The sequence below is a fragment of the Syzygium oleosum genome, unplaced genomic scaffold, assembly GCF_021117445.2.
Source record: "Syzygium oleosum isolate NSW1041296 unplaced genomic scaffold, Sole_v2.1 Sole_v2.01, whole genome shotgun sequence".
NCBI classification, from domain to species: domain Eukaryota; kingdom Viridiplantae; phylum Streptophyta; class Magnoliopsida; order Myrtales; family Myrtaceae; genus Syzygium; species Syzygium oleosum.
The window spans coordinates 36,418,391-36,544,392 of NW_026607485.1; the positions used below are offsets into that span (position 1 = coordinate 36,418,391).

Consider the following 126,002-nt stretch of genomic DNA (forward strand, 5'->3'; position numbering starts at 1 on the left):
TCTAAAGCTAGATCTAGATTTGGGTGTTCTTCTATTATGATCTAATTATAGATCTAGAATTTATAATGCGTTTTCTGTGCTTTTTCAACCGTTGATATTGTTGTTGTCGCTTTACAGTGATGGTGCTCTGGACGCCAAACCTAGGTGATAGTAGCGACTTTTGGAAAGCCATAGCTACTAGAGAGAGAAATCTCGGCATGTGCTCATCACTGATGATAATGAGAAATTCGGTGATCAACGGTTGGTTATGCTTTGATGCTATGACGGACCCGTCTTTGTAAAATGAACGAGTCTTTGCAAGCTATACTAAGTTAATTCATCTTTCAGGTTTACTTGCTTTGTTGGATTTGCATGTTTATTTTGAAGTTACGTACCTCTCTTTAATGTGAAATGAAAATCTTCCTTCCGACCAAAAAAATAAAAAGTAATGGGTGGACAGTGATACTCTCGTAAAGGCTTTAGTTAAAGAGAGCAAGGCTCGGCTGCTTCGACGACCCCATCACCAAATTACATTTCAACAAGTGTGATCATTATATTCGGGAAAATTGTCGAATCAATCCTAAACCTATTCGTGCGAATGCTAATTCGGATCTAATCATTTTTTTGATTTTTATCAATTTAGTATTAAACATTTGCCCGAAATCCCAACATAGTCTTTCCCATGGAGTTTTTTGCCAAAGATCGCTGACGTGGCGGTATGCCACCTAGGATAGCTGAGGCCGATTGGACAATTTTCCCCAAAACAAACAAAGCCAGGACCAACCAGGTAATTTTCCCGAAAACGAACAAAGACATGGAGTCCCGAAATAATAAGCAATTATCGTCACATAAATACTCAATTTCATAGAGCCTGCATGCTAGGGAAACATGTAGCTTCGAGATAGGGGTAAATTGTCCAAAAAGTCATAAACCTATTGCACTTTTACCAATTGAGTCTTAAACCTTTCAAGTTTACCAATTGAGTCCTAAACTTTTACACTTCTTGCCAATTGAGTCCATCCGGCCAATTTTGACCAAAATCGCTGACGTGGACATTTTTTAATAATTTTTTTTGGTTTTTTTTTTCTTTTCTTTGTTTTTTTTTTTTTTTAGGTTTTAGAGTTGGCCAGCGAGGGTGACCGGCCAACCCTCACCAGCTCTAGCGCGGCCCTCGCTGGCCAAAGCGAGGGTGCGTGAGCCCTCGCCCAGATCCGGCGAGGTAAGCGATGCCCTCTCCTGGGGCCGGTGAGGGCCGCCAACCCTCACCTAGCCAAATCCAGCAAGGGCTCACGCGCCCTCGCTTTGGCCGGCTAGGGTGTCGTGGCCCTCGCCCAGAGCCGGCAAGGTTCGGCCGGCCACCCTCGCTGGCCAACTCCAAAACCCAAAAAAAAAAAAAACAGAGAAAAGGAAAAAAACCATAAAAAAATTCAGAAAATTATTAAAATATTATTTAAAAATATCCACCCGGTCGGCGTCCACATCAGCAATTTCCGGCCGAAATTGATCAGATGGACTCAATTGGCAAGAAGTGTAAAGATTTAGGACTCAATTGGCAAGCTTAAAAGGTTTAGGATTGAATTAGCAAAAGTGCAATAGGTTCATGACTTTTTGGACAATTTTCCCTTCGAGATAGTCATGTAAACAATCAAAATCAATCCTTTTCATTTTCGATTTTTCCTTTGTTTTATTTTGTTTATCATATTTTGGGTAGGTGACGAAGAATTAGCATGTTGATCGTGGAGTTAAAACTTTCTTTACCGCAATCTACAGCCTTTGAATATTGTAATAAAAGGTTATGAAATTGGGTGAAGGTCCATTGAATGAAGCAACTACTATACCAATGAAAATAATTCAAAAATATATATTTCTTCCTTTTGGCCACGTAAGACATTGCTTTTCTAACATCTAATATTAGTCCAAAGGAAATCGGCCGTATGGACTGAGGCTCTGTTTGTTTTGCAGAATCAGGAAGTCATTTTCTAGGAAAATGATAATATTTTTCGATATTCGGCTAAAACTAGAAAATGAATTAGAAAATATATTTCCACTATTTAGTATGGAAAATATGATTTGATTTTCATGAGGAAAATTATCAAAAAATTTCGATTTTTTTATTTCTTTTATTTTATTTTTTTTCATTTTCCTTTTCCTTCTTCTCCGGTCTATCGCCAACCACAGCGATGGCCGGTGACTGGCCATAGGTGAGGGACGAGGTCGCTAGAGCCTCGCTGACCTCTGGCCACCTCAAGTGAGGCTCGAGCCTCACCCAGCTCATCGAATCTAGCAAGGCTCGAACTCGCCGGCCTGGGCGAGCTCGTCTCCTGCCTGTGGCCGACGACCGGCCGAGGAAGAAGCAAAAAGAAAAAGAAAGAAAGAAAAAATAAAAATAATTAAAATTGCGATTTTTTTAAAATATATTTATTAGAACTAACATTTCGTTAACTAAGGAACTGAGTACGGTCTTCGTGGACCCGAGCCTGAGTGCCGGGGATCAAAGCTCAAGCATCGAGGATCCGAGCACGGCCTTTGTGCACCCAAGCTCAAATGCTGAGGCATCAGGCACGGACATCAAGGCTTCGGACCCGGCCTCGATGGACCCGAGTGTGGACACAAGGGGCCCGGGCTCAAGTGCTAGAGACCTGGTCTTGAATGCCGGGAACCAATGTTGGGGTTTTCGTGCCCAAGCGTAAAGTTTCAGGTCCGAGCGCCGATACCTAATCATATTTTGAAAAATATTTTCCGATTTTCAAAGAGGAAGTCATTTTTCTAAATTTAAGCATAGGTTTTCCGTTGACTCGAAAAGCATTTTCCGTTAACTTATTTTTCTAAGCGAATCAGATGCCGAAAAATGAGGAAAATATTTTTCTGAAAAATATTTTCAGCGAAACAAACATAGCCTAAGTTTATGTCAAAATGTATAGTACAGCTTGTCCATTGACGTTTTCCGCCACCCCTCGTCCAGTGCCAATTGGAGCTGCCACCCTCTATTGATGTGAAAACCTTTCTAAAGTACAACCTATATACCGGCATAATATCACGAAATCAGAACGCATGGCCCAAATACGAAAACAATGTCGGTAATCAAGCCATTTTGTCATGAGTAGTCAGAACAAGTGGCCCGACTCGATCCGTCGTGTTCCCTTCCGCTGTAATTATTTTTTCGTAAAGTATTATGAGAAAGAAAATACCTTATAAGACGCGTGATACCATGTCGACGTGTCATATTAATATATTTTACTTAGAAGAAGAAGTCAAAGCAATGCCTGGCCGGTCTGCTCGAGAGATCCCTCAAATGTTAGTCTTCCAAATGGCCTTTTTTCTTTTCCTGCAAATGGCATTAGATTTGTACTCTAGGTCGTTGGCTATCTCCAGGCAGTTTCTGAACGTTTTGGGATAGATCCAAAGCATAATTAGCAATCGCGTCGGTCCAAATTACGGCAACTTTCCACTAGAAACTCGAACGAATAGTTTTCTAGGGTCATCATCCGAAATTATTCCGTTTTACAATGATGGTAGATCGAAAGAAACCAAGCAATCAAAGAGATGTGCGCCATTCCTAAGACCATCATTCATTCGGAAATGGGCTTCTATCTCCTTCCCTATTTCACACCTCGTCGAGTGTGTCGGTCGCCCCGTCTCGTGCACACTCTGCGATCCTCGACGACGCGCGCGCGAGGGTGGCCCCAAAAGGAAAGCGCAGATAATGACAGTTCGAGCCGAGGCCTCGAGCGAAGAGGACGGACGCGCTTACCTACCCCCTGTTAGGTCAATGGACTTTGTATCTTCTTGATCAGTCATAGGACTGAAATCTTTTTATTAGATGAAGTGTCCATTCCTTGAAACTATGACGCAGCCGATCAACAACAGTCTTCTGGGTAATCTTCTGTCATCATTCACTGCCTAGACATTCCTCTCCAAGAGGGGGGTGCCGCCGTCCACGTCGTTTTCGCGAGAAGACGGCCATTGAAGAGCCTTTTGAACATTGGGAGCACATTCAAACAAATGCCAAATTTCTTGAGGAGCTTTTAATTCAATCGCGTACAAACAATTATCTTTGAACATATAGTAAACTCAAGATGGCAATTTTTTTGCTCGAAAACATTCGTATGTAAACGAGGTGCTCGGGGCTCTTTGAACACGCGAGAATCTCCGCTGTCTGATAATCCTCTCCCTGCACAAGTCTAGTAATTATCGGGCACACAAGGGTCCATGCTCATAGGAGTGATGTAATTCGATTCTAGGTCTTAATTCAGGAGCAGAGCATGCTTACCTGAGAAATCCATCTGGTTTATTTGAATAGTTAATAGAATTAATTCCGTTTAAATCTGCTTTTTTTTTAAAATTTTACTTAGTAATAACTAATGACTTTCAAATGAATTTGATAGGTAGTCTTTTAAAATAATCTAGGGTTACTATCGCAATTAGCCAACTACCTGGAGGGGAATGAGCACAGCAACCCATTGCCATGATCCTCACAAAAATCTGAATTCTCCAGGCAAAATCAAACTCATAGCCATCGGTTCCTGAGCCGAAAGTATGAAAACGACCTTGGTATTAGATTAATCCTAAGGTGGGTAATAATTTTTTTATTGCTTTTGTAACAATTTAATATTTTTTGTTGTCATTGTGCTGACTTTTGCTAAATTCCATATAGATCTTCCAAATTGTTTTACTAGCACTCACTATTTGACCAAAAAAAAAAAACTAGCACTCACTATATTTATGGAAAAAGCCCTTCAAACCAAACGTTCATCTCGCTTCGTTTGCACCTTCACTCTTCTTATAAAGAAACGCAATGCCATGTACGTCAACAACGGCAGAAGGCTCTAAAACATCAGTACCTGAGAAATGGCCGATGCCTCCACTTCAATCCTCTTTTTCTACCTATCGATCGCAATCCTCCTCATCTCCTCGATCGCGGCCGATGTGGGCAGGGACCACGAGCTGAGCTGGATGCTGCCGGCCCCGACAAGGGCCCCGGGGTGCCGGGGCCCGATCGCCGAGTGCCTGGCTGAGGACGAGTTCGAGATGGATTCCGAGATCAACAGGCGGATCCTGGCGACCGCGAAGACGCACATCAGCTACGGGGCGCTGCAGCCGGGCACCGTGCCGTGCTCCCTGAGGGGAGCATCTTACTACAACTGCAGGCCCGGCGCCGAGGCGAATCCATACAACCGTCCCTGCAGCGTTATTACTCAGTGTCGTAGCTGAGAAAAGTGAAGTGACTGTATATGTAATCCTATGTGCTTCTTGCCGTTCCCTTGTGCTTGTGGTATGGACATGTTCATGACTAAGATGACATGGTACAATCATGTAAAGAAGCTGAAACTTTGATTTGTTCCTCCTCCTCCTCCTCCATCTTCTTGTCTCTGCTTTCTGCCTCCTGCATATGAACTCTTTCTAGTTATGTTCCATCGAGTTTATCCTGGTAAAGGGAAGCTAAAGTATCTCAAAATCATTAGAAACGGCAATCTTGAGCTACTAAAGTATCTCTGACGACATGCATTTGGTTGGAAGTTCCAGGTGACAGTTTATAATTGCATCCAACAGGTGAAAAGAATCATCTACATATTCATATTCTCGTCTTTTGCCATACAAAACTGCGTTTGGAGTTCGTCAAGTGTCATAACTTTTTACTAGCCCTAAGGGCTAAGGCCTCTAACCACGACGATATACCGAAACACAATGAAGCTTTTCCAGGATGATAAGCTTGAATATAGAGCTAATACTATGACGATTTTTCCGCAAATCAAAGGACGCAGGAACTTTTTTCTTTCTCCTGATCCACTTCGAACAAGGCCAGGTTGAATAATTCCGAGATAAGCATCATTTTCGAGCTTATGGTTCACCCTACCAAAAAGATCAAAGCTGGAAGCTTCTGCTCTTGTTAACAACTGAACATCCAAATATGAGAAATCCGGTAGGTTTGCCTATTTGGTTAAGACACTGAACTGCGACTTTGGAAAAAGCAAAAGAAACAAAAAGCGCCGTAATGCGCGCAATATAAGGGCAAGGATCGGAAGCGCACCTATGGCAAATCCCTCAAGGCAGCCTTAGTGACCTCTCTTTGGACAATTACCAGGTGGCAAAATGTCCCAATGGGTTTCCCTGGTTGCTTCAAGAGATCTAAACACCAATGTCAACTGAAAAAATCAACAAGAGAAACTACAGGATTGATAGCTCGCAGTGTTGCTTAGAGTAACATAGCATGTAATGAGGCTGCTAATCCCAACAAGCAGGATGAGGCATCAAGTGATTTCTGAATAAGGGTTCCCTGTGTTAAATCGCCTATCTTTCAAGTCTTAATGACAGTAATGCAACGTACACACGTTCAAAGGAAAATCTGCAAGATAATGTCAAAACTGTTGTTGTTACTCGTGTTTCCTATTCATGCTGTTCGTACAGATGAATGTCAACAAAAGAAGCTTGAAGCTGTAACGATCGAGAGGATCAGCGAAACGGGCATCGGAGTTTTTCATTCTTCTTTCTTTCCACTTGATGATTCGGCCTTAACATAAGGATATTCCGGTGGAGCACACCAAAGGCCCCACAATATAATTAAGTGGAGACAGAGAAGCAGCACAGATGAAATGATGTTTGATGGATACATGTTCCAGCATACCTCCACTCCTACAAACAATATTATCCTGCAACAGAAACTCGTTTGTTCTTCAAAACAGTTGTATGTATAGAAGTTACTGACTTAAACATTAAAACACTAAGTTACCGTAAAAGGGTTGGAAAAGGAGTTCTCCAAAGTAGATAAGGTAAGCTGTAAAAGTACCTGCACCGAGAGATACAGATTAGAAACTAATGCAACAGCCATAGACATTCAACCAAAAAGATCATCTACAAATGGAACAGAAGACGTGCGTGGAGTATTCTCCAGATCGTCAATTATTCAACACAAAACAGCAGATCAATTACTTTAACACAAAACAAGTGGAGTGTACTAACTCCAGCAATGGCAATAGGAGCAACAGTAATAATGGCGATGGTAAGACAGACAATGAAAGAATTCAAAGAACATGATGCGAATGCATTAGGAGCAAAGAAAAGGCAGAACAAGATGTGACATTCTATCCATGAGTGCCTGCTTGTATGGGTTTGCATGCTCGATTGGGTGTTCATGTCTCTTGTGTTTGTGATATAAAGAAGCGCTTAAGCACGAAAGAAATGCGTAATATCACTCATAAACACAGTATCAATTGATGTCTCCTGTAGATACACATAAACCAACTAACAGTTGAGCATCTATCTGGCAGCTGGCCCTTACCAAAAGAAGAAAAGAAGATGAAAAGATCACATTGATTAAGAAGCCATGGTCTAATACATTCCCTTTATTATTTAACATAACACCAATTTAACAAACAAGTACGTACCATTAGGGCTGAGCAAAATAACCCAGTGGCCTAAAAACCCGGGCCGGGCCACAGGGCCGAAATTTTTTTTATTTCGAACTGTTCTTTCGGGCTTTAGGTACTTATGGCCCGGACCAGCCTGAGGTATATTTAATACATAAAAAAACATATATTTCAAAACCCTAATGCACGAAACGCTCTCTCTCCTTCCCCAGGTTCTCCACCGTCGAGCCACCACTGCACGCACAGCGAGTCCAGCAGCCCTACACAACTCAACTCGCTGTACTTCTCCCCCCGCGCCCCCCCCCCCCCCCCCTCTCTCTCTCTCTCTCTCTCGTCACATTGTCCTTTCTCTTGTTCACGCCACTACGAGCTGAGGCAGTAGGATTCGGGATGGCCACCACACTTCATTCATGGCTTCACTCTCACATCACAGGTTGCTGTGACTTCTTTTAGAACTTTTTCCGCCACTTTTTTTTTTTCAAAATCTTGTGAATATATTTTCTGCCTCCTCTGCCTAGAGGCTCATGCTCAAGCGAGCTACTTCATGAATCTCACAGTCTTGTTTTATTTGATGACTTGTGTACTGCAAGTGCTTGTCTTTTCAAGTTCTTTATTTTCCCAGTTGAAGATGTATTGTTAACAACTATTCACATGAAAAAGAAAAATCAACATTCGCAATCTGGGCTTTGGCCTGGACCTGCCCAAAATGATCCAATCCTATTCTGTCCAGGCCAAATCACATAGCTTCAGTTCGGGCCAGGCCCTTGGACCAAAAGTATAAGGCCTGAGATGTTCGGGCTTGGTCAATTTTTGGGTAAAAGCCCGCTTGACTCGGCTCGTTCTCAGCCCTACGTACCATGCAAAATATACATGGCATACCAGACCCGATTGCAACTCACAAGCAACAGTTGTAAAAGTATGTCAGATAGACAGTATTTGGAGATACAAGTTGAGTAGCTATCAAGCATCCACAAACAGACTTACCATGAGTAGAACTGATAATGCAATGAACGTGCACATACAATGCCAATGAAATTCCCAGCAAACATAGTCGTCACAATATCTGAATCATGCAATTGAGAAATATTAGTAGTATTCAACAATAAAAGATGCTAATTGAGGGGGAAAAGTCACATTTGGCTTACGCTCTTGGCTGATAACTTTGGACGATGAGCCGATACTTTGAGAATTTTGTCGTGAGAAGGAACTTAAGAGAGAGAACTTCAGCTTCAAGAAGAGAAACTTTGAATGCAAGAAGTTAAGAAGCCCTCCTTCATGCCTGTAGATTAAACACAATTTCGTAAAAGCCGTGTCAATCAGCAGAAAAGAAAGAAAGCATAAATCATGCAGACAAGATAAGCAAGAAACAACATAAGTCAACCAACCTACTATCAATTAAAGACATTATCTCCATTAGATGCCAGATGTAAAATGAGAATGCAACAAGTACTGCTCCAATAAGTAGTGCACGAAAAGTAACTTGTGCACATATGCAAACAGAAATTGCATGAAGAGACTGAAATGATCAAGACTTGGAAAGCTATCTTTAGCAAACCAACAACATTTGCACTCAAATTCATAGCCTACAATAGCAACTTGAGTGATATTAACACTTACTTGCACCATCTATAATGCGCAAATGAGAACAGCAACGCCAGGTGAACAACCAGCAAGGAGACTGCAAATCCTTTCGATACAAAAACTGGCTCAGGAACAAACTTGAAGTTAACAGACCTGAAGGTAAATAAAGTCAATCTTCAACTTGTATTCAGCAATCATTCTTATATGAGTTAAATCCAAGCGACTTATAAAAAAGGATGGTGCCACAATTGCTTTGCTTGTATTAATGTAGCGCTATCTCAATGTCTTCTGCATTTCAAACGTGCATTGAAAATTAGGTTTCAAAAGATTCTTTCATCCTAGCTTTTGCCAAGTTGAGTTACAATGTGCAACATATCTCAAGATGATTATTATGTCCAAGATGCATTAAGCAGAATAAAGTAAACTTGCCATAGCATAAGAAGTCCCGAAAATGTCTACCAAATTCAGCATAAAATGTCTTTGATAGGTGCCATATATTTCATAGTAAAAAAGATTGTATCCTACAAACAACAGTAAACTACTTTTTTGTAGCTTAATGGAAGGCTGCATGCACTATTATACCAGATGTTTTCACTTGCAACGTGATCTGTTCATTAAACTCCTATGCATGAACCTGAAAATACAACTTATGAGAGAAAAATGAACAAGCTTTTCCACCCAGTGACCATAGTAATATCTACTTTGACATTTAAAGATCGCAGAGAAGTATACCAAAAGTGGATGAATATGCGACCAAGATTGAAGGCCCCAGATATATATGCAACCGGATAGGATAAGAGAAATGGAAGCCCCAACAATATCTGGAGAATTGTGCATTAGTGAACCAGTAAGCATAATGATCATATCGGACGCCCAGCAACATTAGTCACAGATGGAGCTCCACTCACCTATGCACGCCAAAAATCAAATGATTGATACATCACATTCCCAAGAAAAAGGCCCTTTTGTGCCATGTGGACTCAATTTTCATTCGAACGAATCTAAAGAAGGATATCTAAATGGATATAGAGAAGAAGGAACATCAAGGGCCATAAGGTCAACTACCTGCACAAGCGCTGCACAGGCTAAAGCTGACACAACCCCAAAAATATCCATGGCCTGCAGAAGATGCATGTCAGGGATTATAAACCATGCTCAAATTTGCAATAAGTACATTAGGCACAAATTCAAGACTTGCAAGGAATAAAAACCATGTACCTTCAGCATTAGAAGAAGCAATGGCGGAGCATAAAGGAGGATATTCATTTTTATAGAAACGGCAGTACTGCAGAGATCAAAGGAGTAACAATTATTTGAAGAAAAACACTAATAATAGGAAGCACAAGGAAAAGGAGTTTTAAGTGAAAACACTACCTGAAGATAATCAACCCAACATGCCACTTTTGGCTAAGTAGGGCAACCATAGAAGTATGGAGAAGCATTGTAGCAAAACAGTCATTAAAGAGACGGAGAACAAAGATGGAGTGCACCCTCTTTGACAGACAAAGCAAGCTCAGAGCCCACCATGGGAGCTGCTATAGTTTTTAAACAGTGGAGATCAATGACATTGCTGAAACTTAATCGGAAGGGAGGGAAAGGAATGGTAAAAAAGCTTATTGCGTTGTGAGCAGATTCAATCAAATAAGCATCTGTCTTTTGAAATTCAAAAAGAAAGGATCCAATAAAAAGTCTCTACATTTATCGCCACAGTATCTGAACAGTATAAGTACTATACATATCAGATTGAACAAGGTAATGAAGTGCATCGAATAGAGTAAGCAGGGAGAAAGATACTCTCTTTACTATACATGAGGAAAATACAACTAGAATATGATTGTACAAAGTTGTTAGTTATCAAGTAATATGGTACAGAGCAACCTAATGATGCACCATGCAAAGTGCCAGCACCATAATTGGCATCTCAAACAAGGATGAGCAGTGAAGGAGATATCGGAACAAAGCCAGGTCACATTGACAAACACGCACATAATGAAATAAGCACCCTTTTTACGTGCAAAAATTAAACCACTTACCACATCTGTCTTCACATATATGAAGAACACGATCCCCAGATTAATGATGTACAAAATGCCAAACAAAATCTGCGGCAGTCGAAGAATCAAGAACACCATCAATAATGTAGAAAGCGAAAAGACTCCCACAAAACACAAAAACAAAGCAGCAATTACAGCAAAACGCCAATATGCACGCCACTGCTCATAATCGTCCCGGATCATGCTCGCGTCCAAACCCAACTTCGAATGCGCAAAACATACCTGAGCTGGATAGACCTCGCCGCCGGTGAGAAACTGAATAGCAGAGTAGACATAGAGGAACCCGGCTGGATAGACCAGGGGACCCGTGTCACCTTTCAAGTTACCGTAATCCCTTTCTCCCCCAAGAAACCCACTCACCTGCAACACGCGAAATCAACCGGAACTGCGAAATCAAAAGCAACGGCGGCGCAAAAGCACGAACCTTTTCAAGAAAAAACAACGACCCAGGAGCTTGATTCGGACAAAAAGGGACACCTTGACGGCATCGAACTCGGGAACGAGCAACGCACCTGAGACATGTAAGCGTCCCAATCGATCTTGGTGTCTGAAAGCAAAGCCGAACAGCGACGACAGTCAGGAACAGGACCAATTAGAGAGAGACAGAGAGACAGAGGGGGTATTACAGGGGACATAGGCGATGACGAGAGAAACCAGGACAGCGTCTGCGAGGAGCAACGCCGAGGCGAAGGCGGCTTTGCGATTCCTGAGGAGCTTCATGGGAGAAGAGGAATCATGCTCGGATTGGCGCGATTCGAGCTCGGTCGTCGCGGAAGGAGCAGCCATGGCTTCCCTAGCTGCTCGTCGAATTCTCTCTCTCTCTCTCTCTCCCTCTGTCTCAGTTTCTTCGTTCGCTGCTGTTCTTGCTGACCGATCATCAGCGATGGCTGAAGCGGGAGCACGGGAAGAACCGGTGCGCCTCCGCAGCTGTGGACCGCCGGATCTAAAATGGAACCGCATGATCCGGCCGTTGATGTTTTTGGCTCAAGAGATGGGGAATCAGGCACGACAAGACCGTTCTAACTTGCTATTCCGGGCGGCCGGCGTGCGACGGGATTCCTCGTGCCATTCTTTGAGATTGGCATGATCGCTTTAGGTTTTTATTCAAAACAAGGTTTACTTCGAGTCATTAACTTGAGAAATATAAGAGCACTTCAGACATTTACTTGAAACAAGACGCACTTCAAGCTCTTATTTGAGAAAATATGAACATTTTCAAGCTTCTATTTAGATTTTTCCCTTTTTAATTTAAAATATTTATATTTCGAGCAAACACTTTAGCCTAACATTTGTGGAAAATCTTTTCCAACAAGTTATTTTCCGGGAAAATGACGATATTTTATGATGTTTTGCTTAAACATGGAAATAAACTGGAAAATATTTTTGCATCATTTTGGTTAGAAAATCTAATTTAATTTTCCTAAATAGACAAACTCTATTCGAACGCTAGTAACTTACGCATGAGCAACTGGAAAAATTGAGTCTAGGCACCAAGGCCTCCCCGGTTTGGCCTCGATGGACCTTAACCCGGGCACAGGCATCAATCCCGAGTCCAGTCTCAAGACCTGGGGCACAAGCTTTGAGGTCTTGAGCGTGGGTGTCAAGGACTCGACCACGAGCACCAGAGTCCCAAGGCCGACCTCAATGGACAGGGGCGCAAGCATTGGGGTCCTGAACCTAGTCTCGATGGACCCAGGCGCAAGCACCGAGGTCATGCACTCGGCCTCGATACACTTGGTCCCCATCATGGGGACACGGATATAGACGTTAGGGACTCGAGCCTAGCCTCAATGAACCCGAGCCCGGTCTCGATAGACATGGGCGCAGCCTCGATGGAAATGAGCCTAGGCATCCGGGACCTAGGCACTAGTGGCAAGGTCAAGAGCCCCGCCTTGATGGATTCGGTCCCAAGCACAGGGGCTTGGGCATGGGCTCTATGGACCTGACCCTGGCCTCAATGGACCCATACTCAGGCACCAAGGACTTGGCCGTGAGCATTGGAGTCTCAGGCCCCGCCTTTGTAGACTCAAGCTGAGGTGTCAGGGAGTCAAGCAACAATACTGGAGTCTTAGGTCCAACTACCGCAGTTGGTGTCTCAAGCCCAACCTTTGTGGACCCAAGCCCGAGCAATGGGATTCTGAACTCGAGCTTGGCCTCAATAGACCCCAGTGGGCCCGACCCCGGCTCTAGACCTAGGTTTGTTGCCAAGGGCCTAGGAAAAAGCTTTGGAATTCTTATGCCCAAACGCAGATTTTCAGGTCCAAGAGTCGATATCATCATATTTTTGAAAAATAATTTTCGATCCTTAATTTAAACATATATTTACCATTGACTAGGATAACATTTTCCGCTGACTCATTTTCCTAAGAAATCCAAATGCCGAAAGATGAGGAAGGTGTTTTCCGCGAAACAAACGGAACCTAATGATCTTATATCCGAAGGCGCAAGCACCCTGTCCATCATTTTATATAGGGAAAACGACACAATCGGTTCATAAACTTTAGCTCAATGTGCAACGTGATCCATGAACTTTTAATTGGTTCAGTGTGGTCCCTTGACTTATAATATATAGTCAATTTAGTTCTTATATTATATTAAAATATTCAATTTCGCGCATTGGACTAAAATTCAAGAACTATTCGGGATAATTATCCGATTTTATAAGTCAACTGCCTAGCATTTTACTCATTAAACAAATGCCAATCTCAGTCCCCAACTATACCGTCGCGTAGCCTCACCACCTCCCCTCCTTCGGCGCCAAGTGTACGTCGCTTTGTCCCACCCTTCCGCCGCCTCCCACCACCCACGCGTCCTCCCCTCCTTCGGCAGCCTCGCCACCCAAGCCTCCATCCCCACCACGTTCCAGAGATCACCACCATTACCCGTTCGACAGATAAAAACGGTGCCCCTCTCGATTCCCAAAGCCCATCATCTCAACTCCCTCCCCTTCCATCCATATTCGACGTTGTTTCTTCTCTTGGCCTCTTTGCCTTAACCCCGTCTCCGATGGCTTCTTCCCAGGACCTCAAACAACGCACCAAACCGCACGACTCCTCCCCGGCCGACGCCGACGCCGGCGCCGCCGCCGCCGCCACGACTACCAAGGTCAAGCTGAGGCGCCCCGACAGGCGCACCATGGCGAAGCGTGGCCTCCGCTCCCTCGCCCTCGCCGTCTCCCTCCCGCTCTCCCTCACCCTCATCGATATCTACTTCTTCGGCTCTCTCGCCGCCGCCTCCGCAGCCGCCGCCGCCGCTGCCGCCGAGCCGGAGAGGCCGTTCGTCCCACCCCTCTGGATCCTGCACACGCTGTGTGCCGTCTCCAGCCTCCTGATGGGCCTCTCGGCGTGGCTCGTGTGGGCCGAGGGCGGCTTCCACCGCAGGCCCGTGGCGCTGCCGCTGTACCTGGCCCAGCTCGGGCTCGCCCTGGCATGGGGCCCGGTGGTGTTCGGGCTCGGGGCGGGCCGGGTGGGGCTGGCGGTGGCGGCGGGGATGGTCGCGGCGATGGTGGGGTGCTACAAGACGTTCGGGGAGGTGAACCCGATCGCGGGGGATCTGGTGAAGATATGCTTCGCGTGGGCGGGCCTCTTGTCCGTCGTGAATCTCAAGCTCGTATCCATGTGACTGAAAGCGATGATAGGGCCGCCATGTTACGTAGTAGCATCGGGCTTAGAATTTGTGTTCTAGGGACTCTTTTGTTTCGTGCGCTGGTATAGAACGTGAGTTGTCTTTTGTGGGTGAATCTTGTTGAGAGTGCCTTGATGTACATATGTTTCGAGGCTTCATGTCTCGTCCCCTTGAGGAGACGATATGCGTCTGTTGGCATCGCTACTTTGGGTTTGTTGTATCATCCTCGGCCATTTGGCCACTTTGAAACAATACCCTTTTCTAAATTCTGTGGTCGCGGTCTGATCATTGTATCCATAGGTACTTGGATACAGTGAAATGTGAACTATCACGCCTTAAATTTCACGAAGTGGGAAGAAAACTGATGATCTCGTGGGATAGACACTTTCATTTCAGAACCAACAGATTCTACAATTCCTCTCAAATTCTATATCTAGGAACGTCATTCTTGCGCTGCATTAGCATTCGCTCATTGCATCTCGCGAAGCTATTATCGCGAACGCCCGGCGATATTCAATCTGCAAAGTATTGGGAATTTGAAGCCAACCGAAAAGTGAAGAGTGCAAGAGTAACACAGGAAGCAAGACGTAGAAAGTTCCCCAGCAAATGCATGGCGTACTGGACTAAAAGTGAAGATGGTCGCCTAAAATGTTCATTTCCCAAAGAGAGACAGAAACTGCCGTGCCACTTTCTTTCTGATTTACAGCTTCGAAAGCCCTAGACTCACTCAGAAAAGCCAGGAGGCAAACAGGTACCCGAAAATGACAAAGTTGCTCTCTTGAACTAAATTGACCATTGCAGAGGATTGTTTGTGTCAATCAATCTCGGTATCTATCAACAAAAACCTTCCACGAAGACGAAACTTCTTCCTGAGATGAGCTAATACGCTGCTACTCGGCGATGGAAAGCTTTCTCAGTGTAATAGAAATTCTTCTCCTCTGATCTAGCTCCTGCCCTTGCCATACCTGAAATCCCGGTTTGCGATTTATCTCGTGTTTCCAGAGGTAGCGAGCTTCTCCCGACATGATAACTAAGGAACCGGGAGCCAGATAGACCGGTACTTTAGACATTGGCTGCTCGTTTTCCCCTTCGCTGCCGGTGTCGCACGTATCTCCGGCCCGGGTGAAGTGCATGATGCATGGAGACTCGAGGGATACGATGGCAATTCCATCGCCAAAGCGCATTAGATCAACATGTGCACAAATACCCTGCGAGCACAAATCACCTAGTAAAGGAACCATTGTAGAAAATGGCTTAGACATAGACAAAAAGCATTTTAAAGTTAAACAAGTACATAACAAAAGAGTCAAGGCATACAATCCCTTCCAACACAAGATATCAAACAATTTATCAGAATGACCAAGAAGATGCGTGGTTGAGGAGGCAATTAACAGCGATCGGAAACTTTATTCTTGAAAAGTTTAAATATCGATGCACTCGGACAAAGCAAAAGCATTGCTGCTCAAGTATTGTTTCAAGATAAAATCTTTTTAATACTGCAATGAGATGAATCGTATGAAGTACTAAACAATATCTTACCTCGCCCGGTCGGTATAAGTTCACGATAAGTTGATCAAAGAGAGGCTCTCTTCCCAGTAATTCCAATGGCAGGATAGGAAAGAGAGAAGAATCCTCATATGCATCTGCATTCGACGACTCGAACTCTGGATCAAAGTCCCCTAGCAACACCGCCTCGCGAATAGAATTAGAAAGCTCAGTTGCCCATGCTGGAAGACTCCCAAACCTCATGGCCTGCAGAGACAAAACACAGGATGATACCAATTCGGTACATGGCTAATCACGGCCGGAAGCTATTTTGCTCTGCCATGGTGCCATTGGAATGCGAACGCCCTGCACGTAGTTTTCAGTAACTTGAGCTATTCAATCTGCATTCCCGTCATATAATTATGGAGCCGACAAGAAAGTGCACGCAACAGAAAGGAACGCCACTAAGAAATTGTTCCCAGCTACGAAAGGCCCGTCAATCTCTCAAAAATCAATGCACCCAAATCTAAAAGACAGTAAGAGTTATCCATCTCCCAGCAAGCCGCAAAGAGTAAATCATCTCAAGCACACTCGTATCATCTCCCCAATAAACTCAGAAATCTAGATGTGCATACACATTCGCGCACGACACTCGCTCGTGACATTTGCAGCGATCGCAAATGTACAGACCAACATAACCGCGTTCATCGATCTAAAATCACAACATTAGCAGCCTAGCTAACACGCGAGCACGTGGCTCGTTACCAGTGTTCAAACACATATTCGACCTACTATTGCTACACATCAAGTCACAGAGGTTAAATCAAATGGAGCCTTCTGCTCTCGTGCGACGCGGGGACAAGCCTGATCTAAACAGGGATTTCAGGAGAAATCCCATAACAGACGGTCCACCTACATCGCCGATTCAAGCTAAGCGAAAACCGAAGCCGGCAACATTCACATCGCCGCCGGTCGGGGAAGAAGCCGGTCACCGGCACGACTGAGGAAGCACAAAATTTAGCAGCGACGCCACACATGGCTGCACCTATCAACCGAGCGGCATAATTTCATCACTCCTTGAGGCACGCACAACCACAAGTGCTTATTGATCGCCGGCGGGGGGGCGATGCATTACCTGGTTATGCGAAGCTTCCATGAACCATCCCTCTACAAGAAGAAGGCACAGCACAGAACACACGAATCAGCGAAAACGCCGCTCCTGGTCCTTGTTCCACTACCCTCCGGCGATCGAACCAAAAAAACGAACCTCGCGATTACGAGAACGAGACGCACCTTCCTCGACCGCAGAGAGCAGAGAGTGCTGCTGTTCCTGGGAGAGGAAGCCGCCGCACAGCCACAGCCCGTCGATCTCCCCGACCGGCGCCCAGGTAGGGCCCCGGCGCGGCGTCGGCCGAGGAGACGGACGCGACGGAGGCTCCTCCCGCTCGCGACCGCCGCGAGCCTCGGGCCCGCCGAGCTGACCGCCTTCTTCGTCGGACGATTCGCCGAACGCTCGCTTGAGAAGCGCCGCCGCGTCGTCGCCGCCGTCCATTTCCGTCGCCGCCGCGTGGAGATCGGTTTCGCCGCCGCTTCGCTGTTACCCGAGCACAGATGAAACGGTTGGCTTTCCTGACCCGATTTGTGCTGTTCGTTTGTTAACAAGGGATCATGGAGGGGGAGTTCTAGTTAGGTAAATAACTAAATTTCAGCCGCTGAATTTTGATTTCGATCACATTAATGCATCAATGTGAGTCGGATCTTGGTCAAGGCAAAAACAAATAAAGTTTGGTTTTTTTGAAATCAAATTCGCGATGGAAAAATCGATAAAATTTAGTAATCGATAATAAAAGTTACCCAGCTGATAATGGACGTGACCCTGAGTCGTTATGGGTATCATTTTTTCCGTTTTTGGATGATACCGAAATTTCAAATAACAGCTAAACTTAAAAGGATGACTCGTTTCGCTCGGGACAAAGCCCTTTCTAAACTTAAAGAACGATATGCGGCACTTTCCTCGAGTATTGTTTCGTTATAGCTGTTTAACTCTTCGTCTATTTTTATTATTTATGTGATTACACACGATTTCTCAATAGGAAGAATGCCATTGTTTTCAAGAGATAAGTGCACTAGAAATCATAAAACTTATCACGAAAATGTAACTGAAAGCTAAAACTTTCAAAAAGTGCAATTAAGTCATAAAACTTGCCATCAAAGTGCAATCGAGTTCTAAAACTTTCAAAAAATGCAATCAACGAAAGGATTTTATATTTAATTGCACTTTTTAAAAAGTTTTAGGACTTAATTGCACCTTCATAACAAGTTTTAAGACTACACCTCGTAAACTTCGAATAAAAAGGAGATATTACACTACACCCCGTAAAACTTTGGATTACTACGCATTTGCCCCCCTGAAGCTTCAAACACTACAATGCCTCGTGAACTCTCGATGAATTTTGTTAAATTTTTCCCCTTTTTTTATGAAAATAAATGGAGAACAAACACCTATATCTAGAAGGAGGGGGGGGGGGGGGGGGGAGGGGGGAGTTTGAAATTTGGAAAGTTTCAGGGGTCAATATGTACTACGCAGACTTTCACTACTCTTCTTTACATCAACGGCGGTCATTTTAGCCAAAAAAAAAAAAAAAACGGCGGTCATTGTGTTCTTATTTGATCTTCAAAATCGTCCCATCTACTTTTTTTTTTTTCTCTTCGACAAACCGTCCGTATACTTTAACGGTATTCTCACGAGTCGCATCTTTTCCTTATGCGGCACGATGCGCCTTAGCAATGCAGAAGATTTTGGAAAAATTCCAACAGAGCATCTTCGAAATCCTCACTAAAGCTCATGACCACACAGCACGATGTGGGGGCGTGCACCCCCACGCGATCGTGCACAGCATTGAGCTGCGATGCAGCCCAGAGTTGGTGATACTGGCTTCGTCGAGGCGACTAACAACGTGATCTATTGGGAAAATTCATCACCGGAACAAACGAAAGGCGACCGGAGACCCTTTTTTGTCTTGAAAAAAAGAGAGTAGCTGGACAACGTTGATTTTAAGTAAGATTCCACAGATCACCAGTAGCAATATCCCTTCCCAAAACAATTGCCGCTGGGCAAGAAGAATGGCTTTGGCAGTCACAGTTAAGACAATGAACCATTCCACAGAGCAAATATACAGCAAGCCTGGAGCATATGCCATCCAAACACAATTAAAGAAACCATAGGCACCATCGACCACGAGAATTTCGTGTTAGATGTCACTCATGCGTTCTTTGTACAGACTTTGTGCAAGTGTTCGTATGGCAACTTCGACCCTACCGAAATCTATTGCGGCATAGACACTATTGGGCATGTAATGTTAGCAACGGGACAATCTGAGGCCAGCCACTAACCAAGAAGCCAGTTCCTTGACATGCACAAGATGACAATACCCCGCTATTCGATCACCCAGATGTTTTCACAAGGATATGAAATTCACTGCATCTAATTAGAAAATCTTTCGAGAGAAGACGACAATATTATTCGATTTTCCTCAATAATCCATCTCATACTTGATATAATCTATCAAGTAATATAAAATGAACAGAGCAGGGAGAGTTCCAAGTAAAAAAAGAACATAAGACCCAACAAATGAGCTGCAAAATTAAGGTCCAGGGATGGCATTTCAAAAGTGGGCTAGTAAATTGAGTACGTCTCACTAACCCCGGGGCGGAGGCTCTTATAGATGGCTGTCACGATGGGAAGGATACCCACGAGTGCAATCTGAAGCTGCTCGGAGCTGCTGGTACGAACCGTGATTTGTCCACTTAGCTTGTTGTTTAATCCAGCACGTACCGCAATCTTAGAACTTCGTCCAACAGAAAACTGAGACTGCAAATTAGCACCTAACGCAAGATCCCCTCTCCACTTCACAAGGGACAAGCTCATAGAAGACTGATCCTGGCCCACAGGGAAGTCCGCCTCCCTGAGCCGCACTTCGAGATTGGCTCCATATGCCGCATCGCTGTTGGATCTAACAGTTCCAGCGCTACCCACCAGCATCACACGCTTTCCAAGGGAAATTTGGTCCTCAACTTTAAAACCAGTGGCTATGTTCTCGCCTAAAAACGTAACAGAAAAGCCAGCAGCAGTCTTGTTCTTTTTAAAGTTCTTGAATTTAGTGTCCCCACGGACAATGTAGGCAAGTTGTTTGCCAATATTTTGGATGTCGAAACCTGCCATGGTTGATCCATTGTCGCCGTGCTTCGCAGCAAGTGAAGAATCCAAGTGGATGTTGAATTCTTTCTTGTCTTTGGTGATCTGCAGCGCAACTGCTCCAGGGAATCGACTGGCGATGGCTAGACTCTGCTCGAGGTTTACCCCATCATAACCACAATCATGATCCCAACCATGTGTGTCCAGAACGGGCCTTGCTATGAACTGTGAAGTTGGCTCCAGAAAGCGGTACCTGCAAAGAGAGACTATTTTAGGGCCAAAAATTTAAAGCGTTAACATTGTAAGACATTATTTGAGGCAAAAAGTTTTGTATGTTTAGGCTTAACAGACATTCAACATAAAAATGAAAATGTAAACACTATACTTATGCACGCAATACTTCCGCAGCCAAAAATATCATTTCTTCTCTTCCTGCAATCTTTTCTATCCATGCCAACATGCCCTCAAGAAGATCATACCTGTAAGCAGGATTGTCACTGTCGAAGGACGGTGGAAGAGCCATATCATGCAAAGGAACAGGCACGGCAGCTGGACTTCCATCCTCCGGATCAGCATCCTCTCCCATATAATCGTACTCATCAGGAGAAACCTTTCCTTTCTTCTTAATCTCTCTCATTCTTTTCAGCTCCTCTCTCCACTGTTTCTTCTGCAGAAGTTTCACCCTGTAATCATACTCCTCAAAATATGCTTTTCTCTGTTCCTTACTAAGCTTAGCAATTTGAGATTTCCTGAGTGGCTTAAACGGAGGAAGCTGGTCATACTCATCCTCTTCATCTTCTTCGTCAGAATCAGATGAATAAGCCATATCAACATCAGAATCACCATTCTCCAGACCCTGATCAGAGGAGAGTTTGGGGTGTGTGCGAGACTGCAACAACCAGGATAACAGGTATGGAAGTGGAGGCGAGCGGACACGGAAACCAAACAGCTTGCGGTGATCGAATGGGTCTTGAGGTTTTGAGAGAGAATTTGCTTCTGCTAATATCTTCATGGAGAAGCACAACAATAGCAATTGAGGTCTCCAGGTTTGGCCATTTGGGAGCACCTTCTCACCATCTCGATTCTTCCGACACGATGGGTGATTCTCCACAAGGGAAACTGGGTTCATCAGACTTGGATTCATAAGCCGTAAATCACCTACAGCCTGTCCGATAGATTGCTGAACAACGTGGGAACGCTGAGCAACAAACACCTCATAACTAAGTGGAGAACCAGATGGTCCATCTGGTGGAGCAGAAGCACCATGGGTAAGAGTGACAACAGCACTTCGCCAGATTGATGGGCCAAGGGCACTGGTGATCGATTTTAGCAATGGTAAATCATTGAGGTCTCTCGTTTGGGTGTCAAGTCGATCCACATAAAGTACGATATCTGGCGGGCATTTCTTGGTGAACTTCTTTATAGAAGAGAAGATTCTACGGTTTTCATTTTGTTCCATAACAGATGATTTTAAACCAGGAGTGTCAAAGACCCTGATCTTAACTCCATGAACTGTTCCAGTTATCTCTTTCACTGCTGTTGTGGCGGGTTCAAACGCGTGGATCATTGCCTTATCCTCACCAAGAAGAGAGTTAATGGTTGCACTTTTGCCCACTCCAGCTTTTCCGAGAACCAATATGTTCAAAGAGAAGTCCAAATCATCTTTCTTTTCCAGTTCAAGCTCAGAGGCCGTCTTTTTCGCTGAGTCGAGGCTAAATGATTGACCAGCTTGCCTCCCAGCAACAAGCGCCAACCTGTACAGAACTTGAGCTGCCAGTGAATCTTCCGGAGAATAACCTACCCTTTGAACAAGCCTTAGGAATTTGACCCTCAACTGCTGAATCTTCTCTAGTTTCTTCCTTTCTTCTTCAGTCAAATTGTTGTCGGACTCCACAGGAGTCAGATCAGAAGTAAAAAGACTAGAACGGTTTGGTCGGGAGACAGGTTTCACCGACCTAAGAGAGGACCCCAACCCAGCAGGACGCTCGACAGAGAACAGCCTCGAACCATCTTGGGAGGTTATAGTGATGTTTCCTCCATCTGAATCAGCACCTGTTGCAGCTTTTAGCAGAGCAGCCAAAGCAGCCGAATCAAACAACTCCTTACCATCACCGTCCTCATCGGTGTCGACTTCTTCATCAGAGTCGGTGACAATCTGACCATCGATTCTCTGTGGATGATCATGAGAACTTTCAGCACCAGATCGAGAACCAGCACCTCTTTCCAGTTCCTCCAAGAACTGTTTGGCAGCTTGGGAGCTTTCAAAAAGCATACTTCCTTTTTCTCCATCAGTATCTGAACCTTCCATGTCCGTTTCTTCATCCACCTGAAGTTTATCGTCATCTCCAGCTTCCACAGACACATCTTGGTCATATGACAGAGATTGCACTGGAACCCCTCTTTCCACTCCAAGCCCCTTAACTTCGGCGATAATTTCATTATTCTCCAGAGGTTTCGCCTTGTCATCTAGTTTAGGCTCTGCACGTCCAGTCACAGAGTCCAACGACAGAGACTGGACTTCATTTCTCTCGGCGGGAACATGACTATATGTATTTTCAACTCCATAATCGGCAGCTTTTGTTACAGGTTCATCATGTTTGGGTCCAGATTCTGCTTCTGGCTCCATTTGCATTTCCTTTTTTACCTCCTGATCAGGATGTTCAGTCGCTTGATCAGCAATTGCTACACCCGTCTCTGGCATGTTAGCTCTTCCAGCACCGGGAACATCATCTTTCTTCATTTCGGGAACCTGTTCCAAGGCTTCATTGATGCTGTTCCGTAGTCCATTATCGCTTTCATCCAATCTAACTGCCATGATTTCAGCAGAATCTTCAGCATTTGGGCTTACTTGATCAAAACCATTTTCCAGGGTCACAGGTTGGCTAGAGAGTTCCGCTGCTTTGATTTCAGAATCCCTCCCATCAACCACTTCCCCAACAACAGCAGCCCCCGAGGCCGTCAAATCAACTTTTACGGCATCCACAACCACGTCTCCACTATTATTAAACTTCACGCCATCAGCTTCGATTTGCTCATCATCTTTCTGTCCAACGGTCTCGGAGTCCATTATATCGGCACTAGCCACTGAACTATATATGAATTCAGCTGCTTTGCTCGACTCCTCGGACTTATCGCCACTGGAGGTATCCAAAGCCTGCTCCACAACAGCTCCCTCACTTTGCAATTTAGCCACTTCCGCAGCCCCAGCCTGAACGCTCTCCTCGACCACATCTCCACTCTCAATCGCTTTATCTTCTTTTACACCCATCTCTTTCACACCTACCTCACGATTAACATCACCATCAATTGGCTCCAGCAGCAATTCACCCAATTTTCTTGACCTCTTGTGCGCGAACGCCCCTCTCTCCCCATAACCAAAATCTCCACTTTCCACGCCATTCCCAGAATCACCACTCGCGGAAACACCCCGAAAACCACCCTCGACCGACCCCAATCCCAATTCCTCGCCGCCTTCACTCGCACCAGCCAAAACCTTCACTTTCGGTTCGCCGAAACCGCCATCCTCATCCTCGCCATCCCCATCGTCATCGCCATCGTCGTCATCGTTGGACACCTTAGCGACCGGCCTGAAGCTCCCCGGCGCCGCCTCGAACTCCTCCTCCCCGCTCACGAACCCCGCGTCCTCGGACTCACCGTCGCTGCCGAGCTCGCGATTCCCATCCCCACCGACGCCGCCGCCGCCGACGACCTTCACGGGACCGGCGACGACGGCGGGAGCATAATCGGAATCACGAGACGAAGAGGAGGAAGAAGAGGAGGAGGAAGAACCTGAGGAGAGGGAGTTCGTCTCGGGAGCGACCGGCTTGGACTCCATGGATGGGAACAATCGGTGGTATCGCCCCCGGGGGAAGTAGAGAAACGGGAGAGAGAGGATAGAGTAGAGAGAGAGAGAGAGAGAGAGAGAGAAATGGGGGATTTAGGGTTTATGAGTTCGGGATTGAATTGTCTTCTTATATGGAGGGAAGGGTTTGTGGTGGAAGAGAGGGAAAGGGAGGAAAAGGGGATAAGGTGAGCGAGCCGGAGGAACGAGCAGAGTCTCTCTCTCTCTCTTCGCTTTCTCTCTCTCTCTCTCTAGCTGGGACTCTGCTTCGTTGCGTTGTTCATAGAGAGAGAGAGAGAGACGGAGGAGGAGGAGAAGGTGGTGGTGGAGGAGGTGGAGGCGGTGCGGCTTTGGCGTTTACGGAGACGTACAGCCAAAAAGGCTGTGTTATTATATGAATATTTTCTCTCTCTCCCTTTTCTATCTTTTTTTTGTCTTTTCCCATTTTACTTTTGCTTTTGATTTGGTAAAATTGCTCTCCCTTTTTTTCTTTTTCTCCCCCTCTTGGGGCTCTAATAGGCTCCGTCGGTTTTCGCGTGAAACGGAGGATTCGAAAAATTGCTTTCCTAAAAGTAATCGCTCGTGCGTTAGGGGTGTGCAGAAGATTCGAAAACCGCTCGGAACCGGGGCCAGATTGGCCCGCAATCGACGGTTCCCTTGGGGATTAGTCCGGTTTCCGATTCCAATTTACTAGAACTGGGTATGGTTCTCAATTCCATGTATATATATATATATTTAAAAAGAATTCCATGGTATAGTTATACTGTGGAATCTCCTTATTTGATTTCACAAGAAATAACATGACGAAGAAAACTCTTATATAGATGAAGGGATGAAATGTTTCTTTGGAGAATGGCTTCTGGTTTACTTTTCTTGAGAATAACTTTGTCTCGGTGTGTCCGCATAGAATCATTACTTTTCTGATTAATTGCATGACGAAACCAAAGAAGTACCCACATAGAAACGAGGTTCACCATGATATTAATTGATGAATGCAATTTTATAGGGATTGGAGATCGGTTCGGTTCGGTTCGATCATTGAGTCGATCCATAGAACCAACGAGCGGTTCCCGATTCCAGAGTGGGAACCGCCCACCCAGACCATGCTCACCTTTGATGTGCATCGAATAGATGTAAATTAGTTAGGTATTCGAGGGGCCGAGACATCTTATTATTAAATTAGAGATATTAAAGAATCCATATATAATTGATATGATAATTAAAAGGTGATTCTTATAATCTTTCGCACTTTTCAAATTTCATTTTTTTCTGAAAAAACCTGATCAAATTTTCGTATTGTGTCTTTCTTTACTTTTTTTGCATTACTTTCCACACACTTAACATGCTCTTCCCGCTAGTCAGAACAAAAAGCGTAATTTTTGTTAAGATTTTCTACGTAATTTTTGGTGCGGAGAATAAAATAAAAAGTGCAAAGGTGCTTGAAAATTATGACATTATTTTTTCTGTATACGCGATAATTTCTAGACCATGGAAATACAATTGGACTACCCAAAAAATAAAGAAATAAAAGAAAGAATATCTAGCGCATGATATCTCTGGAAAAGCAGGTTACTTAGGCAACCTAAATTCTCCAAAGATCCAACGGCTGAAACTCGATCTCTTGTCAATGGTCACTGCTAGGGTTTCTCTTGGATTTTTGTCGACATTTGAGAGGACAATTTGGGTGTGCCCAACGCTTGATTCGTTCGGGGAGATGATAACGTTGGCGATTAGGTTTGTTGTCAGTTTTGTTCGCTTCTGTGTACTTTGTTCTGGTCCACTCCTTCAGTTTCCTCATCTCATTTGGATGGCCAAGATTTTATTATTTTTCATTGCTTTTTTTTGCATTTTGTTGATTTGACTGAATTTGGATAAAAATTGACCGACCCAAAAAAAAAGAGCTTGGATGAAATTCCATCTATTTAGGGTTTGCAGTTCTTGATTATATTTGGGTCCCATCTATTTTGATTTAATCATAAGAAATCGGCTACTTAATTTATTTTTCTTTTTATCGGGTTAAATTCTATTTCGGGTTGATAATCGATGAAAATTGAGCTATTTGCTTTTCTTTTTCGAGTGCTTGCCGTTGAAATTATAGTCACGTGTCACTTCTCATGGACCGATTGAAGTTTGATATTTGAGCAGGAGATATCATTAACCGTAGGACTAAGGTTAAGATTCCAAGGGTCGGGCGATCAATAGGGATGAATCGATCGGAATATTGTATGTCAAGAAGCGTGGGGTCACGAATTCAAGATGGTGCCTACATAAGGTGCTTTCCTTTTCTTGATTGTTTATTGTTTTTATCTACTTAAGTAAACTAGATTTACTTTTGGAACCCCAAGGAAACATGCGTCCGTGAAGCGCGTGAATGCAAGAAATTGATATTTGAAAAATTCAAAAGTAAAAAATATTTAAATGCATAAAGTTCTATTAAATTAGACATCAGAGAAGAGATGAGACCCAATTAATAGAAACACTTATGGTTTTCTAGATGAATATTGTAATTTAAGGAGGTCTAAGTCTAAGACTACTATTAGGCAGAAAAGATGGCATATGTTATGCCTCCTCAACACTTACAAAAAAGTGATTTTCTAAGTGAACATGCATCACAGACCCAAAAAAAAAAAAGTGAGCATGCATCTGAAGTCAATTGTAATTTGCCCTGGACATTGAAGTGGGCCAAATTTTGCATGGAGCTTTGATCGCAGGACATCACATGAATGATTATGGATGTCAAATCAATCATAATCCAAAGTCTCGTCAATAAATTCGAATTCAACACCGAAGACACATTAATATATAGTCTCGAAATATATTTTTGAGTTTTCCCTCCGTCTTCTTTTTTTATGTATGTAATATATCACCAATCCTCCCCCCGTAACTAGTAACATGATCAGAGCTCCAAGAAAATTTGGCTGAAGCCTATATTAGGGGGCATATTGCAATAGATTTCAAATAGTACGGGGTGAATTGGAAAAAAATTGATATGCTAGGGGCAATTTGTCATACCCTAAACTTAGGGGGATATATGTAATTTGCCCCCAAAGTTAAGCCTACGAGCATTGTCCTCATCTATATTTTTGACACATTAAATTAAATGATTTTTTTATGCACGAAATCGAATTTATTTTGATAAGTTAAGTTATTATTTACGTCAACAATAGTTTCTATATTAGGAACATATGTTTTTGGATTGTTCTTCCTGTATTTAATTTTTATTAAGTGATTTTCTTTATCTGTAATTTGCTTTTATTTTTATTTTTTTAAAGAGATTGCTGAATTAACAATTTTTTTCTCGTTGTTGTCTTTATCCTTTTATGGATATCCTTTTATTTGGTTCAATTTCATATAAAAATTGTAACTTTATTTTTTGTTGTTTCTAGGAGACTACCCATCGATAAAATAGTCCAAATTTAAATGAAAACCTTTTATTAATAAGAGTTAAGAATAAATATTTTTCTTTTTTTTGGCGGTTTAAACCCTCGAATCAATAAAGTGCACTAACGAGATAATATAGTAATGCAAACATTATCAATGATGAACCAATATGATAATTATTTTAATGTGGCCAGATGTTATATATTACTCTTGACATTATAGTTAATGTAGGCAAGTCATAGTATATAATTCTGTTTTCACTATAAATATTTTGTTATTATAATATAACTAGTATTAATTATAATGAATTATTTAAATGTTTTATATAATTTTATAATTCTATTAGATGAAAAATTATTTATAAGATACCAATATCAATGATGTAAACTTTGACAATATTATGTGTAATAATGATAATATAATGTAAATTACTATTACTTAATTTATTATAATAAGCATATTATAAACACGTTAAAGAAAAAGATACTTACAAAACTTTACGATCTAATTCAAAAGTTTCTCCATTGGTTTCAAAAACCAATCATTTAACTTACATTTGTCGCTTGGCTGGCTGAAAAATCCAAGATGGCATTGTTTTGGCAATGAATAATCTCTCGCCCAAGAAATCAATCCCTTATAACACAAACCAAAACCACGAATTAAAATATGAATTTGCCTCAAATTTAAAATCTCGAGTTAAAATAAAATCCAAGCACTAATTTTGTTTATCAATTTGAAATCAGTGTTCTTTCAAGAAATCACAATATAGTCTCAATGCATATCACAGATACTTTACACTTTCATAGTTGTATAGATGACCGTATGAATAGCTTTATTACATAACTATCTCTATAACTCGTATTGCTCATCTGATAGTAAATTTGTAAAAAAAAAAAAAAATCCACAAAAGCAATAGACCTTTTAATAATTCTTATTTTGGCGTTTTCTTAAGTTTGACTAGTTTTTTTTCCATCCAAAGTTAAAATTTTATGTAAGTTTAAGCTACTATGAACATTTTTATGTATACGTATCGATTTTATGTGCCCTATAGGCATTTGGGTATTTAATATCAAATAAAAATTGAAACGCCATCATGGACAAAACAGATTTGTAATAAGAATATTGTTAGTTTGGGATTTTTTCGTGGATTAGTGTTGGTGACTATTGGCGTCCTTATTCTTTTCCTTTTCTCGTCATTTTTCTTATCACCATTGGGTCTCTTCCTATCTTTATTGGGCCTCCTTGGAAGCTTTCTAAATGGTGGAGGTAACAAAGGCTCTTCATAGGTCACTGGCCACATATTCTTTCCATTCTAGGTAGGTAATGCAAATTGGTTGCAATGCTCATACGCAGCTTTCTTAAAACAATCAGTTGCATAATCATTTAAGTTGTACTTTATGTAGTTGATGCACGGTATAAAACGGTTACATGGTATTCCTAAAATATTACAAGTACATGTTCTCTTATTTAGTTCAACCATAAATGTCATCATTTACTTCAACTTCGAATCTGGAAGCCGGACATGGCCTTGGAATGCAAAACCTCGACTTCGTTTTTTTCCTCCCCAATCTTCAATATGATTCTTGGACAAATCGTTCTTGAGCTGACTATTAATTGGCTTTTCTCATACATTCTCACTATAAGTAATTTTCTTATGCCCTCTAACATATCAACAATGGAACACTGCCTTTCTTTGCATGTATATGCATTAAATATCTCACTCAAATTATTCTCAATAGCATTGTAATTTTGTCCACACTTGATAACTGCCCTGCGAGACCGTTATGGACCCTGTTTCATGAATAGACTCTTCCTTCATTTATTTTGTTGCATTGTTGAAATCGGACTCCCACGTTGAATATGCAACTCTCCAAAAGCAATTCCTAAATGTTTCTCGCTTATGTGGTTTCTTTTTACCATTAGCATAAATGTGTCGAGTACAATCCCTATGCTCTGCTTGCGAGAGTTTAGAAACTACATTAAGAAGGCTCTGCAACATGTATTTTGACATGCAAATAAATCAGTTTTATTGACAATAAGATGTTTTTTTATTAACAAAGCTTGTGCACAATCTTATCTTCTACTGGTCACTCATGAAGGTCCAGCCAATACCTTGTTCACTTTCAAGTCTTTCAATAGTAGCTCGAGGAGTCGAGTCCAAGATTCTTCGGTTTCAACGTCAACAATAGCCCTTGTGATTGGAAACATTTGGCTGTTTCTATGACGCCCAGAATATCACACGCAACATGTGTTTCTTATAATTATTAACCTTTATTCGAGCGGAAGCAAAAATTTAAACATTAAATAACAATGAAAATCACATAAGTATAGTCAAAGTACTTCTACTACTTTCTTTATATTACTTATCGGATTCACAACGAATTCATTGTTTACAAAACACAAAAGTTTGGGTAGGTTGAGGTCGCATATCTCCATGCTACATTATGTTCAAAAAGACTATCCTTATATAGGTAGACTTTACATCATGGACCATCTATCTCCCTCTATGACGAGTCACAAATGTTGCTACCGTCATATCAGCCAAAATATGGCACTCATAGTGTATAGGAAAACCAGAAAGCATTAGCGGCAGATTGTCCATTCCTACGTATCTGAAAAATAAATGAATGAGCCACGACTCAGTAAATGAAATCTCTAGTTTTAAGTTAGAATTATCTTGCCACTTCACGTGGCATCAACAAACAATGTGAGTTCATGACAAATATAGAGTACTCATATTAGACAATGCAAGAGTAATTATTTTTTCTTCTCATATCGATGGAAATCAATGACAGAGCTTAAGACCATCCACTCAAGTACAAGCAAATGAGATATTCTCTCATTACATACACACGATATCATAGTGGCTCATCACTATATACAGGGAAATTTATGCCCAACTAGTCATGAAGCTTACCCATAAACATAGATAAGTTCATATTTGTCATGAATATCACAAACACACATGTGATTTCATACTGGTCACGAAGCTCATTAATAGATACAGATGAGTTCATATTAGTCATGAAGCTTATCCACTTCATACAGGTCATGAGGCTTACCAGCTCACACAGGTAACTTCATACGGGTCATGAAGCTCATTGATATACCCAAATGAGTTCATACTTATCACGAAGATTACCAACACACGCAGGTGACTTCATGCTGGTCATGAAGTTTATCTACTTTATACGGGTCATGAAGCTTACCAACACACACATGTAACTTCATACGGGTCATGAAAGCTCATTGATATATACAAATGAATTCATACTTATCATGAAGATCACCAACACACATGTGACTTCATACTAGTCATGACAATAAGTAATCACAGGTATTTCAATACACATATTCACCTTCTTGATCTATCATATATTCCTTAAAGAAATGAGATCTTAGTCAAACAAACAAGTAAGAAGCGATATGTGATAAGATTCATGAGATAAATACATTCAGAAAATTGGATATATTTCGAAAGTGATTCCGAGCAAGTCAATGACTATATTATAGGTTAAAGTCTAAACGTAAATCTGGACATCCAAATGAGTATTTCTGGGTTTTGACAATCAAATGAGTATTTCTTGAATACTTTCATATTCATAAAGTAGATATTTTCAAGCCTAGAAAGTAAAATTTGCTCGGATTCAGGAGTAAACAAATTCAGATTCAAAAAGTAAAATCTGCTCGTAAAATCTGTTCGGGTTCAGAAGTAAGCAGGTTCAGATTTAGACAGTAAAATCTGTTCTGGTTTAGAAATAAGTATATCCAGATTTTAAAAGTAAAATATGTTCTGGTTTAAAAATAGACATACCCAGATTTTGAGTACAAATTTTACTCGGTTAAGAAATAGATATAACCGGATTCAGATTTAGAAATAGGTATAACAAGATTTAGAGAGTAAAAATCTACTCGGCTTAGAAAATACACATGTCCAGATTTTGAGAGTAAAATCTACTCGAATTCAAAAATATATAAATCCAGATTTTGAAGGTAAAATCTACTTGGCTTAGAAATACACACATCTAGATTTTGAGAGTAAAATCTACTCGAGTTCAAAAATTCATAAATTCAGATTTTGAAGGTAAAGTCTACTCGAGTTCAGAAATCAATATGTCCAAATTCAGATAATAGAATTTACTCGGTTTAGAAATCAATAGATTTTACGAACGATGGTTAAGTCTGAACCTACAAATATGACTTTTGCAAGTTCAGATTCATCATTTCCACTCACCAAATGTACTCAACTTTAAGTAAAACGATTATCTACCTTTTAAACATTCATAAGGCCAGCAAATCAAATTCCACAATCATCTCAAGGATGACATTTTCATGTTCAGATTTAACAATTGCACTTGCCAATTATACTACACTTTAAAAAAACAAATCATACCCATTTTTAACATGCTTGTGACCAACCAAATAATACCACAGATCACCATATTCTCAATATTATAACACATCAAAATAGCATATCATAACCATTCAAGTTAAAAGTGTTAAGTAGATTGAACTAACTTAACTCTAGAGTCTTCACTTATCTTGTGCAAAATCTGAACACCCAAAGTTAAAACCACATTGTAAATTTTGGATCAGATAGTATTCAAAGTTGAAGGTGAAGAAGGGAGTTACGATTAAGGTGAAAACTCTCTTCCCATTACTAAGATGAAAATGAAGCATAGGAGTATATTTTGAGGTGGAAGAATGCATGAAATCACAAGTTGCTAATTTTCATCCAACTAATGGCCAAGTGTGAGAAGTCAATACTTTTTAGGGGTGACTAATAGCCAAGATAATGATGACTTATGGCTATGTGTCAAGTTAGTGTAAGAAGCTTAGCTTAAGAGTGTCATGTTGGATACTTGAATTCTCCAAATGTGGCATGCGACCATGCATAAATTCTACATAAGCCATGTGATTTCTTGGTGTCTAAAAAGAGGTCTTGTGGGAAATTAAAATAAAAACAGAATGTCTTCCCTTTTACAACACCAATTAGCAATTAATTATTACCACTAATTAACTAGAGTTTAAATTAACAATATCACACATCAATTACTAAGACAACGGTAAATTAAATAATCACCGCTCTACTATTAACGTATACACCAACGTTTATAAATTTTAAATACGTTGAACTCGGAACGATTACGTTCCCGAATCCACGCCTCACAAATTTATGGTCCAACAAAGATTTTTACACGTCCACTCAAATTTTATGATCTAAGTATTATTACTAAAAACGGAAATTTTTGAACATCACATAAATATTATTTCGAAAATTCTAGATGTCACGGTTTCCATCTCTTCTAGTAGCATAAAGCAACATCCCTCTGATTAAAGTCTTCGTAAAGCATCCAACCAATCCAATTAGTTGCCTACAACTTGCTACAAAACCCTCTTTCAATTCTTTGAAGCCAACATAGAATCTTCTGAACGTTACATCGTCCAACTTCCTGGTCAAATGTGCTTTTCTGACTACATCCAATCAACTCAGCCTTATAAGAGTGCAACAACTTGTATTGTTCAACAAATGGGCCTTTGAAAATCTCAATAGCTTGAGTATCGCTTTGTAACAAATCCTCTTATTCAATGTCAATGCCTCCATCTCTATTGCATCCACCTACATATATGATGATGTATACTTCGAGTTAGCTTTAATTTTAGGTAATATTTGCTCTATAAGTCATACATAAGTTGCATTCTTATTTCTCATGCTCCTAGGGCAAGTATATTCATTTCCAACAGTCTTGATGTTAAAAGTCTTCTCATTCTGCATCTAACTACCAAAAACTCTCAATTCACAGCCACTCACACCTACTATCCATCTTTTTCACTTCATTTTTCTTACATCCAATGTTAAATCCATTTGGATTTTCTTTGGTCACTGACTTCTTCATGGCATTAGGAGAGCTCATACTTCATCTCATTCTTCTAGATCAGTGTCTCCATCATTTTCACCCTCATCCTCAATTTTAGGAATGTTAACTTCAACTATATTAGTTATAGCAGCGGTAACATTAGCCTCTCTTCTTATTTGCCTTGCAAGAAAGAAATCCTTGTTACCACCAACGAGAATGTAGTCATCATCACTTGAGGATAATGTATCAGGATCTTGCTCATGTTCATTACTACTATCTCTTTCATTACTTTTACTATCATCCTTATCAATATTACCCCACTAGTAGAAGAACCACGACCATTGCCAAGAGCAGCTCCTTCGATATATACTTAAATAACACCCAAACTCGATCCTAGACCCACTAATTCTAGCGCTTGATCATCACCAAAAATTTGCAAACACCATCTCTAGAAATACCAAGAATCTAGTACTACAACTTTTGAACTATGTATCCTAAACAAATAACAGTCTCAACAATTGCACTATAGCTCACTACCTTTGACTTACAACCGTGGAGATACTGATATTCTACATGACGGTTTGTGTACTTCGTGATGTCTCTATACTCCATAACTCAACCCAAGTTAAGTGCAATTGTAAATTTGCTAGACATTCACAAGAGAACAACAACCAAACCAATTAATTTGTAATAACCTCTCAAAGATATGTAGCAAAAAGGGGAAGATCAAGTTTGACAAACAAGTTAAGAAGATCGAGTTCGACAAACGTGTTGAGAAGATTGAGTTCCACATACCAGCTAAAAAAATGAACTCTCATAGACAATTGCTTGGGATCCTTCACACCAAGCTGAATGAGTTCGACAAACAAATAAGGGAAAAAAAATCAAAGACGAGAAGATTACCGGGGATAAAAGAGTGTGCATGGAAACATCAAAGCTGAGAAGATTACTAGTGATAAAAGAGTGTGCTCAACGAAGAAAGTGTGTTTGAACGAGTTCTAATGCCTAATCACGAAGACGAAGACGACGATGAAGGAGAGTGCTCGATGAAGAGGAAGTCGAAGAATAAAGTGCTCTGAGAGAGAGAGAGAGAGAGAGAGAGAGAGAGAGAGAGAGAGAGAGAGAGAGAGAGAGAGAGAGAGAGAGAGAGAGAGAGAGAGAGAGAGCCCTAATTGTTCTCGAATGAGGGCTAATTAAAAAAACAAAGAGAGAGAGTTATGAATTTAGAGAGAGCCCTAATTGTTCTCAAACGAGGGCTAATTAAAAAAACAAAGAGAGAGAGAGAGAGAGTTATGAATTTACACATGGACTTATCACGTCAATTGAGTTGTCATCCAATTTAGTAATTTCACAATAAAATTTTACGAAAGCTAATGAAGAATAAATGTGTTACATATGTACCACTTTGAGATTTTTGGTAACATAAAAAATAGTTTAAAATAAATTTGTCACAGTTATACAAATTTGAGATTTTTCGTAATATTAACCCAAAGGATTCTAACTTGCTAAAAAAAAGATAAACGCTTGTTGTCCATTGTGCCGTGACAACTAGCGTGCCGAATTTAAAATGTCTCATTTAAGCTCTATTCAAGCCATTTTACATGGTCCAGAATTATTGAAAAGTTAACGCGACGTACTTACAATGCTTACTCACTTTTGACTTAAAAGATGGCTAAAAACGGGCGCAACCGACTGTCAAAAGACCGTGGGTGGCAATTGTTTCATACAATAGTACACTTCAGAATTTCACCCAAGTCAAACCTATATCCTAAACTTCTATGAAATCCCAAAGATCTATGACACCTAAAGTTTCTTATTAAATTTGATTTTGCAGCTCAAAAATCACCAGAGTTCAACCAGCGATACATGACTCGAAACAATATGAATTTCAACTCAACCATAGAAATCGCTTAATAAGAGAATCATAGTTTCGAATTCTTACTAAGCGCTTTGAGAATGAAGTTAATTTATCATACCAAGCCATCCACAAACCACGTGACCGTCCATCTCCTCTTTGTTTCCTATTCTCTCTTTCCTTGTTTCTTTCCGAATTGATATATTCTTACACATTGATAGTCTTGGATGCAGATCAAAAAATTGATTGAGATGGTATAATATCTCCGTTCACATAATCTAATGTAATGTGCCAAGTAGACCGGACCATGGACCCTTCTTATCACGGGCTAGCTGCATTGAATGAGTCCAACGACAAATTTAGGTAGGCCTTGATAAGGGTTTACTAATAATAAAGTCGGCCGGACCCAATGGTCGGCCTGATTTTGGCCCGTCCATTTCGAAAAGTACCAAATTCTTTTTTTATGCGCGTGGTTCGCAATATAAGTTATCCCTAACCTAAGGCTCGACCTAGTTCGAGCTCATCCAATGAACCTCCTGTACTAAATATTATGAATTGTCTTATTTTCTTTGGAATTGATATGACTTGACGGTCAATGATTGATCTAGATGGATTGACTAACGATATTTCATATACATTATAAACATTCTCATTTGGGAAAATGACACAAACAGTCCCTGAACTTTGGTCCAATGTGCAGTTTGGTTTCTGAATTATAACCCAATATGCAATGTGGTCCATAAACTTTCAATTTGTTCAATGTCATCCCTGAACTTTTGATACATATTCAATTCAGTCCCTGAATTATATGAAAATGTTCAATATAGACTTTTCATTAATTCAAGTTCGGGAACTACATTGAACATTTTCATATAATTCAGAGATCAAATTGAACAATTACCAAAAGTTTAGGGACCACATTGAACAAATTAAAAGTTTGAGGACCACATTTAACATTAAGCTAAAGTTCGGGAACTACACTGAATAAATTAAAAGTTCAGGGACCAAATTTCATATTGAGCCAAAGTTCATAGACTATTTATATCATTATCCCTTCTCATTTTTCTTTATGTAAAGTGCCTTCTTCTTCTCATCAAAAGCTGTGCAAAGGTGTCATTGCCATGGCCGAGGCCGTGACCCTCGCCCGCGACTGGTGAGGGCTTCACGGCCCTTGCCCAGACCATCGCGGCCACAAGCAATGTGGCCCTGCCTAGAACTGGGCGAGGCTAGGCGAGGGCGTCCCGGCCCTCGCCAGCCATAGATGTAAAAAAGAAACAAAGAAAATAAAGGAAAAGAAAAAAGGAAAAAAAATAAAAATCGTAAAATATTTGAAAAAGAAATATTAAGATATTACTAAAAATTGTCTACGTCGACGATAGCTATGCCACCTAAGATAACTGGCATACACGTTAGTGATTTGCGGCCAAAATTAGCCGGATGAATTCAATTGGTAAAACGTGAAAATATTTAGAACTCAATAGGCAAAATTTAAAAAGTTTAGAATTGAATTGGTAAAAGTGTAATAGATTTAAAACTTTTTCGATAATTTTCCCCATTACCATTCATAATCATCTTTACTCTTCAAATCCCATTTTCTTAGTATTAATAATTCCAATATTTCTTTTAGAGGTGGAATATAAGGGTGCGAATGGTAACCATTCTGCTCCAGAAATCAAATTCTTGCCAGAAATTGATTTCTGGAATTCTTGCTACCTAAAAAAATTTAAATTTTACTCAAAGTGGGTGGCCACAGGTATTATAAGCCATTATGTAAAGTTTTGAAATTTTTGATTTTTAAAATTTTTTTTGGGCACCTATAAAAATTTAAATTTCACTCAAAGTGGGTGGCCACAGGTATTCTAAGCCATTTTGTGAAGTTTTGAATTTTTTTATTTTATTATTATTATTATTATTATTTATTTTTTTGGGCATCTCAAAAATTTAAATTTCACTCAAAGTGGTAGCCACAGGTATTATTCTAAGCCATTCGTGAAGTTTTGAAATTTTTTTTATTTTTGGGCACCTCAAAAATTTAAATTTCACTCAAAGTGGGTGGCGGGTATTCTAAGCCATTCTTGAAGTTTTGAAAATTTTTATTTTATTATTAATTTTTTTTTTGGGCACCTCAAAAATTTAAATTTCATTTCAAAGTGGTGGCCCGGGTATTTTAATTATTACGTGAAGTTTTGAAATTTTTGATTTTTTTATTTTTTAAAAAAATTCACCAAATTTCATATTTTAAATCGATTTTTTTATTTTCTGGAAATTTTTATGATTTTTTCTAGAATTTTTCAATTTTTATGCATTTTCTGAAAAAAAATTATGAGAAAATAGGGAGAATGTATTCGGAATCGAAGCTACAAAAGTAATTCTCTTTTTTGCCAAAAACTCATTTACGGAATAAAAAATGCATTCGGAATCAGAATGCATTCGGAATCAGTATTTTTAACAAACGCATTTTTATTCGAATACAAAAATTTAACAGCATTCGAAATTTTTTAACAAACGCCATTGTTGAATGCATTCCGAATATTACTTTTAGAGGTGGAATATAAATATAAGCAACGTAAAATGTATGATTAGAAAAATTTAAGTCACCGTGGAGACAAGCTTCAAGGGACCAAATCACTTTGTTACTATTAAAAAATCAGTTCACTTTAGTACACATAGATAAAATTATATAATAAATTGTTAAAAATTAAGAATGTACGTAAGTAAAGAGTGAGATTAGAAAAAGCAATCAAAAACCATTAAAGCATCCTCAAAAGCCTCGTCACCTCTTCGCTACACGTTACTTAGTATATTATATTTTACTATATTTTAGATATGTGCTAAAAGACAATATCAATTTAGGGTTAGGTGAAATGAAGTACAGTGCATTATAAAATTCAAAATCCATTCGAAGTCTCCCAAGAAGCCAAATCACCCCCAATACTATTTCAACCGTTCCTCTTAATATATATATATATAAAATCGGATTAGCCCCGGTACCCCTAAATTGAAAATCACAGTATGCCACTTATTAAGCAATCACATTAGAAAATATTATAAATTTTGCAGAGAATCTCATTAACGAGTGCTTCGAAACACTTATTAAATATACTGAAAGATAAATTATTCAATTTTCGAAGCTTTTATTGTGACGTCAAGATGATAATCCGCGCTTTAAAAAAGTTACACTATCTTTCTTATTTAATTACCTAGTAACTGTAGCTTCTTTCTCATCATTAAGTGTCGAGCTCTTTATAATATGAAGTCGAAGGCACTTTTTAAGAAAATTGTTTTGAAAATAATTAGCAAAAGGCCCTAGGACACACTCATTCACGTTGTTTGCATCTAATAATGTAGATCACAATTAGCTACGAATGTGGGTTCGAGAAGCGAATTGAGAGGCGGGGGAAGTGGAAGCCACGGCCATGGTCGGAGGGAAGGGTTCGAGGGTTTTAAGCTTCGGCCACGAGGCAACCCTCGCCTGTTGCAACCGTACCACGTAAGACAATCGACATTCACGTCAGCGATTTTTGGTCAAAATTGACCGAATGGACTTAATTGGCAAAATTTGAGAACTCAATTGGTAAAATAAAAAATTCATGACTGAATTGGTAAAAATGCAATAGATTTGGGACTCTTTGGACAATTTTCCATATGGTAATGGAATGGCGCGTCGCTCTTGGCAAAATCATTCATTTTTTCCAAAACAAAACCACACATTTCTACTCTTATTTTGTACACAAGCCAAAATTATTGTATATCAAAACCAAAATGAGTTTTAGTTAGTAAAGCATGATTTGCTATGCGGTAGGAGTTTTGCGTCGAGATCAGAGATGTTCTTTTTTTTTGGCCAGTATTGAGATTAATTCTTTTCAATATTTAATTCTATATTGTCGATACTTACTTTTCATATAACCTTATAATAATACTCTAATAAGAAAAAGGTAAAATATTATTGCATTAACATTTCCTCTTCAAAGAGCAGTCGGTCCATATTAGGGAAAATGACATAAATGATTCATGAACTTTCGCCCAATGTGTAATGCGGTTCCTGAACTTTTAATTTGTTTAATATGGACGCTAAACTTTAACCAAATGTGCAATATTGTCTCTGAACTTTTAATTTGTTTAATAAAGTCCATAAATTTTTGGTACATGTTCAATTTAGTCCTTCAACTATATGAAAATATTCGTTTTAGTCCTTCAATTAACTCAAGTTCAGGGATTACATTGAGCAATTTCATATAGTTCAGGGACCACATCGAACATGTACAAAAAATGTCCTGAGATCACATTGAACATATTTAAAGTTCGGGGACTACATTGAACATTAAACTAGAGTTCAGGGACTACACTGAATAAATTAAAAGTTTATGGACCACATTACACATTGAATCAAGGTTTTATAGACTGCACATGTCATTATCTCTCCACATTAAAAATGAAATTACAATTCTGATCGACATGAGTACGTCGAGCAAGGAATGGGATTCATCGAGCCGTGCCCCAAAAATACATTAGCGATGTTCTCATATCCAGCCCGGTTGCCAGCCCGGCACTCTCGAACGGGATTATCTGAGAAAAGAATACTCTTTTTTTCCACGGCCACTCTTCTAAGGTCGGCAATTGAACTCATGGAATGGCTTTGGAAGAGTATCCCAATCGATTACCCAATTTCGCCACAAAACTTTACCGGGGCAGGCAATTTATGCGTATCACAATTTCATTGGCAGGTCATTCATGTGCCAAGATATAGAGGCAAAAGAGAAAAAAAAAAAAGCAGCAGCAGCATTAATTAGACCTTGCCGCTTTATGTGACCGTGCCTAGCGAAATCCCACATCGCGAGTACAAATAAAAACCCCAGCTTTAAACATAAAAAAAGGAGGGGACCGAAGAAGATTAAACCAGAAAGAAACCTCGGTAACTGATCTCCCCCACAATCGCACCACGTTTCTCTCTCCTCTCTCTTCCCCCCCCCCCGCTTTCTCTCTCTTATAATATCACCCAACACCAGCAGAAACAGAGGAAACCCTTGATCGATCCGAGAGAGAGAGAGTGCTGAGGAAGGAGGAGGAGGAGAAGGTGGAGGAAACACCCCCCCGGGAGCTCCGAAGAAGAGGAAGAAGCCAGCTTCGAGACCATGGTGGAGACCAGGCGCAGCGCCTCCGCCAACAAGCGGCCCCTCTCCTCGCCCCAGAACTCGTCTTCGTCCGGCGGCAAGCGCTCCAAGGTCGGTGCTTTCTCGAGCCCGGGGAGGGGGGGGGGGGGGGACCTGGGGATTCCGCCGATTCGACCCGGCCTCGCGGCTTCCCCCGGGGGCCCCCCGGATTCGTGGGTTCCTTTTGGATTTGTTGGGGGGTGATGTGGGTTTTTGGTGTTTGCAGGTCGCGGAGGGCAATTTGCCCGAAAAGCCCGATTTGGGGGCGAAATCCGGGTCGGAATCTCGAGATTTCGGGCTCAGATCCTCTGATCGGCGGAGCTCGGATGCGGAGAAGGCTGCCGATGCGGGCGAGGCGGAGAAGTCGCCGCAGCCGTCAGGTCTGACCCTTTGGTTTTTTTTAACTGCATGTGGGCCCTGGTCAATTGATTTGGTTCATGGGTTTGGGTGATTTGTGGCTAGGGGGTTTTCATTTTGTTGTTGGTTCGGTTCTTGGGTTGGTTTCTTGTTTTGCTAGGTGAGATTGCAATGGATGGTGAGAAACAAAACTGGCAGAAGAAAAAGGCTTCAAAGCCGACCAAGAAACCTAGGTCTGCGTGGGGACAGCTTCTTTCTCAGTGCCGTCAGGTGTGTTTTCTCTTCTTCTTAATGTCGACGGTATTTTAGAGTTTGCTTGGTTCATGATAAGTGCGAGAACGTGTATTATACTTGGGCTTCCTTGGTATATGGTGGTCCCAGAACTCTGATGAGAATGAGAGTTGGATGTGAGAAGTCACTCGAGCTGCTTTAGATATGGGAATGTCTTGATTGATCGCTATTCGTTCGAGTTGTCCATTTTGTAGTGGCTTGATATCACGTGTCCATAGGGTGATCGGGTGTGATAGTTTATTCACGAATGTGTTGATCTATGCATTCTTTCGAGCATCACTTTCGGTGGTTGATCTGATCTTGATTTCATAGCAATCAATGACCGAAGTTCCTGTCATGTGGTGAGAACATACACTTGGTCAGGATGTTTTATTGCGATCTTTTTATTTTTATTTTTTGGGGCTGGTCGCTTAGGTATGTATAAACTGGCAACTTGTGTGCCACACTTGGGTTTGTAACTGGGCGTGCATTGAATCACCACCACGATGGCTTGGAATTCATTTTCGCTTACAAGAAATGGGCGAGGCTTGTGAATTCAATTTACAGATTGATGTATGAGTGTGATTGTCAGATTCATTCCATTCTGGATTAGACCCAAGTGGAATAATGCACTTTATCATGTCAAACTTGTTGGGAAGATGGCTTCATATGAGGGGATGTCACATTATCGCATTTATTGCTGGCATTTGATTATGATAATTGGAATTTAAACAATGTAAAAAACCTTGGCGTGTGTGTTGCTGTTGGTGATTAACTTAGAAGAGGGCCAACTGATGAGCAGCAATAACTGAAGGATTGCAAAAATTTTCTTTCCTAGCTCTATTGAACAATTACACCATGGGATCTTAAGCATTAGGATTTGTACATATTACAATTCCTATGAAAACTGCTATGAATAGATGGGATATTTTTGGAGAAGAATAAGATGCGGAAGAGATCTAGTTGGAAAAACTATACTGGTACTTTCAAAGTGTTTATGTGAGCCTTACAGTTTGCTTAACAAAATCAGTTATGTGAACAAAAATTTATGGCACCTGGCTACCTATCCAACTAGTCCATCACCACCTTCAAGGGACAACTGATGTTGAACTTTACACCTCATATCAGGAATAAGATTTTAGAGTTTTAGCGTCTAAAAATCCTGTCAGAATTATCGTCTTGTATGCCTTAAACATTTTCAAGAATCTAGCTTTTAGTAATAAAATGAGGTCAAACCTTCCAAAAAGAGATATGGAAACCTTAAGAATGAACTTTTTTAATTGAGATATCAAAAGAAAGAAATTGCTAGAATTTGGCACTTGTTATACCGACATAATAGAGATAGGGTAGCCTTGTCATTGGATCAGTCACAGAATATCACTCTTAAGGTGTCCTAGGAAGTTTCAGAAAAGGTGAAGTCATTGATTTTGATAGTTATGAGATAAAATGATGACACTTTTTTTTTTGGTCGGAAGGATGACGACACTTTAAATGCTTGGACTTTTATCAATGGTTCAATACAATCCCTGAAACTTCTTTTTGTTCAATTCCTTTGAACTATGGCTTTTTGGTTCTTTCAATCAATGTCATCTGGCACGTCAACACTTATAGGCCAATTAATGAACGTCGAATTAAATTAAATATACAAAAACAAGCATGAACCATGACCGTGGAATTATAAAAAATAGAAAACCAAAAACAAGCCACAGAGAGAGAGAGAGAGAGAGAGAGAGAGAGAGAGAGAGAGAGAGAGAGAGAGAGAGAGAGAGAGAGAGAGAGAGAGAGATCACGATATGTACTAGATGGGAAGATGACACCACAAATGTGTGATCTTTTGCGGGTATTCAATGTTGTTTCTTAATGTTTTCGTTTCCAATTGGGTCTTGAAATTAGTCTTTTTTGTTTACGACGGTCCTTTCGATCAAAATATGGATAAAAATGCGGATGTGGGTTGCTAGGCCAACATGGAAATAAAAATACAAAAGTATGAAAATAAAAAGGACAAACCTCTGAGAGAGAGAGAGAGAGAGAGAGAGAGAGAGAGAGAGAGAGAGAGAGAGAGAGAGGCTGGTCTGCCACCAGCCACCGGCGACCCTTGTGAGCCCAAAAGAGGGCCTTCGCAGCAAGAGAGGGACTGGGGGACCGTCACCAGCGCTCCCATGTGAGGTTTGTGATCCTTGTTGGCAAGTGGTGAGGGTGGCGACCCCTGCTTCATTTCCCTGGGGATTGCCAACCTTGTTGAATCTCTTAGTCTTTCTCTCTCTTTGGGATAAGATGAGGAGGCAGCAGCGGAGCCTTTCCCTAAGGCTGTGGTGGCCTAGACCCACACCTTCTCTCTAGGGTTTGAGCATCTCTTGTTTTCCGTTTCTGTATTTGTTTAATTCGTGTCAGCTGGTTTGTCTGGTCAATGTTGACATGGCACTCATGTCGGCATTTTTAGCCATATTTTGATCGGTTGGACCAGCAGAACCATAAAGACCATAGTTTAGGGATCCGATTGAAAAGGAAAAATGCTCAAGGATGGACTGAAAAATTAGCAAAAGGATTAGTAGGGTCGTTATCATCCCTTATGAGATCACCCATGATGAAAATTCGCACTCAGATCCAGCATATTTAGGATTGCATAATACATGTTTTTCCTCCTTTTTTACTCAATTATACTGTTTTTGTGAACTGTCATGACATACCGACACTTGACACAGCGAAATAAAATCTTTTTTTTGTCAGGCATCGCGGGTAAAAAAAAACTAGCTATACTGCATTTAACCTTGTCAAAACCTCCATCTTTTTCACATTTTTTTAAACTTGTCTGTTACTTTCTGCTTTGAAAGAAGCCCTATGATAAGCGTTAAGTTGTTATTATGGTCTTCCTTGTGTCTCTTTTCTGAAAAGAGCAGTTAACTGGTTTGATTTTTAGAATGAGTCTATTAACTTCAGAAAACTGGATTGGTTGAACTGATGTACACGGGTGTCCATGATGTCCTACCTTAAGTGTCTCTCTCTCTCTCTCTCTCTCTCTCTCTCTCTCTCTCTCTCTCTCCTTACTCTTGACTTATACATATTCATTATCTATTAAAAGATAGAATCAACTCTATGGTGCTCTACAAGTAGAAATTTTTCTTCCTCAGAAAGGAAATCCCTGTCATATCTTTTTGATCGGCTGGCGCAAGAGGAACTGCTTACTATGTGCTATTTTGATCCATTCCTCAAGTTGTTACTGGTATCATTGTCTCGAATCATGTGCTTGTCCTTATTCAATGTCTTCTTTATGCAGAATCCTGACTTGGTGATGCGGGATAGCCTTTTCACTGTTGGTCATGGCAGCCAGTGCAATTTGTGCCTTGCAGATCCATCTATTAGCTCGGTGTTGTGTAAACTTAAACACATTGCGGTATACTTTTGCTTTACTTGCTTGCATTTATAAGTTTCTTGGTTTAGAATGTAGTAACAAAGACAGACATATCATCTTTTACCATTTATATCATCCTATCTGATTTTGGCGCAGCGTCGAGGTTCATCGGCAACTCTCCTTGAAATTACTGGGGTTAAAGGTACTGTCCAAGTAAATGGAAAGGTTTGTCATCGGAATTCGACTGTTCTCTTATGCGGTGGTGATGAGGTGGTTTTTACGGAGTCAGGCAACCATTCATATGTATCCTTAACTCTTTTGGCTTGGGCTACTAGATGGTTCATCTTTCTTTGCCAAGTTCTCCATCCTTATTACCAATAAAGGAAAGAAATATTAGTGGACGGGAGATATCTTTAAATGCTACAACATTTTCACTCAATTATTTTTATTATTTTTTTGGTTTTTCTCTGCCAAATGTGTTCCTTAATGCATTCTTAGGTATTTCGGCAGTTTGATGATAATGTAGCAGATGTAGGCATTCCATCAGAATGTATTTTGGAAGCTCAAGGTGCTTCGATGAAGGGGTTACATATTGAGTCAAGATCTGAGGGCCCCTCAGCTGTTTCAGGAGCATCAATGTTATCCTTGACTGATTTACAAGAAGACTTGTCCCTCCTTCCACCTCCTGGCAAAAGTAGTCCGGATGTGCAATGCAATACGGGAATGCCCATTGTCCCGTCTGTATGCGATATATCAGATAATCAAAACGGAGAAGTTGAAATAAGGGATAGTTCTAATAACGACGATGTGAGAGATGTTTCCACAAGGGAAAAAAGTGTTTCTCCATCTGCTGAATGCAATGATGAAAATGCAAATTTAGATGGTGTTGGCTTTGATAGTAGGGGTGCAGGGGATGAAAAGGTACCTGGGGCAGCCTATGAATTAAGGCCATTGTTGCGAATGCTTGCGAGCTCCTCCTCCAACTTTGACTTAAGCGGCAGCATTTCCAAAATGCTTGAAGATCGACGTGAAATAAGAAGAAAACTACTCAGAAATAGTGATGCTTCACTTCTAAAAAATAACGATATTTCATCTGATTCAAGAACAGATTGGCGGAAGGCATTTAGAGAAAGTCTAGAACAAGCCATAAGTAATCCTGATAATATTGAAGTCTCTTTTGAGAATTTTCCATATTACTTGAGGTATGCCTCATTTAATTTCATGCATTTCTTAAGTTGGTGCTACTTGTAACATTTGGACTAGTATCTCGTCCATGTAGCTATCATTCTAACCTTTCTGAGCATGTTACGGTAGTTAGTAAGTGGACCTTTACAATTTTTTTGGAGCATTCCCTTCCCCTTATATTGGAAATACTTTCTTATATTTTATATTCTGTCAATTACTTTTGATGACATTTGAGATTCAGTGTTTGTGTTTGGGCTTGCAGTGACACAACAAAGAATGTTTTAATTGCTTCTACCTATTTACGGTTGAAGCACAGTGAATTTGTGAAGTACTCTAAGGACCTTCCAACTTTATGCCCCCGTATATTGTTATCGGGTCCTGCTGGTAAGTCTTGCGCTCTTTTGTGTAATTCATAGCATCAAGTTTTAAGGTCCTGGTCTGAAACCGTTCTTCAATTGGCTGGTTGTAGGCTCAGAAATATATCAAGAAACACTGACAAAAGCGCTTGCTAAGCATTTTGGTGCTAAACTACTGATTGTCGATTCTCTGATCTTGCCTGGTGTAAGCTTCTCCCGATTTGTCTTGGTCATTTCCTGTTAAGAATTTATTTCGCTTTTTGTTAGTTGTAGAATCTCTGTTAGTCTTCCATCCTTTCCTGGTCATCTTTTAACGATGCACTTACATAGCCGTCTGACAGAGAAATGCCAATTTTCCAGGATTTAATGCCTAGAGATGTCGATTCACTGAAAGAATGTGTGAAGTCTGAGAAAGCATCCGTTCATGCCAAGCGGACTGGACAGTCTTCTGCAGTACATCATAGAAAACCAACCTCAAGTGTTGAGGCTGATATTACTGGTGGATCTATTGTTGGTTCACGTGCTCAGACAAAGCAGGAAGTGTCCACTGCAACATCGAAAACCTATAAGTTCAAAAAAGGCATGTTTTAGTTTCCAGGATGTAGCTTGCTGTGCAGATGCTTGTTAACTATTTTCTTGCCCAGTCTTCAGTCTTCATCCTTTGCATGCAGTTCGTATTTATTTATGCCGTGTGAGTTTTCATCCCTTATCACTAGATAGAAAATGACTATAACTAATTATATGCAGGGGATAGAGTGAGATATGTGGGGTCTGCTGGGCTCTCTGCTTTGCAGCCGTTGAGGTACTTCTTCTCCAAGATATTTTTATCTCACCTAATTTAGAGGGGGAGAGAGAATTTTAGACTCTATAAGTTTTGTTGGTGCCACGATTGGATATTGCTGTCTCTTTAGCTTTATCTAGTGGTGGCAGCTTCTATGATACATTGCTTCAGTCTATAAATGTGAAGCTATTATTTATGTTTAGTTATTTATTAGTGACATCAATTGGTCAAAGTAGCTTTGGTTCATTCGTTCACGAGCATTGATTGACAATCCTTTGGCAGTAGGAAGATGAGTAGTCGACGAGATATGTGCTCAGAAGAAGTTTCTATGGATATGCTATTCCTTTCTTTTTCAGTTTATGTAGAGGAATGATAAACTGTGATTGTTTAGGCCATTGGGATGCCGGTGCTTTGTGCCAGCTACAGATGGCTACTTACGATGGCAATATATATTTATTCTGTAGCTTGAGGTTCAACTTAATGATCGAGTAGTCAAGGCTTGAGTCATTTTATTCAGATGGAGACACGGTACTATTATATGCTTTAAAAAACAGTAGATCTCGGTTTAGAAGGATCCTGGGGGGAATTCTTCATTACTTTATTGAGGTTTCATTTAATTTTATGAAAGTCATTTTCACCTTTTCTTGAATTCTTATGTTATTTTTGGCTGGCCAGGGGTCCATCTGATGGTTATCGAGGTAAAGTAGTTCTTGCATTTGAAGAAAATGAAAATGATGCAGCAAAAGTTGGAGTGAGATTTGATAAGCCAATTCTTGAAGGCAATAACCTCGGTGGGCATTGTGAAAAGGACCACGGTTTCTTCTGCTCTGGTAAATTTTCGTGGTTTTGTGGATTGTTGCTTTTGTGGATGTGGTCCTAGCACTCATTTCTGCAGTATGAATTTTCAACAGCCAATTCACTTAGGTTAGAGAGTTCTGGAGGGGAAGAAACTGACAGCCTGGCTATTGATGAAATTTTTGAGGTAAACCTGAAGGTTGCTCTAGGAGCTAGCATTTCTTTTCGTTTTCATAATGTTGTTACTTCTATTTTGATGTGCTTAAACTTTGAAGGTTGCATTGAACGCGAGTAAAAGTTGTCCTTTGGTAATATTCGTGAAAGATGTGGAGAAGGCTGTAGTGGCGAGCCCAGATGCAGGTCAAGTGTTTAGAGGCAAGCTTGAAAATCTGCCAGAGAATGTAGTCGTTATTGGCTCTCATATTCAAATGGACAGCCGCAAGGAAAAGGTAAGTATCCAATCTTTTCATCTCCTATGTTCACTCTCAGATATCTCTCGTCTTGGCAGGCCATATTATTAATAATCTCGCTTTTTCGTTTTCAGTCCCATTCCGGTGGCCTTCTGTTCACAAAGTTTGCAGGCAATCCCACTGCTTTGTTAGACTTGGCGTTCCCGGTAAGCAAGAGTCATTCAAAGTTTGTTGCTTCATTTGTTATAGGGAAAATTCCAATTAAGGACCCCAATTCTCAAAAAAGGGTCCAAAGTGAACATTGTGTCAAATAAGGGCCTGAAGTGCTCAATCAGTCTCAAATAAGGACCCGAAGTGCCCAAAAAGTCTCAAATAAGGACCTGGGTTCTCGGCCGGCCAAAATACCTGCCGGCCGGCGAGAAAGTTACTGTTTTGGTACCGGAACAGTAATTTTTTAATTTTTTTATTATTCTTTCTGTTTTTCCTTTTCTGTTTTTTTTCTTTTCCTTTTCCTCTTTTTTTTTTTTTCTTTTCTTCCTCCGCCGGCCATAGCCGGGCAGTGGAGGTCGCCAGGCCTCGGGCGAGGCGCCTCGCCGGGTCGGGCGAGGGTTGCCCTCGCTGGGACGTCGGGCGAGGTTGCCTCTCGCCGCGGCGTCGGGCGAGGCCGCCCTCGCCGGCGTCGGGCGAGGGCCGCCTCGCCGGCGTCGGGCGAGGCCGCCCCGCCGCGTCGGCGAGGCCGCCGGCGAGGTCGAGCCTCGCCCGCGTCGGGCGAGGGCTCGACCTCGCCGGTGAGCCCGGCCTTGGCCCGCCGCGAGGGCTCGCCAGCCGGTTTGGCGGCTCGCCGCCGGCCCAGCGAGGGCTTCGCCCCGCCGGCTGCCGGGCGAGGCTCGGCCCCGCCGGCGTCGGGCGAGGGCGGCGAGGCTTGACCTCGCGATCCGGCGAGGCCGAGCCCTCTCTCTCTCCAGCCTCGAAGTTCGTCCGGTCAAAGCCATGGGAGGAGCAGGGCCTCCTCCAAGGACCCAGGGCCTGCATCGCCGCCTTGAGCAGCATCGAGAGGAAGCGATTCCAGACGATCTTCGACCGGACGAACTTCGGCGTCGGGCGAGGCCGGCGAGGTCGAGCCTCGCCAGCGGCCGGCGGGGCCGAGCCCTTGCCAGATCTGGCGAGGCTCGACCTCGCCTGCAACTGGCGAGGCCGGTCTCGCTCGACGCCGGTGAGGTCGAGCCCTTGCCAGATCTGGCGAGGCTCGACCTCGCCGGCAACTGGCGAGCAGCCCAGGCGATGGCGGCCCTCACCTGAGGCCGGTGAGGGCGACCTCGCCCAGCCCAGACTAGGGCGGCCCTCGCCCGACGCCGGCGAAGGCGAAGGCGGCCTCGCCTTAGGCCGGCGGAGGAAGAAAAAAAAAAAAAAGAAAAGGAAAAGGAAAAAAAAAAAAGAAAAGGAAAAAAGAAAGAAAATAATAAAAAATTAAAAGTTATTGTTCCAGGTCTTAACAAGAACTTTCTCGCGCACGGGTATTTTGGCACGGAGACTCAGGTCCTTATTTGAGACTTTTTGGGCACTTCGGGTCCTTATTTGAGACTAGTTGAGCACTTCAGGCCCTTATTTGACACAATGTTCACTTTGGACCCTTTTTTAAAAATTTGACCCCACTTGAGGTCCTTAATTGGAATTTTCCCTTTGTTATATTCTGAATGTTATGAGGATTTGCTTTGCTTTTAGTTTTTCCTTTTTATTTTGGTTTATATAGGGGTATGTTGTTTTAAGGGTGCTGGACAATACTTTCACAATTAACATAAATGTAGTTAGCATGACACAATTATGAGAGTGGTCCTCACCATTTGTCCTTTGTTTAGTGTATGTACCCAACTAGGCTTGTATCCTATGCACCTTTAACTATGACTCAAGAGTTCCATGATAGATGGAACATAAAATCCTTAGATTGGTTGCCCAGCCGCGGAACACAAACAGAAGGTGATGATCAACCAGTTTTAGTGATTTGTTTGCACAGGCTATATTTGTTTGCCAAATGTCATTGTCCCTTCTTTAGATTATTCAGAGTGGCAACTTCAATACTGCTTTGGAAGTGAAAATAGACCTTCACATGAGTCCCATCTTTCAAATTATCTTGCAAAGCTTAGTGCTTGCTATACTGATTGGGTAGTGACCAAAACTTTAGAATGACTTAAAAGTGAACGAACCACTATCATTTTACAATCGTTAATGCTGTTTCGGAAGTGAAAAGAGATCTTTTTATGAGTCCCATCTTTTAAATTATTTTCGTCGGGATATCCTGCTTAGTATACCAATTGGGTAGGGAATAAAACTTTAGAATGACTCAAAAGCGAACGAACCACTATCCTATTACCCTCAATAGCATCTACTACAATGACATCCACATTGGTGGGAACTGGAACTCAGAGACATACCCATCATCTAAACTGGGGTCTTTTTGCCATCAATAACTTGTGCAAGATCTAGGCTTCACTGTATCATCTCTGTATATGCCAGCAAGTGCAAGTGCTGAATCTGAAATTTTTAAGGTGTATCTGGTAAGAATACTGGTTGTGCCCCAAAAAGAAAATGCATACTTATGAGTATTCTCCAGCGTCATGATCTTGGGGTTGGCTGACTTCAAAAGTTGCCGTTTACTGTATAATATTTTTCTCCATGAACACTTGCTGCCAACAATCTAATTTGTGTCTTTAGTAGCTGCAAGAAGATGGCTGGTATGAATTTACCTAAACTAGCAAGGAAACCGATGCATGAGATTTATAGGCTAAATTATATAAATGCCGTTTGAATTAAAGCAATCCCAAAAATTGTAAGCAAACAAAGTTTTTATTTCTCTCATTTTTATGTTCCAAGGATTCATGACGATGGCTCTTTCTTTCAATTGCTAAATAGTATCATTAGTATTTGAACTCTATTTTACTAAACTATATTAACAATAATTCAAAAAGAAAATTAGAAGTGAGGTTTTCCAAAATTTGAATCATGTAATTATTTTTTACGAATTATTTTTTTATCTCCTTTATGATTGGTTAGTGTGGTTTTGCAAACTCTGTAGTTGTGTTAAAACATTTTAAACTATAAGGATGGAATATACTTTTATTGTTTTATTTTGGTTTGTTTTTACTATACTTATTCTTTAATAAATCGTAAGTTTCTTCCTTTAACATCTTATAGTTAGAATTTCACGTTGTAATATATGGTTTTGACCTTTTGATTTTTGGCTTTGTCCTATTCTATTTTTTATGCGGACTGTTTGGATTGTATAAATTTCACACGTCACATAGCAAGGTAGCTAAATGTCAAATTTAAGTGACAAATCACCAAATCTTTCAGACTACTCTGTTTAATATGCGATACTATTGATGGGAGTGGGGGGTGGTCTTTAGCAGAAATGATGCACAGTTGATTGTAATAGCCTCTACTTTTAAGAGTAGCCAAACATTATTGACCACAATGCTGTAACTGCTTTCAAGTCCTGGCTGATCATTGTCTTTATTGCGCTGAATGTCCAATATTTCCTTTAATTGTAAAGTCTATATCAGCAAAACATGGAAATCAACCTTTTTCTGTACTAAAAGATTCTTCCTTTAGCAACAAGGAATAGATTGTATGAGGTGTAGTTATGAAGGAAGAGGAGGAAGAAGAGCCTGCTTGAACTAAATGTTGCCTTCTTTGTGAGATTGTGATTATCTTGGGATCTTATCGCTGAGAGGAGGCTAACTTCTTGAATTAACAGTTATTCTTCTTCTGAAGGAAGGACCGTTCGCAAAAAAGACAAAACGCAATAGAGAATATGGAAAATGGAAAAAAAAGACTAAGAAGCTTGGCTGTATTTACAGTTCATTCCTGTCGTAATTGTTAATATAAGTGCTGGATTGGTGTCCGTATTATATCTGAACTTCGAGAAGAGTACTAAGTTTTAGTTCTATTGCAGGATAGCTTTGGCAGGCTGCATGAGAGGGGCAAGGAAAGCCCCAAAGTGATGAAGCAACTTACTCGACTTTTCCCAAATAAGGTGTCAATCCAGTTACCTCAGGTATAGATCTCTGTAGACCTTCTAGCGGTTATATCCTCCCTAAGCTTCTTCTTGGTAATATTATCTATGGACCTTTTCAGGATGAAGTTTTACTCTTGGACTGGAAGCAACAGTTGGAACGAGATGTTGAAACGATGAGAGCACAATCCAACATTGCTAGCATCCGTTTGGTAAGTATCGTCTTGGCATGCTAATGGGAGTGTCTGAAGGGACAGTTTTTGGGCATTCCATTTATGATTCTCTTTTATCTGTGAGACAACTTTAAGCTTAAATTATCCTCCACTTTCATCTCTTAGGATTTGATAAAGGATTCTGCTTGTTATAAAGACTTATTCCTCATTCTAAGCTCATTGTTGAAACCTTCCTATGTGATTCGTTTTAATTTGTCATGCAACTTGCTTGCTTGTTTCTGATTGCAACTCCCCTCTCTATTTCTCTCCGTCTCTCTTGGGTCAGGTGGCAGGATTTAATGATTTACCTAGAATTTGAAATTGCTTCTTACCAGTAAATGATGCATTTGATGATCTACAGGTTTTGAATCGAAGCGGGATGGACTGCCCTGACATTGAAACTGTGTGCGTTAATGATCAAACACTTGCAAGTGAAAGTTAGTATATTGAGCTTGATTGGGCTGTACTTTCTGTTGTATCGCTCTTCTTCGTTATATATGCAATTGTCGTTTGTGAACTAGGTGTGGAGAAAATAGTTGGCTGGACCGTAAGTCACCACTTTATGTGTTCTTCCGAAGCAGTTGTCAAAGATGCTAAACTCGTGTTGTCCAGTGAAAGGTTTGCACTTTTCAATTCCGAAACAAAATTAGAACTCAAAAGAATTCACTGAGAATACTCTTATAACTTCTGTCCTTGTTTGTGTTATGTGTACTACAGCATTAGGTATGGCATCAATATCTTTCAGGGTATACATAATGAAAACAAGGGCTCAAAGAAATCTCTGAAGGTAGGAGACTGACTCTACATCTGGTTGGCTCATGAGTACCATCTTCTTCTTGGTCCTGATGGAATCTTTAAATTGTTGTAAATACATTTGCCACAATTTTTTTTCTATTGGATGCTCTGATTTTAACTTGAAGAATGCCAGGATGTTGTCACCGAGAATGAGTTTGAAAAGAAGCTTCTTACGGATGTTATTCCTCCCACCGACATTGGTGTTTCTTTTGATGATATTGGGGCCCTAGAAAATGTGAAGGATACTTTGAAGGAGTTGGTAATGCTTCCTCTTCAAAGGCCTGAATTGTTTAGTAAAGGGCAGCTAACAAAGGTGTGGTTCCCCCCTGTTTTATCTCCTTTTCACTTCATTTTTTGGCATGAGTCTGTTCTGTTCTTGACACAACTTCATCAAGCACGTATATTAATATTTATGTATCTGAATGTGGTTGCCTACGTTTCAGCCATGCAAGGGAATACTGCTATTCGGCCCTCCTGGTACAGGGAAAACCATGCTTGCAAAAGCTGTGGCAACCGAGGCAGGCGCAAACTTCATCAATATATCAATGTCAAGCATCACTTCAAAGGTTATTTCTTGACGCTATGAACTTTGCGGAATGTTATGGTTGCATTGCTTTGAAACTGGGTATTGATCATACTTCTGTACTTGCAGTGGTTTGGTGAAGGAGAGAAGTATGTGAAGGCAGTTTTCTCTCTGGCCAGTAAAATTGCTCCCAGTGTTATTTTTGTTGATGAGGTTGGTTGTGTCTCTAAATTTGTTGTGATTTAATCCTTGTCGGTTCATCATGCTTCTACTTAAAGAGTCTATCCTGTGAATGAGTATATTGTTGCTTAATTTAATTTTCCCACTTTTTTTTTTCAGGTTGATAGCATGCTAGGAAGAAGGGAAAATCCAGGAGAGCATGAGGCTATGCGGAAAATGAAAAATGAATTTATGGTTAACTGGGATGGTCTACGCACAAAAGATAAAGAGAGGGTCTTGGTACTTGGTGCTACTAATAGGCCATTCGATCTTGATGAGGCTGTTATCAGGAGGTTTCCTAGGAGGTAAGAATTATAGCAAGTATTTCTCAAGTATTATTTGTTAGTGACATTCAATAAGTTGAAATGCAAATGTTATTTGCAGGCTGATGGTTAACTTGCCAGATGCTCCAAACAGAGAAAGAATTCTTAAAGTCATACTAGCCAAAGAAGAATTGGGCTCTGACATTGACTTGGAAGCAGTTGCAAAAATGACAGAAGGGTATTCTGGAAGTGATCTAAAGGTTAAATTTCGTAATTCAGCCATACACCTGTTGTGTGGGCTTTGAAAAAAAACTTAAGCTTTTCCGCATTTAGGTAATTATTTTAGAACTGAGTAAATGGAGAAACTTAGTCATCTATTGCATTCCCTGTTTGCAGAATCTTTGTGTGAGCGCCGCGCATTGTCCCATCAGAGAAATTTTGGATAAGGAAAAGAAGGTTAGTATATATAATGGTCCCTCATTGTTGATTTACATTCCTTCCGGGTCAATTGATTCCACATATGTATGAAATAATTTCGTTTCTGTTGATTGACTGCACTTAATACTCAGAAGGTGACAACCAACATAGAAGCCAAAAAAAAGTGCAGATTCTCTTTTATTTCTTGTCTTCTCGGTAAATAATTATCTTTACATTGGAAATAATGAAGATGTTCAAGATATACTTCTAGAGCCAACCTTGGATGATGCTTTAGGGTGGTGCCAAGGTTCTCTAACATGCTCCTGTTACTTTATGAATGCCAGAACTTGATTTATCGTGCAGCACCTATGTAACATCTACTCCTGCATCGCTGGATATGATTATTTTTTTTAATGCTTTTCCATTTTAAAATGGCTATGCTCACTTCTAGTTGGAACTTTGCCTCTTGTACTTTTGAGTCATCAGCTTTTAGGGTAGATTTTCACTGCCCGAGAAATGGTTCTGGGCATTTCAGAATAGTATTCTCTTTGTGTAATAACCATGCCACACTTGTGCCTGTCAACACTGACCGGTTGCTTAGCTTTTTGGATTTAAAGAAAAGTAAATTGGCTATGAATCTTAGAACAGCAATAAAATTCTTTCACATTGTCAATGGAAGTCCAGCATGAACGATGTAGTAGATTTGCAGACCATACCTCTGATGAGTTAAGATGGTGGACTCAACGAGAGCATAGAGAGATCGACCTAGATATGACACAGTTGTAGGCAGTTTAATCGTGAGATAAGTCATAACATTGCTATTAGAAAACCTATATGAAGTTTGCATTTAGTCAACATTTTATATTATTTGTAGGAAAAACAAATTGGAAATTTATTTTTTGTGTAGGAAGAACAAACTGGAGTTAGTAAATATACGTTATGAGGAAGAGAATGCATCCTCGTCACAATATATCACTTTATGATTACAAGTGCTTTCTGAGTTCTTTGCATGTTAATCAACACGCTTTTGGAAGTTTTTGAAGCTTTGTTCAGAGAACTACTTAAATTTCATTCTGCCAAATAGATTAGACACAAGCTAATATTGCTGCATGAACTAAGGGTCTTCCCTTTTCGTACCCAAAACTTGTAATACTTGTGAGGCCTTCCTGACATATGAGGCAACTTCATCGTTCCCAGAACATCAAAAAGGTTATTTGGATCAACCAAGTATGTCAAGGCTCTAAGTTTGCCTAAGCCACAGGGAACTTACTTTCTCTGCTTCTGTGTATCTCGCAAGTCAGCCAGTCCCATATGCATTTGCAGAGATAAAAAATGCATGACCACAGATGCATGAGCGATTGATTTATCACAATGTCGAAATTGGTAAACATGATAATAGGTAATCCACATGGAACAACAGTGATGAAATGCATTCTTAAATATTTATGAAGTAAGAGTTAAGTTAGGGTTGATTGACCGAATGAGTTACTACATGTAAAAACCAACTCATAATGGGACTTTATGTGACGGTAAGGGAATATTGTGTTTATTTGTTAAGTACTTGTTGACCTCAGGCTTCATTGGTTCGTTGGAGTTATATTGAAGTTGACAACCAACTCTTTTTACGCAATTTGCAGGAGAAAACCTTAGCTGTGGCTGAAAACAAACCTTTACCTTCATTGTACAGTGGTGCAGACATCCGTCCCCTAAAGATGGTTGACTTCAAAAATGCACATGAGCAGGTATGGCATTTAATATTCTCTCATGCTCTATACAATGAGGCCATATGCATTAAGTCGTTCAAAAACTACCTCTTCCCCAAACCGCACAAAGCAAAAACCCTAGTCCTTTTACATTCCATTTCTGCCTGGGAAGAGGGGGTTCTCACATGCGCTTATTTTTCGAGCAAATTCAACATGATATCTCTACATCTGCCTGGAATTCTTTGAAAATATAGCTTCATAATTTCTGAGCAAGTTAAATAATACCATAATGTGAAGGTTTATATCTAGATATGCCATTGTGATTGCTATATGATATTGTGTAAGAGGTAAAGAAACTCATTCTGGAACCTGAATAAAGAATGTCTGAATCGACAGTGATCAGTGACGAATAGTGGGGACATTTTTCATTTAAAAGATTAAACTGAAAGTCAGATTCCGTTGATGAAAATGATAATAAGTCTTGATTAATTTGTTTCATTCAGAAAGTAGGATAGAAAACAAAGATGTAAGGAAACAGTAGTGATATCGGGTTTGATAAGGTTTGTATGTAGAAAATCTGGGATATAGTTTGCCAGTACTTCTCTTGACAGCTGTTTGGTGCTTTGCTTGTTTGTTCTTTATTAACTGGCACGGACGTGGCTCAATTATAGTATATACAGATCTCATAATGGATGGGAAGTTGATTTTCATGTTTTTCTTTGTTCAAAGGTGTGGTAGTAGAAGTGGTGTAATTGTTACCAAACATGCATGCTTTGAATGTTTTCCCTATCTGTCTGGGCCGACCAGGATTTTAGACAGTTTTGGTGCCCATATCAACACTAGAGCCAATGCCTCTTACAATCGGCATGGAGCCATTGCCATTTCATGCATGGTAGAAAATGTGGAGTTTTTTTTGGTCAAGTTAAGTGTCTTGTCTGGAATGTGGTCAATGACATGTAATGTGAGAGAGGGAGGGAGGGAGGGAGGGAGGGAGGGATTATTTGGTCTTATTTCGGTCCTCCCCACAAAGCTAATCCATTGTGACCCTATTTGCTCATGCATTTTCAGTGGCCACAAATTATGTCGGGGCTGATATAGAGTTTGTGATCTCACTCCTTGGCAGTTCTTCTACATGCCACCGTTTTTGCTTTTTCCATGAGAATCTCTGTACTCCTGTGGAACAATTAATAACTGTCTTTGCAAAATCTTGATCTAGAATGCTTGCTGTAAAACATGACAGTATCTTTTGCCCAAGGATTCCTGCACCTCTTTTTTTTTTTTTTTGTTGGCTAAACTTTTGAACTCGATGTACGACCTTCGTGCAGGTGTGTGCCAGCGTGTCATCGGACTCTACAAACATGAACGAGTTAGTCCAGTGGAACGATTTGTACGGCGAAGGCGGAACGAGAAAAAGGATGTCACTCAGCTACTTCATGTAGTGGAGGTATATATGTACAGCAATTTGTTTAGCTTATATTTTGCTGTCGACAAAGAGTAAGCGGCGTTTGTTAGGGATCAATATGGACGGGTGTGCCATCAACGTTTCGAAGCCCCGACCGTTGTTAATATGATATTATAGGTCTTTCTCTTGGCAATTTATTTTTCTAATTGATGAATCGTAAAGATATCGATCTTGAGTGGATAGTTGATGAAAGCTTTTATTAATTACCCCTAGGCCCTCCTTGTACAGACTCATTGATCCATCAATAAATCAACCATGAAAGCCTCTCTCATAATTTTTAACTATTGATGCGACGTATATAACATCGTGCTCTGTGCTGTTGTGTTTTCGTCACGTCTTTCGACTCTTTCATCAAACGAATCGATGAAGTTTCCATGTCTTAAATTACTTTCTGGATTGGCACTTTTTCAGGATCGATACACCCGAGTCCTTTGAAAAAAAGCCCCTTTTTTCTACTCAAATGATGGGTCAAGTCTCATTCTTATGCAGCAAACTGCAAATGAAGTGGTAGATGATTTTGGTTGTTCTGGATCTTACATCATGTTGCCTTGCATTAGTCATTAGTTTTCATTTGCGTGGGTGATTGGATTTTGTTTCGTGAAAAATGAATGATTTGAAAAATATTTTTTTTGAAACATGATCGTTTGTATCGCTTGAAATAGTTAGTTTAATGAAATTTTTTTTTGTGTCGACGACAATTTATGTTGGAAATGATTTTGTGGTTGGTGAAAATATTATTCGTTTATTCATTTTTATAATCGATACAAGCGATTACTTTCAGGAAAATAATTTTCAAATCATTCATTTTTTGTGAAATAAATGGACCCTAAGATAGTTCTGTTATATGTCATCGAGTGATGATTTGGTGATTGAAGTTTGTGATTTCATAAATATATTTGGTCCTGCATTTTAACGGCTTCATTGATAATTAGTTGTCTATGGCCCCTTCCCAATGAGCTCCAAGTTACCAAACCGCGAAATCAGTTCGTGTTCAGGTTTCCGTCAGTATCTAACCTGAATTTCCGTTTACCCATCTCTCTATCAAAGTTGAAACTCTTCTGCAGATAAACTATCATAGTTGTAGTCAAACCTCATGGTTTAAGGTTTTAAGACGCCGAAGATAGACCGACATGCGAAAGATATGACCGTTGAGTTAGGTCCCTGGAAAGTTTTAGTTGTTTGCTTGTTAAAGAATGTCCCGAGAAAACTACCATTCTCTGCCAAGCGCCGGACTATCCTGTATCACCCCTAGAAAGGGACACATGAATGCGACAGCGTCGATTGCTCGATTGGTCGTCGATACAGGGGGGGGGGGGGGGCCTCTCACATGACGAGCAGAGAGAGAGAGAGAGAGAGACAGCTTCCGCGATGCCGTTTCGGATCGCCTTCCCGAACCCGGAAATGCCCTTTTGTTTTAGGCCAGACAAACGTTTAGATGGGGAAAGGAGGAGGGAAATGGAGCGCGTCCTGAGATTCCTTTCGTGGGGCACACGGCCGATATCGATGTTCGTCTCTTTTGTGACGAAACAGTACGCGGCTGCTTGCTGCACTATTGTGGAATGAGCATTGCCGACTCCCTTCCGTTTTTTGCTTGCATGAAAATGGAGGGCGCATTCATCGGTTAGGCCCGTCCCAAGACAAATCTTATATCGATGAAAACCGTTTGGGTACGACGGCGCCAAAACAAAGTTCCTCAAATTAAATTTTAGTAGGCGGGCAGCCGCCGACGGGCCCGGCGGTGGTTGCTCCCCCATGCATTGGCAAATACAAATAGCACGAATCGTCACCCGTGTGAGCCGAGGCCCGGTGGGGGGACATGGCATCTTGTGTGGGGAGATGCGGCGCTAGCCCGTTACAGGTGCAAATTTAAAAGATATCTTGTTTAAGAAAACCCTATACTTGTACACCCGTGACAAATTTATCCAAAACCAATTTTTTTATCACCAAAAACTCCAAACGGGTACACATGTGATAAAATTTACCCTTCTTTAAATTGAATTAATATCACGAAAAATCATAAACCGGTATATCTGTACCCTAAATTGGTACATTTGACGGCTGTCACGTATCATTTAACTCAGCAATTTGATGGTAAAATTCAACGGAAACTAACGGAGGGTAAATTCACCATAGGTGTACCGGTTTGGGATTTTTCGCGGTATTCATCCAATTTAACGGAAACTAACGAAGGGTAAATTGTAACAAATGTACCAGTTTCGGAGTTTTTGGTGGTCAAAAAAATTAATTTAGGATAAAATTGAGTTTGATGTTTCGAATGGTCAAAAAATTAGTTTGTAATAAATTTGTCATAGATGTATCCGTATGGAATTTTTGGTGGTATTAATTGTGGAGTTTTTCATCATATATATATATATATATATATCCGTAGTGCAGCTCCTCCTGCCCCGTGGGTCAAATCTCTCTCTCTCTAGAGAGAGAGAGAGAGAGAAGTCGTACCTTTTGCACTGCACCATTGGACCAACGCCAACCATCCCTCCCTCCCTCCCAGCCGCCCCTTCCATAATCTCTCTCTCTCTCTCTCTCTCTGCGATCTCCCATCTCCGATCCGATTCCGCCGCCTCCCGCTCCTCCGCCGCCGCCGCGCGCCGCCTCGCCGGAAATGGACGTCATGCGCCACTGCTCCTCCTTCCTCCTCCCCTCCTCTCCCCCCGCCGCCGCCGACGGCGACGGCGACGACCGGGCCCCTCCGGCTTACGCGCTCGTCTTGCTCAACCAGCGGCTCCCACGGTTCACTCCCCTGCTCTGGAAGCACGGTACTTCGTTTCTTCTTTGTCGCCCCCCCCACCACCGGCCGGTGAATCCGTTTCTTCGGTTGTCGGTTTTTTACCGTTTGTCCGGATGTCGGTTCGTTTGACTCGGATTTTTTTTTCCTCCTCCGCGCCTTGTGTGTTCGTGTGTTCTGTTTAGAGCAGCACGGATACGTATGTGTGCAGACGGCGGCGCGAATCGCGTGTACGACGACATGCCCGGCTTGCTCCCGCACGAGGACGCCGTCGCTGTCAGGAACAGGTCGGTAGTTCTGCTGGTTTGGCTTCGGTATGCGTTATGTCTGATCGGTGCGGGCCTTTTGTGTTTTTCCTGAGTTCGAGGCATCCGCCGAGAAGAAACTCGCGTGTTTCCGTGGACTTCATTTTTGACATACTTGTGTTTGCATTGTTTGATATTAAGCTATCGAAGGGAAGTAGGTGGTGATGGGAGTACGTGACCGCATATAACTGGAATGATTGCTGTTGCCATTGTGTTGTCTCTTTAACCGTTCGCTTAAAGGCTAGAGCCTGTGGTGGGATTAGTTTCAAAGGCCTCAAATTGGACAGAGATTTTTAGTAGGGTAATTGTTGTGCGAAGCCACGGTAGTTGAGATAAGATACTTTGGTAGGTAACAGCAGAGAGGATAGATGTGGCTCGCTGTTTTTCGAAAAGAGCGAAAAGGTTGCACCCGTTTATGTTAGAGTCTGGGCTTGTTTCAAATTTTCACCACTCTGGTCATCGTTTAGGCCTCTGCTAGAACAAACTGACAACTACATGGATATGGAGGTGTAGAGCAGTTTGGAGCACAGTTTCCTGTAAATTTATACATTTTATGTGACCGCGATTCTCCTCCAATGTTTGTTCATCCTCAACGTTTTGGATCAATTTTAGGGGTTGCATGTTCCAATATGAAACCTCTAGTGATCTCTTGAGCATCCAGAGCAACTTCTCTGAGTGAAGAGAATGGTTGTTTTTACCTGTCAGTGCCGGCATTCACTACTGCTACTGTCTAGGGTCGGGAAATGGTTAGTCTCAACTAGGCTTTGTTGGGTGGAATGAGCAAACTTTTTATTTTTATTGCTGCATGTGTAATGCATAGTGGACCTGATTTTGTTCCCAAGTTCCTCATGTCTTGTGTAAACACATTGTTCAAACCCATTTTGCTCTAGATGAGCCTCCCACTTAGCTTAAAAACAATATAGAACCTGTTCTTATGTTTGACATACATGAGATGAGCTTTCAAAATATTTTTTTCCTTCTCTCTGCTTTCTAATCTGATATTAAATTATATAGAAATGGGCTTTTGTGCTTGGTTATTGTTGAGGAGTCTTCTTTAATGGTCAATTTTGAAGAGAGACGGATAAAAGTCTAGATTGTAGGAGTGGCAAGTAATTTTTTTTTAAAGTATCAAGTAGATAATATCAAGTTTCCGAATATTTGATTGCCTAAAGCACTACTTATGAGAGTTCTTTCCTTTTTTTATTTTTTGTTAGAAAATCCTAAAAGCTTAAACCGTTAGGTAGAGGAAGACTAATTGTATATAAGGCACATTATAACCACGTATTTAAGTAATGTGGGATTGTACCCAACACTTCTTAAGTATATCATCCATGGTGGATACTTTTCACTGTTGTTATTTTTGGTGGTTTTCATTGGTCAAAACAGCCTCTGATTGAGTATGTAAAAAACTGTGTTCCTAAGAAAAAAAAAGTGTTTTTAACCGACAATATTTCACTCGTTGAAGTTCTCAATAGTATTGTTGAACATTTTCACCATGTCAAGGCGATTCAATTGACCGGCAATTTAGGGTTCTCATCTTCTTCTTCTTCTTTTCCTTCCATATATGGATTGCCACATTAAAGGGCAGATAAAAATAAAACCATACTAGTAATAGAATTGCAAGTATACCCAACCGAAATCTGCATAAGCAAGGAAATCCACTGATTTAATCTGTGATATGGTACCCAAAATTACTAGGTATACTTACTGCTGTTTTTGCTCAAAAAACTATGTAAAGGTTACTTTGATCGTATATTCTGCAAGAAACTGCATATCGTTTCTGTTGCATATTTTGAAAGCAATTTCTTATCATTTAGTTTGGATATTATGCAGCCATTACTTCTCATTTTCTGTTCTAAGTTGAACATGCAAGCTGCTGTTAGTCACGATCATGAATAGCAAATTAGGAGTCACTTTTCAATGTTGGCACCTTTGATCCATATAGGAAAGTAAGAACCCGGCAGTAACAACATGATTAGTGGATCTTGAGATGACGATTAGGACCTGAATGGATACTGATCTGCTATTAGCATACGGTGAACTCTTGACTGGTTGGCCAGTAAATAGCCTCAACTTTTCAATTATGGTTCAATGTGAGACCTTTGTTAAAATTGCGGACGGATAATGCCAAATTAGACACTAACACTGGTAAATAGCCGTTAATTATCGACATTAGCATCTGATGTGATTTCTTGAAATGATGCCATGTCAACAGAGACATATTGGATGGCCTAAATCATCCAGGTTAGCATCTGATGTGATTTCCAGGTTTTCTGTTAAACCAAAGAAACTCGATTTTATATGGTTCAAGTTTCTACCTAGAATGCCTATTACTTCAGGCCAATGTGTTATTTTGAGTATGTCATGAAAGTGAAACGCAGTATAAGTCATTGCATGTCCATCAACTAATTACTCCATTGTCAATGTTAGTGAAGCGAGTGGAACTTTTTGCATTTGTCTTATTAAAAAATAGAACTTGGGTTTCTAATTAATACTTCTCTGCCAGGTGGATTTTTTATGATGCTTAATTGGTGCTATTCCATGTTTCTCTTGTTTTTCTTCCATAGATCCTTTTGCTCGTGATAGGAGTGATTTGTTTGTCGTGTTTACTCTGAACTATGAAAAGCATATGCAAGTTTCCCTGAGAGGAGGACATATTTACTAGTTATACCATCTGCAATTGCCTAAATCTTGAGAGCTTTATTACCAATTATAACCTCAAATTCTTCAAGCCAACCATATACTTCATTAGACTAGGTAAATAAGTAGTAGGCCTGCTTAGAGATCTGTTGATTAGTCATACTTGCTAGAGGCTTTCCTAGTGAAAATTGTTCACATCCACTTATCTGTATAATTAGACAAAATAGGCTGGCATTCGTCCTTTCAGAAATCATTAGTCTCTAACTTAGCCGAAATGCCATGCAGCAATCATTGTTAGAGCTTTTGAGTTTTTAATGCTGGAGGTTTGACTAGTAGTTGACTAGTAATTGAATTCGAACCTATCCATGATTGAAGTATATATACTATTTTATCTCCCAGGTTCAGTAAGTACTGCAGATCAGTCTATGGCAGTTATTTCCAGTTAAGAATAGGTTTGTCTTGTAAAGCAGATAAACTCGGACTAACTTTTGTACTTCTTCCAGGTATAAACCTGAAGTCATAAAAGGAGATATGGATTCGATTCGGACAGAAGTAATGGATTTTTACAGAAAGCTGGTATGGAAACTTTTCTGCTGAAGTATGTATTGATCGTTCGTGATTTCCCCTACAATGGAGAAAAAATGCTGGAAGTCCTAAATCTTATGTATGAATCGCAATTGGTCCTGAACCTTTTCAATTGATGCAATCAAGTCTTAAATATTTACTGAATAGTGCAATCAACTCCTAATGCATATATGTAAAACTGCAACTTTAGGTCTCCAGGTAGGCAATTTATGAATGTCATGTTGGCCAATTTCTTGGATTGTTCATTAAAATGACTTGATTGCATTTTTAGAAAAAAGTTTATGATTTGATTGCACCAATTTTGAAAGGTTTATGACTCAATTGCATTCCGTAAACAAGGTTAGAACTTTCAATATTCTGCCCCCGCCCTTCTTCCAAAACTATAGAACCAAGGGATCTTCATCTGCTTACTAATTTTTCCCATTTTCTATTCCGACCCACTTAAGATGACTTTAGCTTGAGCTTTCATGTTACTTACAACTCCCCCAGTATCTTTATGTGTTAGCCAAAATCCTTAAACGTGTGGTGCTTGGTTTGGTAGGCTGATGTTATCAAACCTCTGCTTGTGTCATTGCTGTTCAGGTATTATGCTTGGGATATTGATTTCTGTGCTTTTGAACAGGGAACAAAAATTGTAGATGAATCTCATGATCAAGACACTACTGATCTTCACAAGTGTGTGTCATACATCCGTGATTTTACACCCGAGTTGGATAAATCTAATGTAAGTGAATTCCTATCAGTTGTTCTTTATTGTTGTTAGTACTTCATGTTCGCTTTTTCTCAAACACTGAGTTTTCTGCAAATTAGAGATTTCATACAACTAATAATTTATGTTTTTGACATATCGGAAGCTATGTATTCTTGTTGCCGGTGCACTTGGTGGACGATTTGACCATGAGATTGGAAACATTAATGTGCTGTGTCGTTTTTCGGACACGCGAATTATCCTTATTTCGGATGATTGCCTAATACAATTACTTCCGAGGACTCACCGTCATGAGATCCATATTTTGTCATCTGTTGTGGGTCCGCATTGTGGACTCGTTCCTATCGGGATACCTTCCAAAAGTACTACAACAACAGGTCTCCAGTGGGATCTAGGTAGGTTCTTTTTCAACTTTTTCGCTTGCGTGCCATTGTGTCCTGGACAAAATAAATGAACGCTTAGTGCCCACTGATAAAAACAGTATTATTCTTCGGCAGCATGATATAATCGGTTGCCAAGATTCGGCTAGTTTTTTTTCTTCTAAATTATTGCCATTGTTTGTCCTCTCATTATGAAAATCTGATGAATCAAGACTGTCTGTCGCAGCTGACACGGAGATGAAGTTTGGTGGCTTAATAAGCACGTCCAACATCGCCAGAGAGGAGACAGTTACGGTTCATTCTGATTCAGATCTTCTTTGGACAATATCCATTAAAAAGCCTTGATTTGCCTCTTGGTGCAAGGCGCACACGAAATCTGTTTAGCATTCACATTCACACATTCACAGCGAATTCATGGCGGATTTTATACGGTCGATAGCATAGAAAGATTGAACTTCTCGTCTTCTCGGCTGATTTTCGATTTAGCTCATTGGATAATGCAAAAATCACTTGCTCCCTTGTGCATCCAAATAAGATGAGGCGGTTTATCTATTTGGACTCTGTATTTGTTGTGTGATAGGCGTCATCGCAGCGCATGTATTGGTGAGTTTGTTCCAACACCTTTGTAAAGGGTATAGTTCTGCAGATCTGCGTTAAGTAGTAACAAGAACACGAAACCAAACTGCTCTCTCGAGTAAAGAAGTCGGAGTAAAGAAGTGATGCCGGAGCTTTGCCTTAGCGGCCGACCCTTCTCTCACGAGAAGCGGGATGCGGGATGTTCGACTCCCACTTCCGTCACAGTGAAATCATACATCCTGATGATTTGGATGACTTGTTTATCTCTAAAAACTCAAATCGTGCTTACGTCCTTCGAAATCATTGTAAATACCAATCTTCTTTCGCTTCTCCATCGACCCCTCATCTTTCCTTCCATCGTTGTCGCGACATTTTTCTTCCCATGTCACTTGGTCCGTCTTGTGTTTCGGAACCCATTCTTCTCTGGTCGTCCTGGCTTCAAATGCCGCATGTCGGCTCATTAACGGGCATTCAAGTCCAATGGAGGCCTCACGAAGGTACGAGACCCGACGGCATCAACCGGGAGCGACCGCCTGCGCGAGGTGTTTGTAAAGCGAATACCCAATGGTTCTGCCGGGTGGGACATCGGGATAGCATGAGCACACGGCGGCGTGATTAGGGATGACGACGACTATCGGGTTGTTCAAGATAATTTAGGCATATCGCACGGGTTGATCGACTAGTAAAACAACATGAAATGCAACGATTCGTTGTCCTCGAGCACGATCACCTGTGCACTGAACAGAGCAATTAGAGACCCATCTAGAGTACATGTACAGTCTTCAGTCTTTACACCTCCGACAATTAAATTAATACTTCCTAAACTTTATTTTATCTTAATTTTTATCAAATCAATCACATTCTAACAGAAACAATCCCTTCTCTAGTTGCTGATTAGTATGATACGACATTGAAATCACACGATTAAGACAAGTCATCAACTGGGAGTAAAACTGCATATTTGATTGATTGACTGAATCAAAAACTGTCAACTTTCTTACACAGCCGAAACAGGGAAAGTAAAAGAAAATTTCTGTCCATTGAGAGACTGTACAGAGATAATACTTTCTCCAGTTCTACAGGGATTACGCCGAGGACATCGGCTCGTTCTCTTTCTCCGGCCACCTCCATACGGTGACGGCGCCACTATCATCACCGGTGAAGAACAAGCCGCCGTCGCCGCCGGTCTGGATGTCCCTCACCTCCTTCCTTGCGAAGATCCTTCCCCTCTCCGCGAACGACGGCAGCTCGTACGCGCGGACCGCGCCGTCCTCGCAGGAGCAGAACACCACCGGCCTCGCACCTCCGTCGTGCATGCCGAAGAGCCTCACCACGCCGTGGCTCTCCTCGCGCTCGTACACCGGTTCGAGATCGCCCGCCTGGCCGTCCTCCCTCTGTCCCCACACCTTGACCTTCTTGTCCGTCGAGGCCGTGATCAGGTAGCGATCCCAGCACAGCAGCGACGTCACCGCGCCGGAGTGAGCCTCCAGCGTCCGCACGCACTCCAAGGTCGCCGTGTCCCATACTCTAACCGTCGAGTCCATCGACCCCGAGTACAAGAATCCGTTGCCGATCATGAGCGAGATCACCGCGAGCCGATGGCCTTCGAGTTTCCCGGCGAAGTGGAAGGGGTCCCCGGCGCCGGAGTCGGGAGGCATCCGCCAGGCGAGGACGGAGCCGTCCTGAGCGCCGGCGAAGAGCGTGCTGTTGCCCACGATCATGGCGTAGACTTGCCCGACGACCCCGGCGAGGGAGAACTCGGCGGCGGTCGACGCGTTGAAGGCCTTGACAGTGTCAGGGACTCCGACGAATACCCACGGACCTTCCGTGACGAGCGACCCCACCTCGCGCCCGACTTGGAACACACCGTCGCACGCGCCGGTGCCGCAGTCCCACGAGCGGACCGTGCCGTCCCGAGAGCCGGAGAAGAGCCTGCCGGTGCCCGAGGGGAGGCCGACGCCGGTGACGGCCTCCTGGTGGCCGTGGAGCTGGGCGACCACGGAGAACTCGCCCCCGCGGGACCACGAGTGCAAGAACCGGCAGTTCTCGCCGCGAGCGCAGTCATTCCCGGAAGTCCACCGATGGCATAGCTTGTCTTGTTTCTGCGGCTGTTGCTCCCGTGGCCCATGACGACGATCCTGATCATCCTGCGCAACGCGGTGGTAGGCGTGAGACCGGCGCTGATAATGGTGGTGACGAACCTCGGGTCGGCTTCCTCCGTCGCCGCCGCCGCCGCCGTGCAGGAAGCGGCACGGGTCTCTGGAGCAGTGTCCGGCGAGCCAGTGGTGGCAGACGCCGGTCTTCTCGGCGTAGGTCGTCGGAGGTCTCGCGCCACGCGACCACGGCGTTCGCGTTTGGGAGTTTTGCGATCTGGGCATCGCCGTCGCCATGGCCAAGCGATGGAAACGGGCGATGGAGATCGTAAGCGATGTGGGTTTAGGGTTTTTGGGCTAATATGTTCTTTGCTGAGTTTTATACAGAGAGATGTCGAGGAGGAAGAAGATGGTGATGGAACTTGGTACGAGATAGGAAAGTCTGAGATTCAAAGACGATACGTGACCGTTGCGGCTCTAGGGACAATCTTTGCGCGAAGAGTATAATAAGGTTGTAAGAACATAAATAAATGGTCTTTCTCTTTTTTTATAAGCTTCTGAATAATGACCCTTTTAATTCTTTTTATATATAAGTAACCCCTCTTTGCTCCTTCCCATACGCAGTGACTATTAGCAAGAAATCAAAACTCTGCATCGAATTTTCGAACCGATGGATAGCTTGTCGTCTCGTGAAAATATAAATTATGAATCTAAAGAACTGATCTGAATTAATAATCAGGAAGGTCATACGAGTTTATGATGTTCTTGAGGGACTTATCTTATCTTACGGCCACAAAATCATGGCAACAGGGTTGGAAAGTTTTGAAGATCGAAGATGGTCTTGACGACCGAGATGTGAGATCTGATGAGAGATGTGATCGATGCAGTGGATCGCAACCCTTAATCTTGATACGTATGTAATAACAGGCTCGAGGGAAAAAATACGAGCATGCCCCATTTACATTTTACAAAATTATTTTCATACATAATTTGGCTCCTAAGTCAATATAGATAATTCCGCGTCGTCCTGCCATTGATGACCACATTTAGGGCAAGTAATTAAGATTAAAAAAATCCGATTATTCACACGTGGCGGAAGATGACCCGCTTCAGTTTTTGTAAGAAAAAAAACACGTAGGAAATATCTTTCTTTTCAAAATAAAAAAAAAAAACTCAGTAAAATATTTTTTTTTATATGATATTAATAATTGCTCGGCCTGCCAAAGAGACCAAAAACGACGTCGTTTCTCGACCGTCGTCCTCCCTACCTAAACCCCCGGTTAAACCCTCTCGAATCGCAAACCCTAATTTTGCAGTCGATTCGCAGTAGAGAGAGAGAGAGAGAGAGAGAGAGATGGGGAGGTCGAGGAGGAAGTACAAGAAATCGAGGCCGAAGGTCCGCGTCGCCCTCCCGAAGAAGAACCCCAGGGTCGTCAAGGCCGCCTTCAACCTCCCCCCGAAGCTCCGGTCCTTGATCCGTGACTCCGTCGGCGGCGGCGTCGAGTGGGACGACATGGGGAGCGTCCTCCGGAACTACAAGTCCTTCGGCGTCGTCTCCAACCCTAACCTGCTCGGGGTCCGGTCCCGCAACGCCCACACCGTCGAGAGCGGCGCCCTCCAGGTCCCGCCCCCGCCGCCTCAGCCGTCCGACGAGGCCGCCGGGGCTGCGGAGTGCGACATGATCGACTCGGGCAGCGACCTCGAAGAGGACGGTGAGCGATTCGTGTTTCCAGGGTGTTGAGCTTCGTTCTGCCATTGCGTTTTGGGCTCGAAATGGAGTCGCCGTTGTTGGAGTATGTTGGTTTCACATTTGATAAATGTAGGGATTGATTCTGGCTGATTTGATTGAAAGAAGCAAGCTTGACTAACTTTAGAAAGGTGGGGAGTTGGATATAGTAGCATTGGCACTAATGGAAAATGGTAGTTCGACATATATGGATTTGAAATTCTATAATTGTGGTTCCGGAGAATTTTCTGCTGTTACTATCCATCTGCCGAAAATTATAAGCTCCGCAGCGTAGTATAATTCTTATTCTTTGTGAATGCTTCACATGGAGCAGCAGACAACAATTTCTTCAGGGGGTTAGCCTGTTAGAGACAATTCCTTTTTCATCTACCATCCTGTGAGATACACTTTTCATATAAATTTTCTAGTTTTGAAAGCATTGCTGATTAGCCCTAGAAGTCGAAATTGAGTTGAGTAGATACAGGATGATACTGGAACTTGACTAAGCCAGCCATGTGAATTTCCATTTTTTAACCGCTATCTCTGCTTATGGAGAACTATGATTGGATTCAAAGTTCAATTTTGTGGAACCTTTTCCTTGCAAACTCTTGGTCTGTGAAGTGTGAGATATAGATGGAGATCAAGATTTACAAAACAGAATCAAAATCTCATCTGCTTTATCAGTCTCCCTATAGCTTCATTCTTGAATAATTGCACCATTTGCTGCTTTCATTCTACAGGGTTGAGGATGCTGTAAGTAGAGTTGTAAAATTACTGTTCATGACTTATTTAGAGTACCTTGCAAACTGGAGTACAAGATTAGCTAGTGATTCTGATTCATGTTGTACGCATATTTAGGATAACATCTGTTGATGTTTTCCTTGTGATATAATTAGAAAAATATCAATAATTAATTGGGTCTTTTGAAAGGTTCTCCTTGAGAGATTTAACTAATAGGGTTTTTTTTTTTGTCGTAGTGTAGATTGTTTGAATATGATCGAATGTGTTGGAAAAAATTGGTTTTGTTTAACGAAAAGATGGGGAGATCTAGGTCGTTCATCATTTCGATATATTCTCATGTTTGTAATTATGGTTGTAGATCTATACAGACATTCTACCAAGCTATTGTATATTGTATATAAGACTCAAACTGATGGTGTTCCACGTTTGATGTTTTGGTGTTTCAAGAAACTAAAGTTCTGTGTTTGGTTCTGCAACTTTAGATTGTTGCTAATTTTTTTTGTCCAACAGATTTGAAATCAGCTCTTGGGAAGAAAAGAAGAGATGGCAAATCCGCGCCTTCGCAGCCATTGACTGCCATGCAACGTGTTCACGTCGGGCGGCTGATCGAGAAACACGGAGATGACTATCAGGTTTTTCTCGGATCGAATAATTCAGCTACATGAACGTTCTGCTGTTTGTGCAACTTGTGTTGGTTATAATGCTCTTGTTTTCCTCAGGCGATGTTCCGGGACATGAAGCTGAACGCAATGCAGCATTCAGTCGCAACTTTGGAGAAACTGTGTAAAAGGTATTGCATGTACACAGATAAGAACCCTTTGATACTTTCTCGGTAGAGGTCCGGTTTGTGCTCCTTAAGACCGGCGGAATATGCTGTAATCCATTAACACTCTTTCAAGGGTGCATTGTGCTTTCAAATTTTGTTTAGCATTTTGTTCATGGCTGATCGATGTACTCCCCTGTCTTCCCAATTCCGGGGGAATCTCTTCAAAGAGAAGTTGGGGCCATGACACTTATTTTACCCATCACACCCTTTAGTTGTCAAACCAAGATACACAAGTTGTGCATGAAAGGCCTCTTTCATGAACCATTAAGCGACAAGCATGTAGGCAGGTTTTTCAAGATAATAGAAGATATGGCTGAATTCTATCTTATATTAGAAGGATTGGGTGGGAAGAGTGATGGGGTGACGTGGCTCACTAGGAATTTTTAATGGATTTTTATTTTCGTTTTATCACTCTACTGCTTTTCACCTATCCGACATTACTTTTATCTTGGAAAAAAATATTTAAAATATAGCCTAATATAATATATTAAGTTAAGTTTAGTGAAGAGGCGATTTGTGAATTTTTTTTCCTTAAATGTCACCATATAATTATGTATATTCTTAATTTTTACCCACCATGAAATTACTATACTAATTATATATATATGTTCTAATTGATTTGAACCGGAAAGATGATTATGGACGGTGGTAGGGTAACGTGTTGCTCCAACAAAGTGATTCATATTTTTCTAATAAAACTATACATTTCTATTCTTATTTTCTACACAAACAGAGACTTTTGTATAATAAAACCAGTGACTTCAATTTTTAAATGGCAAATGATGGTGTATTATGTACTAGAAATTTTGCATTGAGATTTCTTCTTCCTAATAGTTCCTACTTTATCTTGATGCTCACTTTCTATATAACCTTAACATCTTAATAAGAAAAAATCAGATATTTCTGCATCATCGTTTCTCCCTGGTGTCCTAAGTTCTCCCTAAGTACGTATATATATATTTTCACGTCCAATCCAATTAGCTTTGTCGAGCTTATTAGGGCTTCGTTTGATTTGCGAAAAATAAATGATTAGAAAAATAATTTCTTAAAATGATCGTTTGAAATATTTACAATAATTTATTTTCAAAAACTGGTGGATGGTAAAAATATTTTTCGTTTATTATATCGGGCGATATTTTAAGGTTATATTTTTTTAAAGGTGAAATCAGATCATTTATTTTCTGAAAATATTTTTCATTCGTTTATTTTCCGCGAAACAAATACATTCTTTTTATTTATAGGTTATTATTTTAAGGTATGACAAATATTCGATTTGATGACTTTGAGGAATTAATGACGTTACAGCTACATTACAGTAAATTAACATGCTCATCGTAATTTTATCGACCAGGATTCCTGAGTAAATTTTGAGAACAGAATGTGTTTCTTGAACTGGCAAGGTGCTGGACTTTGCCCGAGCATGGCTGGGCTTAGTCAACATACCATAGAGTTCCATGACCAATCATGGAAGACACTCAGATTCAAATGTACATGTTTATGTGTTCATAAGTAACAGAAGAACAAGCCCAAGAACGCAAAATTTCATAATCTTGGCGTTCAAGGTGAGAAAGTTTCAGCAGTGCAGCTTAATCGCATGACTACAAACATAATTGCATTGCCAATACGCAACAGAGGAATCGATCGCGTTAAATGGAAACCGTCTTATTACACGCCCATGAACGCTCGGCACTGCGATTCCCAGTGCTCCTTCGCCTGCCGGATCCTTTCGACTCGCTCTGTTTGAAGCCTCTGCGTCCAATACTCCGGACAACTGTTTGAATTAACAGTGTGGTGAGAAGGCAGAGAGTTACCAGGGAAATCGACTATTCTAAAAATGAACCGAGTTCGCGCAGTGGCATACCTTCTGCTGAGCAATATATTGAGCTCATCCAAATGTACAGCGCCTTCAAAAACTCCGGCCTGAAATGAAGCAAAGAAGTGATGAGCAACTAACTAGTCTGGTTATGTGCTCCCAATATCCAAGTGAAAACCAACTGTACTGATTCTGTCCTGAACATTATTGAATGGATTACGAGAATCTGTATGGACAGAGTGAAGTCATTGTCCAAATAAGACATGAGTACTCAGTTCTTTTCATGCAGCAGAAACAAAAAATTACATTCATTCTTATATGATGAAAAGGGATGAAGTTGTAAACGGGTGTCAACGCCAATGACCTGACATGTTTTGGTATATGCTCTTATGATCAGTAGAAGCCCTTAATAACTTCTTTCGCATTCGGCATTCTCTTTTGGATGTCTGATGCTGCTAAATGTCGGACAAGAATGAACCATTATCTTCCACAAGTATCTAGGAGTATAAGTTCTATTTTCTCCCAAGCTAAGTCCAATCCAATTACTGAACAAACTGAAAATTACGGAACAAGAAGATAACAACAGATCAATACCTCTCGACATAAAGGACATTTTTCCTTGGGTTCTGCTGCTTTCAGTCCGTCAACAATCGTAACGGATGCAGCTGAGCAAGCACACATATAGCAGTATATGTGGCCACAAGCGAGAGAAACTGGATCAAACACCGTGTCCTGTTTTTCCAAGAAAAAGTAGATTATCCATCTGCTACATGTACACTAATTGACATATTCTCTCATTGTTTGATCAATTCTTTAACCACGATGACATCTTTTTTATTATTCTTCCTCAAAATGATGAAAGACGATGTTTAAATATGTTAAAAACATGGCCACCCAACAGTACTAGTAGCCCTTGAATTTCATACAATGACATGGATTCAGCGAGTAAAGTCCATTTATGCATAAAGCTAATGTCTCATGGGGAAACTGAAGATTCGATTACTTTCTCATACAAATATATGTTAACACAAATGCACTTGCAATTTTGGGAACTCACCAAGCATATAGAGCAGGTCAAGTCGATATCTAGCTTGATAGAGTCGAAGAGTTCACAAGAGAGCGATGGTTTGTCGTCATTGATTACTAGAGAGCAACCCTCAAAAAGGGCAGGGCCCTTCCCAGAGTTGGCCTTTGTCTCCCTTATATTAATGTGGAAAGCAATAAGCTCGCACAACCACGGAGACTGGAGGATCTCCATGTGCATCCTTTGTGCTTGTGACTTGAAAGCTTGTCCTTGAGTAGAGAGATGAATCTATAAAATCGTCGGGGGAAAAGCTTAGCCAGGGCGAGTATATAGGACAAGATTCATGGTAAGATGCTTGAATTCTTTAATAGGGAAACGTAGAAGTAACATGCAAATTTTTCTCTATGCTAAATTATTCAAAGTAAACATAATTTTGAAGTTTGGTGGTGGCTGGTATAGCTGCAGTCTCTCAGCTCTAGGGTGAATACTGTAGAACCACCAATACCTTGTCATACTTCTTCAATATCTTCCTGATGGCTATTGCATTTATCAGCGCATAAGTGACCAGATCTTTTCCTTCTTGAATTAAAGCGACATGGTTTCCTCGAAGCTTGCCTTTGAACCATATCAAATACTTCTGAAATCCCGAAGCCAGGTGAAGCTCAAGCAACTTCTGCGCCTGCTTGTTGAAACAACCTAAAACAGCAGACATCTCCTCGAGAAGGGAAGGGAAGAAACTTCCATCACACACTGCAAAATCAATTCCTAGACTGAGCAAGAAAGAAAAGGCGAACTCATGGATAATCGATGATCGTAAAAGCAGATGGTTAACATAAACCACGGAATCTGGGGATTGAAATGGAACTTTTTTCTGGCGGATGGAAAGAAGTGGAACTAAGAAGGCTAAACATGCACTGAAACTATCAGGGGATTTTTCTCTTTCCCTTCTTTTTCAAGTATTTTCACTTCTGATGAGCTTAAAAGAATCAACAACGGATGGATGTTGGCAAACGGATACTAATTTAAAACCGAAGGCGATTGAAATTAATGAAATCTCCTGGTGCCTGGACTCTTTAAGAATGCTCCATAGTTTTCTTTTCCTTTTTCTTTTTCTCCAGCCTTTTTATAATTTTAATCCTATCAATCACCTCCTGAACTTAAACTTAACAGTGCAGGGACCTCTGCTTCAACAACAATCTGACATAATAACCCTTCAGTCATTTCACTTCATCCCCATTTCACTCTTGTTTAAGAGTGCAGTTCTTTCCTCGTATAATTCCTGGAAACCGAGAAGTCCTCCCTCACTCTCTCGCTCTCAATCAGCATTAAGATGGCTGAAATATTCTTGCAATTCACAAAGTCAACTAGACCGCTTCCCACAGCCTGTCTGTTTATATCGAGGCTTAAGCCAAAGAAAAACCAGCAGAACATTTCAAAGAAGCAACGAGAAGCAAATATTATCCACGGCGTCAACGTTGGCTCCATCACTTGAAAATGACGTTTCCGTGCACAGTTGTCACCGTTAGGGTGTCGAACCGAACCGAAAAACCGAACCGAGATACAAACCGAACCGAACCGAACCAAAAATTTTGTGCATTTCGGTTCGGTTCGGTTTTCGGTTCGGATACTAAAAACCATTCTTTTTCTTTCGTTCGGTTTATTTCGGTTCGGTTCGGATCGAACCGAACCGAAAACACACCCTTTGCTTTTTACCCTAAAAGGTTCTTCGAGACCGGTGCTACTCTCTCTGGCTCTTCGTCTTCCTCAGCCTTACTTCCCAGATCTTGGCCCCGTTCCGTCAAGAAGAGCTGGGACACTATCAACCTCATCCTCGTCCTCTTCGCCATCATCTGCGGGTTCCTCAGCAGATCCAACCACGGCGGAGATGCGGGATCGTCGGCTCGTACCGAGGTCGGACTCGCGGAAGTCGTCGTCGTCGTCGAACCCGGCGACGCCTGTACAAGTGGTACGACAGCCTACGACCGTCTGAGCTCCGATCGGGCGAATATGGGTTCTCCTCGAGTTCGTCTGAGAGGATGAGAAACAGACGCTCATACCGGATCGAGGGACGCTTGATTTACCTTTGTGTCTCTTCTTCCCTCGCTTCACCAAAGGGATGCGGAGGTGGAGGGCTAGGAGTGGGTTAGGCAAGCTCGTGGATGGCCTCGAAATGGAGAGGGAGGCTTTGAGCAACGAAAACCCTGCAGCTCCTTCCTATACGCCGAGTCTCATCGGGCCCCGAGACGGGGACTTGGCGGATTCGAACAAGCTGCAGAGCCTCTGGACCTTACCTTTGATGGAATCGCCGGTGGTCATGAACGATTCGAACGAGCTGTAGATGCACGGAACCAGCTCACTCGAAAGAGGGCTTACCGCCACAGTGGCTTTTCCGCGCGGCTCCGCGCACATGGTGACCGACCGGCGATCTCCACTTCCGTTCGTAACGAGAAGTTGAAGTTGCAGAATGAGAAGTTGGTCAGGAGAAAGAGGAAGGGGAGAGAGCGAGCGATCCAAGCGGCGATGAATAAAAAGCAAAAAAAAAAAAAGAAGAAACCGAAAACTGATCGAACCAAACCGAATTAAACCGAACCAAATTGATTTTTCGGTTCGGTTCCAATTCTGGTTCAAGGGGTTTTTGGTTCGGTTCAAGAGGGCACCCTTAATGAGTTCGGTTCGGTTCGGTTTTTCAAGAAAACCGAACCGAACCGAACCGTTTACACCCCTAGTCACCGTGATAGACATGCAAGGCGGCTCCAAATGAAAAAAACAAGAAAGAATTCAGGCCACCACCTCCATGAGAACACAACTTACCCAAACAGCAGATTCATATCTACGCAAGCACACGAATTCATCGATCAACATTGCAGACACACCACAAGAAAAAGCACACAGAGAACAGATAAAAAATGGAAGGGGGATTGAAGAGAAACGAACCAGAGCAGTGAGCAGGGCAAGTGTGGGGATCATCGACGGCTTGAAGGGCCTTCTGGGAATGGAGCGAGTCCCTCCTCCTGCACCGCTTCAAGATCTTCTTGAGCTTCTTGAACCCAACACCAGGGAGCTTCTTCCCTTCTTGTCCCTGCATGTACTCCTGGTACTTCTTGCAGAACTTCATCCTCCCTCCCTCCGTCCCTCCCTCCCTCCCTCTCTCTCTCTTCTGTGTGTGCTGTTGGGTGTTCAAATCGATCCTCGTTTTTGGCAAACGACGCGAGATTGTGTACGACGAGGAAGGAGGAGGAGGAGTCGTCTTGTTGCGGTGGAGGGTTTCTGCGGAAGAGACGAGAGACGTAGCCGATGTACACGAAGGAGGCCAGCTTTTGGAAGGGTGGTGCGCTGATTTTAACATTCTAATATATTATATAGTCATGAGGGGGAATTAATGTATTATATATTAAGAAATTACTTACTTACTTACTTTATTTTTTTTCCAATTTGAGGAGATAACTCAACAAGTTGCTCGAAGATGCGGAGAACTTCAAGAAGAAAGGGCCAAGAAAATGGAAAATGAGCAACAAATCCGCAATTAAAAAAACAGACCCAAGTACTCAACAACAAAATCCAGGAACAATTAATTTCTAATAATGGAATCGGAGCTCGATCTCTTATATCACGAAAAACCCGAAATCGGCACGAATTTGTCTCGGACTAATTTTTTTACCACGGAAAATCTCAAATTGGTACACTTGTGACAAATTTACTCAGAACTAATTTCTTGACCGTCAAAAACCCCAAATCAGTACACTTGTGACAAATTTACCATTCGTTATTGGTAAACCCGTGACAAACATATAGGTAAAATGCCAAACTGGTACACACGTTATTACGTGCAATCTAACTCGGTAATTTAATGGTGTAATTTAACGGAAATCAATGGTGTGTAAATTTATCTCATGTGTATCGATTTAGGGTTTTCGATGATCAAAAAATTAATTTAAGTTAAATTTGTGATATGGATGTCAGTTTGAGATTTTTCGTGATATTAAGCCTTTAGTATATAACTCAAAATACTTATTTAAGCACATTTTCTTGAGAAAAAAAAGAAGAGGAAGAATAAGAGGGTGTGGATGACAGATCGACAGTTTTGACATCTTCATGGGAAAACACGAACGAACATTTCAGTTCACGTTCAGGTTCAGGAGGGGAAAAAGAGCAGACGGGACCTCAAAAGTGCTCGCCACGTGGAAATCTGCTCGGCCGAGGATCCGCCACGTCGGATCCGCGGGGGTGGGTCCCGCCCGTGGAGTAGGCGGCGACAAGATAACCACGAGCGGGAAGTTCACCGAGCCACGACGGCTTCCGCCGCCCGATGACGGCGGCGGCGCGTCGTGGGGGGGGCGTTGAGGTAATTTCGCGGGGGGGACACTTTTGGGTTGGGCTGTCGTTCACGTAATAAAACCGCCCGCGACCTTTCTCGCCGGGGTCCTCACGTGAAAGTGGTTGGCCCCCCAAAAAGTAAAGAAAGCAAAAAGGAAAAGGGTCGTTTGCTTTTCGACAAGCCATCTTTTCATGTGACCGATTGAAAATATGATAGAATTGAAAAATTGATAGTTTTAATCAAGTCATTCGAGGATTCATATGTAAAATCGTCGAGATCGATTTGATGGGATTTTCGAGAGCCGAATATCGTGCGGCGGGTTAATTCCTTACGAGAGAATTGAGTATGCAGAGAATTACGTGCCGATCCGTTCAATTTAAAGTTATTGGATCGTATCAATATAGGATTCCGTTCTTTTCTCTCTCTCTCGGCATTCTTCCCTCTTTTGAAGCTCTCTTATAAGTTCTCAGCTTCAGTTTTACTTAGTGTTAGGTTTTCTTTTTCTCTGCTTTGATTTTTTTTTCTTTACTCTCTTTTGAACATCGTAGGATCTTTGTCTGTCTCAAGATCAAAGTAAAAAGCGGTAGTGGATAGCCAAACTCCTCGGCCTGCGGGAATCGTGTAATCCTGTAAAGGCATTTAACTATCATCAATGTTCTCAATATGATTTGGTAATCAAAGTACTTATCGACATTATCGACTCAAATTGAAAATACATGAATCGACTATCATGGAAATAACTTTTTTCTCTCTTGTCGAATGATAATGGATCCACCTATCTTTTAAGTCATTGGATTTCTTTATAGAAAAGATCTTTTCCGAGAAAAAAAGATATAAAGGAAAAAGTCTATGGTTTGCTCCGCCCGATTTCTCGACCGTTCCTTTTTTGTCGACAATCTTTGGTGTTTGCAATCATGATCAACATGCTTTTTGCCCTTGGTGGGTTGATTAGTGTGACCATGGACCGTATGACCCGCAACCATCATGGCAATGTCTCGAGCATATCGACTTAAACATACCATTAAAATAAAACACGAGGCTTAAATTTATGAGTGGATTTTTGGTAGTGGTTTCCGAAGGGTACTTCACCACAGCAAGGGAAGTAAGTTTTCGATTGGGACCGCTTTGCCTGTTCAGATGTATACACTCGGCAGACTGATAGGACCGTGTTCCTTATTTTAACGTGCCGGTGTCTGCACGCTCAGCTCTCCTAATTGAAGAGAAAGTTTTTCTTTCCTCTCACCAGGGAATACCCCGGAGGTTTTATATCCCAAAGTTAGCTTAAGGACTTGCTCAGATCCAAACCATGACCATATGACCCACCAACCACTATGACAAAGCCTTGAGTATATCGACTTAAACACGTGATTAATTTGTAAGTGGCCTTATTCATTAGCATTGGTGGTGGAAGATATAGTAAAAAAAAAAAGTTTGTGCTCTCCATTATGGCCTTTCTCAATGCATTTAGCGTTGGAAAGCTCGAGGGTGTAATTTGTTTTGCTGGGTCCACGGACAAAGAAGACTCTTGAAATTTTCGCGCACGCGTGATCAGGAGGATAATACAACGGGATAATCAAGAAGGAAAGCTTCAAATTATGATGGACTCAATCGCAAGCTTGGCGAAGACTCAGGGAAAATTGTCCAAAAAGTTCTAAACCTATTGTACGGCAGTCAATTTAGTTATAAAAATTTCAATTGTACCAATTTAGTTCTAAATCTTTTGACGATTTGTCGATATCGTCCTTCCGGCGGATTATCCAAATATAGGACTAAAATGGCAAATCTTCGGAAGGGTCAAGACTAAATTGACACATTTGAAATGTTTACGACTAAATCAGAAAATTGTCAAAAGAATCAAGACTACACCGGCACAATTGAAAAGTTTAGGACTGAATTGGGCGCCGTATAATATGTTTAGGAGTTCTCGGACAATTATCCCGTGTTCTTATCGAGATGGGTATCCAACGACTAAGTAAATCCCGATCCATACGTCATATTTTATCAAAGATTGAGCGCTTTGCGAAATTGCTCGAATTGACCGTGCTGAAGGGAGAGGATGATGGCTTCTTTGCCATGTCGATCGGGATACGAAAAGCCATCGGATAGTGGGAGGGCCACCACGCACTGTCGAGGCAAGAAGGAAAAAGGGGGCCAAATTTGAAGATTTCCTCGTATTTGATTTGATTTGTAACTCTTCCTTTTTCTTCTTTTTGGCGATTGGCGTTTTGGGGGATCAAGTAAGTGCATGCTGGCTTTGACTAAACATGAACCATCATCCAACATGAATTTCTTCAAAATCCTATCAGTTACAACAAAGGAAAAAAAAAAAAGGTTATTCATGTCTCGCCATGGATATCATCGATGATTGCTAAGGAACATCATGAATCACACAAGCCTACCAAGCGGGAGTCGAAGGTCCCCCGTGTCTCCTCGGCTGCGGGAGGCAACTATACTTGCTTTCCCGACGATAGCTAACCGAAACTGACGTGAAATCTGCATTTTCCATCCACAAGCCTCTAAGTTCCCTCTCATTGTTTTTCATCTTGGGAGATAAGTAATATGGAGAGAACTTACAAAGAGATTTCTCTACTATATAGGGGAGTTTCTTTCTCTATCTCCCCTTGAGTCTTTAAAGAACATGCTCAAGTCCGAGCAAGTGTTATCGATTCATGAGAACAAAAGGGTTGAGGGCATGATTGCAAACCAAGTACGGATAGGTAGGAAACGAAATAGCAATAACAATACTTGTCACAAGCGAGCCATATATATATATATATAGCTTATCTTAGCAAGTCGGGAACCCTGATAACAATGGTTATACTTATGTCATGGACAATCATAACCATTGCAAAGCGAGGGCCCGTGATGGCCTGGTTGGGGCCGGTGAGGGCGTTGCGATCCTCGTCTTGAGCCGGCGAGGGCATCCCGGCCCTCGCCTGTGGCGGGCGACCCATGCTAGCTCAAAGTTAAAAAAACAAAAGTAAAGAAAAGGAAAAAATTCAAAAGAATTTAAATATTATTAAAAATGTTCACTTCAGCGCCGACCATGTCGTGTATGACGGCCGGCATCCACGTCAGCGATTTCCGGTCAAAATTAGTCAGATGGACTCAATTGGCAAGACGAGAAAAAGTTCAAGACTCAATTAGCACAATTAAAAACTTTTAAACTGAATTGGTATAAGTGCAATAGGTTTATGACTATTTTGATAGTTCACTCGTATTCAGTCTAACCCGGCCAAAAAGAGGAGGATCTCGCCGGACGATCGCATGGGTTGCTTCTACCGGCCCCATCAATCTTTCCTCCCAAGTCCGATGTGCCATTAATTTGTTAAAGATTAGGACTTTAGAACTAAGAAGGATGGTACTGCTAGATAACTAATGAGGAAATTAATAAAAAAAATTCAAGCTTTAATCTTTCAATAATTATCAGCACGAGTTGTTTTTTTTTTTTTTTTGGTCATATCAGCACGAGTTGTTTAAATCTGATACTTTTCGACCAAAAATAAAACATGATTACATCCCTAGCCCATTGTCATAATATATATCTTTATGGAGTTGATTAGAAGAACTTTTTCCAAGTGGGTTCTTTCCTTTATGTCTTTGGCTCTCAGTGAGATACTCTTGAAATCAACTCTTACTTTTCAAACCCAACTTGATTTTGGATTCGTTTGGTAAGAAATAATAGATGATGATGAGGAGGTCTCTCATGTAGGAACCTCATGATCTGATGTCTGATTATGGGTGATGGTAAATGGACCTAAGATTTTGTCAATCATCATAGCAGTAGCACCATCGTGGATTCTGCTGGTGATGCTTTCGAGAGTGGACAATATATGGAGGGCGTGGAAAATATGTGGGGTATTCGGAGCTGCACGGGTCAATTTGCTCAGGCCCATCGTCTGTTTGGTAATAATGCTTTCTGATGGCAGAGAAGAAACTTAAATATCTCACGAACATAGGCGGAAAAAACACGAAACTCGTAAGACCGACGATCGATACGACGAGCGATTCCCAGTAGAAGAAACACGTCCGATCCGGTTCCGTCGGCCTTCGTCTCTGGAGAAGGAGAAGAGCGGGAGCCTCGGAAGGAAAATTCCGGGACCCAACGAAGTCAAGAATCGTGCACACACACACCCCACAGACTTCTGAAGTGTTTCTGATGGAGGGGGAAACGTAGAAAACCATCCGAACAGAGCCGAACAAAGTCCCACATCGCCAAGAGCTCGAGAAACTTTACAATTCATGAAGAAACGCGAAGTTGTTCGCCGAGCCGGGTAACGCGGGCTTGTAAACCGAGCAGGGGCGCCACTGTGGTAGGACATGGGCTTAGCTTCTGCGGGCCGGGCTCGTCGTGGCAGTCTTCTGGCCCGCCTGTTCCAAGCCGAGAGCTGACACGTGCGGACCGGGTGAAGGCTCGGGCCGCACGCGGGTCCTAGAGTGGAAGGGGACCCCGCGAGGCTGGCTTCATAGAGCAGCGAATACCTCTTGCTCCCGACAGTGGGAGGATAACGGGCCGGTGCCACTCGGGCCCATCATGGCCCAATGGGCCGAGCCCTTCTGAACCACCACTGTTTTTTCTTTTTTTATTTCGAGGAAAATTATTTAACTTTTTTTTTTGTCTTAAAAAATGTCGGCTGAGGCCAAATTCTGTGGACCATTGAAAATTGACCAAAAAAGTATTTAGATTGAAATGCATGAATAAAATAAAGGGTTAAATATCGTAAAAAACCCCCAAATTAGTACGACGGTAACAAATTTATCATAAACTAATTTTTTTACCATAAAAAACTCCATACTGATACGCTCGTAATAAATTTATCCACCATTAGTTTATATTAAATTGGATTAATATAAAAAAAAATCACAAACTGATATATCTGTGATGAATTTATCTCACGAAAAATCACAAATTTATATACCTATGACAAATGGAGAGTAAAAATCCAAACTAGTATATCTGTTAATTACCACTTATCATCTAACTAGACTTGTTAAACGGGTGGGTCGGGTCGGGTCGGGTTTGGGTCGAGTCATAAATGGTCCGACCCAAATTGACCCATTAACCCGTTTATGACCCATTTATTCATAGTGTAAATATCTCGACCCATACCCAGCCCGACCCATACCCAACCCATACCCGACCCGACCCATATTGCTAAAACACTTTTATATTTAACCTAATCTAGGAATACTTGTTTCTTATGATTTTTTTTTAAATTATACTGCTAAAACATTTTATGCAATACAAAGCTAGTGAAATTTTTTTATAATTTTTTTTTAAATTGAGGTTCTGTTTGTTTTACGAAAAATGCGACATTTCTAGAAAATATTTTCCATAAAGTCATTATCTAAGAAAATAAAAAAAATTTAATATTTTTTTTATTTTTTAAATCGAATTTTAAATTATTTTTTATTTTTATTTTTTCCTTTTTCCTTTATTTTTGGTCGATCGCCGGTCGCCGGCCAGGCGAGGACGAGCTCGCCGGAGGCCGGCGAAGCTCGTTCTCGCTGATCTGGCGAGGCCGAGGCCTCGCCGGGATCGGGCGAGCCTCGAGGTCGCCGGGATCGGGCGAGCCTCGAGGTCGCCGGGATCGGGCAAGCCTCGAGGCTCGCCAGATCGGCGAGGCTCGAGCCTCGCCGGAGGCCGGCAAGCTCGAGCTTCGCCGGCCTCCGGCGAGGTCGTCCCGCCCTGGTGGCCGGTCGCCGTGGCCGACCACCGGCCGGAACAAAAAAAAAAAGAAAAAGAAAGAAGAGAAAAGAAAAAAGAAAAAATAAAAGAAAAAGATAAAAAATAAAAATAATTAAATTTCGATTTTTTATAAACATGTTTATAAAGAGAGAGAGAGAGTGTGTGGATGGGTCTAGTGGGTGGGTTGGACATGGGTTCCAAACTCAACCAATTTAGACCCATTTATCTTTAAGCTTTAAAATTTAAAACCAATTTAATGTTGACTCTTTAAAATTAAAGTGACCCATATATGACCCATTTATTTTTAAATGGGTCATATATGGATTTAAGACCCATTTTGACACCTCTACATCTAACTCAGCAATTCGACGATAATTTTTGATGTTTTTCGTTACTTAATTCCAAAAGGTATTAGATTGAAATGGATGAATAGACCTGTCAAAATGAGTCATAAACCCATTTCTTAACCCATATATTAGTAAAAGGGTCATAAATTGGTAAAAGTCTAATATTAGTATTAAATGGGTCATAAATGGGTCGTAAATGGGTCATAAATGAGTTTACAACTGATTTAAACTCAACTCATCTCTCTCGCCTTTACTCAATTTTGCGCTCACTCACTTCGTACTCTCATCTCAGTTTGGGTATGAATTTTTCTAGATTTAATTAAATATGGAAGTGTTTTAGCAATATCGGTCTGATCGGGTATGAGTCGGGTCAGGTATGGGTCAAGAAAATTACATTATACATAAATGGATCATAAATAGGTTAATGAGTTAATTTGGATCGGACCATTTATGATCCGACCCAAATTCGATCCGACTCATTCATTTGACAGGTCTATGGATGAATAAATAAAAAAACCAAAGCAGACAAAAACGTTGCGTCCCCCCGTCCACGAGTCCAGCTCGCTCCTTCCTTCCTCGTTGGCGGAGCAAGATTCCCCCCGCACCACCGCAAAACGCCAAAGAAACGCCACGTCATCGTTCCCCCGGTTCGTTCTCCCTTGTTGCTTCCACGCGATCTCTCTCCCTCCGCACAGCTTTCAACCTTTCACTCTCCCCCCTGAAGGCCGGAGGAGGAGGAGAAGGTCGCGACGTTCGAGCATCGGAGATCGCCGATCGGAGGTGGTGGAAGCTCTCTCCCCCACATGGCGGCGGCGGCGGCGTCTGCGTCGGCGGCGTCCGAGAAGCAGGTGATGGTGGTCGCCGTCGACGAGAGCGACTGCGGCGCCCACGCCCTCGACTGGACCATCGACCACTTCTTCCCTCCCGCCGTCCCCGGTTCTCCGTTCAAGCTCGTCCTCGTCCACGCCAAGCCCTCCGCCGCCGCCGCCGTCGGCCTCGTCGGACCTGGTACCCGTCTCCCCGATGGCGCTGTTGTTTCTCCAGCCGCTTCGCTTGATTCCTACGCTCTTGTGGATCGGCGAGGGGTTTCGTTTTAGCCCTGTTTTTTTGGGTTCGGAGGCTGTGCGTTTTGCTAAGTAGAGAGAGGGTTGCTGTATGTGAATTGTTCAGGAGCTGCTGAGGTGTTTCCGATCGTGGAGGCTGATCTGAAGAAGAGCGCCGCGAGAGTCGTGGAGAAAGCCAAGGAACTTTGCGCGAGTAAATCGGTGAGTAACGTAGCGCCCGCGCACGTATCGTTAGCTGATTCCGTGACTGCAGCGATTTCGAGCTCTGTCGATTAGTACGACGAAGTCATGCTGGTCTCGTCGATTACTGATTGGTAGTTCCTAGCTCGGTGTCCGTGCGGATAGATGTCGTTTCGGTATCATTGCTGTCCAACATAGCGAGATGAACAATTTACATGCTCGAAAGATTGTTGCTGCTTTGGACAAAATGTGGGATGTGATTTGTGCTGTCGATAGATTGCGTTTGTCGTCGATCTTTGGAGATATCCGGAAAATATTCGCGTTGGATTTCATCATGTTTTGATGGTCTCTTCGACTTCCATTCCAGGTTCACGATGTGATGATTGATGTGGTGGAAGGCGATGCGAGGATCGTTCTCTGCGATGCCGTAGAAAGACATCACGCCTCGATCCTGGTAGTTGGTAGTCATGGTCATGGAGCCATAAAAAGGTAACATTTACTAACTCGATGAAGCTCACGACTAGGGTACCTCTGCTGTATACTTGCTTCTATCTCCTGGGACTGATGCGAAGGTCTGATCGAGGCTAGCTTTTCGCATTTCCAAGTCGATATTTTGCTGCGCCCGGTGGACTATGGGGGAATAAATTTCAACTTAAGCAATGTTCAGTTCTTAGATGAAGTATTCGAATTGGAAAATGGCGTTCAATGGGTTATTTCGTTGTCACCGGTCTTGATACTTGCGGATTGCTTTATTGACAATGTACAAGATCAAATAGCTTAATAAACATCACATTTAGCTTGAGGAAGAACTAGTTGACCGAATGTTAGACGTGTAAACCGGTCCTAACAATTTGCCGTTTCATTTTACCGGGCAAAAGTACAAACCATTTAAGGTAGGAGCAGGAGAGTGGTATCAGAGAACGTATTTTGTAAGACAGGAATTCGTGGGTGGCTACTATTATTGTTAGGGCCAATGGTTATCCAACCGTGCGAGAATCCCATCTATTCCTCCTTTGTGAGCCCTAATTTTCTACTCTAGTGGCATAACGTTTCAGATGTTCGCTATACGACTCTCTGTAGCACTTGACTTTGTGCCACTCGAATACTGATGAATGTCTAGTACACTCTTGCAGGGCTGTCTTAGGTAGTGTGAGCGACTACTGTGCTCACCATGCTCATTGCACCGTGATGATCGTGAAGAAGCCCAAGGCTAAGCACTGAGTTCCCTTCTCTGCTTCTGCAGAATCTGTAAATGTGGTGTTTGTGTGCTGTCATATTGGGCACACAGATATCTAGCTCTGTATTCCGTATGTCTGTGGTACTTCCGTTTGTATTTTGTATGTTGAAATGCCATTATGAAAGTTCAGTTTGGAGAATCTTTCCCCTCTTTTACAATTAGTTTCGCTACAGCACCCGCTGCTCTAGCTAATTGTCCACCCTTTCCAATTGTGATTTTTATGTTATGTATGGCCGTGCCTAAGGGTATATCGGTTGAAGTAGATTCTTCTTTTTGATCAATCAAAACCCCTGTCCAAATTGTACAAGCTTCTTTCAAAGCGTACGGCTTTCTGGATGCATCGGCTCTACGGCTAAAGTCCATTTATGTGTAAATCTGCACATCCACACATGGTGTGATCTGCCTCGGCAGTTATCTCATCTCCAATGGAAAGAATTGCAAAGAAGAGGATAGAGTTCAAATACTAATTTCACGAGTATAGTATTACTAATACTGTATTAGAACAGTACTTTGGCGTGATATCAGATGCAATGAGAATGGAATTAGATGGTAATGACGATTTCCTGCTTGTCCGCGCATAAAGGGAAGAGGAAATGAAAGAAACAGAGGAAGTGGTGCACTATATCCAAATCAAATTTAAACCCTTTTAAGCCAATAGGTGTGCCCCTTTGCTGGTAAGTACCAGGGGCGGGGTTTCTTTTTGTTTTTTTGTTGGTATTCCAGGGGCGGGGTTTGATCCTCATGAGTAACGTATACACTTGTACATAGAAGTAGGGGTGTGCAAAACGGACCGCCCGAACTGGACTGGACCAGCTAATTCAGTCTGGTTCCTGGGAGTATCGGTTTGGTTCCCGGTTCTTAAAAGTGAAACCTGTGTTCGGGCGGTCTGGTTCCCCATTCCAAGGGGGAACCCGACTAGACCGACTTTATATATTTTAATTTTTTTTTTCAAAAAATTAGTAAAATGTGAACTAAACCCTAAGTGAACTTCATCGATATAATTTCATTGACAAAAATTAGTAAAATGTGAACTAAACTCTAAGTGAACTTCATTGACAAAAATTAGTAAAATGTGAACTAAACCTTAAGTGTTTGACCAAATAAAAAAAAAAAACTAAACCCTAAGTAACCGGTTCTTGGTCCTAGGACCAACCGATTCGGTCCTCGGTTCTCCTGGTCCAGTTCTTGATTCCACCTTAGAACCGGACCGGACCGGGACCCGATCACCCTTATATAGAAGAGATGGGTAAGATAAAATAAAATAAAAATAAAATTTAAACACTTTTGATATGGTGCAACTAAATTTCAAATTATTTCCAAAACTGTTATTATGCGACAGACTTAGAGTAAAACCGCAATGAAATTTTACCCACATTGAAATTACTACCTGAATTTTTCTATCTATACTAAACAGAACATATTTTGAATGTAATAAAGTGATGCGGTCTCTTTCTCTAGGTATACATTGTACCTTCTTCGTACTTATGTTTCGCCTCTCCTAAAAGTAATATTCGAAATACCAATATTAAAACAAAAGGGGGGGGGACTTGAACACTAATATTGAATAATTGTTGCTCTCGGCAAAGTGATTCATAATCTTCTCATAAAACCACATATTTCTATTCTTATTATGGAACGCAAACAAAAACTATCGTATAATAAAACCAAAATGAGATTAAATTTAATGTGTCGCACTTTTTCCACTCCTAATTTGACTACAACACTCCCCAACAAAAGTGTTTGAACTATTTCATCTGCTGTGGGTCTCACCCATTAATATCTTAAGCCTTCCCTTTGTGTCTTGTTTTAATTTTTTTTTGCGGGTCGCATTTTCTCTCCTCTTCATCTCACCTTTATGCATCTTTCTCTCTTTCTCTTTCAATCGAATAATATTTTTTTGGTACAATTGGTTGTTGTGCAACATATGGAAGCCTTCTCTATTCAAAACCAACCCAATACTTCAATTTGATCGTGGGCAGGACCTTATTCACCGATTTGTGCTGTGAGTTTACATCCAGATTGAGTTAGTTATTTATTTGTAAATACTTTGGATTTGAGTTTAATCTAGGTGTGAGAAACACTCGAACGTGTGAGTGATTGTAACTCTAATTCTCCAATTATAGTGGATTATCTGTTGCTGGCACTTCCCGTGGATATAGGTACCGATATTCGGACAGAACCACGTAAATTTTAGGTGCCCTTTATTGTTTCTCGTTTATTTGTCTGGTGATTTTGCGTTGATTTAATTGCAAGAAGTTTCCGCGTTAATTTTGTAATTGGATCCATGGAAAGAGGACGATTTTGAGATTTTCACGAGCACGTAATCGAGAGAATATAAAATGCAACAATCAAAGAGAGGGAACTTCTCAGTTATGCGCTGAATCGCGTGTTTAGCTACAAGTTATGTTATGCATCGAGATGGATGCCGAGGACCTGAGTATTTCACCATTTGTTTATGATGGGATTTAAGTCGATGATGAGTGGTTGCGAATTGCTCAAATGGCCAATGAATGGATAAAAGATGATGACATTTCGACAATGTCAATTGGGATACAAAGCCATCTGGCAGTGGGAGGAGAGCCGCTATGCATTGTCGAGGCACAAAAGAAGCCAACTCGAACATTTCCTCGAATTGATTTGAGACTTTCTGTTCAATTAGCGTTTCGAGTGATCAAGTAGTGCGTGCCGTTTGAAGGAGAGAGATCCGCCCCCCCCCAAACAGGTCGGGGCATAACTCCTACCGAGTGTTCATGAAAAACTCAAGAATGGATAATCCGACCCGAACCAAATGGATAAAAGTTCAGTTTATGGTATAGTTTTGATTTGGAATTGTTTTCGTAATCGGCTTTGTCGATACAACAAAACTTATAAGTTCATATATCGCTTCGTCGTATAAATTGCATATACAAATAAGTTAGCGAGATGCTCGACTGAAGTACGATAAATATAGTTCACAATCTAGCAGAGTTTGGCAGTTGAGTCTGCATTTTTTGGGCTCTCAGTGAGGTACTCTTGAAATCAAATCTTTACTTTTCGAACCCAATTCTATCGTGGATCTTGTTTGGTAAGAAATATTGATGATGAGGTCTCATGTAGATTGCTCGTGATACTCTCAGAAGCTTAAAAGACACGAAAGAATATCAAGTGCTTAGTACATGTGTGTTAGAAGCTGCACAGGTCAATGTGCTCAGTTCGATCGTCTTGTTTATTATGCTTCTGATGGCAGAGAAGAGAGAAATGGCTCAGACTTCCCCCGAGAGGGTCTTCCCTCCCAAAGAAACTTAATGCCCAGATTTACCATCCAATGACAAATCTAGAGACGCGAAAATAGACGAAAAAACGAACTTGAGAGGCGGACCATTGATGGAGAACGACGAGCGTTCTTCCATAGAAGAACGCATTTCATCCAATTCGGGATTGCCTAGAAAATGTGTGTTAGAAGCTGCACAAGTCAACGTGCTCAGGGCCATCGTCCGCTTAGTAATAATGCTTCTGATGGCAGAGAATAAAGGGATGACTTGACTTCCCTCTGGTTCTTCCCTCCAACAAAACTTTATCTCCCAGATTTAGCGTCCAAGGACACAGACACGGGCATAGATGAGAACACCAACGCGAGAGGCGAGAACGGCCGAGTGTTTCTTCATGGAAAAACACACATTCGATCCCATTCGGGACTGGGTATTGTGGCACAGACCGGCCACTTCTCGGACGAGAGAAGAGCGATCCTGCAAGAAGGAAAACTCGAGACCCCATTGAGTCAAGAATCGCGCGCGCGCGTGCACCCGGACATGAAGTTCGACGCAAAGAGGGGAAGAACATAGGAACCCCATCCGAAACAGAGCCGAACAAAGTCCCACATCGTCCGCGGCACCAGAACTTCAACAGTTTATTAGCTTCACGCACTACGATTATGGTCGCCGAGCTCAGTTGCGCGGGCTTGTGACCCAAGTAGGGGCATCACTGTGGTGGAACATGGGCTTAGCTCCTGCGGGTTGGGTTCGTCGTGGCAAGTCTTCTGGCCCGCCCGTTCCAAGTCGAGAGTCGATCCGTGCGGGCCGGGCGAAGGCTCGGGCTGCGCGGGTCCTAGAGAGGAGGGGACAGCGCTAGGCTGGCTTCACAGAGCAGCGAATACCTCCCTCTCCCGACAGTGGGAGGATAACGGGCCGGTGCCACTCGGGCCCATCATGGCCCAATGGGCTGAGCCTACCGAACCACCACTTTTTTATTTTTATTTTTTTGGGATCTGATTTTTGGCTCCCAGAAAATTATACTTCATGTCTTCAAGAACGTGTCGGGCTGGATGAGTGAGGCCGATTTGTCTAGGCAATTGAAAATGTTAGAAAATCCCAATTATCTATCTGTTTAGGGAAAGTTCTTTTTATATAATCACATTTTTCGGCACACAAGTAACCATGGTTAAGTTTACTCTAAGAATAGGACTTGGACATCAATCTATGCATCGAGAATGTCTGAACTTATCCATGGTCCACAAGTTCACTCTCGATTTTTTCCGGTACATGAATAACCGTGGTTAGGTTTACTCTATGACTTTTATCAAAATTATGCATCAATTCATACCCCGCATTGTATAAAAGATAAAGCCTTCTATTTATACGAATAAAGCAAGGAAATTTTGGAAAGTGTGTTATGTTGTAATGATATTCTTTTGAGTTCTGTATACCTTTTTTTTTTCTCAAAGTGCATCAATTTGAATTCCAAACTAATAATTTTCAAATGAGAGAGGTTGCTTAGTTACAATTAGGATACAAATAGATATATAATTACAGAAAGACCATATAATACATATAAAGTACACATTAATACTCCTTTTAAATTTGAAGCAAGTGTAACAATTGAGAGATTAGATTTCAATAACGCGTGATGCAGACAAGGTAGTCCCTTGGTGAAGATGTCTGCTAGTTGATCTGTTGATGAGGTTATCTGGGTTGATGCATGTGTCCAGTCATGGACACATGCTATTGTGCACCAACCATATGTCGATATAACATTGAGGAAGCGAGAAGAAAAGGTGAAAGTGGGTGTATTGTTGTTGAGAGGTGATGGGAAAGTTGGGATTAACGGAAAGAAAAGATGATGGGTAAATAGATGGTAGAGAAGAAGAAAAATTTGGACATGCATCAAACTTTGTTGAGATAGCAATTGGATCAAGGGAAGTGTTGATTTGGGGTAGGATGTGGAAGAATTTGATATGTTTTCTTGCTTAGATACCATATTAATATTTAGAGTCAAAGAGATAATAATGACAAATTGTTTATTGTGGCTCAACCACGATAAAGGTTGCAAAAGTAATTATAAGAGTGATTAATTTACAGTTAGGATACCAATAAAATAAAAAAGTACACATTAGTTATTTGTTCCATGTTAATATTTTTTTTTAATCTATAACATCGTCTATCGTCTTTCTTGCTTAGTCATCACTTAATATCTATCATTACCATATGAGAAATACCAGTTCAATTTCCTCATGTGGTCATACAAACATATGTTTTAAGGTTTAAAGTAAAGCCATAAGAAACTCAAATTTACTCTAATGAGAAAGTTCCAAGAGAAATATGCCACACTATACGCAATCTTATGGTGATTTGTCCTATAATAAAAGATTAAGGACTTGCATATTTAGATTAGAGAAGTAGAGATGTTAAGATGCATATAGCAGACATTTCACACTACATATTACTTATTCTATTTATTCTAATATTGTGCCCGCCCCAAAACCAGTATAAATATATTATTATGGACCGATCTAATTTGTTATATCTTCGATAATTGCCACGCGGATTACCAAAAAAACTCGCGAAAATGCTTCTAGGCCGAGTTTCTAGAGCTCTCCTAGCCATTAGATTTGCTACCAAAAAGTAGCAACACGTGCTTCTCAGTAGTTCAAATCAACATGTTCTGTAAGTTCTATACTCATTCAAATGGATTAAATTTTGAAAGAAAATAAGGTATATATATATATATAATAAATAGAAATAATCAAATGATAGACCTAAAGAAGATAAAAATGGCGTCCACGTCTACGAGTCAAACTCGCTCTTCTCCTCCACTTGGCGGAGCAAATTTTCCAATCGCAAAAGGCCAAAAAATGCCACGTCATCGTTCCTTGTTCGTTCTCTCTGGTTCCAGTTGCTTCCACCTTTCTCTCTCTCTCTCTCTCTCTCCCTCTCTCTCGTGCTACTTAACTTTCAACCTTTCACCCTCCTGAGACCAGAGAAGAAGATCGCTGCATTCCGTCTGCTTCTGTGCTCTTCCAGTGGCGAGCGTGATCGAAGGGCGGGAAGCAGCTCTCATGGCGGCGTCCGAGAAGCAAGTGGTGGTGGTCGGAGTCGACGAGAGCGACTACGGCGTCCACGCGCTCGAGTGGACCATCGACCACCTCTTCGCTCCCTCCATGCCTGATTATCCGTTCAAGCTCATCGTCGTCCACGCCAGGCCCTCCGCCGCCTCCACCGCCGGCCTCGTCGGGCCCGGTACGGTCTCTAAATTCCACATGCATATATATCCCTTGGATTCGCTGTCTTCGGCTGTGTCGCTTGATTGCCACGCTTGTGAATTGCGAGGGTTTCGTTTTAGTTCTGCTTTTAGGTTTGGAGGCTGTATTTATACGGTGCTTTCGGAGTTTTGACTTTTTCTTTTTTGTTGGATTTCGTTTATGTGTATGTTGCTAAGTAGAGAGGATTGCTGCATGTAAATTGTTCAGGAGCTGCTGAAGTATTTCCGATCGTGGATGCCGATTTGAAGAGGAGCGCCGCGAGACTTGTGCAAAAAGCCAAGGACCTTTGCGCGAGTAAATCGGTAAGTACATAGCGCCGGCGCACATATCATTAGCTGATTCCATGACTATAGTGATTTCAAGCTCTGTCGATTAGTACGACGAAGTCGTGTTGGTCTCGTTGACCACTGATTGGTTGTTCCTAGCTTTAGAGAGTCCAAGCAGATAGAAGTCATTTTTGCAGTCCAACATAGCCAGATGAACAATTGACATTGCTTAAACGATGTAGCTGTTTTTGGCAGAATGTAAGATGTGATTTATGCTGTCAAAAGATTGCATATGTCGTCAATCTGTGGAAATATCGCATTGGATTTCATTGTGTTTCTCTGTTTTTTCTTTCAACTTCCATTTCAGGTTCATGATGTGACGATTGAAGTGGTGGAAGGCGATGCGAGGAACGTTCTTTGCGATGCTGTACAAAAACATAATGCCTCGATCCTCGTAGTCGGTAGTCATGGTTATGGAGCCATAAAAAGGTACATCTGCTCAATCAACGAAGCTTGAGCTGGATTGTTATATGAGTTTGTTATATTTAATAAATGGGTCATAAATAAGTTTAGAATGGTAAAACCTAAAATAATATAGGTGTTAAATGGATTTACAACTTACTTATACCCAACCCATCTCTATGACTCCCTCTCGCTTGCACTCATCTCACACTCGCTCGCTCCGTGTTTTTGCTTTAGTTTGGGTATGAGTTTTCTTTGATATGGTTAAACATAGAAGTGGTTTAGCAATATGGGTTAGACATTTGATTTTCTCTGCGCCACTCGAATACTGATGAATGTCTAGTATACTCTTGCAGGGCTGTCTTAGGTAGTGTGAGCGACTACTGTGCTCACCATGCTCATTGCACCGTGATGATCGTGAAGAAGCCCAAGGCTAAGCACTGAGTTCCCCTTTCCCGCTTCTGCAGAATCTGTAATTGTGGGGTTCGGGTGCTGTCATGGTGTGCACACTGATATCTAGTTCTGTATTCCGTATGTGTATGGTACTTCGGTTTGTATTTTGTAAGTTGAAATGGCATTAGATTTGTATGCTGAATTACCATTATGAAAGTACGGTTTGGAGAATTTATGTACTTAATTATACACGCTCGACAGCTAAAGTCCATTTATGCGTAAATCAGCACATCCACACATGGCGTGATCTGCCTCGGCAGTTATTTCCAAAGGGATAGAGTTCAAATACAAACTTCACGAGTAGAATGGTACTTTGGCATGATGTAAGACGAACGAGAATGGACATAGCTGGTAATGACGATTTCCTGCTTGCGTACGTACAAAGGGAAGATGAAATGAAAGATGATGAGGTAGTGGTACACTTTATCCAAAGCAAATTTAAAACATTTTTGATTTGGTGCGACTAAATTTCATATTATTTTAAAAAAAAGTCATACTTCCAGAACTAGTTATATGACAGATTTAGAGGTTGTTGCATATAAAAAAAATGTGTGCAATGAAAAGAGCATGATGTGATTGCATCAATCGCAACGTACACTGTTCTATCATATTTCAAGAATGACATTCGAGACTTCTAGCGTACTTTTTTAAATATACATTCTTCTTCCAAATGTCTTCGATAATCTTTTTTTAAGGAAAATAGTTATTCTTGTATGTTGACGTGGGGTGCGTTTGGCTCGGCTTTGGGAAAAATCCTTTGAGAAAATGCAAATGACGTAGGAATTTTCCAAAATACAAAAAGCATTTGGTAAAGTATAATTTAAAAACACAATGAGAAGCAATTTTGACTTAAATGCCGTTTGGAAAAAATTACATTTTGTAAATGACTGTTGTTGCTTTTTTTTTTAAAACTACACATCAGGGTTTTCGAGGACATTTCCGTAATCATGAAAGTATAACGAGAGCAAAATTGGAAGAAAAAAAAATCTACTTGCGTTTGGAAAATGCTCAAAGCTTAAGACACTTCCGGACCTGTCTTGAACTAAAGGCCTTTACGTGCCTTTGAAATGCAATTTGCATTTTTTCTAAGCTATCCAAAAAATTTTGCCAAATGCCATTTGCATTTGCCCAAGGACTTTGGAGCCCGGAAAGGCTTTGGCAAAGTGTTTGCTAAATGCAATAGCGGAAATATAATGAATAAGACTAGACAAAAAAAATACTTTACCTCAATTTTTATTCCTTCAACACACATCCCACATATTCAGGAAAAGAAGAATATATTTTCTTGTGCATTCTCGTACACTTAACACCATTTCCATCAAGATATAGCACGCGCAAGCAAGCAAGGAAAGCGTGAGGCTTCCGAGTTATACGAGTACAGAGGGACCTTCCTCTGGGAATGCGAAGCATAATCAATGGCTGATCGGCTTCATGCTTCCAAGTCCAGGCCAAGCGCACACTCGAATCCGAATCCCATCACTCGACCAAAACTCACCGCAGCGGTGCGCGGATGGAGCGATTCCAGAAGGTGAATTCGTGCAAGCGAGCTGCTCTTAGCAGATCCTTGAGGAAACCCAAGTGATGCTCGCCAACTGTTTGCGCAAATGTCCACGTGAAATTTGGTCACCAAAGAAAAAAGGGTATGCCTTTCCCGGTCGTACTATGAAAGAATCCCGTAATTGGTCTCGAGCTTAGATTTCGAATTGTCCGGATTCAGCTGATGCCGATAGACCATGTCCCTTTCCCGCTTTTAAGATGATGAATGCCGGCTGCACAGGGCTCTAATATGTCAGAGATTGCTATTTGAAGATCTCCGAATTGTCTAAGCGTCAGCGAACTTCTCTCTCTGTTGGGTTTTTGGGTTTTGAAGTTTTCGGCTTCTCTTCCTAATTCGCACCAAATATGTTTCCTCACACTAAAAATCCATGCCCGCTTTCAGAACAAGTTCTACTTGCGCAGGCTTAAAGTTCTCTCTTGGCTATTCCTATGATTACCTGAATTCAATGTTCCTTATTTATTGATGCGGTGGGTATCTCTAATTCTCGTTCCTTGATCGTGAAATTCTTAGTACCATGGAAGGTGATTATCTAAGGCCGCCCGCAATATCTTTGCTCCTAATGCCAATGACTACATTTTAGCTTGGTCGAAGCATGAGCAATTATGTGAATTAGAGACAGTATTTTGATGCCTTTCTGAACCTTTATTATCTTCTCTACATCCTATTTTCTAATGCAGATATCTCGGGCATTAAGTTTGTTTTTGCCAGAGCGATGTGGCTCAGACGAATCCAGAGCTCTTTTGGTCTATGCGTGAGAGTTACTGGAGAGACTGCCGCTAACTTGATTGGCGAGGACAATAAGAAGCTTCTACGTTGTGCATACTCAAGTACGTCGATATGCGTAGACCTACCAAGAAAGCTTACAAAGCAAGATCGGAAGCCAATGGTGACTAGTGTGAACAAACTGAAGCGTGAAGCTCGGATGGCGAAGAAGCAGAGGCAGACAGCACAGGAGATTCCTTTGAAGGCTCCTGATAATGGATTGTTGGTCAAGGAATTGGTTCCAGTTGCTCACGAAGTATATAATTCCAGGACGGAATTGTTTGCTTGTGTGTCGAGAGTTGCCCAAAGCATCCCTATTTATACATGCAGGTAAAGAGGAAAAGGCTGAGGAATCCTTCTAGTGCCCAACTTAACCTCGTGAACTTTTAGTTGATTAATGGCAGTTATGTAGCCATAAATTGCACCTTAAGCTCTCTATTAGATCCAATTCATTATGAGATATTTTTATTGTCTGTTCAGCCTAACTTGCTTTGCAATTTACAAGTATGTGCTGTCAGCAGTTAAAGCGTTTGCTATTAGGTATAATAAATCAGTTTCTAAAGACAATCTGCCTGGGTGCTTGACATTTTGCATCGGGAATCTTATTGGCCAATACGATATCTGCAGATATTACTATTGGAACTCAACTTTGTATTCAAGCTTTCACCCCCTTCAACTTTTCTTCAGAAGTTTTTCAGTCCCCTTCTTATTATCATATCCTAGGTCCAGCATTGGGTATTAAATCATGTGCTCTCATACTGATTGCCATGACGAATGTAAATTATGTTGCATAATTTAAAATTCGGCACTTAATGAAATTAAGTCTGTTGATAACCTTGATTAAGATTGACTTCTTCTTTTATTTTTTTTAATATGATTGACTTGATTAAGTGAAAATTTGCTCGTGTTAAGTAGGGATGAGTCACTTAATTCATTCACTAGAAAAAGTAATTGATTTGATAGTAATTAGAGTTCATTATTTTAATTAGCAACACTTATTTTTCAGTTTTATTAAGCAAACCATTATTGTCTTTCTTCATGTTTAGCTTGTGTGGAGAAGTCCATATTGGTCATCCACCGCACCGGATTAGAACTTGCAACGCTGGGGCTCTGTCATACAAAGAGCATAGTTGGAATTGTGGTGGCATGGAACACATCTTGCCAGTCATTGAATCTTTCCATTTATATGATTGGGTTGGGAGGGCCGTTTCACATGACGAGCAGCTTCAAGTTGATCGGATCCCAGCAATTGTGGAATTATGTGTTCAAGCTGGTGTTGACATTGCAGAATACCCCACAAGGAGGAGAAAATTTCCCGTTTACAATGTTGCAGGTAGGATCATCGATTATGAACGTAGGTTTCCTAAAGACGATTTACGTGGGCAAGGCATCGACACATATGGTTTTTGGGGCAGAAAACAGCCAAGCAGAGCAAACTTACCAGACTTCGAACCTGACAACATTCAAGGTCTGTTTTGTCTGCTCATATTCTACCAGTTGTGTTACATAGTACCTGAGGTGGAGTGAGTTAGATTTCGAGCACTATAGTTCTCTTGAACTATCGAACAAGTGAATGTTTATATTCTCGTTCAATTAAAAATGGAACATAATGGCATAGTCCAGATCAGAGGAAACTCCATGAAAAATGTTAAATTTCAACTAATATTCTTGAATTGCAGAATCACGTTAATGGGGATGTGCTTGTTCAAGTAGAAACTAAAAGTGGAATATGACTTATGTACATATCCAGATTAAGTGACTTTAATAGTTATCTTATTTCAGAAGGATGAATATCACACTCCAAATGTTTTGGTCCAGTTTTAGGATTCCCAGTTATTTTCTGAATTGAAAATCACGTGCTTTCATATCCCTTAGAGAAAGCGACAGATTAGCTCAAACTTCAAACTCCTCGTGATTATTCTGATCTCACTTATAATCTCTATGCCGTAAAACCTAAACAAGATAGGCAATGAATTTGGAGAGACATGCTCTTCATACTACCTCGTCTGTCACATATTTTCTGTTTTCTTATTTTTCTCGTTTTTTCAGATCTTCTGTCAAGTCTTTCAGGCACCCATCCTATTTTAAGCACTATTGAAAATTGAGCTATTTAATCTGGTAGGTGTTGCTTTGCGAGGCTTGGAAGCATGGGAAAAAATGTGTTCAGGAGCAGCAAGACTCGTGGAGAAGTACTCGGTCCAAACTTGCGGATATTGTTCAGAGGTGCAAGTCGGGCCCAAGGGTCACAGAGTAAGGAACTGCTACGCTCACAAGCACCAGATGAGGGATGGGCAGCATGCTTGGCAGGAGGCGACGGTTGGGGATATTGTCCCTCCAGTTTATGTGTGGCATGTTAGAGATGGGCACGGCGGTGAAGCACTGGTAAATAGTCTGAAGAGGTATTACGGGATGTTGCCTGCAGTCGTGGAACTTTTTGCGCAGGCCGGGGCACAGATAGGAGAGAAGTATGCCAGTGTAATGCGAGAAGACGTGGTGGTGCCAGACTTGGACGAAGAAAGATTGGCCGTTTGAAGGCATCGACATTTGCTAATGAGCTTGGGGCTGGAATTTTGTTCGGAATTCAAAGGGGCGCGAGTCACTAATCTGAGGACCGCCATCCCTCCGATCTAGGAGTGAGTCCTGTTTACCAAAGTGCAACGGTGTAATGGGGGATATGAAGTGTGAATGAAGGTACTTACATCCAATGGGCATGCTAGAGCTAGACTTCCTCTTAAGGAAAAAACTTCTTTGTTTAAAGATGAATTGATGCAACGAAGATAGTTATCTCAATTGCAGCTTTCGCTCCAGATCAATCCCACCGGAAAAACAGATGCATAAATGACCAGTCAACTATGTCGTCAACAAATGCCTCCCTCTAACGTTAGAAGCATTAAGTCGTTTGTAGTCACTCCCCACTTCTTTAAATTAAGAAAAAGAGACGCAATCGAATAAGCAGAGGAAGAAAACGACCCACAACCATCGAACAGATGGAAACATGAGCTTGAGAGATGCAAAACGAAGGCATTCCTCCCTGTTCAACCAAGGCATTCTTCTGGCGAAAATACATCATATCATCAAAAGAATGCTACAGCATGATCTCCTTCTCATCCACGTTTATCTAGCATTTAAATCGAATTCGCCAGCTTCACGCCAATCGCTCTGCACACCCGTTTCACCATTTTCGGTCTCTTCATCGTTTAAGAAATCTTCGGATGGTTCCTTATCTTCTTTCTGTCCATTGTTTGCCCACCCATTCATCATGTCATCCGGGTTAACGCCCTTTTCCTGCTCCTCCAAGTCGTGATTCATGGGAATATCGTTGTCTTGAGATCCGCGAGCATTTGCCCTTATAGGGCCTCGAGCCATCATTTCCACGTGAGCCTGCGACCCAACTCTAGCTTGCTCTGCCTGCGCCATCGCCGCCATGCGCAACTGAGCCTCCCTCCCAGCTTTCTCTCTCGACTCGATTTCGGCCCTCAATTCCAGCGCCACCCGTTTTTCCTCTTGAAACAGAAACTGCTCAATCATCAACCTCTCCTCGGAGCGGAACTCTCCAAAAGCTCGCTTCCGAGTTATTATGTTGAAAGCAAGGGCCTGTTTCTCAAATGTCGAAGTGAACTCCGCTACTTTGGCAGCAATGTTATGATCCCATTGCTGAGAACGAGAAGGCATCTGACCTGTTGTGTCAGAATCAAGGATTCTATCGTCTTCCTCGGCCTCATAATCTGCTATCACATGGTAAGGCAGTAACCTGCGCCACAGAGAAAGGGTTAATGACCAAGCCCGAAAACTAAAGCTGCTACTTGTAATCCGGACATCAGTACTGGAATTTATGGTAAACACTAAGGACAGCTTTACTCAAGCGACACTATCTTCGGGCATCACTCTCTAAGGTCGTATCTCTCCTTAAGGAAAAATGTGCAATAAGTCCATCCTAATATCCAGCTGCCTGAACAGCAAACTCTGCTGCACTGCTCTTGACACTGTTCCTATACATACTACCCTCCAGAAGGTAGCCACATGATACTCCTCCATTATCCTAACTATCTAAGTTCCTAACATGAGAAACCAGAGAACTATGGCCGAACAAGAGACAGCAGCATAGACCAGAAGCGTTGCAACACAAGGATTCGTATGTAAATCAAAACACTGGCTCTTTCTAAGCAACCAATACTAAATCCGCCTCTTTTGGTGCCAACATGAACCACTAAAAACAGCAATTTTTTTTTCACTAAAGACAGTTCATGCCCAGATGAATTAAGCTATAGATTGACAATTCAACATCAAATGTTACTAATGTGTAAGAAAAAAACACCTGCTTGTATTTGGAATCAACTGAATCTCCACCAAACAGTGTGATTTACCGTCGGAACAAATTCGTGTGCTGGGCATTATCGCAGCTAACTAACCTCTTGTGTTCAAGGTGCGATCTTGACCGCATCCTAGTTAAAAAAGTACTTTCCTTGTTCGGACAGTCTCCATTTCTTCTCATCAATTTCCCCAACCAAAAGAACTACTTCAAAAAGACAAGAACAACAGAACATGGTCCGCTAACGAGAGAGAGAGAGGGGAAGAGAGAAGGCAACCTCTCGCAGGCGTCCTCCAGAGAAGAGAAGGGGCGCTTGAAGTCCGGGTGACAAACTCGCCAGGCGTCCTGGTACGCCATCTGCAATTCCACCTGATTCCCCGGTCGAATCACTTTCTGCTGCTGCTGCAATTGCTGCTGCTGTTGCTGCTGCTGCTGTTGCTGTTGCTGCTGCTGCTGCTGCTGTTGCTGCTGCTGCTGTTGCTGCTGCTGCTGCTGCTGTTGCTGCTGCTGCTGTTGCTGCTGCAAATTAGGGGCGGAGACGCTAGGGTTCTGCTGGATCGGGCGGTGGGGGAGCCCCGGAGGGCGGAGGTGTACGTCGATGTTGGACGGGAACCGCGACATGGCGGCCGCCTGCTGCTGCTGCTTCTGTTGCTGCTTCTGCATCTGCATCTGCTGGAGGAGCAGGAACTGCTGCTGCTGTTGCTGCTGCTGCTGTTGCTGTTGCTGCTGCTGCTGCTGGTGGTGCTGCATCAGCAGTTGCTGCTGCTGCTGCTGCTGCTGTTGCTGGTGGTGCGCCGACGATTTCGCCTCCTCCATCTCTATCTCTCTCTCTCTCAAGAAAAATAGGGATCCGGGACTCTATTCGGCAACGCTAGGGAGAGCCATTTGTGAAATCGAGCGGCGCGGACATGGGAGGAGGCGGTGGCGGAGGCGGCGGTTGATCGGCCGATCCATCGAACCGGAAGCGATTAGGGTTTTGCGCTGTGGCGGAGCAGCTGACACGGTCCGGAGAGACGCGGGAGAGGGGAGGGAGGAGGAAGAAGAAGTCGTCACCGTGGATACTCCTTTGGGCCGGGCCACCGCCGCGTGCTGATGGGCTTTCGACGGAGTCGGCCCAACCCCATAACAAGAGGCGGGCCTCCATTTTTCACGCGGCCTTTTTCTGTTCCCCCCAAATCAATCTAAGGAATTCGCCGGGAACAGGCAAACGTGCTCTTGACCGCCGTGCGGTCAAGGCCACATTGCTACAGTGACGTGTGGAGAAGTAAGCCAATCAGGAGCGATCGGTTTTGAATTTCAAATTCAAACTAGTCGGGAACGGGATGCATATCTCAAAATCTGGTGTTCTGAATTTGGCCGGTTCAACCTGGTACCAATCCAGCTTCTAGTATGCCTTTCGGGTTGTTTTTCTTTTTTCTTTTTAATCTTTTGTTAATATGATTTTTGGTTGATTCAACTTTGTTTAACCACATGCCATTCTAAGACCCCTCATCAATTTAAGAAATTTTCCAGGAGTAGGCCAAAGTGCTCTTGACCGCATAGCGGTTGGGACACGTTCCAGTGACGCATGGAGAAGTAGGCCAATCGAGAGTGACCGGTTTTGAATTTCAAATTTACACTAGTCGGGACACAGGATGCATATCTCAAAACCTAATGTTCTGAATTGGCCGATTCAACTGGGTACCACTCCAGCATCTGGCATGGCTTTTGGGCCATTTTTCCCTTTTTGCTCTTTTTAAATCTTTTGTTTAATCTGATTTTGGTCAAATTAACTTTGTTTAACCCCATATTGTTCATCATAATTCTGTTCCAGCTCTAGCATGAAGGACTAGGGGCTCTCAAGGTAAACTCACATTTTTTTAAAACATTTTTGTGGATGCATTGTATGCAATAAATATGCGAAGATTACTCATTCATCCTATGAGCTATTTATCTCGTTACTCAATAGCTGAACCGAAGTTTGATATAATGTTCGACTTAGTGAAATAAGTACGCAAAGAAAATTCATTTATTTCAATTCGATCTCAGTTCGCCGGCCAAGCCTACTCAAGCATAACATACGAAAACTTTAAAGCAATACAATTAATATGATTCGATATGTTACGTCAAAATCGAACCCAAAACAGCAGGCGAAATAATTCACCAACAAATATATTATAACTTAAGAATTTAGCGGATACTAAATTGATTGTCATCGAGCGGTCCTCGTACTATTATTACGGTTGTTAAGATTATTGGTTTAAATAATGAAATTTAAAAAATCGAGAAATTGAAAGATTAAATACTAGATCTCAACTTATTATTATTATTTTTTTTAATTTTCACCGGAATGTGCCTGCAATTGGCATGACATCGTAATCGAGGTGGAGGTTCGAAAAGCTTCGCACGCCATGTTCCCAAGCAAAGAAGCATAGAATACATTTTTCCGAAGTTCAGGTGCCCAAATTCCTGGGACGAACCTGAGCCGTCAAAGGGTTCTTCATCACGATGGAGAACTCCTGCTTCTCCGACAGGTCCACCTCCTCGCCGGCCGCCGTCCGCCATCGGAACAGCCACACCAAGTTCGCCACGAAGTACTCCAGGTGCAGCATCGCGAGCCCGTACCCGGGACAGATCCTCCTCCCCACCCCAAACGGCATCATCTTTATCTCCCTGCTCCCCGTGATGTCGAACCCGCCGGCTTCTCCGCCGCCGCCGGAGCTCAAGAACCTCTCGGGATTGAACGCCATCGGGTCCTCCCAGACTTCCGGGTCCCAACCCATCTCCGCCACCGTGAAGTTGATGGTCGCGTCCTTGGGGATCGCGTACCCGCCCAGCTCCGCGTCCTTCGTCACCGAGTGTGGCAACACGAAGTGCGCTGGCGGGTGGCGTCGCAGCCCCTCCAGCACCACCGCCTTCAGGTATCCCATCCTCTGCAGGTCCTCCTCCTTCACTTGCTCCGCCCTTTGTTCCACGGCTAGTTTGATTTCATCGTAGAGCCTCTCTTGGATTTCTGGATACTTGACCAGGTTGGCCATGATCCATTGCAGTGCCGTGGACGTCGTGTCGGCGCCGGCGTTGAGGAACTCTGAGCAGAGGGTTACGATCTCGTTCTCCTCCAGCTTCCTTTTCTCCTCCGGCAGCTCCAGGTCCAGGAGCGTGTCCACGTACGACACGGTCCAATCGCCATCATTCCCATCCTCCTTGGCTTTCCTCAATTGCTCTCGCTTGGCCTTGGATCGAGCTTTGATGATCGGGACGAGGACTTGATTCTGATTCTCGCGGAGCTCGTGGAACTCCTTCCATCGCTTCCGGAGCACGAGCTTGCTCAGCCGCGGCCAGAAATTGAGCACTCTGGACCGCCGCAGACCCAGCAGCAACCGTCGCTGAGCCTCCTCGATCTGCTTAATCTGCTTCTCCTCGAGCTTATCTCCGAAGCACATGAGGACCAACAAGCAGAATATGGCGTGCTGGAAGGGGTGGACCACGCGGACTACCCCGCCGGGCTGGGACTTGAGCTCCGCCACAAGCATGTCCAGTACCCGCGCGCGGGCGCGGGAATAGGAGCGGAGGCGGGAGGGATGGAGGATCTCCGCCGTGAGGTTCCGGCGGAGGAGACGCCAGTTGGGGCCATAGGAGGAGGAGTTAATGCTGTGCCGGTTGGAGGAGAGGATACGGTTGGTGGCGACGGGCGGCGGGCGGTCGGCGAAGACAGCGCCGCGGTGGACAAGGGCCTGGTGGGCGAGGGCTGGGGAGCAGACGAAGACCGCGGGGCGGGGGCCAATGTGGAGGGTGACCATCGGGCCGTGGCGGGCGTGGAGGGAGCGGAGGATGGGCTCGAGCTCCAAGAAGGACTTGCGGAGCCATAGGAAGTTGCCGATGACCGGGAAGGTGAGGGGGCCCGGCGGGAGGCTCTTCCTCTCGGCGTCGTCGTCGGAGGCGGAGAGGAGGCGGACGATGGCTCTGAGGAGGGCGGCGACGGAGAGGGCGATGAGGATGAGGAGCCAGAGTTCCATCTTTTTGCCAAGGCGAATTTGAGTGTTCGAGTCGGACCAAATTTAAGGAGCTGCAGCTGCAGAGATTGAAGGAGTCAGCTAAGCTTCTTCCTTGTTGGTTTCATACAAGAACGGAGATTAGAGGACAACTTAGCCGAAAGAAAGCATAATGGATGACGTCGTCCGAGTACTTTAGTAGCGGTGAATTTTGTCTGGGAGATGATATTTTGTCTGGGCTGATTCGATCGTGTGTACATAGGTGTACAATAATCGTTCAGTTTTATTCATAACATATAATTATTTAAATAAAACGAGATGCATTAATGAACCGCGGGTATCCATTTTGAAATTCGAAGAACATCATTTTTATCGAATGTTCTCGGAGTTGCATATTTCCGTGGATTGCATGGCCCTTTTCCTGGTTGGACATTAAGGTATGTCACGTGTTAGGAACCGCATAGAAATCATCATGGACGCTACGTTCGTGAATGAATATCTCCGACGCATGCTTCCAGACGAATTACTAAAGTAATAAGGACGTGCAATTCTTCTGTGTTTTGGACATGTAACATCGAAAACGACAATTGCAGTAATAAACCGCGTTCAGTTGCTCGGCCCGAAACGACAATTGGCTTGGGAAAGGACAAATTTGCCGGCTTATAGCTATAGGTACACCTGCCAAGTCTAAATATACATTAGAGGGAGATAGAGAGAGAGGTGTTCGACTGTGTAAAAGAAGACCAAGGCGCCGAAGAATTTGATAGATCAAGAGTACAAAATTCCAAATTTTGAGAGAACTTCACGTACTTTGAATTGTTTTATGAGAGCATATTATTGTAATCTCTTGAGAGGTGCTAACAGTGTTATAAGTGTATGCTTATGTCTGAGATTAGGGGTAATCGGTTTTAAGGGAGGTAGGTTCCATACGTAGAACCTGGAACCGACTCTGTTTGCCCTGGAACTTGCTTTAGAACCTACCCTGTTTTTCCAGTCCAGTTCTAGGGTTTACTTGAAAACCTGTTTTTCTTTTGCTCTTATATGAGTAGCAATATAATGATTTAAAGTACAAGATGAATTATAATAATCAGTATCCGCCAAAAGCAACAATCCTTTTGATGAGCAATTGAAATTGCTACCCACAAAAAACAACAATCCAAAATATAGTAATAGTATATTGTTAACACTAGCTAAAAATCGATTCCAAATTCGGTCCGGTTCTCGAGTGGGTCTTCACTTAGAATCGGGAACCGGACCGGTTCCAACCAATTTCCAAAAAATGGAAACGGTACCCGGACCGGTTCAATCAAGAATCGGTTCCCGGACTAGCTTTTCGAGTGGTCCGATCCAGTTTCTGCGTAAACCCGGTTTGGTTGCATACCCCTATTAGAGATAACGAGACCTATCAGCTTGAATATTAGCAGCACCTACTTTTTGGAGAAGAGCTTGAATATTAGCAAGTAGATACAACTATAACTTCTCATCGATTATGGTGGAATCCAACCAGTAGGCGGTTAGCAAAGAAGAGTGGACGTAAGCTTACATTAAGCTGAAATACTATAAAGCTCTGTGTGCAAAGTCTTTTATCTCTCAACTCATACTTACTTATTGCTTGATAAAAACATTGCACTCGATAACTTGAATATTAGCATAATCTAATCATATTCATAGTCTGTTTTACATACACTTGATCATATTCATCTTGACATCTTTAAATTCCACATTATTTGTCAAGATCTCGTGAAATCACCTACTCACCCCCTCTAGATGATATTGTTAGCCTACTTCAGTCCTTTGCACTGGTAATGGTACATTTCTGTTGGAAGCATCTTCAGGAAGAACCTCAGCAATCCGAGAAGGATCCTTGCCATCACCAACTTCAGTTTCATGTCTTCCTGGTTTCATCTCAGACAACTCTGATGTTTGTCACTGGGGAAGAATAATGTCTTTATGTTATATTTTGTCGGTCCGCCCATGATGTATGTGTCCAAGGGACACTATTTTCTTTAATAAGAAATGTGTCTGAGAGACCTTTTGAAGAGGTGCGAGAGGAGTTTCTTAAGGGAAGTTAAGGTAATTTCCTCAAATGAACATCAAACAAGAGATAATTAGAACTCTCTCTCTCTCTCTCGACGCATAAGGATTCCATATCTACTTTAAGAAGACAATCGGCATTAACGCTGTGGAACAAGAATACTTTCCCTGTGATTGTATTTGGACCAACGTGAAGTAGATTCGTTCATCGTTTGCTGGTGATTCAACGTACGATCCTGGAAATTTTGTTCGTAGTGCATCGAACAGGTTAGTTGATTCTCCCAACACTCGCATCCTAACATTGGTATCATAGTCTCGGTTATGATATCTGCCTTGATTTTCCATCGAATTTTTTCGCTTGCTGTTTGATATGGAGATCATGATGATGACCTTTATACTGTTTGCATGTTCATTGCTCGGGAATTGCAAGATGAATCGTCGAACATGAATTGAACAAAGAACGGGTTTAAAGGTTACGGCCGACCGTTCTGTTCGGACGATTTTCGAAAAACCTTTTACCGTGAAAATAATTTTTTTATTATATATAATTGAAGAACTCGTCAAGACGAGCAGAACGGTGGGTCGAACGTCGCCGGAAGACACCGGACACGCCCACACGTGCGGCCAGAAGCCGCGGCGTGTAGGAGCCATGCGCGCGTCGCCAATCGACGTGTGATGACGTCATCAAAACTGTCGGTAACCGACATGCTGACGTCATTGATGACGTCATCTCGCGGGCGATCCCACCTCTGGCGACCCGACCCGACCCGACCCGACTGGCGACCCGACCCGATGACCCGACCCATGACCGGTCAACGGTCGAACCGGTCGGACCGGTCGGATTGGCTCAGAAGCCCGAATTGGGCAGGCGCGTGTGCCACACGTGCCGCGCGTGTGCCACACGCGCCGTGCACGTGCCACACGCGCCGCGCACTTAGGCGGCGCGTGTAGGAGCGTGGAAGCTCCGATTGGAGCGTGGTTGGTACAGTTGTGTTCGTATTCAAATTTTCTACATTGTGGTATAGTTATTTTACATGTTTGAAGCTTTTAAAGGTATGAAAATGCATACATAACCCTAAATACGTGTATTTTTGGGGTATTATTGCATTTTACTTGTATTTCCCTATGGTTTTGGAAATACAGAAGCTGGCTTACATGTAAATGACTACATAAAGATTATGTAGAGCTTAGTTTGATGATAGTAGGTGTATGGTCTAGCATGCTTGCAATTCCTTAGTTCTGAACATACTCGAACAATGGCTGGAGATTCTTATTTTTTCATTACGTCATGAATTCCGCTGTTGATTATATTTGTTGCATGAATATTCTATTTGTTGATTTACATCATGCCATGCTATATGATTGCTAGAAAGGATGTGATCATTGTTTTAAATATTTTTTGTGAATTATCTTTTCTAGTGGGAGTTTGTAGGTTGGTAGAATTAGAAGAAATTCTCACCTAGAACTTAAAATTTGCACAAATTAAACAAGTTAATGATAGTAGAACAATCGTACGCCGAAACTGATTGGGAACATCGTGAACTTTTGTGTTTGGTGTCTTTTGTTGAATTATCATTAATTTAGTTTGTCTTTGCTGCAAATTAAAATATGCGTGTTTATATGGAAAATGTGCTAGTATTGATTCTACGTTTATTATGTCAATGTGTAGTAGATAGTGATTATGGCTTCGGCATCCAATACCATTATGGCTGACCTCAATATGGGTGAAAAGCTGAACGGTGACAATTATAATATTTGGCACCGAAAAGTTCAATATATCCTCGAGGAGCAAGAGGTTTTGGAAACCCTCAACCACACCATGGATGAACATGAGCATGGAACTTCTGCTCAACACAAAAGAGATCAAGAAGCTTTTCAAGCTTGGAAAAAGAAAAATAGCATTGCTCGCATCACGTTGCTGAGTCGTATGTAAGATGATTTCATGTGTGAGTTTGAAAGTTATGACAAAGCTCAAGCAATGTGGGTTGCCTTGAAAGATAAGTTTGGGGGTACGTCTGCCACTAAGTTGAGGAGGCTCACTATTAAATTTGACACATACCGGAAGCGCTCAAATCTATCGATGAGGCAACATCTTCGGGAGATGTCAAACATGATACGTGAGTTAAAGTCGGCAGGTCATACCTTAACTGATGAACAGCAAGTTCAGGCTGTTATAATGTCTCTTCCTGACAGCTGGGAACATATGAAAATCAATATGACGCACAATGACAATATCGTCACTTTTGACGATATTGCGCGTCATTTGGAATTAGAATATGAGTGCCTAGAGGCTACAAAATCCTCTACCCATGCTTATGTTGCTGAATCAAGTTCGGGCAAAGCTTCGGGCTTTAAGCGCAAAAGGAACCATAAATTCAACAACAAAGGAAAAGAGACTGATCAGGCACCCAAGAGAGCCAAGACTTTCCGACGCAAGAAGCGTGGCGGGAAGAAGGACAAGACCAAGATGATGTGCTACAATTGTGGTAAACTGGGCCACTTCGCTCGTGAATGCATTGAGCCGAAAAATGTACCACATTACTCCATTACTTTGAGTAATGCTTTTGTTTCTAGCACTGTTATGCTTGCTGAATCTCATCCAATGTGGACTGTAGACTCAGGAGCAACAGACCACGTAGCTAGAGACCGAGGAGCATTTGTCGAGTATCGTCGGATAAAGCCTGGAAGAAGATGGATATATGTTGAAAATAACTCAAGAGTTGAAGTGAAGGGTATCGACACATGTAAATTAACCTTTCGTGGTGGTCGAAACCTATTCCTACATGATGTCCTCTATGCTCCAGATATTCGGCGAAATTTGGTCTCTGTAGTTGTTCTTCTTGGCTTAGGTTATGTATTTAATTTTCATGGTGATTGTGTTGACATTTTGTTTAGAACGGTTTATTACGGTTCTGGTTATGTATTGAATGGTTTTATGGTGTTAGACATTGACTATGTTTTGTACAAAGTTAATGTTGATGGTTGTTTTTCTTTAATTGCATCTTCTAGTAATGTGGAGATTGATGCAAATACTTGGCATGCTAGACAGGGTCACATTGGGTTACAAAGAATGAAACGATTAGCAAGAGAAGGCTTTTTGGGGTCACTCGCTAATGTTGAACTACCCGTATGTGAACATTGTCTAGCGGGAAAAATAACTAGAAAACCATTTAGTAAAAGAACCAGAGCTGAACTTCCATTGCAACTTATACATTCTGACATTTGTGGTCCTTTAAATGTGAGGGCAAGGCATGGAGCCTCATATTTCATCACTTTTATAGATGACTTCATGCGTTTCGGTTATGTTTTTCTGATCTCCTATAAGTTCGAAGCATTGGATTGCTTTAGGCGGTTTATAGCTTTGATAGAGAATCAGTTGAACAAAACAATAAAGGCATTGAGAACCGATCGCGGACGTGAGTATCTATCTAAGCAATTCAAGGCTCTTTGTGATGAAAAGGGAATTGTAAGACAATTGACTATTCCTGGTACTCCGCAACAAAATGGGGTTGCAGAAAGAAGGAATAGAACCCTATTGAAAATGGTTAGGTCTATGATGGTGCATGCAAATCTACTTGTCTCATATTGGGGAGATGCGTTATTGACTGCTGCCTATATATTTAATCGTGTGCCCTCTAAGTCAGTTGCTTCCATCTCTTATGAATTGTGGACCGGTAGAAAACCAGACTTAAGCAATCTACGACCTTGGGGGTGTGCATCATATGTTCATGATTCTTCTCATAAATATGGCAAATTAGGCCCTAGAGGGAAGAAGTGTATCTTTATTAGATACTCTGAATACTCCAAAGGGTACGTGTTCATAGGTGAACAAGCTGATGGAAGTGTGACTGAAATGGAGTCACGAGATGTCACGTTCTTGGATAACGATTTTCCTAGTAGAGGTGAGATCGATAAGGACTTCCAATTACATGAGATGGAAGATCCCGATAACACACCCACTAATGTTATTGAGGGAAATACAAATTTACCTCAACATACAAGACCTAGTGAGAGTGTAGAGTCGCCTGGCGAACTGAATTCTCAAGAAGTTCAGTTGCGTAAAAGTAATTATAAAAGTATTCCCCGTCGTCGATTTGAGATTGAAGAGGAAGCATTTATGATTGCTCCACAAGACGATGCGAAGCCTAAAACAATTCAAGAGGCTCTCTCATCTCCTGATAAGGAAGAATGGAGAAAAGCTTTGGAAGACGAAATTGAGTCTATGAGAACAAACCACGTCTGGGACTTGGTTGATCTACCACCCGATCGTAAGGCTATTGGAAACAAATGGATTTTCAAGATTAAGCGAAGGGCGGATGGATCCATTGAAAAGTATAAGGCTGGCCTTGTGGCGAAAGGCTATACTCAACAAAAGGATATAGACTATGAGGAAACTTTTTCACCAGTTGTAAGGTTTGCCTCCATATGCCTTATCCTAGCCATTGTTGCACATTTGGACTTAGAATTACATCAAATGGATGTAAAGACAGCATTTCTTAATGGAGAACTAGATGAAGAAATCTATATAAAGCAACCGATAGGTTTCATTGCTGAAGGTCAAGAGCGTAAAGTTTGCAAACTTCATCGCTCAATTTATGGCCTTAAGCAATCGTCTAGACAGTGGTATTTTCGCTTTCATTGAGCCATAACTTCTTTTGGGTTCACGATGATCGAAGAGGATCACTGTGTGTATATCAAACGGTGCGAGGATAAATTTATGATTTTATCTCTTTATGTTGACGATATTCTGTTGGCTGGGAATGACAAGGGTTTGGTTATAACCATAAAAGAATGGTTGTCCTCTAATTTTGAAATGAAGGACATGGGAGAAGCTGCATATATATTGGGAGTTAAGATTGAAAGAGATCGATCAAAGAAACTCATTGCTATGTCACAAGAGTCTTATATAATGAAGATTCTTGAACGCTTCAATATGCAGCACTGTAATCCCATTGATACCCCTGTCATGCAAGGCGAAGGCCTGAGTACTAAGATGTGTCCTAAGACTCCTGAAGAAAAGAAAGAAATGGTAACCGTTCCTTACGCTAGTGCTGTCGGAATTTTGATGTATGCTATGATGTGTACTCGACCCGACATATGTCATGCCGTGGGGTTAGTGAGCCGATATCAATCAAATCCTGGTCAAGCACACTGGAAAGCAGTTAACAGGATCCTGAGATACTTGAAAGGCACTATGGACTATCGACTTTGCTATCAAGGGAGTGATCTACGCTTATTAGGATACTCTGATACTGATTTGGGAGGAGACCTAGATGAGCGTAAATCGACGTCTGGATATGCGTTCTTGCTTAATGATGGGGCAATTTCTTGGAATAGTAAGAAACAGACATGCATAGCTTTATCTACGATGGAGGCAGAATTTATTGCATGTTCTGCTGCAGTGCAAGAAGCAGTATGGCTAAAACATTTCTTGGAAAATTTAGCCATTGTCACTGATGTCCCAAGACCAGTGACAGTATATTGCGATAGTCAAGCAGCCATTACTTATGTGAAAGATCCCAAGTATCATGGTAGGACGAAGCACATTGACATAAAGAATAACTTCATCAGAGATATAATAGCGTAGAAAGAAGTAGTCCTACAATATATTTCAACCAACAGGATGGTTGCTGATCCATTTACGAAGGCTGTTCCTAGAGATGTGTTCTTGACCCACAGGATGTCTCTAAGACTATGTAGAATGTGATTGTGATATGTAATATTGTTGAGGATCACTGGATTATGTGTGAATAAGTATTGTACTTGTTTGTTAATAAATTGATGTTTTATCAGTTAGTACAATGTTATGAGACTAGCACAAACACACATATATTGTTGAAAGGTATGTCACCAGGCAATGATTGGCTCACTCACACGAGCAATCATCTCAAACGCTATAGTAAGCGGGTTGAGATGAGACGATATATACTATAAATGCCGGAAGAGCATTTTAGTACATAAAATGATTTAATGTCGCCTTGATTGGAATCAAGATGAGGTCTATTATTCGTATGTGATAAGACCGAACATGATAGTCCCATAATCATGTATGCCTGAAGGTAGCCGAATGCGAGTACTAAATTGAGCGCTGTGGAAAGCGAGCTGATATAGCACTCGGGCTAAACATGAGTACGTGAGAAGCATGTGACTATGTTTAGGCTAAGATTCGTATAGTGGATATGATTAATAAATGACATACGCTCTTATAGAAAGAGAAATTCACTATAGCATGTAATTCATACTACATGTGCTTTATTTGACCAATAAGGGAGATAAGTACAATTATCCCTATTTGTTTATCGTGTGAGTCCTTAAAGTAATTTATAATTTACCTTTGTGCCCTATGTTACTTCTGACTATGTTCTCGAAGTAGAAGATCAATGTTGCTACTTTAGCATGTTACTAGCGGTCATGAATAGATATGGCTTTATGGGACGTGTCTAGGAAAGCAGTTGTTTTGAAATGGAGAGAGACATGAGTGCGAAGGAAGACTATTGTTGTTTTACATTTATCACATGTGTTTACTGGTTGACCAATTATTTCGCCTTCAATGGCTTTCGGAAATAATTGTAAATACATGGTGTTCTTGAGAAAAGTCAAGTATAACCTTTAAGGGATAGGTATACTTGGACTGATGTAACAAAATATGTCTGGGGCACTGTGAGACATCAATTGTTTATTTCTTTTTGGAGTTGTAGCCATTATGTTGTCCCTAACAGGTGCATAATTAGAGCTCCAAAGTGCAGGTGTACTCACTGGTTGCACGGCTTTCCTGCCAGTATGAATTGTTTCTAAGGTAGATGAATGTCGAATGCCTTATGTTCTTGATAGAGCATCATCAAGCCCATCATGTGCGAGTGGGAGATGTTATATTTCGTCGGTCCGCCCATGATGTATGTGTCCAAGGGACACCATTTGCTCTAATAAGAAATGTGTCTGAGAGACCTTTTGAAGAGATGCGAGAGGAGTTTCTTAAGGGAAGTTAAGGTAACTTCCTCAAATGAACATCAAACAAGAGATAATTAGAACTTTCTCTATCGACGCATAAGGATTTCATATCTACTTTAAGAAGACAATCGGCATTAACGTTGTGGAACAAGAATATTTTCCCTGTGATTGTATTCGGACCAACGTGAAGTAGATTCGTTCATCGTTTGCTGGTGATTCAACGTACGATCCTGGAAATTTTGTTCGTAGTGCATCGAACAAGTTAGTTGATTCTCCCGACACTCGCATCCTAACACTTTAGGATACCAACTGGGCTCAACCTGATCAACTTCGGAAGATTCCGGGCTTCTTGATGCAAGTTCAGGCACACTTCCACTCCCTTGCGAAGCATTTTCCCCATCATTGATTTCGGTGATATGCCCTTGTACTTTCTCAAAAGATGCAGAACTCTCAACAGGTGAATTTTCACTTTTTCCCTCATCTATTCCCACGGGAGGTGAACGCAGACTTGCATCTTCAAATTTATTCTCTGACCCATTCCCTAAAACCAGAGAAGCACCCACCTTGGCTTCCAGTTTTTCTCCACCCAGTGTTTCAACATCAGCTGGAGGCATGATTTTTGAGCCCCTAATAGGTCCTTCACCAGTACATATATTTGAAGAGGGATGTGTTTCTTCCAATATACAAGTTGGCAAAGCCCCTTCCCCGGTAGAAACAGCCTTCTCCGCATCCCGTCCTTATGAGGACATTCGCGATGGACAACAATCAGAAAATCTATATTGACCATCGTTTCGCCTTTCACCAAGATAGAGAAGTGGTGATCTAACAAAGTAGAGATATATTGTGTTTGGTTAAGTTTTCTTAAAGAGCTTTAGGCCTCCAAAGCCCCTTTGGGAAAATTTGAGGCATTTGGCAAGTTTTCCCAAGGGGCTTTAGACCAAATGCTAGCATTGAAAAAGCTAAAAGCTCGAGGCTGCTCTCCACCAGCCTTAATGGAAATTTTGTCAGTTTCCTCTTTTGCCCTCAAAATCTTAACAGATGCCCAATTTTGCCCCTTTTAAAAAACAAACCCTACTAAAGTAGAGTGAGCGACGCCATAATCGAGAGAAGAGAAGAGAGAAATGGTGACGACGGTTATATTAGTTTAGTTGCGCCCTTTATCAACCCTGCCATTGCAGCTGATACTGAATTTGAAAATCATTACACTCAGTTATGTGGCATTTGGAGATGGTGACTAAAAAAAAATTGACTAGTGTTGAAAGTTACTTTATTTCATTTGCATCCCAATTACGAACCATCTGTGGTTAATTTTACTAACACACGATGTACATAAGGAAAAGTTGTGCATATACTCTTGTTGAAACATGGATGTCAAGTTTCAATTTAAAATTTGAATCTCAAGAAAAAGCAAACAACTTTTCTTAAGACAATAAGTTGACAATGAAGATGTATGCTTTAGTTGATTGCAACTCCCAAAAAATGCATTAGTCCTATATGGGGAAGAAGAACACCATAAGTGACATAATTTTCACACGGTGTTCACTTGAGTGTCATAATCGTTTATAATTTTTAAAATAATTCACCACAAGTGCCGAAATATGACGTGTCATGGCACTTGCAGTGAACGTTTTTCTTGAAAGTTATGATATTGAAATGAACATTTTTCAAACCTCATGGCCAGGTCCTCAAATGACTCCACCTTACTACCGATAGGTTTATCTTAATACTGCCATTTTCATAGAGATTAGGGCCACCACATAGATGACGGCCATGAGTTGCGCAATGAAATTGAACAATTGAACATTGGTCAAGTTGGTAACCCAAACTTAGTGGGTCAATTAATCGAAAAAAGTTGGTAAGTCATGCAAATAAATGTTGGTAATATAATATATATATATATATATATATATATATATATATATATATATATATATATAAGAATTGAAAAATGGAAGGCAATGATAAGAAAGACAAATAAAAGTTGGTAAAAAAAATTGATAATTGATAAACTGTCAATTTTTTTTTTGCAATTTCATAAAAATATTGATAAGTTATGAACAAGTAACTGAAATATCATATGACTGGTAATTTTTTGACCCGCGATTTTTTATCTTTAGACATCTATCAACATGAAAAAATTTAAGTCATCCCTTAAATTTTCACCAACCATTCACCAGGTCTTGTTAGGTAGTGGACATTCGACTATAATAGCGTGTGTTAAAGCGAGCACGTCGCAATCTTATCTAGTGATTCGGTTGCAGTGGAGCAAGACACAATACTGACGAGAGAACTGTGAAAGTAGGTTTCCACAAAGCCCTAACCATAAGTGGACGAAATCAGAAGGTTCAGGTTCAGCACCTATGAGAGGACACAGCTAAATTTGCTTATTGACTGAGGAACACAAGCAGAATCCATTCAGCACATGTTGGAGAATCTGTAATTTTTTTCCTCTTTCCCTTGAAAGTTTGACACTCCGGTTCAGTGCGAGCTTTGATGGAGAGCAAGACACAATAATTAACAAACTAGATGCAAGCGACTTCTCTGCTAAAATGCTGGTAGAGTGGGACTCATGCGTGCTCACATGGTGGCACTCTGCTATGCCAATCTCTTTAGGAAACGACGCCATTAGCAGTGACAAGCAATCGGCCTCTTCAACATCTTCCCTATTCATACGCCAATTATGCCTCGGCTTTGCTGCGTCCTGACTCCTGCCCCTTCAGCAGCCGGCGACTCAACCTCATCTTTTCGCGATTCTGGAGCCAGCAGATGTGGTCAATTTAAGCCTGCAATGGCACTGTTGCAATCACTTAATTCGCCGCAGACACTATCTTCCCCATTGCTGCTGCACTTATGCTTTCACACTGTTTCCTCTACCTCTGACCCCGCATCGTTTTCAACTTATGGTTGCTGCAAAATAAGTAAAAACAAAATGGAAAAGGGAAACCTCATGCACAGCAGCAACAGTAACCAATCAATACGTCCAGATACGAAGGAGTCAAAACCAGATTAATTGGACATCACAGATTCATCACATATTCTTGTACTGATTAAAACAGTTCATACACTCAAAAGGCCCTCAAACATATACAGTCAAGTTTTTCACTCTCTACCCACAGAGAACAGCTAATAAGATCGTATGTACTGCAATCACTAGCAATTAGAATTTCATCAGCAGATTTTTTCTTTTCAACTTCTGATACCATGTAGTTTCACTTTCACGACTTGATTTTCTGAAATTGCTATATGTTAGCTATAAGTAATCCAGGCTCCAGTCTACGTACCTTTCCTCCTAAATTGATTTGGGACCAAACCGTTGCCAGTTAATTTTTAACTCTGAACTGCAAAACTTCAAGCACAGCCATTTTCATGCCTGTAATGCAGTTGTGCATACAAAGTGCCGGGGTTCAAATGCAGTAAATTCAACCTCAAATATGGGGTTAACGCATTGACATTATCAGAAAATTCTCCATCTTCATTCATCTTTGGAAAAGAAAAGTAAGAGTATCATTATAAACATACTAACTGAAGTATTAGCAATTGCATAGGCAATGTACACAGTGCCGGCGGGAAAATTACAAAAAAAATCCTAAACTTGTCGCACTTTTGTCAATTCAGTTATAAACATTTTAATTGTGCCAATTAAGTCATATACTTTTCATGTTTTGCTAATTGAATCCATTCGGTCAATTTTGGCTGGAATTCACTCCCACGGATTTGGTTATCCTGCATGGCACGACCGGCACTGATGTGGTCAATTTTTAAATTTTTAATATTTTTTCGAATTTTTTTTCCCTCTCTTCTCTTTTCCGTCTTTTCTTTCTTTTTTACTATGGTCAGCGAGGGTCGCGGCTCTCGCCTCGCTAGCCAAAGTTGTAAAAAAAACAAAGAAAAGAAAAGAAAAGAAAAGATTATATTAAATTAAATTGATAATCAAATTCAAAAATATTAAAATATTATTAAAATTTGTTAACGTCAGCACCAGCCGTGCCTTATAGGATGGCTGGTGTCCACGTTAGGGGCGAGCATGGTTCCAGGTTTTACCCTGGAACCTGAGAACCTGACCGGTGGGAACCTGTTGGTTCCAGGTTTCAAGATATGCATGGTAGGTTCTAGGTTCCAAAAATTGGGGAATCTATTTCGACGGGTAGATTCCAGATTCTAGGTAGGTGGAACTTGGAACCTGAAACGTAAACAAGTTTTTTGTGTTTTTTATTGATCGTGGTGTTTCATGGCGTTAGATAATGAGTGTATAATCTAGAATCACTGATCTAAGCTGTCATTTTATGACTTGTTAATGTTTCATATTCTTCGTGTGTCTAAATATAAGTTGTGGTTAGTGGATTATAGCAACAAGTGGTGATCATTAAAGGTGATAATTCATTGCCATTGTTCAATTGATAATATAGGCGGAACCTGGGTAAACCCTCAAACCGATCTAGAACCTGTGATAGGGTAGGTTTCAGATTCCAAAAAATGAGAAACCTATTCTCATGGGTAGGTTCTAGGTGGAACCAGTATAGAACATGGAACCACTCACCCCTAGTATCGATTCAAGTAATAACTTCTTATTTTAATTGTATTTATTTGAACGGTAATGCTAGGAAAACTAGTCTTTTGTATTTTTTTTTGTGAATGACAAACTTTGTTCGGTATTGATGCATGAAATAAAAAATAAAAAAAAACCTGTTAGACCCTAGAACCTGCCCCTTCAACCTACCCTGGATCCTGTGACGGGTTGGTTCCAAGTTCCAGGTTTCGACGGGTAGGTTCTAGATTCGAAAAAATGAGGAATCTGTACCTGAGAATAGATTTCAGGTTCTAGATGGAATTTGTAAAGAACCTAGAACCGCTCACCCCTATCTACGTCAGCAATAAACGGCTAAATTGGCCTGATGAACTCAATTAACAAAACGTGAAATAGTTTATGACCCAATTGACACAATTGAAAGGTTTAGAACTGAACTGGCAAAAAGTGTAATAGATTTAAGATTTTGTGGACAATTTTTTGCAGTGTTGGCCAAGTGCATCGGCCTTGGATTGAGAGCTTACATAATAGGCAGGTGCTTTATTGGGACATCCTTTATCCGGTGGTTCGTGGATCAGTTAGGGAAGCCCAATATTGGATTACACCAATGGAGCAAGTATCTCCACAACTTGCTCTTTCGTAACGGAATAATCTAATGAGCATGTCTGTGAATCATATTACACTTCTTGGTCTGCGATTACATTTTGCCAAGATGATGCGAATCGTGTCAATTATTGTTGTTAATCACGTACGATGTGCCTCATTCTTTTGATATTTGGTATACCACCTCATGTGAATAAACGACTTTTCCAGTCACAAGAGAGAGGGGCTTATAAATTTACGTTATTGCCCTTCTATGCCAAGATGCGACATTTATTCTGCCAAGGATATTATGGGCATACATGCAGTGATACAGCATATTATATGTAAGATATTCACGGTGCGAATGTGGAAATAGGAGTTCGATTCCTTAAGTTCGGTGGTAGTTTAAGAGAGGGTAAGTCTGAATATACATTGTTACCCTTTCATTCAGTGTCAAAATATTCATTTAATATTTTGACACTGAATGAGTAATCTCTGCCGCATGCTGCTGCTTCTGTTGCTGCTTCTGCAGCTGCTGCTGCTGCTGTTGCTGCTGCATCAGCAGTTGCTGCTGGTGGTGCGCCGACGATTTCACCTCCTCCATCTCTATCTCTCTCTCTCAAGAAAAATAGGATTCGGGGACTCTATCCGGCAACGCTAGGGGGAGCCATTTGTGAAATTGAGCGGCACCGACATGGGAGGAGGCGGCGGAGGAGGCGGTTGATCGGCCGATCGATCGAACCGGAAGTGATTAGGGTTTTGCGCTGTGGCGGAGCAGCTGACACGGTCTGGAGAGACGCGAGAGAGGGGAGGGAGGAGGAAGAAGGAAGTCGTCACCGTGGATACTCCTTTGGGCCGGGCCTCCGCTGCGTGCTGATGGGCTTTCGAGGGAGTCGGCCCAAGCCCAAGCCCGAAACAAGAGGCGGGCCTTCATTTTTCACGCGGCCTTTTTTTGTTCCCCCCAAATCAATTTTAAGGGATTCGCCGGGAGCAGGCAAACGTGTTTTTGACAGCACAGCGGTTGGGAACACGCTACAGTGACGTGTGGAGAAGTAAGCCAATCAGAAGCGACCGATTTTGAATTTCAAATTCGAACTAGTCGGGAACGGGATGCATATCTCGAAATCTAGTGTTCTGAATTGGCCGGTTCAACTGAGTGCCAATCCAGCTTCTGGTATGGCTTTCGGGTTGTTTTTCTTTTTTCTTTTTAATCTTTTGTTAATTTGATTTTGGTTGATTCAACTTTGTTTAACCACATACCGCTCTAACACCCCAAATCAATTTAAGAAAATTTCCAAGAGCAGGCAAAAGTGCTCTTGACCGCATAGCGGTTGGGACACGCTGCAGTGACATGTGGAGAAGTAGGCCAATCGAGAGTGACCAGTTTTGAATTTCAAATTCGCACTAGTCGGAAACAGGATGCATATCTCAAAACCTAATGTTCTGAATTGGCCGACTCAACTGGGTACCACTCCAGCATCTGGCATGGCTTTTGGGCCCTTTTTTTTTTTTTTTTTTTCCTTTTTCCTCTTTTTAAATCTTTTGTTTAATCTGATTTTGGTCGATTTAACTTTGTTTAACCCATATCGTTCAACATAATTCATGTTCCACCTCTAGCATGAAGGACTAGGGGCTCTCAAGGTAAACTCGCATTTTTTTTAAACATTTTTGTGAATGCAGTGTATGCAATAAAGATGCGAAGATTACTCATTCGTCCTATGAGTTGCCTATCTCATTCACTCAATAGCTCAAGCAAAGCTTGATCTAATGCTCGACCTACTGAAATAAGTACGAAAAGAAAATTCTTCAACTTGATCTCAGTTCGCCAGCTAACTACCCTACTCAAGCATAACATATGACGACTTTGAAACAAAACAATTAATATGGTTCGAAATGTTATGTCAAAACCGAACCCTAAGCAGCATTTGAAATAATTCACCGACAAATATATTATCACGTTAGATTTTAGCGGAAACTATTGATTGTCATTGAGTGGTCCTCGTACTATTATTATGGTTGTTCAGATTATAGGTTTAAATAATGAAATTTAAAAAAATCGAGAAATTAAAAGATAAAATACTAGATCTCAGCTTAATCGATCGCTCACGTCCCACGATGCCACGAAAACTCTTTCGGTTGGTTTTACTCCCGCACGCTGATGGGCTTCTACGAAGTAGGCTCAAGCCCATGCCCAAAACAAAAGGCGGGCCTCCATCTTTACTCGGCTTGTGTTCCACAATCATTAAAAGAATTTGCCAAGAACACGAGTGAGATCGATTTCAAATTTCAAGAGTGATCATATTGCAGTGATGTGTCGAGAGCAAGCCAATCAAGAGTGACCGATTTCAAATTTCAAATGTTAACCATTTGGGAACAGGATGCATGTCTCGAAACCCAATGTTTTGAATTGGCCGGTTCAAACGAGTTCCGATCTAGCATCTAGTATGGCTTTTGGGCCCTTTTTCTGTTCAATCCGATTTTGGCCGATTCAACTCTGTTGAATCACATATGCTTTAACATTCTGATTGACTATTGATGCGGACCGTAAAAAAATTGCCAATACTACATCCACATTGGAACTCTCGCATGAAGGATTAGGTGCTCCTAAGGTAAACTCAGATTCCTAGTAGGCAGTAGCTCTGAGCCTCGTGGGTTGAGGGCAACACAGAGCTCCCACACCGAAACACACCCCAACGCCGAGTGAAGAGGGAGGTTCATAAATATGTTGCCAAGAAAAACTGGCACAACCAATCAACACTACCAGGCGTGTTTGTAGAAGACAACTCCCCGCTTAACAGTTAAAAACATCCATCGCGGAATAGGTAAAGGTCATCCAGAAGATTTTTCTCTCATTCGGTAATTTTATCAACCAATTACTAGGCATACTTCCCCTTGGGTGATCTCCTTCGCCTTGGACAGCTACCAACTCCCAAAGTGACGAGGTAAAGCCCAAAGCATTGCAGCCAAGAGGATAGGACTGATCAGCGGAGGTGAACAAAGTTAAAGGAGAATAGGGTTTAGTGAAAGGTAGGGTTCGAGGGAAAAGTAAAATTGCCACTACGAGGAGGCAAAGCCCAGATCAAAACTCCAATCCATTGTAGCCAAGAGGAGAGAAATGATCAGCGAAGGTGATTAAGGTTTGGTGATGGGTCAAGGGAAAGGTAAAACTACCACTTGAGGGTAGAGGGGAGCTCTTCAGAGTCTTGATTAGCTGCACTATGTAGTAAGCTGGGTAATTTATGGTCAGAAAGCGACTTAGCAGTAATTGATGGACCAGTTCTAAAGGAGAGAATATAAGAATGCCGGTTGACTCTGCTTAGGCAACTATTCTCAAATCCGACCATTAACTTCCAAGCCTTCCAAAGCACTATGAAGAGAGCGTGGAGAGCCAACTCAATCAATATTACTCAGGAAGACTAGAGAACTTTTGCCTTTGTTTTCAAAACGGAGCTTGAGTTGAAAAGGGTCTTAGAGGCTGGACCCTGGTCTTTCTCTAGCAACCTGGTGGTGCTTAAACCTTATATACTGGATGTCCCACTTCCAAACTATGAATTCACACATTGTGATTTTTGGGTCCAAATGCACGGTTTGCCTATGAACTGGATCTCGGAGGACTCCATTAGGAGAATTACAGCATCTACTGGCTGTGTTTCCGATGTCAGAACCAACCCAAAGGCTTTTCCAACCTTTTCAAATGGTAAGGCTAGACTAAAAATCGACTTAGCGGCCCCCTTGAAGCCTGGAACGATAGCTAGCAAAGGAGGGAGGAAATTGTGGGTTGACTTCTGATATGAGATGTTACCACATTTCTTCTATGCTTGTGGTCGTATAGGGCACTATGCCAAGTTCTGCGAAGTCGAGCATTATGACGAGAACATGCTTGAAACTGATGGCCCGGATGCTTTGGACATTGGCTTCGTGCTGAATCGAGAGAGTGGAGCCCCCTTTGGAAATCATTCTGTGCAAAGCCTTGGAATATGGATGATGAGATTGTCCCTGAAACTCCATCCCCTTTACTTCAGCTGGTGGCTTTTGAACCGCGAGGCAAGAGACCACTTATTCCAAGTGGTGAGAAGATGATAGAGAAGCTAGGGCTGCCCTTTGTTTTTAATCCAGAAGCAAGAGAAGCAGGTGTCAGTGACTCCAAAGGACTCCAACAACAGTTATTGCTGATCACAGCTCTAGTCTCTACCCTAGGGACAGAAGGGAGCTCTCTTGGTCATCAAAAGACAAGAAGTAAGGGAAACAAATTAGTAAGCAGCAAGACTCAGAGAAGGTATAGTCTTTATTCTCCCCAGAAGAGAATCGCTCCCATATTAGACGAAACACAACTTTTAGATACCCCAATCCAAGTTATGATTGATCCTCAGGTACGGGCTTTGGTGGCTAGCCCTAATAAGCCACCGAGTATCCCATGAATATCTTAAGTTGGAATTACCTAGGGTTGGGCAATCTCTTGACAAACCGGAAACTGCGTGTCTTAGTGGCACATGAGAGGCCTAGCATCATTTTTTTTATGAAAACAAAAAACAAAGAAGGAATGATCTTGAGGCTGAAGAGACAGCTTAGTTTCCAGTTTAGTATAGTGGTAAACCCAACATGTATCGTAGGGGGGCTAGTGGTATTATGGACTGCTTTGGCATCTTCAAAGGTGGCAAGTGCCTCGTTGGAGCTGATTGACCTGATTTGCTCGGAGATAAGAAGCCAAAACCAAATGAGAGTCACTTTTGTTCATGCCACAACAATATACCGAGAAAGGCTCCAACTTTGGGGGAAGTTGCAGCTAGCTAGCCAAGCCAACCATCTATCATGGATTTGTATGGGAGATTTCAATGAGATCTTGCATCCGTGGGAAAAGGTCGGAGGACGTAGGGCGGATCATTACAAGTTAGTTGCATTTCGGGACTTCCTTAGTGAATGTTCCTTTATGGATATAGAGAGCAAAGGTTGCGCCTTTACATGGGCAAACAATAGGGACGAGGAGGCACACATCAAAGAGCGACTTGATAGAGTTATATGCAATGTGGAGTGGAGAATAATGTACCAAAATGCACAAGTTCTTGCCCTTCCCGCGGTCAGCTTGGATCATTGTCCCCTATTGCTTTCACTATCAGCGGCAACCACAAAAAGGAAGAGGGAATTCAAGTTTGAAGCATACTGGCTGGAACATGAAGAATGTGGAAGAGTTGTACAGTCAGTGTGGAGTATACCTCGATTGGAAAATGAGAAACTCCTAAGGAAATTACAAAGAGTATCGGAAGCATTAACGAAATGGAGCAAAGAGAAGTTTTCAAATGCAAAATGCCAATTGACTCTTTGAAAATGGAGCTTCAAGAGATCACGAATGCTCCAACTGTGCACCACAATAGAGAGAGGGTGAAGTTCTTAAACCAGCAAAGAGATGACCTAGGGAAACAAGAGGAAATGTTTTGGGGAAAGGGATCGCGGATCAGCTGGTTGCAGTGGGAAGACAAAAACACTAAATTTTTCCATGGAACCACAGTGCAAAGGAGACAAAGAAACAAGATCTCCATGTTGAAATTAACGGATAAGGAATGGTGTCGAGATCCGAAGCAAATACGTGATATGATGGAGCATATCTTTAAGTCTCTATACACCACCGAGGGCCCAAAAAACTTTCAGCCATTACTAGAACAGTGTCCCAACTTAGTGGAGGATCAAATGAATTGCAATTTGCTGAGAAGTGTATTAATGGAGGAGGTAAAGGAAGTAACTTTCCAGTTGGGAGCAAAAAAAGCACCGGGACTGGATGGTTTAAATGGGCTATTCTATCAACAACATTGGGATATCATCCAGCACGATGTATTCACTATGGTGAGATCTTTCTTTGACTCTGGCCTTCTCGACTCGAACTTGAACAGAAACCATATTGTTCTAATTCCCAAGAACCCTAACCCAGAAATGCTAGACCAATTCACGCCCATTAGCTTGTGCAGCTTTGGCTATAAAATTATCTCCAAGGTCTTGGCAAATCGCCTAAAACCTTGACTTCCTAATGTGATAGCGGAGGAGCAAAGCGCTTTTGTTAGCGGCAAACAAATACAAGAAAATATCCCGGTCGTTTAGGAAGTCTTACATCAGCTGAGAATTAGGAAGAGGAAAAGGAAATTTCAAGCCATCCTTAAGCTGTACATGAAAAAAGCCTATGATCGGTTTGAGTGGGACTTTCTTGAGGCATGCATGACTAAGATGGGTTTCAGTGCGAGATGAGTTTCATAGATTATGCAATATGTCACCACAGCCTCCTCCCTTAGTGTCAAGTTTAGCGGAGAACCTCTTCCCTTCTTTGAGCCATCAAGAGGTCTTTAGCAAGGAGATCCTTTATCCCTTTACTTATACATAATTATTGCAAACATGCTCTCCTCACTCATGAAAAAAGCTGTGGATGATGAAAGTGTTAGAGGAATTAGACTCAATAGGTTTTGCTCGACACTTTCCCATCTACTTTTTGTAGACGATTCCATTTTCTTTGTGGATGGAAAGGTTAATGAATGCCAGAACCTAGCCTCTATTCTACATCAGTATTGCTTCGCAACAGGTTAGGGAATCAACCTCAACAAATCGGGAGTTTTTTTCAATGCAGGGTGCCCGCATTAGCTGAGAAGGAATATGGCCCAATAATTGTGAGTTTCAGAGATTGACAAAGCTGGGAAGTACCTAGGAATCCCCTTCGATTGGGGCCAAACAAAAAAATCGATGTTCGCATGGATTTTGGCAAGAGTAAACATGAAGTTGGAAGGGTGAAAAGAAAGTTTTATCTCCAAAGCAGGTAAAAAGATCTTAATAAAAGTGGTGGTATAGGCTTTGCCACAATATGCGATGTCCATATTCAAAATTCCAGTGTCCATTTGCAAGGCCATAGAGAGGAAGATAGCTTTATTCTGGTGGAAAACACATGCATGAAAAGCCAGCCGTCATTGGAGAAGATGGGAGATACTAAAGCAAAGAAAAGACAAAGGAGGTTTGGGCTTTAAAGACCTCATCACATTTAACAACACGATGTTGGGAAAACAAGCTTGGAGAGTCTCTCAAACTTCAGATGCATTACAGTGCAAAGTTCTAAAATGATGTTACTTTCCACACAACGATTTCTAGCATGCAGTTAAGGATTCTCGCCCATCGTGGGGTTGG

The 126,002-nt window shown here is 41.7% G+C and overlaps 15 protein-coding genes and 1 pseudogene across 20 annotated transcripts; 8 read left to right on the plus strand and 8 right to left on the minus strand.

Annotated features, from left to right (window-relative positions):
* The first annotated feature begins 4,827 nt into the window (after positions 1-4,827).
* LOC115681528 (rapid alkalinization factor) lies at positions 4,828-5,320 on the plus strand. The gene has a single exon (XM_030605494.2). The coding sequence runs from the start codon at positions 4,828-4,830 to the stop codon at positions 5,188-5,190; it is 363 nt and encodes a 120-aa protein (XP_030461354.2). The 3' UTR covers positions 5,191-5,320.
* Positions 5,321-6,101: 781 nt separating this feature from the next.
* LOC115681539 (dol-P-Man:Man(5)GlcNAc(2)-PP-Dol alpha-1,3-mannosyltransferase) lies at positions 6,102-11,848 on the minus strand. Its single transcript, XM_030605505.2, has 13 exons — positions 11,605-11,848; positions 11,491-11,525; positions 11,201-11,338; positions 10,958-11,026; positions 10,299-10,456; positions 10,143-10,209; positions 9,990-10,043; positions 9,657-9,745; positions 8,961-9,077; positions 8,489-8,622; positions 8,328-8,406; positions 6,707-6,763; positions 6,102-6,626 (listed from the first exon to the last, which is right to left on the minus strand). Exons 1-13 carry the CDS (start codon positions 11,762-11,764, stop codon positions 6,455-6,457), a joined length of 1,329 nt encoding a protein of 442 aa, XP_030461365.2. The 5' UTR covers positions 11,765-11,848; the 3' UTR covers positions 6,102-6,454.
* A 1,915-nt stretch (positions 11,849-13,763) lies between these two features.
* On the plus strand, positions 13,764-14,868 carry LOC115681555 (translocator protein homolog). Its single transcript, XM_030605530.2, has one exon. The coding sequence runs from the start codon at positions 13,985-13,987 to the stop codon at positions 14,597-14,599; it is 615 nt and encodes a 204-aa protein (XP_030461390.1). The 5' UTR covers positions 13,764-13,984; the 3' UTR covers positions 14,600-14,868.
* A 322-nt stretch (positions 14,869-15,190) lies between these two features.
* On the minus strand, positions 15,191-17,738 carry LOC115681547 (alkylated DNA repair protein ALKBH8 homolog). The gene is made up of 4 exons (XM_030605517.2): positions 17,381-17,738; positions 17,223-17,254; positions 16,142-16,354; positions 15,191-15,810 (listed from the first exon to the last, which is right to left on the minus strand). The coding sequence occupies exons 1-4, from the start codon at positions 17,637-17,639 to the stop codon at positions 15,493-15,495; spliced, it is 822 nt and encodes a 273-aa protein (XP_030461377.1). The 5' UTR covers positions 17,640-17,738; the 3' UTR covers positions 15,191-15,492.
* A 1,847-nt stretch (positions 17,739-19,585) lies between these two features.
* LOC115679069 (translocase of chloroplast 159, chloroplastic) lies at positions 19,586-24,292 on the minus strand. The gene is made up of 2 exons (XM_030602620.2): positions 20,762-24,292; positions 19,586-20,535 (listed from the first exon to the last, which is right to left on the minus strand). The coding sequence occupies exons 1-2, from the start codon at positions 24,115-24,117 to the stop codon at positions 19,764-19,766; spliced, it is 4,128 nt and encodes a 1,375-aa protein (XP_030458480.2). The 5' UTR covers positions 24,118-24,292; the 3' UTR covers positions 19,586-19,763.
* Positions 24,293-28,573: 4,281 nt separating this feature from the next.
* LOC130137599 (uncharacterized) lies at positions 28,574-29,172 on the minus strand (annotated as a pseudogene).
* A 5,319-nt stretch (positions 29,173-34,491) lies between these two features.
* Positions 34,492-70,999, plus strand: LOC115682638 (nucleolar protein 16). 2 transcript variants are annotated; one of them, XM_056320597.1, is made up of 4 exons: positions 34,492-34,536; positions 68,847-69,216; positions 70,482-70,603; positions 70,691-70,999. In XM_056320597.1, exons 2-4 carry the CDS (start codon positions 68,859-68,861, stop codon positions 70,805-70,807), a joined length of 597 nt encoding a protein of 198 aa, XP_056176572.1. In that variant the 5' UTR covers positions 34,492-34,536; positions 68,847-68,858; the 3' UTR covers positions 70,808-70,999. The 2 variants fall into 2 exon arrangements, with proteins under 2 accessions (XP_056176572.1, XP_030462779.1); XM_030606919.2 differs by lacking the exon at positions 34,492-34,536 and having other exon boundaries at positions 68,804-69,216.
* Positions 40,245-57,741, plus strand: LOC115679101 (uncharacterized). Its single transcript, XM_030602664.2, has 27 exons — positions 40,245-40,439; positions 40,594-40,747; positions 40,885-40,994; positions 44,269-44,385; positions 44,500-44,646; positions 44,842-45,545; positions 45,791-45,912; positions 45,998-46,089; positions 46,245-46,464; positions 46,632-46,686; positions 47,341-47,495; positions 47,577-47,647; positions 47,736-47,909; positions 48,005-48,076; positions 51,820-51,921; positions 52,002-52,091; positions 52,453-52,528; positions 52,613-52,709; positions 52,809-52,878; positions 53,020-53,199; positions 53,330-53,452; positions 53,539-53,622; positions 53,749-53,933; positions 54,013-54,151; positions 54,288-54,347; positions 55,946-56,050; positions 57,337-57,741. Exons 1-27 carry the CDS (start codon positions 40,350-40,352, stop codon positions 57,448-57,450), a joined length of 3,708 nt encoding a protein of 1,235 aa, XP_030458524.1. The 5' UTR covers positions 40,245-40,349; the 3' UTR covers positions 57,451-57,741.
* Positions 59,959-65,387, plus strand: LOC115682626 (thiamine pyrophosphokinase 1). 3 transcript variants are annotated; one of them, XM_030606906.2, is made up of 6 exons: positions 59,959-60,247; positions 60,407-60,503; positions 63,665-63,737; positions 64,369-64,470; positions 64,601-64,850; positions 65,062-65,387. In XM_030606906.2, the coding sequence occupies exons 1-6, from the start codon at positions 60,094-60,096 to the stop codon at positions 65,178-65,180; spliced, it is 795 nt and encodes a 264-aa protein (XP_030462766.1). In that variant the 5' UTR covers positions 59,959-60,093; the 3' UTR covers positions 65,181-65,387. The 3 variants fall into 3 exon arrangements, with proteins under 3 accessions (XP_030462766.1, XP_056176562.1, XP_056176566.1); XM_056320587.1 differs by having other exon boundaries at positions 60,121-60,247; positions 60,402-60,503; XM_056320591.1 differs by lacking the exon at positions 60,407-60,503 and having other exon boundaries at positions 60,146-60,247.
* Positions 66,497-67,801, minus strand: LOC115680920 (zinc finger CCCH domain-containing protein 48-like). The gene has a single exon (XM_030604761.2). The coding sequence runs from the start codon at positions 67,799-67,801 to the stop codon at positions 66,497-66,499; it is 1,305 nt and encodes a 434-aa protein (XP_030460621.2).
* Positions 71,000-72,247: 1,248 nt separating the features above from the next.
* LOC115682055 (probable E3 ubiquitin-protein ligase BAH1-like 2) lies at positions 72,248-76,976 on the minus strand. Its single transcript, XM_030606194.2, has 6 exons — positions 76,569-76,976; positions 74,140-74,384; positions 73,668-73,922; positions 73,205-73,342; positions 72,659-72,717; positions 72,248-72,568 (listed from the first exon to the last, which is right to left on the minus strand). Exons 1-6 carry the CDS (start codon positions 76,747-76,749, stop codon positions 72,463-72,465), a joined length of 984 nt encoding a protein of 327 aa, XP_030462054.2. The 5' UTR covers positions 76,750-76,976; the 3' UTR covers positions 72,248-72,462.
* A 7,666-nt stretch (positions 76,977-84,642) lies between these two features.
* On the plus strand, positions 84,643-86,605 carry LOC130137818 (universal stress protein PHOS34-like). Its single transcript, XM_056310119.1, has 4 exons — positions 84,643-84,993; positions 85,156-85,250; positions 85,597-85,718; positions 86,363-86,605. Exons 1-4 carry the CDS (start codon positions 84,789-84,791, stop codon positions 86,448-86,450), a joined length of 510 nt encoding a protein of 169 aa, XP_056166094.1. The 5' UTR covers positions 84,643-84,788; the 3' UTR covers positions 86,451-86,605.
* A 6,051-nt stretch (positions 86,606-92,656) lies between these two features.
* LOC115682069 (universal stress protein PHOS34-like) lies at positions 92,657-94,332 on the plus strand. Its single transcript, XM_056310125.1, has 4 exons — positions 92,657-92,957; positions 93,188-93,282; positions 93,614-93,735; positions 94,065-94,332. The coding sequence occupies exons 1-4, from the start codon at positions 92,777-92,779 to the stop codon at positions 94,150-94,152; spliced, it is 486 nt and encodes a 161-aa protein (XP_056166100.1). The 5' UTR covers positions 92,657-92,776; the 3' UTR covers positions 94,153-94,332.
* Positions 94,333-95,477: 1,145 nt separating this feature from the next.
* Positions 95,478-99,271, plus strand: LOC115680098 (APO protein 3, mitochondrial-like). Of its 3 annotated transcripts, none has more exons than XM_056310102.1 (4): positions 95,478-95,689; positions 96,397-96,811; positions 97,528-97,949; positions 98,604-99,271. In XM_056310102.1, exons 1-4 carry the CDS (start codon positions 95,593-95,595, stop codon positions 99,011-99,013), a joined length of 1,344 nt encoding a protein of 447 aa, XP_056166077.1. In that variant the 5' UTR covers positions 95,478-95,592; the 3' UTR covers positions 99,014-99,271. The 3 variants fall into 3 exon arrangements, with proteins under 3 accessions (XP_056166077.1, XP_030459701.1, XP_056166082.1); XM_030603841.2 differs by having other exon boundaries at positions 95,545-95,801; XM_056310107.1 differs by lacking the exon at positions 95,478-95,689 and adding an exon at positions 95,852-96,186.
* Positions 99,272-99,439: 168 nt separating this feature from the next.
* Positions 99,440-101,816, minus strand: LOC115680108 (uncharacterized). The gene is made up of 2 exons (XM_030603848.2): positions 101,068-101,816; positions 99,440-100,232 (listed from the first exon to the last, which is right to left on the minus strand). The coding sequence occupies exons 1-2, from the start codon at positions 101,604-101,606 to the stop codon at positions 99,596-99,598; spliced, it is 1,176 nt and encodes a 391-aa protein (XP_030459708.1). The 5' UTR covers positions 101,607-101,816; the 3' UTR covers positions 99,440-99,595.
* A 1,375-nt stretch (positions 101,817-103,191) lies between these two features.
* Positions 103,192-104,846, minus strand: LOC115680089 (cytochrome P450 89A2-like). The gene has a single exon (XM_030603829.2). The coding sequence runs from the start codon at positions 104,783-104,785 to the stop codon at positions 103,223-103,225; it is 1,563 nt and encodes a 520-aa protein (XP_030459689.1). The 5' UTR covers positions 104,786-104,846; the 3' UTR covers positions 103,192-103,222.
* Positions 104,847-126,002: the final 21,156 nt, after the last annotated feature.

What these genes read in the sequence shown, in the direction of transcription:
- LOC115679069 (XM_030602620.2), bottom strand. Translation starts at nt 24,117, where the DNA reads ATGGAGTCCAAGCCGGTCGCTCCCGAGACGAACTCCCTCTCCTCAGGT. An exon ending in AGTGACAATCCTGCTTACAG is followed by an intron (nt 20,536 to 20,761) that starts GTATGATCTTCT and finishes CTCTCTTTGCAG; the next exon opens with GTACCGCTTTCTGGAGCCAA.
- LOC115680108 (XM_030603848.2), bottom strand. Translation starts at nt 101,606, where the DNA reads ATGGAGGAGGCGAAATCGTCGGCGCACCACCAGCAACAGCAGCAGCAG. An exon ending in CTGGAGGACGCCTGCGAGAG is followed by an intron (nt 100,233 to 101,067) that starts GTTGCCTTCTCT and finishes TCTGTGGCGCAG; the next exon opens with GTTACTGCCTTACCATGTGA.
- LOC115682638 (XM_056320597.1), top strand. Translation starts at nt 68,859, where the DNA reads ATGGGGAGGTCGAGGAGGAAGTACAAGAAATCGAGGCCGAAGGTCCGC. An exon ending in CAGCGACCTCGAAGAGGACG is followed by an intron (nt 69,217 to 70,481) that starts GTGAGCGATTCG and finishes TTTGTCCAACAG; the next exon opens with ATTTGAAATCAGCTCTTGGG. An exon ending in AACACGGAGATGACTATCAG is followed by an intron (nt 70,604 to 70,690) that starts GTTTTTCTCGGA and finishes TGTTTTCCTCAG; the next exon opens with GCGATGTTCCGGGACATGAA.
- LOC115680098 (XM_056310102.1), top strand. Translation starts at nt 95,593, where the DNA reads ATGCTTCCAAGTCCAGGCCAAGCGCACACTCGAATCCGAATCCCATCA. An exon ending in GGATGGAGCGATTCCAGAAG is followed by an intron (nt 95,690 to 96,396) that starts GTGAATTCGTGC and finishes TTTCTAATGCAG; the next exon opens with ATATCTCGGGCATTAAGTTT. An exon ending in ATCCCTATTTATACATGCAG is followed by an intron (nt 96,812 to 97,527) that starts GTAAAGAGGAAA and finishes CTTCATGTTTAG; the next exon opens with CTTGTGTGGAGAAGTCCATA.
- LOC115680920 (XM_030604761.2), bottom strand. Translation starts at nt 67,801, where the DNA reads ATGGCGACGGCGATGCCCAGATCGCAAAACTCCCAAACGCGAACGCCG.
- LOC130137818 (XM_056310119.1), top strand. Translation starts at nt 84,789, where the DNA reads ATGGCGGCGGCGGCGGCGTCTGCGTCGGCGGCGTCCGAGAAGCAGGTG. An exon ending in CGTCGGCCTCGTCGGACCTG is followed by an intron (nt 84,994 to 85,155) that starts GTACCCGTCTCC and finishes TGAATTGTTCAG; the next exon opens with GAGCTGCTGAGGTGTTTCCG. An exon ending in GGTCATGGAGCCATAAAAAG is followed by an intron (nt 85,719 to 86,362) that starts GTAACATTTACT and finishes ACACTCTTGCAG; the next exon opens with GGCTGTCTTAGGTAGTGTGA.
- LOC115679101 (XM_030602664.2), top strand. Translation starts at nt 40,350, where the DNA reads ATGGTGGAGACCAGGCGCAGCGCCTCCGCCAACAAGCGGCCCCTCTCC. An exon ending in TTCTTTCTCAGTGCCGTCAG is followed by an intron (nt 40,995 to 44,268) that starts GTGTGTTTTCTC and finishes TTCTTTATGCAG; the next exon opens with AATCCTGACTTGGTGATGCG. An exon ending in CTCGTGTTGTCCAGTGAAAG is followed by an intron (nt 52,710 to 52,808) that starts GTTTGCACTTTT and finishes TGTGTACTACAG; the next exon opens with CATTAGGTATGGCATCAATA.
- LOC115681555 (XM_030605530.2), top strand. Translation starts at nt 13,985, where the DNA reads ATGGCTTCTTCCCAGGACCTCAAACAACGCACCAAACCGCACGACTCC.
- LOC115681528 (XM_030605494.2), top strand. Translation starts at nt 4,828, where the DNA reads ATGGCCGATGCCTCCACTTCAATCCTCTTTTTCTACCTATCGATCGCA.
- LOC115680089 (XM_030603829.2), bottom strand. Translation starts at nt 104,785, where the DNA reads ATGGAACTCTGGCTCCTCATCCTCATCGCCCTCTCCGTCGCCGCCCTC.
- LOC115681547 (XM_030605517.2), bottom strand. Translation starts at nt 17,639, where the DNA reads ATGGACGGCGGCGACGACGCGGCGGCGCTTCTCAAGCGAGCGTTCGGC. An exon ending in TGGAAGCTTCGCATAACCAG is followed by an intron (nt 16,355 to 17,222) that starts GTAATGCATCGC and finishes TTGTCTCTGCAG; the next exon opens with GCCATGAGGTTTGGGAGTCT. An exon ending in ACTTATACCGACCGGGCGAG is followed by an intron (nt 15,811 to 16,141) that starts GTAAGATATTGT and finishes TTGTGCTCGCAG; the next exon opens with GGTATTTGTGCACATGTTGA.
- LOC115682069 (XM_056310125.1), top strand. Translation starts at nt 92,777, where the DNA reads ATGGCGGCGTCCGAGAAGCAAGTGGTGGTGGTCGGAGTCGACGAGAGC. An exon ending in CGCCGGCCTCGTCGGGCCCG is followed by an intron (nt 92,958 to 93,187) that starts GTACGGTCTCTA and finishes TAAATTGTTCAG; the next exon opens with GAGCTGCTGAAGTATTTCCG. An exon ending in GGTTATGGAGCCATAAAAAG is followed by an intron (nt 93,736 to 94,064) that starts GTACATCTGCTC and finishes ATACTCTTGCAG; the next exon opens with GGCTGTCTTAGGTAGTGTGA.
- LOC115681539 (XM_030605505.2), bottom strand. Translation starts at nt 11,764, where the DNA reads ATGGCTGCTCCTTCCGCGACGACCGAGCTCGAATCGCGCCAATCCGAG. An exon ending in CCTGTGCAGCGCTTGTGCAG is followed by an intron (nt 9,746 to 9,989) that starts GTAGTTGACCTT and finishes ACAATTCTCCAG; the next exon opens with ATATTGTTGGGGCTTCCATT. An exon ending in CCTTTTCCAACCCTTTTACG is followed by an intron (nt 6,627 to 6,706) that starts GTAACTTAGTGT and finishes TTTCTGTTGCAG; the next exon opens with GATAATATTGTTTGTAGGAG.
- LOC115682626 (XM_030606906.2), top strand. Translation starts at nt 60,094, where the DNA reads ATGGACGTCATGCGCCACTGCTCCTCCTTCCTCCTCCCCTCCTCTCCC. An exon ending in TGGATTTTTACAGAAAGCTG is followed by an intron (nt 63,738 to 64,368) that starts GTATGGAAACTT and finishes GCTTTTGAACAG; the next exon opens with GGAACAAAAATTGTAGATGA. An exon ending in CCGAGTTGGATAAATCTAAT is followed by an intron (nt 64,471 to 64,600) that starts GTAAGTGAATTC and finishes ACATATCGGAAG; the next exon opens with CTATGTATTCTTGTTGCCGG.
- LOC115682055 (XM_030606194.2), bottom strand. Translation starts at nt 76,749, where the DNA reads ATGAAGTTCTGCAAGAAGTACCAGGAGTACATGCAGGGACAAGAAGGG. An exon ending in TGACCTGCTCTATATGCTTG is followed by an intron (nt 73,343 to 73,667) that starts GTGAGTTCCCAA and finishes TTGGAAAAACAG; the next exon opens with GACACGGTGTTTGATCCAGT. An exon ending in AATGTCCTTTATGTCGAGAG is followed by an intron (nt 72,718 to 73,204) that starts GTATTGATCTGT and finishes GCTTCATTTCAG; the next exon opens with GCCGGAGTTTTTGAAGGCGC.